The sequence below is a fragment of the Pinus tabuliformis genome, chromosome 1_2 (genome assembly GCF_031772625.1).
Source record: "Pinus tabuliformis cultivar Carrire ecotype Pingquan chromosome 1_2, CPIR1, whole genome shotgun sequence".
Lineage (NCBI taxonomy): Eukaryota > Viridiplantae > Streptophyta > Pinopsida > Pinales > Pinaceae > Pinus > Pinus tabuliformis.
The window spans coordinates 1,046,983,311-1,047,127,489 of NC_142298.1; the positions used below are offsets into that span (position 1 = coordinate 1,046,983,311).

General features: G+C 38.1%; 1 protein-coding gene and 1 pseudogene across 1 annotated transcript; both read right to left on the reverse strand.

Moving 5' to 3' along the window:
* Positions 1-6,214: 6,214 nt before the first annotated feature.
* On the reverse strand, positions 6,215-92,640 carry LOC149209715 (uncharacterized; annotated as a pseudogene).
* A 5,489-nt stretch (positions 92,641-98,129) lies between these two features.
* On the reverse strand, positions 98,130-101,684 carry LOC149209716 (uncharacterized). Its single transcript, XM_089398717.1, has 2 exons — positions 98,705-101,684; positions 98,130-98,596 (listed from the first exon to the last, which is right to left on the reverse strand). Exons 1-2 carry the CDS (start codon positions 101,649-101,651, stop codon positions 98,130-98,132), a joined length of 3,414 nt encoding a protein of 1,137 aa, XP_089254843.1. The 5' UTR covers positions 101,652-101,684.
* Positions 101,685-144,179: the final 42,495 nt, after the last annotated feature.

A 144,179-nucleotide genomic window follows, 5' to 3' on the forward strand; every position in this document is an offset into this window, starting at 1 on the left:
TAAAAAAAGAAAAGACATTGTAACAAATAGTTTTACTATTGATCATGTTGGAAATATGTTGTCATTCGTGGCAAAGGAAAAGATTGTTGGAAAAGGAAAAGCATGGAAACCTTAAATTCATTTAATGACAGTGTTATCATTAATTACATCAGATGGAAACATATGATGAAGGTGTCAAAGGATGCCTCAGAAGATTAGGTTTCAGGCACAAGAAGAAGGGTGAAGATCAACATGGATGAAGAAGGTGCACAGAATTTGGGTTCATTTCTTATGTAGTAGATCATGTCAGATGTAGATGGATCCCACCTAGATGTAATAGCTCCAAAAGAGATTTCCATTGGTATGCGGAAGTTTGTAAATGACCTCCTGGTTTGAAATATATAGCCTATCAAAGTCAGGTAATTCCAAGGTCAAACTATGTAGATTTAAAGTTAGTTGGAGGTGCTTTGGAGCACATGGTTAGTTTGAAACACAAGAAAATGTAGCGGATTCCATAGCAGCACCGCAAAATAAAAACGATTGACCAAATGTGGTAATCCAAGCATAGCAACAAGATTGTTTTTTGTTGGACGGTGGTAGATCCCACCCAATAGATTTAACCTGGAGATAACACCCTGGAGAAAGAAAAGGGCACACAAAGTTAAAGTGGAATTATACAACAGGTAGGAAAATCTTGGAGCAACAACACAACAGACAAAATTTCTATTGTTGCAGGCAAAGCCCATATGATAGGTAAGCTCGCAACAGTTACCCCGATGGGTGCATCCCAGAAATTAGAAAAGAGAAACTTAAGAAGTTAAGTGGGATGACATCGAAGCATAGAGATGGTCTGAAAAAAATAGTGGCAGGCTTAACCATTGATGAAAGACTTAATTGGGAGGCCCTCATATTGACATCAGAGCCCACTAAAGCTAGCGCAAAAATAATACAAGGTAGCGACTAGAGGAGCGTTGACTGAGAGAGGGTTTGTATAGGAATAAGCCAGGAGTCATTAAATTTTTATAAAGGAAATATGGTGCAAAACAAGGTTGCAGGACCCTTCTCTCTCCTCTATGAAAATGGGACACATGGTAGCGTATTATGGGCCCAGGTGACAAATGATTATGATGTTAGAACTAGTGAATGGGAGCATGACATGTGGCATTCATATTTGGTGTTTTTGGGTACCTAAATGGCCCATTTCTAGGTGACAGATGTCACGAATCATAGGCTAACACATAGCACAAGTGATGTCCTCATGACTTCATCCCATTGACAAGACCCTGAAAAGTCTTGGAGTGGCACAAAGGAAGATCAGCGACATGATTGGGCATTAGGAATGACCTGGGCATGTCAGAGTTAACCTATCCCAAAGATATTTTCTATTGGCTCTTGCTATTGCAGGAGGACCCCATCGGGATAACTCATCTCGTAAGGAAGACCCTGGTGGATTATAAAGGGGCATAAGATTATTGTGCTTGGTAAAGAGCACCATGAAGGTGGTTCCATGTTCGACAAAAGAATACCAAGGGAACAGAGGTTTTACAAAGGAAAATAAGCCCTCGCATGCTTAAAAAGACTCTAACACCTTAAGGTTTGAGTAGCGGTCACAACACTGAGTCCTATGGTGGACAAGAGGCTAAGCACAAGCACGAGAGGAGATATAATTAAAAATGGTTGCAGAGTTATTTTGGCGAGCATAAGCACTTGGGTCCAAGACTTATATGGCACCAATTTTTAGCAGTGACGATGTATTAAAAGGCTTTGGTCCTATGTTTAAAGTATTATGGAATGAATACTCGAAAGCTATATGTCTAGAAATTCTTTGGAATAAAACCTTTGGGCCATAACCAAAGGCCTTGGATGAATGATTCAGCATCTTGGTTTGGCAGTGTGGCAATATCTCGCATGGTCGGTACTATTTTGATAACATGTTATGATTAATAGATCCTTTGGGCTAATAGATGAATGAGTTAGAAACATGTGACAGTTTAGTGGCACTCTTTGGTAGTTAAGCCAAACATAAGAACGGAATGCTAAATGCATGAATGAGTTGGTAGTAGTTAATAGGAAGAGTTAGCAATTCTGGTAAAACTGAAGGTTTTCCAAAAATAGAAAGTCTCAGCTAAATTCTATAAAATGCCTGAATGAGAAAAATTAAAAGAAAATCTCACAGATTGAGCCCAGAACTACATATCGAAGATTGAGAAGTTAATAGAACATACATAAGACTGGAATGAGCAAGACAAAGGAAAAAATAAGGATTCATACAAGTATACAAGAAAAGAATTGAAGCAAAAAATACAAGTCCATAATGATTTAAAAGTATAATTAGAAAGTCCAAATCAGAAAGTGGATAAATCCCACATGTGACAGAGAAATAGTACCTAGCATGGAGACCATATTTCATATAGATAATTGTGCAAGCAATTAAATTTTAGTTACAACATTATAAATATAATCAGGTGAGGAGGTACCTGATATCGACGACAAAAAACGGAACCCCTATCGATTACTTGTGGGTCGCACTTGACCAGATCCTCCTGAGAACGAGGTTCGCCATCCATCTTTTGCACGTCCATCATCCCTTGAGTCGTACCTTGCTGCCCTTGTGCCATATTTCCGCTAGTCCCCATCTTCTCCATGCTCTTCTCCATGAGCTTATGCACACATTATAGAAGGGTACATGTGATCAAGATGTGGACTATCATCTCATAGCAAATGGTTTGGTCAGATTTAGGGACAGGATGTATGTGCCAAACAATAATGAGCTCAAGAAGCTTATCTCAAACCAACGACACACAAAAGACAAACTGGAAGAAAAGGCAGAGAGCCACCATGTGGTCTCTCATGCTCATGTATATCTCTCTTTTTATTCAAATAATTTAATAATACATTTAAATGCATGAGCAAGTGGTCTTAAGATAGTGCATCCATCTTAGACTCACTTGGTTAAGACAATTTCTAAACTTACACACTAATTTAGGAGAGCTAGTTGGAGATCTCATCCAAACTAGAATCCTTAGTTTGAGGCTCATGATTTTATTTATTTAATTTAATATTTGGATTTATTATTGATTTTTAAGAGAGTGAGGCTAACATTCCCCACCTCAAAGATAAATCCAAAACAAACAAGGAACCATCTTCCAAGTCCTCAAGTTGATCCTCAAAAAAACATTTGCCTGAAAAACCGCCAAAACTGGATGCTGAAAAAAACTCAAATCTAAAGAGAACATGAATCAACTGCATGTCTGATTCATCTCTAAATGTCGCTTGACAACTCCATCATGTGCCAAGACACAAAAGGATCCAACTGTCCTTTGCTTGAAATCAGCATCCGGTGTCCACTGACACAATTTTATGAATGCTCACTAGCGTATTTGCTAATGATGATCACCCACTGGCTGATGAAGATGCCCATTGGCTACTTCACTGATGTTGTTGATATTTTCAGTCTGACAACCACTTGTCAATTTCATTGAAATTTTCTCCCCTTTGTCAATTGAAAGGAGAGACAATCATCTGCATGTGATATCTGAACTCCCCCCCTTCAGGTGTAGGAAAGTTTCACTATTGTACTCCCCCGTTCAACTGCATGAGACTACCATCGTCATTTGACTGTTGGCTACAATATGTGTGAGTGAATCCAATTGTAAAACTTGTACAATCTTCTGGCTGTGGATGACCATTCCCAGGGATGAATCCATGAATAATTTATCTTCAATCTGGCTGATTGTCATTGGTTGCAGCATTTCTCTAATGTATGATTGGACTTGCCACAATGGTGACAAGGATGGAGATCAAAATACTGATCTTCCAAACAACCGGTTCTTTGACAATGAGAACATTTTGGTTTGTCTGCAACTTGAGTTTGTATGTATTGATGTTTGTCTGCAACTTGCGAAGAACTTGCTGAGGTGATATGTTCAAGTAATTCGGCACTGACGAACTGAATGGGCTTTGAATAAGCAGGGATATGTAAGTTATCGTCATCTTCGACATATCCTAAGCTGCATTGATTGCAATTACTTTGAATTTCTTCCCATGGCTTAATGATGGGTTTGGAATAAAGTTGCACTAGAACAACTTCAACACTTGAAGCTGGTTGGATAAATGAGCTTGAATGATTAGCTGTATCTGGAAAATACTTGGAAGAAACATGCTTCTCTTGCAACTCAATTCTCTGAAGTTACAATTCTAGTTGAAGGAACTCAATTGTTTCATGTGCATGTTGAAGATGCACTTGAATTTCAGCAAGAGTGGTTTTGCTGATGTGCACCAAGTCATCGGCTGATGATAACATTAAATTGTGAAGAATTTGGGACAGTTGAATGTGTGTCACCGTGTTGTCTTGCTTACTTTGAAGTCAGGCTCACTTGGTGTAGAAGTCGTGCTTGAAAATTGTGCACTTGAGTTGATCATTGAAATGACAGACTCGCTTATGATGTTTGCTAATTGTTGATGCTTTAAACACTTTCTTGAATTGTTGACTTGACGCTCGCTTGATGACGATCACTTTGCTTGAAATGAACTTTATGAATGTTGTAATGAACTTTACAGAGGCTCGCTTATTGTGCATTGAACTGTCACACTTGATTTGGTTACTTGACACGCTCACTTGATCTTAGTGTGCTTGATGTAGACACATGCTTATTTTGATGCTTACTTGAATATTAGAAGTCACGCTCGTTTGATGATGATTGCTTGCTTGATTATTTTATGAACACGCTCGCTTCCTTGATTATTTTGACTTGAAATACTTGTTTGTTTGATTTTTTTTAATGACATGGTCGCTTGTTGATGGTTGTTGTACTTGCTTTAAACCCCTGTTGTCTTGAACTCTTGGGTGATTACTGCACTTAGTGATGCACTGAATGTGCTGAAAAATGATGGGTGTAAAACACTATCGAAAATGCACCCAAATGACAAATGACAAGTTCAATCTTGATGAATCAGTTGAAGACTTACTTGACTTTAATGTATTCACCCGGTTTAATTGATTCTCTATCAATTCAAAGCGTGGGTGTCTGTTTCAACCGAGAATTCACCCTTACAATTCAACTTAATTTGACTTTGATTATGGTCCAACTTACAAATTATGATTTGCAAGTTACAGTTTTGTATTGAGCTTAAAAAAATTGTGCAAGTGCAATTGCCAAAAAATTGTTGTTGAATTGTTGCAAAAATTGTTGATGTAGATGACAGCTCAACTAACTTGATTGGACGTTGATGTAGAATCATCTTTGACAACTTGATTATGTAGCATTCTTAACTTGATTTCTTTAATGATGTGAAATGTATTTTCTTGAAAGATTGTCTTTATCAAGTTGATGATGTGACACTTTGTGCTTGTGTACTTATGTGCATGTTGTTGTTTTAAGCATAATACAAAGAGATAACTTGAACACAAGTCATACATATGCATTCATTAGAAAATGTGTACCTAATGATCCCCTTATTCAGTTTCGGGTGGATCTAGGACACAAACACCACAAAAAATATGTCTTTATTAAATAGTGAATTACATCAACCTTCACCTTCACAACATCATGAATGAAATTTCGCAAACAATGAGAATGCTACGCTCCCACAGCCCCTTGAAGCAACTTGTCTTCAAAAATAAATGTACACTTACTCAATCTGCTAAAACTAAAGCTTTCTTCAAAATACAACAAAAAATCTTCACTTATCACTCCAAAGATTTTTAAGTCACACCTTATCGCTCCAATATTCAAAATACTTTCACCTTATCACTCCAAAATAAAAATATTACAAATTAAAAGCATACCTTATCCAATAGTGTTTAAAAGGATTTGTAAAAAAAAGAATGAATGCAAACTAAAGCCAAGCAACTTGTCTTGTACAGAAAACTATAGCCACATGTGAAATCGCAATTGCATGCATCGATTCTACGGAATTCCCATTTAATTCACCTTTGCACGGTCAAATTCTATGAGCCAACCAGTATTTTGCTGATTTATCTTTAGTTAATCATTTGAGCTTCTAAAAATGGCACGGATAGCATGCAAATGCCAACTTCAGTTAATAACTGACCACACTTGAAAAACGTTGATCTTCGTAGTCATGCCTTTAATGTAGGCGACATCAAAGTAACTACATATCAAGAAAATAATCAAAATTGAATGCCTTATTCTTTAATATCCCGAGTAAACCTTCACTTGGACCACAATGCAGTGCTATGGACCAACGCTATATTTAATTTTCATCCTAATTTTTAGATAGCTTCAAAGCATTCTTTACTCAATTTGGGATCTGGCTTCATTGATTTGTCTCCTGGCTTCCACCCAGCTGGGAAAACTTCATCGGGATTATCTTGAACATATTGAATAGCTTGCAATGTACGCAATGTTTCATCCACACTATGACCAATGGCGAGATTGTTGATTGTGGAGTTTTGAATCACACCCTCCTTGTCAATAATAAAGAGTCCGCGTAATGTTATTCCCTGATCTGCAATAAAAACTTTGTAGGCTTTTGCAATAACCTTCATAACATCAGATATCAGAGGATATTTAAAATCACCAAGACCGCCAACTTTCCTATCAGTTTGAACCCAAGCAAGGTGACAAAAGACACTATCAATAGAAACACCAAGAATTTCAGTGTTCAACTTCTCAAACTCTAAATATCTGTCACTGAAAGCAGTGATTTCTGTGAGGTAGACAAAAGTGAAGTCCAAAGGATAGAAAAATAGAATAACATATTTTTTCCCAATGTATTTAAATGGCTTGACCTTGATGAACTATTGATCAAAACAGCCTCTACTTCAAAATTAGGAGCCTTGTTTCCAACCAATGGAAGTTCACCAGCATTGATGACCAACCTCCTCCATACAACACATAATACGCTGCATACTGCAAAGTCAGTGTGAAGATCGTGAAGACATCAAACACGTCAAATAGAATAATTTTCTCTACGAGAAATGGCCTAAAACTAACTGGTTCTTCATCGAAGTAGGCCCACGAAACCACAACTACACAATGATGGCTTCACCAAGGGCACTTCACAGTGCTCAGGTTCTGGTGACTTTCCAGCTCGATCTCCACAATCAGTGCCTTCAAAACAGCCTCAACCCTTTTCATTAACCAAGAGACCCCAGGGAGTTTACAACCCCCCCGCCGCTCGAGGGATGTAGGTCATGCATTTGGCTATCGGTGCGGGCATTCAGCGGCCATTTTCTATAGAGAATGTTGTGGCTTCTCAAGAGAAAATTGAGCCACTGCATGCCATTCAAATTCCACGTGATCTGCGCACTGCCCCGATCAAGAACCCTGCAGGAAAACGGAGATCGATCCTACTTGGAGGTCCCGAGGTTGAGTCCTATCCAGGTCGATCTGAAAAAAAAATGGAAAATGGGTAGACTTGATAAGTGCAGAGACTAGATTTGCTTGCCCTTTGCTATGATGTTGTTGCTATTTCAATCAATCAATCAATCCATGGCATCCATCCCTGCATCTTCACATGTAGTCCTTACACAATAGTTCCACAATGTTTCAGATTTAAATCCAAGATCTCCACTCGCTTTGATACCACATGTTGAAACCACTCATCCATATTAAACACATACAATTATCAAACCAACAACACATAAAAGAGAAACTGGCAGAAAAGGCAGAGAGCCCCATGTGGTCTCTCCTGATCATGTATATCTCTCTTTTTATTCAAATAATTTAATAATTTATTTAAATACATGAGCAAGTGGTCTTAAGATAGTGCGTCTATCTTAGACTCACTTGGTTGAGACAATTTCTCAACTTACACACTAATTTAGGAGAGCTAGTTGGAGAGAAATTCTCATCCAAACTAGAATCCTTAGTTTGAGGAATTCTCATGATTTTATTTATTTAATTTAATATTTGGATTTATTATTGATTTTTAAGAGAGTGAGGCTAACAAGGACACATATTCCAAGATGAATGTTGGGAAAAACATGCTAGTCTGGGTGTTCATTTGGTTTATTATGGCTAAGGAAATTGGAAAAGTCTTCGGAAAGGAAAGAGGCATTAATTGACATTTTATTTATGAAAATAATGGAAAATAAGAGAAAAGGAAGGTGAAAGGTCACATATTGCATGTGAGGAGGAAAATGAAGGAAAAATAATGGAAATTGAAGAAAATAGAGGCCTCATTAATAAAAAGGATTTTGAGGATCAATTCACAACCTTTTTGTCAGCTTAGTTTTAGAGCTCTCTCCCTATTCTCTTTATTCTCTCTATTCTCTCATTCTCTCATACACTTAGAGTATTCTTGGAGAACTCTAGCATTGGAGGAAGGAAGGAAAATGAAGAACAAGAAAGCATAGGGAAGCAAAGATCAAGCAAGGAAGAGCAAGATCAAGCAGTTACAGTGGGATTACTTGCACATATCAAGTTTCATTTATGATTTTCTTGCTAGTTCTGGCATGCATGGTACATGCATGTGTGTTGTTGGTTCTCTTGTTGTCATGGGAATGAGTTTTTCTAGGTGTGAGAATGGTATTCAACATTTCCTTGCCATTTCCAGATAATCATGGTATGATGGGGTTTTTATTACGTGGTTAAGCTAGATTTTTGAATGGTTTCGAAATTGAGTGGGGTAGTCTTAGGAAATCACAAGGCCTAGGAATACCTTGAATGGTAATGGTGGGATTGTTATAGACAATTTTGTGCCTTACAGCAACAAGCATGAATTGTCAATAATCCAAGGGATCCAAAGTTCCCTAAACATGATGTTCCTACCCCTAGAGAAACAAGGTCAGCAAACCAACAGCTCTCAGATCAGTTCTCCACCTAAAAACACTCAAAAACAAGCAATCCTGAAATCAAAGCAGGTGCTCCACTAGGTTTCTGCGCTGAAACTCAGTTGCTCCATGGTGTACCTGCGTTGCAAAGCAAGTGGGACAAAGGCCACCTGCGCTGAGCGAGATGGGACAAGTGGCACAATGAGTCATTGCTTTGGAATCTTCCAAAAATGACACTTGGATCAGGTATTTCGCCTTGTGATGAGTCAGAGGCTCTGTTTCTCCAAGCGGAAGCAAGGTTCTCCAAGTGGACTCAAGAACTGAAGATCAACTAAAGATTAACTGAAGAGAGAGAGGACACAAGGCAGCTACACATCAGTTGCAAGCTGACTCATCCTTTCTCAATTCATCTATATATTGAGCTCTCTCCTATGAGCTCAGGAGGCTGGAATTTTGTGCAAAGTAATGATATGTTGTTGGTTTCACTATCAAGTTATTGGGTGATTGTTTGAGAGAGGTGAAGAAGAGCAATTCTTTCTGCTGGGAGGTGTTGCTGGGTTGGAGCCTTCAATGGTTGTAATACTCTCAGAACCTTTACTTCTTCATTAATAAAAGCTATTGAGGTTCTTCTATGTGCTCTTGTTTCAATAATATATTGTGATGATTGCATGTTTGGTTTACACTAATCCATGAACCAGTTATGATTGCATGCCTCTTGTAGCTTCCTTCTTTGTTATTGTGCAGGATCTCATTGTAGCTGGGCAAGCAAAAGGACAAAGAGCTAGGAGTAAGCGGCCAAAGAGAAGAGTTTGGATTCGACATTAAGCGCAAGGCAACGGTTAGTGCATTTCTCCATTCTCTTTTGCTTTCATAAAGAAGAAAACCTTAAGTAGTTTGTTTTACAGTTGTTGCTAAGGAACTGTCACCCTTAGAGTGGGATAGGGTCATCCGAGTCGGATACTTTTCCCTACAACAAACTGGCGACTCTACAGCAGATGATCATCCTTCTCAAAGGATGATAATTTCAGCAGAGAATTATCAGTCTACAATCAGACGATCGTCTGTTCTATGTACCAAAATGTATTTATAAAGCTGAGCATGGGAATGCCCGCCTCAGCTAGATCATGAAAATGTATGAAAAATAATGTATTGTATTGTATCTTATTACAGGACACTTCTCAGCAGATTGAATGAACTTCGGATCCTCTCAATAAAGCATTTCACCTGATAAACGACCTCATACTTTAGGGGGCATCTGTTATAGACAATTTTGTGCCTTACAGTAACAAGCATGAATTGTCAATAATCCAAGGGATCCAAAGTTCCCTAAACATGATGTTCCTACCCCTAGAGAAACAAGGTCAGCAAACCAACAGCTCTCAGATCAGTTCTCCACCTGAAAACACTCAAAAACAAGCAATCCTGAAATCAAAGCAGGTGCTCCACTAGGTTTCTGCGCTGAAACTCAGTTGCTCCATGGTGTACCTGCGTTGCAAAGCAAGTGGGACAAAGGCCACCTGCGCTGAGCGAGATGGGACAAGTGGCACAATGAGTCATTGCTTTGGAATCTTCCAAAAATGACACTTGGATCAGGTATTTCGCCTTGTGATGAGTCAGAGGCTCTGTTTCTCCAAGTGGAAGCAAGGTTCTCCAAGTGGACTCAAGAACTGAAGATCAACTAAAGATTAACTAAAGAGAGAGAGGACACAAGGCAGCTACACATCAGTTGCAAGCTGACTCATCCTTTCTCAATTCATCTATATATTGAGCTCTCTCCTATGAGCTCAGGAGGCTGGAATTTTGTGCAAAGTAATGATATGCTGTTGGTTTCACTATTGAGTTATTGGGTGATTGTTTGAGAGAGGTGAAGAAGAGCAATTCTTTCTGCTGGGAGGTGTTGCTGGGTTGGAGCCTTCAATGGTTGTAATACTCTCAGAACCTTTACTTCTTCATTAATAAAAGCTATTGAGGTTCTTCTATGTGCTCTTGTTTCAATAATATATTGTGATGATTGCATGTTTGGTTTACACTAATCCATGAACCAGTTATGATTGCATGCCTCTTGTAGCTTCCTTCTTTGTTATTGTGCAGGATCTCATTGTAGCTGGGCAAGCAAAAGGACAAAGAGCTAGGAGTAAGCGGCCAAAGAGAAGAGTTTGGATTCGACATTAAGCGCAAGGCAACGGTTAGTGCATTTCTCCATTCTCTTTTGCTTTCATAAAGAAGAAAACCTTAAGTAGTTTGTTTTACAGTTGTTGCTAAGGAACTGTCACCCTTAGAGTGGGATAGGGTCATCCGAGTCGGATACTTTTCCCTACAACAGGGATACACAATAAATCCTAGTTGTGAATTCTTTCTTTGGGCCTAGGAATCCCTTGACGAGTAATGGTGGGATACATGGTAAAGCCTAGAGGGTAGAGATCGCAAAATCCTCACGATTTAGGTGGAGAGATCCAGAGGCATCCATGCTTGTTTAGGCCTAGTGATCCCTTGACTGGTATATGGTGGGATTGCAATAAATCCTGTAATGTATGTTTATCGTTTGGACCTAGGAATCCCTTGGCAAGATACATGATAAATCCTGAGTAAGCCTTGGTGGGTTTTATTGTGAGTCCCACATTCATGCTTAGAATATGGCACGAGGCTGATTGGCTGAAATAAATATTTGGTTCATCGCAATCTATGGTAGGGTGGTAATAATAGGTGAGAATAATCTACCTTTTAAACTGTCCAAACTTCTTCACAAATACCATCGTTTAGGACTGTATAAGATGAGTGATTGATGAGGTAACAAGTTGTCCTTACTTCTGCCCAAAAATGATTTTCCAATTTGGAATTTGACAACATAATCCTCACCTTCTTCATAATAGTGTGATTCATCCTTTCTGCAATACCACTTTCTTTTGGAGTAATAGGCACAATCTTCTCATGTTTAATGGTAAACCTATTACAATAATTCTTGATTGCATTATAGCAATACTCCCCACCATTATCGGTTCTCAAACGTTTGAGAAATTTATTAATCTCCCTTTTAACAACAACATGATATTTCTAAAATATCTCAAATACATCACCTTTAATTTTCATAAGGTAGGCCCAAACCTTCTTGGATTCATCATCTATGAATGTAACAAAATATGAGGCTCCTCCTAAAGACTTAAGATTCAGTGGCCCAAACACATCAGAGTGTACTAATTCTAACAAATTTATTTTCCTTTCATGACCACCTCTCATAAAAGAAGCCCTTCTTTTCCTATTGCAGATACAATGTTCACAAAGATCAAGTTCATAGGATTTCAAACCTATAACTATATTTTTACCAACAAGAACTTTTAGGCCCTTTTCACTCATGTGGCCCAAGCACTTATGCCATAACTCCACCGAGTTTTCTTCTTTTGCAACAACAACTACATCTGATATCTCTATTGTTTCCCTCATTGCATACAAGGTTCTTGTCTTGGATCCTTTAGCCAACACCAATTACCCTTTAGTAATTTTCTAGCCACCTTTCCCAAAGGTTGTGAAGTAGCCTTCATCATCCAATCGTCCCATAGAGATCAAACTCATACACATCTCTGAGGACATGCCTAACCTATTTCATCAAGATACCTTATCCATCATTTGTCTTGATTCAGACATCTCCCACTCCAACAATATTACAAAAATTATTATTTCCTAAATTTTCTCTACCATGATCAACTTCTTCGTATGTAACAAAATTATTTTTACAAGGGGTCACATGGTTAGATGCTTCAGAGTCAAGTACCTGATTAATGATACCGTTATAAATATATAAACAAACTTCTTCTACTGAAACAATAAAGTTCTTCTTCTTCTTCTTCTTCTTCTTCTTCTCACCTTCCTTTGTATTGCTTGATTTATTATTTGTGTTGATTGATTTATGTTCCTTATGCTCCTTTTGTTCCTTCTTCCAAAACCAACAATCTTTTTTCTTGTGTCCCACTCTTCCACGTTGAAAACAAGTGAGTCTTCTTCTTCTTTTTTTCGATCTACCTCTTGAATTTGAATGCTCGTCTACCACGTTCAAATTTCCTTCCACAATCAGCTAATACGAGAGCTTCTTCTCCCTGGTTTTCCGCAATTGATTTGTGACACAACTCCTCATTCATTAAACTACTACTAATGTCATCAAACTTCAGCACACTTCAGGGTCCCTGTAGGGTGTTGAAGTGTTGATAACTACTATCAAATTCTCCCTATCTGGCATAGAGCACAATAATAAGATGGCTCTAATCTCGTCATCCAAAATAATTTTGAGAAAGGCAAGCTAACTTGTGATTATATTAAACTTATTCTTTTCTCCCCTACTGAATCACCTTCCTTCATATTGAGATTGTACAACTTCTTCATTAAGAAGACTTTGTTCGATGTCGTGTTCTTCTCATATAGATTATGCAACATTTTCCATAATCTTTTTGTTGTCTTCTCTCCAACGATGTTAAAATATATGTTTTTTCGAAAATACTGACAGATTGTGGCGATGGATTTTCTGTCCAACTTATTCCATTATTCGTCCATCATGGATGAGGACTTCTTCGCTACTCCCTCAACATGTTGTGTGTGGAGCATGATTGTTCAGAGGTCTTTGTTTCAGCCGGATGTATACCCCAGGAAGTTTTGTACACCCCTCCACGCGGGGGGGTGTGGGGGGGACTTGTCCCCCCGCGGGGGTCCAGGGGGGCCCATCCCCTCCGGCTGGGGGGTCCGAGGGCCAGCGGTCCCCCAGCAGGGGCTCGAGGGCAGCGCCTCCGAAGCCAAAAATAAATGTAAAATTGTCTTGTAAAAGTATAGTAATTTCTAATCAATCTGGGTCGTTCATTAGGCGGATGATCTGATGGTAGAACTTATGTTTGTTTAGGGTTTTTTTCCCTAGAAGGCAACCCCTCTCTTTGTATGAGGGTATTGTATTTGAGGCTGTGTGATAGATGTGTATTTTGTGTGAGCGAGAACCAAAGAGGTGAGACTGTGAGAGAAAACATAGGATATTACAGCGGATTTGTTGTAGGTTGTGTCTCTTCATTTTGTTGGATAATAGAAAGGAAGGACTGGCTGTTCCGGGTGGACGTAGCCCAAACTGGGTGAACCACGTATATCTGTGTCTCTCTTGTTTTGTGCGTTTTCTGTGTTTATATTTCTGCAATATTTTATGTGTTCCATTGCTCCGTAATATATAATTTTCTAACAACTGGTATCAGAGCCGAAGGTCTATTTGGCTGATAAACTCGGAGGAAAGAAGGGTTCCTGGTTCGAGTGGGAGCAATGGCGGAAGATGGTAAGTTTAGGGTCGAGAAATTTAACGGCCAAAACTTCTCGCTGTGGAAGATGCAGATGGAAGATTATTTGTATCATAAAGATATATACCTACCATTGGGCGGAAATACAAAGATGCCGACGGGTATGAAAGACGAAGAATGGAACCTTCTCGATAGAAAGGCACTCGGAACAATACGGTTGTGCCTTGCTGCGTCAGTTGCCTTCAACATTTCAAAGGAAACCACGATAGAGGGTTTGATGCAGGCGTTGTCGAAACTATATGAAAAACCCTCGGCCTCAAACAAGGTATTTCTTATGAAACGGTTATTTAATATGAATATGTCGGAAGGTGGATCTGTTGCAAACCATTTAAATGATTTTAATACAGTTACAAGTCAGTTAAGTTCTGTAGGGGTAAACTTTGATGATGAAGTTAGAGCTCTGTTATTCTTGTGCTCATTACCAAAAAGTTGGAATGGTTTGGTAATGGCCATTAGTAACTCCGTTTCTGGATCTAGTGTTATAGGGAAAAGTGTCTATTTAGAACTACTCTATCTCACTAAGGTGTGACAGCTACCTTAGAAAAAAAGAGAGAAAAGCTACTTTTGCATTTCCTTTATGAATTATAGATAGAGAGGAATAGAAAGAACCAACCTATTTGTTGCGCTAATCCTTTGATCCAATCCCTCTCTTCTTTGATAGTCTCCAGCTACCTGCTCCCTTGCATACCCAGCTTCACAAAGTACCTGTAAGATCACAGAAGCAGAGCACTATACAAAGACATGGATCTATATTCATAAACAACTTAGGATCAGATTTAAGTTAACCATACAAATGTAATCAGCATCAATGATACAAAAGCATGGAGGAGAACTCAAATAGTTTTTATTGATAAACAAGAAAAGATCCAGGAGGAGATACAACCAGTGGTTCCGACCCAGCATCAACCTCCTAGCAAAGAAGCCCCTCTTCACCTCAATCAAAGCATAAATCACCCAACAATCTGATGTTTGTCTCTAGAAACCAACAGCAATTCCTTACAATATGCAAAATTCCAGCCTCTGGATCTCTGGGATGAGGGATCCATATATAGATATCTGTAAGGAGGATGAGTCAGCTTGTGATTTGATTAGTGTCTTCTCTCTGTCAGTTCTTGCTTCCACTTGGAGACTGAGGGCCTCTTACTCATCCTTGGTCGAATTCAGTGAGGCAAGTGTCACAAGAGAAGATTTTGGAAGCTTCCATTGCCTCTCCACCTCGCGGAATGACACTTTAATTTGTCATTTCTCGCCCATCGTGTTGTGGGGAAAAGTATCCGACTCGGAATGACCCTATCCCTACTCTAAGGGTGATAGTTCCTTAGCAACAACTGAAAGTAAAGCTTTGATATTTTCCTTTATGAAAGTGCAGAGAAGGAAGAAAAGATTGACCAACCGGTGTCTTTCTCTTTTGTCGATCCTGTCTTCTCTCTTTGTCTCTTGTTCCCAGCTCCTTGCTCCCTTTGCCGGCCCAGCTACACAAAGATCCTGCGAAAACAAGAGAGGGAAACTACAAGAAACATGTACTCATAACTGATGCATGGATTAGAGTGAATCAGATATACAAGTAAAAACAATACATCAATGTAATACAAGTATATAGGAGAACATTCAAAGCTTTATTGATAGAAGTAAAAGGTTCTGAGAAGGTTACAACCATCAATGGCTCCAATCCAGCAGCACCTCCCCAGCAGCAAGAAAATCCCCTCTTCTCCTCTATAAAAGCAATCACCCAATAGCTCTAACTGTAAACCAACAGCACTTCCTTGCTTTGCACAAAATTCCAACCCCCTCAGACCTCATAAAAGAGCTCTATATATAGGAGATTTGGAGAAAGGATGAGTCAGCTTGAGGCTGGCATAAAGCTGACTAGTGTCCTCTCCCACTTTAGTTAATCTTCAGTTCTTGAGTCCACTTGGAGAATCTTGCTTCCACTTGGAGATCAAGACCTTCTTACTCATCACAGGGCGAATCCCTTGAACCAAGTGTCAGTTTGGAAGCTTCCTGGGCAGTTGACACCTTGCAGAATGACTGTGCCACTTGGCCAATCTCGCCCAGCGCAGGTAGCCTTCATTGGAGTTGACTTTCAGCGCAGGTACAAAGAGGAGCAGTTGACATTCAGCGCAGATGCTCAGTGGAGCAGCTGACATGATCCAAAAATAGCCTGTTTTTGAGTATTTTCAGGTGGAGAACTGATAGGAAGTGTTGTGGTTTGCTGACCTTGTTCTTCTAGGGGTAAGAACAACATGTTTAGGGACTGAGGATCCCTGTAATTATTGACATTTCATGCTCCATGCTGCGAGGCACAAAAATGTCTATAACAGTTGCCCCCTAAAGTATGAGGCCGTTTATCTGGTGAAATGCTTTATCTAGAGGATCTGAAGTTCATTCAAGTGCTGAGGAGGCGCCCTGTAATACAATACAATACAATACATTATTTTTCATTCTGTTTTCATGATCTAGCTGAGGCGGGCATTCCCATGCTCAGCTTTATAAATACATTTTGGTACATAGAACAGATGATCGTCTGATGGTAGACTGATAATTCTCTACTGAAATTATCATCCTTTGAATAGGATGATCATCTGCTGCAATGATGTACATGACAAATGCTTTTATATTTCCTGAATATATATCGCAGCCCGGATGGATGAAACTAGATCCGGGGTCTTCAAACTCGTTCTATCTTCACTCTAAGTACAAGTCGATCCATGTGAGAATTTCGCTGAAGTCGAACATGGAAAGACATCGCTTGATTACCGGTCAATGATGAAAACCGTTAACAAGCGCGAGAGGAATCACCGATAATGATAATGACCCTCAAGGTACTGCAGTACAATTCACGTGGCGTGAATAAAGGACTTGGCGTCGAACGCCACGCAAAATCTTCTGGTCGAAGGTCATTGATGTATACCTGTCGCCGGAAGTGAGAAACTTGCCATTGAGGCATGCAAGCTTCAAAGTACTGAAGGGGTTGTTCCTAGATCAACTTCCTGGATAATGAGCTGAAGTCGACAAGAAGCGGTCCGTCAAAGGAGGGCCTTAATGAATCCCACATCAATGACACGGAACGGAGCTAATGATTTTAGTGGAGGTGAAAACAAACTGTGACATATGATTCAGGGTGGCGATCATGAATGGATGAAGGATAATGTATGGCAGTGGATGGGACACGGTTGACACTTTCAGAATGACCTCTCTTGAACATATAACGACACTGATGCGATGGATCGGTAGCACTACCCCAAAATGTGGATGGTTTGGCGAAGACCATGGTGATGAGACCGGTGAATGAAACAACCCAACCCGATGTGGTACGGAAGAAAAGTGTCATGTTCAAGAGCGACTTGCTACCATTAAGCTTTGATGTTCTCCCAATTTTTCCCCAGTCATTTCTAACCAGTACCTCTTTATTTTTGTCAAGCTTGAGGAGGATAACATATGCTTGTTCTATAACCTGCCCTTCGGGCAAGCCCATCGCTATGATTTAACGAGCTTAGCGATAGGGAAACTCGTTCTCATCTAAAGACAAGTTTGTCGCTATTTAATCATTTTAACGAGTCTAACGACAAGGAAAACTCGGTCCTTTTCATTTTTAGAGAGTCTGAAAAGGTACAGAAAGTTAACTTCATAATTCCTTTTTCGTCATCTAATCCCTTAAGTCCGAAAAAGTATAAAACAATACAGAAGGGATGGGTGTTCGGTACTTTTAACGAGCCGAACAAGACAAGTGCTCGATCTTTTTGTGCAATAATCCCTCAGGTCCAAAAAGATTAAAATTTAGAGGAGGGATAGCTCTTCCGGTCGTTTAACGAGCTGGAAGGCCAAAACTCGGCAAACTTTTCATATTTTACGAGTCAGTGAAAAGAGCTCAAAGAAGACTCGTCTCTTGAGGAACGAGTGATAAACAGGGATAGCAGCAGATTCCAAGTACAAATTGGAATTTTCCAATCACGGCAGTGTCACAAGGATGGCTAGATGAAATCACTCTTCGCAGATGTTCCTCAAAACGGGTAAACAATCATATGGGGGTGAACGATCGGCCAAATGACGGTGGAGGCAATGGATGAAAACACGACCAAGGCTTTTAAGGCTGATAAATTTACGATCGCAATGGTTATTTACCGGGATAGGTTCATTTTTTAATGAGCTTGAACTCTGGTGGAAACTTTTGCTCATGCTTTTCTATTTTTTAACGAACATAAATTCCGCGGTAAAACTGCTCGATTCATGGTCAAATTTGATTTTTTACTTTTACTAGCTTTTCTCTTTTCAAATGTAGTACTTCACCTACAATTGCTCTCATTTACCATTTCATTTGCATTTTGCTTGTTGGAGCTCTAGAGGTGCCTCTTCTTCCTTGATTTTCACCAGCTGATTCCGGGAGATTCTGTGGACGATTTTCGGCGCCGTTTGGACCAGGTAGGAGCTAAACCTTAGCCCTTCACTTTCATGGTTTCCTTTTTCAGTTTCATGCACATTTTTCAGGGTTTCTGAGCCTCAGGGGTTTCATCAAGGCGCCCTGGCATCAGCGCAGGTTCTCCTTTCGAAACCTGCACTGCATGTCAGGTTGTCTTAAGGCAGACTGCGCCTCAGTGCAAGGGAGAGACTCTCTGCCTGCGCTGGGCCTAGAAAAACTGATCCTGCATGTGATTTTTGATGATTTTTCGCCAGTTTTTCATCAAAATTAGGAACTTACTCCTTCTCTTGTTTGCTTGCAGGGAGCTTTGAACAAAATGTCCCTTACATGGCGAGAACGAGAACATGAAGCAGAGGACATGGTTACACTCCATGACCCGGTCACGGTGAACGCGCTTCGGAACTGTGGCCTACTGAAGTTCTTCCGTATCTCTAGCATGAGAGCACAGATTTCTTTACTGCAGTATATGCTTGATGCTTGGGATCCTGTTAACCAAGTATTCCAGATTAGGGGGAAAGCCATCCCCTTGACCATAGAGGACATGTACTTCTTGACTAGGTTGTCAAGGCGGGGTGCCCCCATTTCTTTGTCAGGTACGGCTCGAGGGACTAATTCCACCAGAGACTATACTCGTCAGTATTGCCGGGAAGGTTCACAGCCGAGCAAAGACGGCAAGATCAATATCCGTGACATCACTGACAGGTCTCTTAGGTCCATTCTGTTTACCATTGGTAGAATGGCCAGTAGCGCAGCTTTACATGTTGCCAACAGATCTTACATGCAGCACGCCTTGGAGTGTCTCCAACCGAAAGTGTTTAACTGGTGTGATGCAGTACTTGTTCAGATGAAAAGTCAATTGACCAAGGTAAAGGACGGGAGGCTGAAGAACTTTGGATTTGGTTCTATTCTGACTGCCTTTGCCTTGGAGAAAATCCCATTGATGCAACCTCAGTACATCATACTTGACTTGCCTTCTCCGACCGAGCCACGCATGCAGAGGTGGGTTGGCCACATGTCCCGACATGCTGGTCAACCTCAGATTACTTTCACTGAGGCCTTCTTTAGGTGGTTCGAGCGTCAGGAGATGGTGTTTTCTGAGTATCCATATGTGGGTATGGACTACCGAGGTGATCCAGACTTGGTGCTACCGGATGGCGAGCAATGGGGCGCTATTGGTAAAATCTCTGACCATATCACTGTTTACTATTTTTACTCATGATGTTACTGTACAAAAACTAATCAAACTCTTGGGTGCATGCAGATGTTGGTCCTGTTCGTCCAGCAGCCCGTCCACGATCGCCAGCTGCTGCCCCAGCAGCAGAGCCTGCTAGGAGAGTTGTTATTCGCGACCTTGGTGATACCGAGACACTTGCAGCTGTGCAGGAGCAGGTTGAGAGCCTTACTCGTGGTCTTCCGGATGTACAGATTGACGAGTTACCTTTACAGTTGCAGCGGCACACTATTGGCGTGCCTAGACGATGGACTCGTCTCTTGCGCATGATTGCACAGACCGTGACGTACTATCATGAGCACCACTAGGCTAGGGTGCCCCCTAGCATCTTTTTTGAGTTCTAGGTCATACGACCAATTTTGTTTTGATTACAGCACATCATGTATAAACTATAAACAGCTTTATATATTTTGATTTTCGAGGTTTATTCTGGTTTATTTGCGATCCACTTGCATAGCACCGATGCATCTCTTTTTATATATGTCGTAAATGTCTATCTAATACATAGTTTGCTAATGAATCTGTTAATGTGTTCAAGTTTCTGGAAATATGTTGGTATTGAATTGAATCAAACTCTCTTTCCAAAATCTTAACCCTTAGAAACATTCGATAAATAGCTGGATTGCGGACTGAATATATACCAGTGAGTTGTAGTATCACAAGCTGTGAGTCTAGCCTAACAATTAGTCGGCGTATACCATGAGCGATGGTATCAGAGAGGAGTTCAATCAACGCGCTATACTCAGCGATGTTGTTCGTTGACTGCCCAATACACACACCTCTGAAACTCACTAACTCGCCGCTTGGATCAAAAATGGCCCAGGCTGCAGAGGACAAATTCCGCGTACTACGACTCGCTCCGTCGGCATATCCCTCATATGTCTCAGAAAAATTCGACATCTGCAACAAACGAGAAGGGTGGATTACTAAACCGAAACAAACACTTTAGCGAAAACAAAATACAACAAAAGCACTCAGGTCACTATTCAGGCATAGTAACGCTTGAGGTACAACCCGTTGTGGGGTTGCGCCAGTGGTATCCCGTCATAATCCATTAACTCGTAGGCTCCTTTTGCTAACACCCTTTTAACAATATAGGGACCCATCCATAAGGACTTAAATTTTCCTGCTCCTAATTTGTCGGATTCTTGGTCATAAAGCAAAACCAAGTCACCCTCAGAGAAGATACGAGGTTTGACATTCTTGTCGAACTGCGCCTTGACTCGTTTCTTATGGGCTTCGTTCGCCAAAGCGGCGTCACGACGGTTTTCACCCAACTGGATCAATTCCAAGAAACGAGCCTCTTCTTCTGAGGTTCCGGGGAGGAGGTCAATTGCGAGTTTAAGAGACGAATTTTCGCACTGGATCGGTAAGACTGCCTCCAGGCCATACACCAATTGGAATGGTGTGAACCCAGTGGCGTTTTTTACCGAGGTTCGGTAAGCCCACAATGCTGAGTACAGGAGTAGGTGCCATCTTCTTTTGTGAACCCCGATCATCCTTTGCAACATACGCTTCAGGACCTTGTTGATTGCCTCAACTTGTCCGTTGGCTTGTGGATAATATGGGGTAGAGCTGTCGTGAGATAGCCCTAGTTTGGCAGCTAATTCAACCATCATGTGATTGCGAAAATGCGATCCATGATCTGTCACTATAGCCTGCGGAACGCCGAACCTGGCGACTACATGATTAAAAAAGAAAAGGGCAGCTGTTTCACCAGTGTTATCCAATGTAGGCATCGCCTCGGCCCATTTGGTAAAATAGTCAACAGCGACTATAATATACCCATGCCCCCCGGTCGAGGTGGGGTTACATTGCATGAAATCGATGCCCCACTTCACGAAAGGCCCAACAACAACTATAGGCTGCAAAGGTGCGGGCGGTCTCCTGGTTTTGCTATCAAAGATCTGACACGCATGGCAACTTCTGACAGCTATTATGCAATCTTTAAACATGGTTGGCCAGAAATATCCTGCTCGTAAGATTCTTTGTGCTGTTGCATATCCAGATTGATGCCCCCCGCATGCGCCTGAATGACAATCATTCAGGGCTTTCTCGGCCTCCTCATGGGTAAGGCACCTCCTCAGAACCGTATCGACACCACGACGGTAAAGTGTATCACCGACGATCATGTAGTCTTTAGATTGGTATCGTATACGCTTCTATTCCGAGTGTGAGGTATTAGGCCTAAATTTTTGGGTTTGGAGATAAACTATGATGTCTCCATACCATTCATCGCTTATTGATATCAGAAACAAATTTTCATCCACGATTGACTCTTCTAATGTTTCATCGTTGGACGACGATGGGAGATCACACAATAATTCCGCGAAAACTAGAGCTTTCTTCGATTTGGATTTTACAAAATCCAGATCAAACTCTTGAAGGATCGCTATCCATTTCGAATATTTGCCCCCCAGCAACTGTCGCGACAGTATATACGTCATGGGGTTGCAATCTGACAGAATGGTAGTTTTCCTAAAGAGGACATAATGTCGAAACCTTTGAATCGCTTGAACAGCAGCAAGCGCTAGTTTTTCAACATAGGAATATTTACTTTCTGTGTCATTTAAGTTTTTACTTAAATAATAAATAGGATGTTCAATTCCATCGACTTCTTGCACTAAGACCATCGCAATGGTCGTATCTGCTGCAGCTAGATACAGGTTAAAATCTCTTTGATAGTCCGGGGCGTACATTAATGACGCTCTTACTAGAGAATCTTTCAGAGCGTCAAAGGAAGCTTGCGCAACCTGGTCCCAGACAAAAGGTACATCCTTTTTCAAAAGACGAGTATAACCTTTGGCAAGTTCTGCGTAATTTGGAATGAACCTCCTCAGAAAGTTTGCTTTCCCTTGGAGTTTCTGAATCTGAAGCAAATTTGAAGGTGGAGGCAAATTAATGATTGCCTAAACCTTACAGGGGTCGAGACGAATCCCATCCTTAGAGACTACAAAGCCAAGTAAACGACCAGAACCGACGCAAAACACACACTTGTGCGGATTGAGTCTTATCTTGTAGTGTCGGCAACGTAGAAATATTGCTCTCAAATGCCGTGGATGATCAGTCCGCTTCCGCGAATGAGCCGAAAGGTCGTCGAGGTAAGGTTGAACGATGTTCTTGATGTCATGGAAGGCATAATTCATTGCCCTCTGAAACGTCGCCCCTGCGTTCTTTAAACCAAAGGGTAATTTTCGATAAGCGAATGTGCCCCACGGAAAAATAAATGCAGTCTTAGACTGGTCCTGTGGGCGGATATTTATTTGATTATACCCGGAAAATCCATCCATAAAGGAAAAGATTTCACATCCGGCGCATTCATCAATTATCTGGTCGATGAAGGGTGTAGGGTAGTTGTCCTTTGGACAAGCTTGGTTTACATCCCTATAGTCGACGCACACTCTTATCGTCCCTTGTTTTTTCATAACAGGGACAATATTCGATACCCAATCGGTTAGAGGAACCGGGTAGATGAATCCAGCATGGAGAAGTTTTTCAACTTCTGCCTTAATGGCAGCGGCTTTCTTGGGGTGCACCTGCCGAAGCCGTTGTCTTACTGGTTTGACATCAGGATACATTTTAATCTCATGTTCAACTATGCTCGAGTCAATGCCTGGCATTTCATCATATGACCATGCAAAGACATCTCTAAATTCGCGAAAGAGAGCACCATATATTTCCAGTTCTGAAGGGGAACAACTTTTGCCGACATGAATATTCTCTACAACATCAGGTTTTGTCGAGATGTTTATGGCTATGGTCTCTTCAATATTGGATAGGTTTCGCTCTGAATCCACCGTATTTACAGTATTTGTTAGGAATTCAAACACTGAAGGGTGATATAGGTCGTGTTGAGTTTCTTCTTCACACTCTGGAAGAAGGGAACGATGGTGGTGATCATTCCATGGTGCCCCCTCAATCATCATTGATTGTAAGATTCCTTCGTTAGTCCCATGAAATTTTGACCATGGATCTAATGGGGTACCATATTCTCCAGACCTATCTACCCAAACGCTTGACGAGCGTTGATTTGGGCTCGCCTCCCATGCCTGAAACATTGATTGCTACAATATTTCTATAGGGCTAGGTGGCAAAACCACTTGATAATCCATGACGACTTTGTCTCCTGCGACCTTCGAAGAAGATACCATGTTGCATGTTGCTACAAACGGGATATCCCTTACATGGAAAGGAGGTGGCAACGCGAAAGTTCCCATCATTGTGGGATCTTTTAGCAAGCCTACTCCGATATCTTGCACTGAATGGTCGCTCGCATGGATCATGGGAATGCTTCCAGTAACTTGTGAACCATTAGGGAGGAAATTCTGTTGGTCGACGATCGTAATCCCTCCTTCAAACGGGAATGCGATCTTCCTAAAATATGTCGACACTACAGCTGCCATGGCATATATCCATGGTCTTCCCAGTAGGATGTTATAGTCAAGATTGCCATCAATGACTTCAACATCAATTTCCACTGTTTTTCCTCCTAGTTCAACTTTAAAGTTATTTAGGATACCGTACGGAGTGTACGTCCTACCGTCAAATGCTTTCAATGTCGTTGAAGATCGCGACAAGGTTGGAGATCCAAGAGTTTTCCAGCAACTCATCGACATGATACATGTCGATGCTCCCTCATCAATAATCGTTCTATGAACAGTTTTGTTGAGTGCTTTCACTTGAATAAGGAAAGCTAGTTGCGCTGGTAACTGAGGATCATATCCTTTGTGATCAAAGGATACAAGATTGGAATCTTTAGGATCCACTCCACCAATTGCTGATAACAATGCCTGCCTTTGGGATGGACAATTTTGCAGTACCTCAAGAGTCGACATAGCAGATGGCGATTGGGCCAAATCTTCCACTATGTTATAATGCTGCGCCGCTCTGGCGCGAGGATTAAACGTCGACTTGTGTACTACTCCCTTAGGTGGCTTTATTGTTAATTCATGCGTGAGGGGGGGGTACAGCTTCTGCCGAAGTTGTTGTCGAACTACTGGGTTGATCTTTCCCTTTGTCATTCGACACCGGCGGATTTCCATAATCTTTATTCCTGGTCGAGATCAGAGCATCATTTTGCTTAGAAACCGACAACATAAGCACTTGAGATGGGGAAGCATTTCCACTATCAACCATATTTTGACCTGGGGTGGGAAATGGATCAGTCAACACAGCTGAAGTTTGGGAACTTTTAAAGAACCTCTTTAACTCAGCTTTGAACGGACAGTTCTTTGTCGAATGATCCTCATCGCATATATGACATGGATAAATTTGTTTCCCTTGCCCAGGAGGGTTTGAAGAAGTTTTTTGAGGGGATGACTCACCCTGTTTCTTCTTCTTCCCTTTGTTTTGTTTCTTCTTGCTTCCTGGTTGATTGGAGTTTTTGCCTTTATCCGTAGATACAGCATTTACCTCCGAAGCAAGAATCTCTTGATTTGCTTTTTGATTCGAAGTCTTACGGGCTTTTTTATTTGAATCCCTTGTCGACTTAGCGTTTGCAGTTCCAATCACGCCATCGCCGGCATGAGAGTCACTATTCGATCCGGGAGGAGGAGGGATTGAAAATTCCGGTTTGGGGGCATCAGGTATCTTATCATAGAGCGTGCCCGACTGAGTATATACTAAGTCCAAATATTGAGCACGAGCAATAACCTGCTCCTCTGTTACGACGCCTCCCTTGGCCACATCTTCTGTTATAGCAGGAAGAAGCGACTTTATAAACCACTCAGCTAATAGCTGATCTGGAACATAGGTCTTTACCATTCTGCGACGACGACGCCACTCATGTATATGATCTGATATATGTGTGGCTGTTGTCTACTTGAAATTGGTCAAGATCTCTGTTCCAGTTTCGTACCTTATAGGTAACTGAAAGTGTGTTAAGAAAGTCGTGGCCAGGGAACTAAAATTGTCGAAAGAGGCTCTAGGTAATTCAATATACCATTTAGCCGCCGGACCAGTCAATGTCCTCTGGAAAAGGCGAAGCCTTATCGAATCATCATTCAAGGTATTCGACGAACACCACAGATGGAATGTCATCACATGATTCGACGGGTCTTCGCCAGGATTTCCATTGAATTTAGGAATGTCGGAAGGAAGTTTGTGAGAAATCGCTGGCCACCAATGGGCATAGGCGATTGGATCATTTGTCAATCGATGTAAATCTGGTAATTCTAGAGTCGCCACGAATGGCAACTGCTGATTCAGGTTTGGCGAGGCGTACCCAGGATACGATGGAATCGCCTGAGCAGTAGGCCTTTGCATACCAGCATAATGCAACTGATGTTGATATGACTGATATGGCTGGTGGGCTTGGCCACTGTAAAGTGGTTGATTTAACCCGTTCTGAATATAGGGTTGCCCACTATTCGCAAAGATCTGTTGCTCAGATCCCTGGTACACCTGTTGAAACTGAGGTTGTTGGTATTGCACCATCCATGGTTGTGAAGCCATGTTTTGCTGTGCGACACTAACGGACGGACCAAGATGCGGGGTTATGGTTCCCGTTTGTATCTGTGTCGTCCCGGCAGTTGGCGATTGTGGTTGTGTTGCAGGGTCAATGGGCTGTTGCATTACAACTTGGGGTTGACATACAACAGGCATCGATTGAACTTGCGACACGGTTACAATTGCTGGCGTCGTCGGGATACTAGACATAGGTACACACTGTTGCATGGAATATACAACTCTCGGTTGTTGGGGTAACATAGGTACCCAACTACTCGTCGTTACTTCAGTCAAACCTGAATGTTGTTGAAAACTGCCGTATGGGTATTCCCCCGGAAGGGGAAGTGAAAGGGCATATTGCCCCCCATACGGTAACAATCCGGAGCTCAAGGGTATAGATTGCCTTTGAGGACTGGATGGCCCAAACTGATTTCCAAAGGGATCAATTTGTCTAGTTTCAACATAAGAATTACCGGGTATTATACCGGAAGAACAAACTGGAACAGACCAAGTTGTCGTAATAGTCCCTGGGTGGACTCCTTCTAGCTGATGAGAGCTAGTCGGGACAGCTGGTATGCCGGCAAACATCGTTGGATTGACAGCAGGAGCTTCTACTGTCGCTGTGTCATTTGGCACAGTCCTAGATGTCGACGGTTGCTCAGACATTTTAAGTCTATCCAATAAACTGCCTAACGATTCTACAGGAACTTCCAGTGGCGATGGACAAACTTCTGATGCAGAAGGAAAAAGAGTGGCGCCTACTCCAAAATGAGTCGGAGTATTTGCTTGCTGGTCCTCTACGATTTCCTCTATTGCAATTAGACCAGGAGGAAGAGGAAGACCGTCAGGTCCGTAAAAGATTTCTGGTGCCGAAGAAGGGGTTGCTTCGACAGCGACAGCTGTTTGAGCAACAAGACTTTGTGGACCGGTTTCAGATGGAACTGGTTCAGTTATGCAAGTACTTGTCCTCAGACTAGGATCAGTACAACTGTCCCTCTGTTGCTGTTGAACTTCTTCAATAGAGGCAGGGATTCCAGAAATATTAGGAGCGACCAGAATCTCAGATGTTGTCGGAACTGTTGTTCTAACTTTAATGGGAGATTTTGACCCGGTCAAGCGAGTTCGCTTCGTCCGTACTACTCTCGATTCCGGAGACAAAGACGGTTGACTCGCGAGTCTCCTAGAACGACGGAGTTTTAATTGACTTTCCTCCACGGTTGCGGATTACTTGATCAACTAAAATACAAAAAGGGGAATTATGTTTCCGTATTGAATGAATTTTATTAGACGCTTTCAGACACAACTTTGCTTTTTCATGTTTTAAGAGTCGAGAAAAAGCTAAAGATGACTCTAGTCGCCTTCGATGTATTAACAAGCCCGAAGTGACAAATGCTCGGTTGGACTTTTTCAGTTATAGAGTTTGAAAAAGGCCAAAAGAAACTGCTCTGGAGATCTAGGCAGAGGGTGTGCCAAACCTTTCGCGAAACCATAGAATACGTTTTACGGTACGGGTGGTCGATCTTCGTGAATGCTGTGTTCACTGCATCGCGATCAGTAGGGCGGCTGACACGGCTTCCTAAGGATAAAGGATAAATGCCTATAGGGGTCTCCCAATATACGCGACGGTACGCGGGAGCACAAGTCCGTATTAGTGCTATCGTCCCTCAAGAGGAATCACCCACCTTTGTAGAGATCGACAGTCACTACGTTTAACGACGCCGGAACACGTCTCTACCTAGACCTCTATTGTGAGCGTTATGTTACAAAGCATTTTTAGATTCATTCAATATATTTTAAGTTGATCTTGTTTAGCAGTTTGTCTTTCAGGATCACCACGAGATGTATTGGTACAAATTCCTAAATGCAGCTAAAATGATAAGCAAGCTTTACAATCTTTTTAGCTTTGAAAATCCTAACTACTGAGGGGAGAGAAAAACATTATCTTTCCACACAGAGCACAAAGCACAAACTAATGCACTTTCTCCTAGATCAATCACGCAAACTTATCAAAATGCAAATGCAAGATGCATGTATTTCTTTTCTTTTCCTTTAATGTTGATGTAAGACAAAAGGAAATTGTCGTATAATTTTCGAATTCAATTTGAAGCGTAAACAAACAAGTTTTGTCTAAAATCAAAAGATGCCTTACAGGTACTTGTTTTTACACTAAAAATGTATGAATTCAAACCATAAAATGAAAAACAAACAAACTCAAACAGCCATGAACAGTAACAAAACTAGCTCTTAAGATCACAAAGACACTTTTACAGTTCAGGATCTAAGAGGCCACAGCTATACTGGTTTGCTTTTCACAATGGGAAACTGTAACTGAAACAAGAAATACTGAAAGAACAATCACAGTTTCATCACACAACTGAGGTGGAATAATGTCAAGGAAAGTTGGTTTACAGCAAGTACAAATGACAAGCAATCAGCAGCAAAATAACAGTGAAAACAAGGCCAAGACTCAGTGGGAAACCTCAGCAAGACACTGGCTAACTGGTCCAGCGCAGGCTCTGGTCTGTCAAACTGACTTTCAGCGCAGTTCCCGAAGGGAGTACCTGCGCTGAAATGCAGACTGCCTTTGGGCAGCCTGCACTGAGACACGAGAGTTGCGTTTACAAGGATTTCCGGGTCATAAAAAGCTCAAAAATTCACTGTTTTTGCTGAAATAAAAAGCTATAGGTCAAGCACAAGCTAAGGGATGATCAAGAGGATGAAAAGCTATCACAAAGAGCACAAGAGTCTTTTGTAGATCAGCTCTTCAAATCGTGAATCTGCTCAGACAATGAGCAAGAGTAGCAGCCCCTCTACTTCGCTTTTGATATAGTCAAAATCTTTTCGATTTGGTACTCTTTGGTTCAGGAAATGAATAGCAAAGATACTACAAACACAAATCAAATGGATACACTCCCCAGTGGAGTCGCCAGTTTGTTGTGGGGAAAAGTATCCGACTCGGAATGACCCTATCCCTACTCTAAGGGTGATAGTTCCTTAGCAACAACTGAAAGTAAAGCTTTGATATTTTCCTTTATGAAAGTACAGAGAAGGAAGAAAAGATTGACCAACCGGTGTCTTTCGCTTTTGTCGATCCTGTCTTCTCTCTTTGTCTCTTGTTCCCAGCTCCTTGCTCCCTTTGCCGGCCCAGCTACACAAAGATCCTGCAAAAACAAGAGAGGGAAACTACAAGAAACATGTACTCATAACTGATGCATGGATTAGAGTGAATCAGATATACAAGTAAAAACAATACATCAATGTAATACAAGTATATAGGAGAACATTCAAAGCTTTATTGATAGAAGTAAAAGGTTCTGAGAAGGTTACAACCATCAATGGCTCCAATCCAGCAGCACCTCCCCAGCAGCAAGAAAATCCCCTCTTCTCCTCTATAAAAGCAATCACCCAATAGCTCTAACTGTAAACCAACAGCACTTCCTTGCTTTGCACAAAATTCCAGCCCCCTCAGACCTCATAGAAGAGCTCTATATATAGGAGATTTGGAGAAAGGATGAGTCAGCTTGAGGCTGGCATAAAGCTGACTAGTGTCCTCTCCCACTTTAGTTAATCTTCAGTTCTTGAGTCCACTTGGAGAATCTTGCTTCCACTTGGAGATCAAGACCTTCTTACTCATCACAGGGCGAATCCCTTGAACCAAGTGTCAGTTTGGAAGCTTCCTGGGTAGTTGACACCTTGCAGAATGACTGTGCCACTTGGCCAATCTCGCCCAGCGCAGGTAGCCTTCATTGGAGTTGACTTTCAGCGCAGGTACAAAGAGGAGCAGTTGACATTCAGCGCAGTTGCTCAGTGGAGCAGCTGACATGATCCAAAAATAGCCTGTTTTTGAGTATTTTCAGGTGGAGAACTGATAGGAAGTGCTGTGGTTTGCTGACCTTGTTCTTCTAGGGGTAAGAACAACATGTTTAGGGACTGAGGATCCCTGTAATTATTGACATTTCATGCTCCATGCTGCGAGGCACAAAAATGTCTATAACACATCGCACCCTAGAGAAGGGAGTTTTGAAATGCAACGCACCCTCACAGTTCATTTGGGTGAGATGCAACGCACCTAGCCAGTGGAGCAGCTGCAATGATCCTATTTTGACCAATTCTGAGCAGTTTCTGGTGGAGAACTTCTCGGAGAAGCTGTAATCTGTTGACCTTGTTCCTTTAGGGGTTAGAACAACACTTTTAGGGACTTAGGAGACCTTGGTTTATGGAAATTTCATGCTTGGAGTTGTAGGGCACAAAAATGTCTATAACAGTTGCCCCTAAAGTATGAGGCCGTTAGCCTTTTGGTGTCGGGTGAAATGCTTTATTGTGAGGATCTGAAGTTCTTTCGATGCTAGGAGGAGACCTGTAATAAGATACAATACAATACATTATCTTCATACTGTTTTCATGATCTAGCTAAGGCGGGCATTCCCATGCTCAGCTTTATAAATTCATTTTCATGTACATAGGACAGACAATCGTCTGAGTGTAGACTGATGATTCTGATAGAGCCATCATCCTTTTGGTAGGATGATTATCTGTGCTGCAATGTTGTACATTTAATGTCTTTATTTCCCTGAATATATATCGCAGCCCGGATGGATGAAACTAGATCCGGGGTCTTCAATCTCGTCCAGTCTTCACTCGAAGTACAAGTCGATCCATGTGAGAAATGTTCTGAAGTCGAACATGGAAAGACATCGCTTGATTACCAGTCAGTGATGTAAACTGTTAACAAGCGCGAGAGGAATCACCGATAATGATAATGATCCTCAAGGTACTGCAGTACAATTCACGTGGTGTTGTTGTTGGGAAAAGTATCCATTCAGAATGCCCCTATACCACTCTAAAGTGTGATAGTGCCTTAGCAACAAACAAGGAAAACTAATTGAGTATTCTTCTTTATGAAATCTAAATGAGGAGGAAGGATGTAACTAACCTGTGTCTTTCGCTAGTTTGTTGATCCAATCGCTCCTCTCTTCAGTGGCTCCCAGCTCCTTGCTCCTTCACCGGCCCAGCTTCACCCAATTCTTGCAAGATCACAAGAGAGAGAAACTACACGAAGATGTAGATATACATTCATAAAAAACTCAAGATCAGATTAAGCTAAACATGCAAATATAACAAAACATCATTGATACACAGCATGTAGGAGAAACTCAAATAGTTTATTGATAGAATAAGAAAGTCCAAGAGGAGATACAACCAAGTGAGTTCTGATCCAGCATCTACCTCCCAGCAAAGGAATCACTTCCTCTCCTCCAACAAAGCATAAATCACCCAATGTACTAATATCAATCTCAAACCAACAACAATTCTCTACAAAGTACAAAATTCCAGCCTCCTGGATCTCTGGGTGAGAGACCCATATATAGATGTAAGCAAAGAGGATGAGTCAACTTATGTTTTGACTTGTGGCTTCTCTCTATCAGTTCTTTCTTCCACTTGGAGGCTGAGAGCCTCTTAGTCATCACTAGTCGAATTCATTGAGGCAAGTGTCACTGGAGAAGATTCTGGAAGCTTCCATGGTCTTTCCACCTCGTTGAATGAGCTTGCCATTTGTCATTTCCCGCTCAGCGCACCCTGGTAGTGCATTTAGGTGCATTGCAACGCACCTAGCTAGTGTACTGGGGTGCATTGCAACGCAGGCAGCTAGTAGAGCATATGAATTGATCCTGAATTGACTGTTTCTGAGTGGTTTTTGGTGGAGAACTTCTCGGAGAAGCTGTCATTGGTTGACCTTGTTCCTTTAGGGGTAGGAACAACTCTTTTAGGGACTTTCGATCCCTTGGATTATGGACATTTCATGCTCAATGTTGTAAGGCACAAAAATGTCTATAACAGTTGCCCCCTAAAGTATGAGGCCGTTTATCGGGTGAAATGCTTTATTAGGAGGATCCGAAGTTCATTCAATGTTGGGAGGAGACCTGTAATAAGATACAATACAATACATTATTTTTCATACTGTTTTCATGATCTAGCTGAAGCGGGCATTCCCATGCTCAGCTTTATAAATTCATTTTATGTACATAGGACGGACAATCGTCTGATGGTAGACTGATGATTGTGATGAAATCATCATCCTTTTGGTAGGATGATTATCTGTTCTGCAATGCTGTACATGTCAATGTCTTTATTTTTCCTGAATATATATCGCAACCCGGATGGATGAAACTAGATCCGGGGTCTTCAATCTCGTCCGATCTTCACTCTAAGTACAAGTCGATCCATGTGAGAAATGTTTTGAAGTCGAACATGGAAAGACATCGCTTGATTACCAGTCAATGATGTAAATTGTTAACAAGCGCGAGAGGAATCACCGATAATGATAATGACCCTCAAGGTACTGCAGTACAATTCACGTGGTGTGAATAAAGGACTTGGTGTCGAACACCACGCAAAATCTTTTGGTCGAAGGCCATTGATGTATACCTGTCGCCGGAAGTGAGAAACTTGCCATTGAGGCATGCAAGCTTCAAAGTACTGAAGGGGGTGTTCCTAGATCAACTTCTTGGATAATGAGCTGATGTCGACAAGAAGCGATCCGTCAAAGGAGGGCCTTGATGTATCCCGCATCAGCGACACGGAACGGAGCAAATGATTTTGATGGAGGTGAAAACGATCTAATGATATATGGTTCAGGGTGGCGGTCATGAAAGAATGAAGGATAATGTATGGTAGTGGATGGGACACAGTTGACTTCTCTGGATGACTTCTCTTGAACATATCGGCGACACTTGTGTGATGGATCGGTAGCATTTACCCCAAAGGTGGATGGTATGGCGAGACCATGGCGATGTGACCGGTGAATGAAACAACCCAACCCGACTCTGGCACGGAGTGGAAGTGTCATGTTCAAGAGCGACTTGCTACCAATAAAGGTTCTTTGAGTTTCTTCCCAATTTTTCCCCAGTCATTGCTGACCAGTACCTCTTTATTTTTTGTCAAGCTTGAGGAGGATAACATATGCTTGTTCTATAATTCGCCCTTTGGGCAAACCCATCGCTATGTTTCAACGAGCCTAGCGATAGTGAAACTCGTTCTCGTCTAAAGACAAGTTTGTCGCTATTAATGTTTTTAACGAGTCTAACGACAAAGATAACTCGGTCCTTTTCATTTTTAGAGAGTCTGAAAAGGTACGTAAAGTTAACTCCAAAGTTCCTTTTTCGTCATCTAATCCCTTAAGTCCGAAAAAGCATAAAACAATACAGAAGGGATGAATTTTCGATAGTTTTAACAAGCCGAACAAAACAAGCGCTCGATCTTTTTGTGCAATAATCCCTCAGGTCCAAAAAGATTAAAATCTAGAGGAGGGATAGCTCTTCCGGTCACTTTAACGAGCTGGAAGGCCAAAACTCGGCAATCCTTTCATATTTTACGAGTCAGATGAAAAGAGCTTAAAGAAGACTCGTCTTTTGAGGAACGAGTGATAAAATGGGTAGTAGCTGATTCCAGGTAAGGGTTGGAATTTTCCAAGCACGGTAGTGTCACAAGGATGGCTAGTGAAATCACTCTTCGCAGTTGTTCCTCAAAATGGGTAAACAATCATATGGAGGTGAACGATCGGCCAATGGAAAAGTGGAGGTGACGGTGCAAACACGACCAAGGCTTTGATGGCTGATAATGTTACATTCACGGTGGTTATTTACCGGAGGATAGTTCATTTTTTTAATGAGCTTAAACGCGGGTTGAAACACTTGCTCGATCTTATGTTTATTTTTTAACGAGCATGAACTATGTGCTTCCAGGCCATATACCAGTTGGAAGGGTGTGAACCCGGTTGCATTCCTTACCGATGTTCGGTAAGCCCACAAGGCTGAGTACAGGATTAGGTGCCACCTTCTTTTGTGAACTCCAATCATCCTTTGCAACATACGCTTCAGGACCTTGTTGATTGCTTCAACTTGTCCGTTGGCTTGCGAATAATACGGAGTAGAGCTGTCGTGAGACAATCCTAGCTTGGCAGCTAATTCAAGCAAAATGTGATTGCGAAAATGCGATCCATGATCTGTGACTATAGCCTGTGGTACACCGAATCTGGCGACTACATGATTGAAAAAGAAAAGGGCAGCTATTTCACCAGTGTTATCTAATGTAGGCATCGCCTCGGCCCATTTGGTAAAATAGTCAACTGCGACTATGATATACCCATGCCCCCCGGCCGAGGTGGGGTTACATGTCATGAAACCGATGCCCCATTTGGCGAATGGCCCAACAACAACTATTATTTGTAGATGTGCGGGTGGTCTTCTGGTTTTGCTTTCAAAAATTTGACAAGCATGGCAACTTCTGACTACGGTTATGCAATCCTTGAACATGGTTGGCCAGAAGTATCCTGCTCGTAAGATTTTTTTTGTTGTAGCATAACCAGATTGATGCCCCCCACAAGCTCCTGAATGACACTCATTCAGAGCTTTCTCGGCCTCCTCATGGGTGAGGCACCTTCTCAAAACTGTATCGATACCACGACGGTAAAGTGTATCACCGACGATCATGTAGTCTTTTGCTTGGTATCGTATATGTTTATGTTCGGAGTGAGAGGTGTTAGGCCTAAACTTTTGGGTTTGGAGATAAATTATTATATCTCCATACCACTCATTGCTTGTGGATATCAGAAACAAATTCTCATCCACGATTGATTCTTCGGATGTTTCATCGTTGGACGATGATGGGAGATCGCACAATAATAATACTGCAAAAACTAGAGCTTTCTTTGATTTGGATTTTACGAATTCTAGATCAAACTCTTGAAGGATTGCTATCCATTTTGAATATTTTCCCCCCAGCAACTGTCGCGACAATATATAAGTCATGGGGTTGCAATCAGACAGAATGGTAGTTTTCCGAAAGAGGACATAGTGTCGAAACCTTTGTATCGCTTGAACAGCTGCAAGCGCTAGTTTTTCAACATAAGAATATTTACTTTCTGTATCATTTAAGTTTTTACTTAAATAATATATAGGGTGTTCAATTCCATCAACTTATTGAACTAAAACCATTGCGATGGTCGTATCCGCTACAGCCAGATACAGGTTAAAATCTCTTTGATAATCGGGGGCGTACATTAATGATGATTTCATTAAGGAATATTTTAAAGCATCAAAGGAAGCTTGCGCAACTTGATCCCAGATGAAGGGTACCTCCTTTTTCAAAACACGTGTATAACCTTTAGCAAGTTCGGTGTAATTTGGAATGAACCTCCTCAGAAATTTTGCTTTCCCTTGGAGTTTCTGAATCTGAAGCAAATTTGAAGGTGGAGGCAAATTTATGATTGCCTATACCTTGCATGGGTCGAGACGAATCCCATCCTTGGAGAATACAAAGCCTAGTAAACGACCAGAACTGACGCAAAATAAACATTTGTGTGGATTGAGTCGTATCTTGTAGTGTCGGAAACGTAGAAATATCGCTCTTAAATGTTGCAGATGATCAGTCCGCTTTCGCAAATGAGCCGGAAGGTCGTCGAGATATGGTTGAACGATGTTCTTGATGTCATGGAAGGCATAATTCATTGCCCTCTGAAACGTCGCCCCTGCATTCTTTAAACCAAAGGGTAATTTTCGATATGCGAATGTGCCCCACGGACAAATGAATGCAGTATTTGACTGCTCCTGTGGGCGGATATTTATTTGATTATACCCGGAAAATCTGTCTATGAATGAAAAGATTTCGCATCCGGTGCATTCATCAATTATCTGGTCGATGAAAGGTTTAGGGTAGTTGTCTTTTGGACAAGCTTGATTTACATCCCTATAATCGACACACACTCTAATCGTCCATTGTTTCTTCATAACAGGGACAATATTCGATACCCAATCGGTTCGAGGAATCGGGTAGATGAAACCAGCATGGAGAAGTTTTTCAACTTCTGCTTTAATGGCAGTGACTTTCTTGGGGTGCACCTTCCTGAGCCGTTGTCGTACCGGCTTGACATCTGGATACATCTTAATTTCATGTTCAACGATACTCGAGTCGATGCCTGGCATTTCACTGTATGACCAAGCAAAGACATCTCTGAATTTGCGAAAAAGAGCGTTATATATTTCCAGTTCTGAAGGAGAACAACATTTGCCAACATAAATATTCTCTACAACATCTGTTTTAGTCGAGATATTTATGGTTATAGTCTCTTCAATGTTGGAAAAGTTTCGCTCGGAATCCACCGTATTTATAGTATTTGAAAGGAATTCAAAAACTGAAGGATGATAAAGGTCATCTCGAGTATCTTCTTCATAATCCGGAAGAAGGGAATGATGGTGGAAATCACTCCATGGTGCCCCTTCAATCAACATTTATTGTAGAATTCCTTCGTCGGTTCCATGCACTCGCGACCAAGGTTCTAAAGGAGTACCATATTCTCTAGACCTATCTACCGAAACGCTTGATGAGTGTTGATTTGGGTTCGCCCAGAAACATTGATTGCTACAATATTTCTGTTGGGCTTGGGGGTAAAACCATTGCATGATCCACGTTGATATCATCTTCTGAGATCTTCGTGGAAGATATCATATTGCAAGTTCCTATCGACGCTACTCCCGCCAGATTGATTGGAGGTGGAAGAGCGAAAGTTCCCATTAGTATAGGATATTTTAGTAGGCCTACTCCGATATTCTGAAGCGAATGGGGGCTTCCATGGATCATGGGAATGCTTCCTGTAACTTGTGAACCATTAGGGAGGAAGTTTTGTTGGTCGACGATCGTAATCCCCCTTGAAAGGGGAATGCAATCTTTCTAAAATAGGTCGACACAACGGCCACCATGGCATAGATCCACAGTCTTCCTAGCAGGATGTTGTAATCAAGATTCCCATCGATGACTTCAACATCTATTTCTACTGTTTTTCCCCCTAGTTCAACCTTCAAGTTATTTAGGATACCATATGGGGTATATGACCTTTCGTCGAATGCTTTTAATGTCGTCGAAGATCGGGACAAGGTTGGAGATCCTAAAGTTTTCCAGCAACTCATCGACATAATACATGTAGATGCCCCCTCATCAATAATTGTTCGATGAACAGTTTTGTTGAGGGCTTTCACTTGAATAAGGAAAGCTAGTTGGGCTGGTAACTGAGGATCGTATCCTTTATGGTCAAAGGATACAAGATTGGAATCCTTAGGATCAACTCCACCAATGGCTGATAATAAAGCCTGCCTTTGGGATGGGCAATTTTGTAGTACTTCAAGAGTTGACATAGCGGATGGCGATTGGGCCAAATCTTCCACTATGTTATAATGATGCACCGCTATAGCGCGAGGATTAAACGTCGACTTGTGTACTACTCCCTTTGGCGGTTTTATTGTTAATTCAGGAATGATGGGTGGTACAACTTCTGTCGAAGTTGTTGTCGAACTACTTGGTTGATCTTTATCCTTGTCGTTCGACAGCTTCGGATTCCCGTAATCTTTGTTCCTTGTTGAATTCAAAGCATCATTTTGTTGCTTCGAAATCGACAACATTAGCACTTGCGACGGGGAAGCATGTCCACTATCAACCAGATTTGTTCCTGGATTTGGAAACGGATCAGTTAACACAGCTGAGGTTTGCGAACTTTTAAAGAATCTTTTAAGCTCAGCTTTGTATGGACATTATCTCGTCCAGTGATTCTCATCACATATCTGACACCCGAAAGGGGGTTTCCTATCTCCAGGAGGGTTTGAAGAAGTTTTTTCAGGAGATGATTCACCATGTTTCTTCTTCTTTCCTTTACTTTGTTTCTTCTTGCTTCCTGGTTGTTTGGTTTCTTTGCCCTTATCTGTCGATACGGCATTTACTTCCGAAGCAAGAATTTTGTCTTTTGCATTTTGATTTGAAATCTTATGGGCTTTCTTGGAGGCAGCCTTTGTTGATTTCGCATTTGTCGTGCCAAGCACGCCATCGCCAGCGTGAGAGTCATTGTTTGATTTAGGAGGAGGAGGAATTGAGAATTCCGATCTAGGGGCGTCAGGTATTTTGTCGTAGAGCGTGCCAGACTGAGTATAGACCAAGTCTAGATATTGCGTACGAGCGATAACTTGCTCTTCCGTTACGACTCCCCCCTTTGCCACATCTTTCGTTATGGCAGGAAGTAACAACTTGATAAACCATTCAGCTAATAGCTGATCGGGAACGTACATTTTTACCATCCTACGACGACGTCGCCACTCATGTATATGATCAGATATGTGAGTGGCCGTTGTCTGTTTGAAGTTGGTTAAGATTTCCGTTCCCGTTTCATACCTTATCGGTAACTGAAAATGGGTTAAGAAAGTCATGGCTAAGGTACTGAAATTGTCGAACGAAGCTCTAGGCAATTCAATATACCATTTTGCCGCTGGACTCGTTAACGTCTTCTGAAAAAGGTGAAGCCTTATCGAATCATCGTTTAGGGTGTTTGATGAACACCATAGATGAAATGTCATCACGTGATTCGATGGATCTTCACCTGGATTTCCATTAAATTTAGGAATGTCTGATGGAAGTTTATGAGGAATCGCTGGCCACCAAGGGGCGTAAGAAATTGGATCGTTTGTTAACCGGTGTAAATCGGGTAACTCTAAAGTTGCCACGAATGGTAACTGTTGATTCAGGTTAGGTGAAGCATACCCAGGGTACGATGGAATTGTCTGAGCAGTTGGCCTTTGCATATCAGCATAATGTAGTTGATGCTGGTACGACTAATACGGTTGGTGGACATGACCATTGTAAAGTGGTTGATTTTGACTGTTTTGAATGTACGGTTGTCCACTGTTCGCAAAGATCTGCTGCTCAGAACCTTGGTACACTTGTTGGAATTGTGGTTGTTGGTATTGCATCAGCCATGGTTGTGAAGCCATGTTCTGTTGTGCTATACTAACCGTTGGACCAAGGTGTGGGGTAATTGTACTCGTTTGGACCTGTGTTGTCCCACCAGTTGGCGATTGTGGCTGAGTCACAGGGTCAAGGGGCTGTTGCATTACAACCTGAGAAATCTGAGGTTGACATACAACAGGCAGCATTTGAACTTGTGACACTTTTACAATAGCTGGTGTTGTCGGGATGTTCGACATAGGTACACATTGTTGCATCGAATATACAACCCTTGGTTGTTGGGATAGTATAGGTACCCAACCACTTGATGTAACTCCAGTATAACCTGAATACTGTTGTGAACTCCCGTATGGATATCCTCCCAGAGGGGGTAATGAAAAGGCATACTACCCCCCATACGGTGGCAATCCGAAACTCAAGGGGATTGTCTGCCCTTGGGGACTGGATTGCCCAAATTGACCTCCAAATGGATCAATTTGGCCAGTCTCAAGATAAGAGTTTCCGGATCTTATTCCGGAGGAACAAACAGGAACGGACCATACTGTCGAAATAGCCCTTGGATGGACTCCTTCTAGCGGTTGTGAGCTAGTCGGGACAGATGGTACGCCGGTAAATATTGTCGGAGTGACAGCAGGGAGTTCTGCTGTCGCTGTGTCAGCCGACACAGTCCTAGATGTTGACGGTTGTTCAAACATTTTGAGTATATCCAAAAGATTACCTAGCGATTCTACAGGAACTTCCACTGATGCTAGACTAACTTCTGATGTCGAAGGAAATAGAGTGACCCCGACTCCAAAATGTGTTGGAGTACTTGCTTGCGGATCTTCTACAATTTCCTCTATCGCAATCAAACCAGGTGGAAGGGGAAGACCGTCAAATCCGTAAAATATTTCTGGTGTCGAAGAAGGGGTTGAATCGACAGCGATAGATGTTTGAGGAGCAAGACTCTCCGAACCGGTTACAGATGGAACTGGTTCAGTAACACAAGTGTTTGCTCTCAGACTAGGATCAGTGTCACTGTCCCTCTGTGGCTGTTGAACATCTTCTGTAGAGGCAAGGTTTCCAGAAATGTTTGGAGTAACCGGAATCTCGGATGTTGTTGGAACACTTGTTCTAACTTTAATAGGAGATTTTGAACTGGTTAAACGAGTTCGCTTTGTCCGTACTGTTTTTGATTCTGAAGACAAAGACGGTTGACTTGTAAGCCTCCGCGAACGACGTTGTTTCAATTGACTTTGTTCCATGATTGCGGATTACTCGATCAACCAAAATACAAAAAGGGGAAATATGTTTCCGAATTAAATGAATTTTAGACACTTTGGACAGAACTTGCTTTTTCAATTTTAAAGAGTCGACAAAAAGCAAAAGATGACTCTAGTCTCCTTCAATGTTTTATCGAGCCTGAAGTTACAAATGCTCAGATGGAACTTTTCCGTTATAGAGTCTGAAAAAGCCAAAAGGAACTACTCTAGAGTTCTAGGTAGAGGGTGTGCCAAACTTTTTGCAAAACCGAAGAATACTTTTTAAGCTACGGGCGATCAATCTTCCTAAACGCTGTGTTCAGTGCATTGCGATCAGTAGGGCGGCCGACACGGCTTCCTATGGATAAAGGTTTTATACCTATAGGGGTCTCCCAATATATACTCGACGGTACGTTGGAGCACAATCTGTACTGGCACTTATCGTCTCTCAAGAGGAATCACCCAACCATCCGTGAGGCGACCAGTGACCAGGTTTTACGACGCCGGAACACGTCTCTAGCCTAGACCTCTATGTTGTGCGTTAAGTTACAAAGCGTTGTTAAGTTCATTCAATTTATTTTAGGTTGATCTTTCTTAGAAGTTTGCCTTTTTGGATCACCATGAGATGTATATACAATTCCTAAATGCAGTCTAAAGATGATAAGCAAGCATTTATCTCTTTTCAATAATGAAAATCCTAGCTACAAGGGGAAAAGAAAGACACAATATTTTCTCAAAGAGCAAAGAGCACACTGTAAATGCACTTTTCCTAAATCAAACCATACAAACTATCAATATGCAAATGCACAAATGCATGTATTTGTTTTTGCTTTCTTAATATTGATGCCTAAAAAGAAAGCTGTTGTACAAATTTGAATTCGATTTCAAGTGAAAAGACAAACAAGTTTCTTTTTGAAATCAAAAAGACGATTACGATACTTTGTGATTTTGAAGTAAACACTTGTTTCGACACTAGAAATTCACAAATTCAAATAAAAAGACAAAAGTAAAAGTGTAATCAAATGTGAACAGCAAACAAACTCACTCCTAAGATCAAAACGACACTTACGACAGGTCTAGATCTAAGGGCGACAGTATGACTAGTTTACTTTTGTAATGGGAAACTGCAAATGATGTAACAAATACATAAAAACAAATACAGTTTCTTTATACAACTGAGGCGGAATTAAGGCAAAGAAAAGGGGTTTCAGATAGGTACACACACTGATAACAGGCTGCAAAAAACAGAGACAAAACTGAGCAAAAGGAAGCAGGGAACCACAGCTGCACAAGGCAAAGGCTGATCAGCGCACCCCCAGCACAGAGAAACTGAATTGCAGTGCAGGTAGCCCTCTCAGGACCTGCGTTGAAATGCAGAACCTCTTCACAGAGCCTGCGCTGAAGCAGAAACGAGAATTGTCTCTGGGTTCTGGGTCACGGTTTGCAGTTTAATCTACAGTTTTTGGCCGGATAAAAGCTATCAATTAGGTACAATTAGGAGGATGATTTAAAGGAGGACTAAGAGCTATCACAAAGGGCAGTTAGAGAATTTTTGTATCAGTTTTTTCAGATCATAAACAGGCCCAGTGAGTGGACTAGAGTGGTAGATCTCTACTTTGCATTTGTAAATGGCAAATGGAGTTCGATTTGGCACTCCTGAGTTTATGAGAAGAACAACAATAGAAACACAAACAAACTAACTGGATATGATCCCCAGCGGAGTCGCCAATTTGTTGTTGGGAAAAGTATCCATTCAGAATGCCCCTATCCCACTCTAAGGTGTCATAGTGCCTTAGCAAAAAACAAGGAAAACTAATTGAGTATTCTTCTTTATGAAATGTAAATGAGGAGGAAGGATGTAACTAACCTGTGTCTTTCGCTAGTTTGTTGATCCAATCGTTCCTCTCTTCAGTGGCTCCCAGCTCCTTGCTCCTTCACTGGCCCAGCTTCACCGAATTCCTGCAAGATCACAAGAGAGAGAAACTACACGAAGATATAGATATACATTTATAAAAAACTCAAGATCAGATTAAGCTAAACATGCAAATATAACAAAACATCATTGATACACAGCATGTAGGAGAAACTCAAATAGTTTATTGATAGAATAAGAAAGTCCGAGAGGAGATACAACCAAGTGAGTTCCGATCCAGCATCTACCTCCCAGCAAAGGAATCCCTTCCTCTCCTCCAACAAAGCATAAATCACCCAATGTACTAATCTCAATCTCAAACCAACAACAATTCTCTGCAAAGTACAAAATTCCAGCCTCTTGGATCTTTGGGTGAGAGACCCATATATATATGTAAGCAGAGAGGATGAGTCAGCTTATGTTTTGACTTGTGGCTTCTCTCTATCAGTTCTTGCTTCCACTTGGAGGTTGAGAGCCTCTTACTCATCACTAGTCGAATTCATTGAGGCAAGTGTCACTGGAGAAGATTCTGGAAGCTTCCATGGTCTTTCCACCTCGTTGAATGAGCTTTCCGTTTGTCATTTCCCGCTCAGCGCACCCTGGTAGTGCATTTAGGTGCGTTGCAACACACCTAGCTAGTGTACTGGGGTGCATTGCAACATAGGCAGCTAGTAGAGCATCTGAATTGATCCTGAATTAACTGTTTCTGAGTGGTTTTTGGTGGAGAACTTCTGGGAGAAGCTGTCATTGGTTGACCTTGTTCCTTTAGGGGCAGGAACAACTCTTTTAGGGACTTTGGATCCGTTGGATTATGGACATTTCATGCTCAATGCTGTAAGGCACAAAAATGTCTATAACGGGTGTGAATAAAGGACTTGGCGTCGAACACCACGCAAAATCTTTCGGTCAAAGGCCATTGATGTAAACCTGTCACCGGAAGTGACAAACTTGCCATTGAGGCATGCAAGCTTCAAAGTACTGAATGGGGTGTTCCTAGATCAACTTCTTGGATAATGAGCTGATGTCGACAAGAAGTGATCCGTCATAGGAGGGCCTTAATGAATCCCACATCAATGGCACGGAACGGAGCAAATGATTTTGATGGAGGTGAAAACAATCTGGTGATATAAGGTTTAGGGTGGTGGTCATGAAAGAATGGAGTATAATGTATGGTAGTGGGTGAGACACAGGTAACTTCTCTAGATGACTTCTCTTGAACATACCGGCGACACTGATGTGATGGATTGGTAGCATTAACCCCAAATTTGGATGGTATGGCGTGACCATGGCGATGTGACTGGTGAATGAAACAACCCAACCCGACTCGGACACGGAGTGGAAGTGTCATGTTCAAGAGCGACTTGCTACCAACAAAGTTTCTTTGAGTTTTCTTCCCAATTTTTCCCCAGTCATTGCTGACCAATACCTCTTTATTTTTTTCAAGCTTGAGGAGGATAACATATGCTTGCTCTATAATTTTCCCTTCGGGAAAACCCATCGCTATGTTTTAACGAGCCTAGCGATAGTGAAACTCGTTCTCATCTAAAGACAAGTTTGTCGCTATTAATCTTTTTAACGAGTTTAACGACAAAGATAACTCGGTCCTTTTCAATTTTAGAGAGTCTGAAAAGGGACGTAAAGGTAACTCCAAAATTCCTTTTTCGTCATCTAATCCATTAAGTCCGAAAATGTATAAAACAATACAGAAGGGATGAATTTTCGATAGTTTTAACAAGTCGAGAAAAACAAGCGCTCGATCTTTTTGTGTAATAATCCCTCAGGTCCAAAAAGATTAAAATCTAGAGGAGGGATAGCACTTCCTGTCCCTTTAACGAGCTGGAGAGGCCAATGGCTCGGCAATCTTTTCATATTTTATGATTCAGTTGAAAAGAGCTTAAAGGAGACTCGTCTTTTGAGGAACGAGTGATAAAACAGGTAGCAGCTGATTCCAGGTAAGGTTTGGAATTTTCCAATCACGGCAGTGTCACAAGGATGGCTAGTGAAATCACTCTTCGCAGTTGTTCCTCAAAATGGATAAACAATCAAATGGAGGTGAATGATCGGCCAACGAAAAGTGGAGGTGACGGTGCAAACACGACCAAGGCTTTAATGGCTGAAGTACTACTATCACGATGGTTATTTACTGGGGAAACAGTTTATTTTTTAGTGAGCTTAAACGCGGGTGGAAACATTTGCTCATGTCTTATTTTTATTTTTTAACAAGCTTGAACTATGTGCTAAAACTGCTCGATTAATCTAGTCTTGTGATAAGAATGTCCCATATAAAAATGACAACTTTTAGAGTTTTGCCCCACATCCTTTCTTTATGCAAGTTAGGAAACGACCAATCCCAAAAACAGATAAATGATCGCTCTTTATTTTCACTCCAAAAGGTTTGCATGCCCCCAGGTATAAAACAGAGTTTCAAGGTTACCACTTCTTTAGTCCATTAAAACATTTGTTTTACCGAGAGAGGCCTACCTCTTACAGGTTACCAAAGATTGTTCTATTTACGGCGTAAACAAAACACTTCTTCAGCGATGTCTATCGAAACAAACAAAGGTGAGCGAGGATGCCTGCCAACTCACATAACTTTGACAAGAGAATCTTGTTCTAGAATAACCCCCTCTTCCAATCACGGATGGGGGTACAGACTAGTCATATTCTCCCGCGGAAACCTACCCTATACCCAAAGTTTTCCTACCGAGGCAGACCAGGGTGCATGCCCCCTGGGTTTCAGTCATATCCCTCCGAATCACTTGCGCTCATCGGGAGGACGGACTGGAGATTGAGACATTTCTTGCGTGAAAAGACCATTCAGGGATGGTATATGACTATTTGCTCTGTATGATCCGGGAAATGAAAGCTGGTCCACAAGCTTGACTACTCTTCCTTCGTGCGGAAAACACATTACTCTAAAGAGTGAGGAGACAATTGCTCCCATGCAATAAATATAGTCTCATCCAAGGAGTAGATTGTAATCCAGGGGTCCTTGAACTACCATTATGTTCATGTGAAGGGTTTTCCCTCTCAATGTTATGGGCTCATCGGGAAGGATCCCTAACGGTCGACTGGTTCCTTTATCAAAGCCTGTCAGATTTCTCATCTCAGGCAAAAGCGATGGCGAACCAATCGCTTTCCAAGCAGTTGAGGAAAGGATACTCACAAAAGCCCCCTCATCTATGATGGTACCAACCATAACCATTCTATATAACTGAACAATAATTTGGAATGGTACACTAGCTGGTAAACGGGGTTTGCCTAGTTGATTCCAGTCAAAGGAGACAACTAGGTTTCTTGTAGGTGGGACCGAATAGACAGACGGGTACGACTCTGACAAACTTCCTTCCTACGGTAAAGGAACGGGTAAATTGCCCCCATGTTTTTTGGAGTCTGTGCTTATGAAAAGAATTTGGATGGTGTCATACTTGTTCTCTTCAGTGATTGTATCATCTGAAGATGGAACCTCTGAAGGCAAGACTGGGTCATCTGTCGCCTCGACCTTTTGACTTTCGTCTGGTATGGATTCAGATGGTTCATCTTCAATGACAGATGCTTCAGCCGACCACCTGAGCGGGTTAGCCGGATTTTCAACTAGTGACGGACTAGGTAAGAGTTTTTTATATCCAGGAGGAAGTCATAACGGTGAAACCGGATGATCATCCAAAACTCTTTTAGCTTCGTCTAAGAAGGGACAGCAGTGGATGGCATGATCGCCTTCGCACAGTTTACAAGGAAATCTATATTTTCCTTTTTGTCCTGAGGCTTCACTTTCCTAGTTGACGATGTGTTTTCAACATGATCATCAGAGGTTGACGACACCGGGTTGTGCAAACGACGAGACAAATCCCTTAAGATCTGAGGGATGCGAGGACAATCTCTGTGAAAGTGGTCTCCTTTGCAAATGACACATGGCGATTTAGGCCTGGTCGGTGCAGTGTGTGGATTTTCGTTAGACGACACTCGTTTGCCGCCATTCGCTTTTGGCTCCTTCTTCGTCTTCTCTTTCTTTTTCTTTTCCTTCTTCTCCTTAGGAACTTGACTTTTGGCTTTACCAGCCCCATCAAGCGAAGAGGAAGGAGGAGAGGAAGAATTAGAGGAAGTAGAAGGTTGGTGGGTAACTCTGGACTCGTCTAATTGTTGATTCGATTGTTTAGGAATAGTGGTGTTCTGAACGACGGAGGTTGAGAAAAGCCATACAGGCAAACCAATTGTCAGTCCTGGAAGCGATAATGTGGCCATATGGGGTGCACTAACATCTCCCCAAGAGGAGAAGGGACTAGGATTTCCTCCAAGGGGAATTCCTTGGTTGGTGGACTCCATTTTCTCAACCCAAGATCAACGTAGGAAAGGGGTAATGAATATTACGTTTAAAATAAATTTTTCGATGCTTTGACACAACTTGTTTTTTCAGTTTTTAAGAGTCGAGAAAAAACAAAAGATGACTCTAGTCTCCTTCGATTTTTAATGAGCCTGAAGTGACAAGTGCTTAGATGGACCTTTTTTGTTAAGGAGTCTGAAAAGGAACGAAAGGGACTACTCTGGAGATCTAGGTAGAGGGAGTACCAAACCAATCGCAAAACTGCAGAATACTTTTTACGGTACGGCAACCAATCTTCTCGAATGTTGTGTTCAGTGCATTGTGATCGATAGGGCAGCAGACACGGCTTCCTATGGATAAAGGATTTAAGCCTATAGGGTTCTCCAAAAATATACTCGACGGTACGTGGGAGCACAAGTCCGTACTGGCACTTATCGTCTCAAAGTGGAGGAATCACCCAACCATCAGTGAGGACAATAGTTACCAGGCTTTACGACGCCCGAATACGTCTCTAGCCTAGACCTCTAAATGTTGTGCGTTAAGTTCCAAATCGTTGTTAGATTCATTGAATTTATTTTAAGTTGATCTTGTTTATGAAGTTTGCCTTTCGGGTTCACCACGAGATGTAGATGTAATTCCTAAAATGCAATCTAAAGATGATAAACAAACTTTTATCTCTTTTGTGCAATGAAAATCCTAGCTACTAGGGGAAAAGAAAGATAGAATCTTTTCACAAAGAGCAAAGAGCACACTGTAAATTCACTTTCCTAAATCAAGCCAAACAGACTGTCTATATGCAAATGCACATGCATGTATTTGTTTTCGACTTTCTTAGTATTGATGCTAAAAAGAAAGTTGATGTACAAATCTGAATTTTTTTTCAAGCGACAAATATAAACAAGCTCTTTTTCGAAATCAAAAATAGATATGATTACAACACCTTACGATTTTGAAATGAACACTCGTTCTTGACACCAGAAAATTACAAATTCAGACCAAAGGCAATAGTGATAGGATAATTGACCATCAACAACAATCAAACTTTCTCCTATGATCGAAATCGACACTTGCGACAGATTCAAATCAAAGGACGACAGTATGACTATGCTACTTTTGCAAAGGAAAACTGTAAACAACTCAACAAACACACAAAAACATCTACAATTCTTTTGTACAAAGGAGGCGGAATAATAGCAAGGAAAAGAGGTTTCAAACAGACATATACTGATCATAGGCAGCAAAATGCAGGGATAGAACTGGAAAGGATGAAGCACAGGAACCACAGCTGCACAGAGCTAGTCTGATCAGCGCACCTGTAACACAAAGAATCTGAAATGCAGCGCAGGTTGCCCCTTCGGGAAGTGCGCTTAAATTCAGGATCTTTAAACAGTACCTGCGTTGGGCCAGAAACAAGACTCTGTCCAGGTTCCGGGTCACAGTTTGCAGTTTAGTCCTTGGTTTTTGGCCGAGTAAAAAGCAATCAGTAATACAACAATCAGGGGTAGATCTAAGGGGGATCTAAGAGCTATCACAAGGGCAATCAAATAGTTTGTGAATCAGCTATTTAAATCATAAACAGATCCAGTGAATGGATTGAAGCAGCATTTATCTACTTTGCATTTGTTATGGAAAATGCAGTTCGAAAGCTACTTATAAGTTTATGAAACAAACAACAAAGAATGATACACAAACAAACTAATTAGACATTCCCCAGTGGAGTCGCCATTTTGTTATAGGGAAAAGTGTCTATTTAGAACTACTCTATCCCACTAAGGTGTGACAGCTACCTTAGAAACAAACAGAGAAAAACTACTTTTGTATTTCCTTTATGAATTGTAGATAGAGAGGAATAGAAAGAACCAACCTGTGTCTTGCGCTAATCCTTTGATCCAATCCCTCTCTTCTTTGATAGTCTCCAGCTACCTGCTTCCTTGCATGCCCAGCTTCACAAAGTACCTGTAAGATCACAGAAGCAGAGCACTATACAAAGACATGGATCTATATTCATAAACAACTTAGGATCAGATTTAAGTTAACCATACAAATGTAATAAGCATCAATGATACAAAATCATGGAGGAGAACTCAAATAGTTTTTATTGATAAACAAGAAAAGATCCAGGAGGAGTTACAACCAGTGGTTCCGACCCAACATCAACCTCCCAGCAAAGAAGCACCTCTTCACTTCAAACAAATCATAAATCACCCTGTTAGCCACCTATACCAATAGGTTTCATATTTCATGATTGGCAAAGAAAGGTCCAAATATGCTCTGCTTTGATGATGCAAAGATCCCATATTTCCATGAGAAGACAGGGTGTGTATATAGCTTGATGTGGACTCAATTTTGATGGATGGTCCAACAGCCTAATCTAGATCATGCCATGTTTTAAATTTTCAGTTGTAGAATAGAGAAAGAAGTCTGTCCAAACTGTTTAATCTTTGCAGACAAATAGCTTAGGTAGAGAAGTAAGGCTCCCAACTGCTTAATCTGGGACCATGGAAGCAATAAGGGTAGCCATTAGATAGAAAATCAAAAGGAAAAAGCCAGAGAAAAGAAAAGGCAAATAAGGGTCTGCAAGTCTAAGTGCACCCTCCAAGAAGAAACAAAAAATTCTAGGCAAATAGATGGGTAGGCAGATGGGGTTGCAGAAGTGCCATTCCTTACAATTGAAGGTGTGTTAACCTATTTTCACAAAGCAAAATCAATGGATTGAGAAGGTCTTCTTCTCTATCAGGTTGCAGCAAAGCAAAGAAGCATGTCTAACTTCCCAATTTTCCCCCTTTTTTCATTACTAACATCCCCTCATCAGCTGAGATTTATGGAAGGATTGGTGGTTTATGGTGGTTCTTAGTCCTTTAGAAGCCACATTTCTTGTCTAAAAATCTTTTCATTTTGATCTACTCCCTAAGCTAAGTGATTTTCAAATAAACTTAGTAATTTCACCCCCCATTCACCTCTTCCACCCATATTAACCCTTAACTTTACTATCTAAATCCCCTATGTCCCCCTTTCCCTACTATAATAAAACTGTGGTGAATAAATCCCAGCATTGTATAAGATATCCTCCCTTTAGCACTATAGCTGAATAAGTTAGTTGAGGGAGATATTAGTCCATCAGGGGCTATGATCAACCCTGTCATGGGATTGCTCTGACCTCTGGCTAAAGCAATAACCACCCCCTAAGCCATCCCCTCACCTCTGCCGAAGCAATTCCTCATAAAACCCCTTTCCTCTGCTTAAACCCACTCTCTAACCCTTCTTTCCCCCCTTTCAGATTAACCCTTGCCCCGAAAATACACAAAAAACCCTTAATCCTAAAGTTTTCCGCCTAAAGTATTAAATTGAATATTTTAATAGGCTAGCGGGACCCCCCAACCTGCACGATCCGTCGGAGGGCCCGCCAGCCGTCGATCCTCTGCCACCCACGATCCAACGGTGGGCGGGTATTCTTAGACCTGGAGCTGCCGACCTTTAGCGTCCGGGGAAAGTGGTTTTCCGCCCCGTACAAGGGACGCGTGGCAGGCGGTGGGGTTGTTCGGAGCCCCCCTCCCCGATACCGCCTTTGCCCAAAGGTGGTGCGGGGAACCCGCTTACCACCATCCAGTTACCACCTCCCCCTTACGTCGTGCATACGTCATCATGACGTAGCGCCCTTCCCCGCCCCCGCACCGTGTGGCCCTCCACGTAATCCTGCCACCTTATCCATTCACCACCGTGTCCTGCCACCCTGGCCCATACCTCAGCAGCCACGTCACCTCCGTACCCAAGCCCGCCATGATGTCATGCTAACGTCATCGGCGGAAAGGTGCCAATTACCTTTTTTTCCGAATTTGTCGTTAAAATCTCGTTTTGAGCCGTTTTTGTGTCATTTTCGCGCAAAAGAAGATATAGCCGTTGCAGCTGGTTCACTGCCAAAATGCATCCAGGCCTCCAAAGTCAAAATTACAACCGTTCCAACTCATCAATTCAGCCTCCACAGGTCCGCCCGCAGGCTTTTCAAGCGTTTATCCAGGTATTCACCGTAATTCTTCTGTTTGGCCCATGCATACCATTTCTCTGTAAATTGCCATTAAAACACCTGTTGAATTCCATATAAGCTCTGCACCTACTACCTAAAAGTGAGCTAAGCTAACCTGCTTACCCCCAGAACTATAAATTCAGCATTGAAACAGTCAAATCGCGGGCCAAAACTGTGAAATTATCTTCGAAGTGCCCGGCATTGTTCCCTTTTGCCGGGTGTAGACCAGCAGCATTTTTACCAAAGTAAACCTCACATACCCTCTGCATTTTACCCCTAGCAATTCACAACCCCTGTGAATTTACCAAAAACCTGTAGAAGCACGCTTGCTAAACCTGCATTTTTCACTGTGAAGAACATTTCAGACATTGTCTATAGTTGGCCTGTCATCTGAGCTCTTAGGAGGTCTGCAAACCACTGCACTCATCTCACTCAAAATCAAATCATACAATGGCTGCCCCTGCACCCACAGCTCTCAGTGTTGCTCCACTAAATCCACCCAACAAAGACTTGCAGTCCTTGCCTCTTGCTGACAAAGACTACCTTATTGAAGACTGTATGGTAGACAGGGACTTTCTGCAGACCTTCAGGCAGTTGAGAGAGAACTACCTGAATGGTCATGATACATATGGCATATGGGAGTCCAACCTGCCATACTATTGTCTCCCCTCTGTAAATGTGTTTCCTGAAGTCATTCGACTATGTGCTGAAAACTATGATGTACAACACAGAGCCATCAGCACCCCATCTGGGAGGATCCTCTTCTACATTAATCCAGAGTCCATCAAAAAAATGCTACATTTTGATCAGACAGAGCTACTAATCCCATTCTCCATGAACTATCTGCTAGACACTGGTGCTAAGATGACCAGTGAGGAGATTCAAAAGGTCACCAGGACATTCATGAGACCTGAGTGCCAGCCTGCAGGGTCACCTCCTTATTTGGATGTCTACTTCATTGAAGTAGGCAGATTGCTCCTGGACATGATTGCTTATGTGCTGGGATACAAAACCAGTGAACATGTGGATGAGACAATGCTAGTATTACTAGCTGTTTACAGCCCAGGCCAACCCCCTGCCCGCAAATATAACTTTGCCAAGCTCATTGCTAACAAAATCCACAATCAGCTCGGTGCAGTGGATAGGCAGGGGGTCTTCAAATACTCGGCCTATATCTATCACCTCTTCATGTATTATCAGTCTGAGGCTTTTTCATGCTATATCAAAAAGCTAGATTATAGAGGGGAAAGAAGGTCTGTTATCTTCTAGACCTCTGTCTACCACAAAGTCACAAACTCACCCTATTCCTATTGTGAGTTTGTTGACCAATTTGTGTATCCAGTATCTTGCCTATTGATGAGGTCCCCTCCTCCCAGGATGTCAACTGAGATACAGAAAGCTCTGCAGCTTTCCAAAAAATGTAAAATAGGTGATTGGTACCTATATGAGGATCACACAGTCATCAGAGTCTATGGCTGTGAGCTCTGTCCTTACAGACTCCCAAAGTATGTGCCCATGAGGATGTTTGCCTTGGAATATTATAGGCAGTTGATACAGTCTGACCTCACCCATTTCCACAGCTCTAGAAAGAAGGCCCACCTCAAGTTCAAACACCAGATGGGCCCCTTCATCATGAACAAAAAAGAAGGATGGGAAGATGCTGACCTCATCCTCAAGGACAAATATAAACTATCATACAGTTTCCAGTGGGTCCCTTATGACCCTGAGGGCTTCATTACTGCCAGAAAAAAAAAATACAGGTTTCTAGGTTATAGGCATTGTCAATACCCACACATTGAGAGATACGCCAACCAGCAAGAATGGCTGCAAGGTACTCTAGTAGAAAAGCTAACTGAAGAAGAGATAATGCTAAAGAATATGAAGGAGCTTGAAAAAACCATTGACCTAGACTCTGTGCAGCAGGTACCTTTCAAGCGACCTTATTCAACAGGAGAAGGGACCTCGGCCTCAAGGACTGCACCAGTAACACAAGCACCCTCCACAGCAGCACCGACGGCAGACAAAGGCAAAGGGATAATGGGGGCATAGGAGGAAACAGTGAAAGAAAAGCCTGCCCCTGCAAGTGAGTGGCATCAAGAGCCCCAACAAGGGCAGCAAACAGAACAGCAGCAAGAGCAGACTGCCCCTCAACAAACGGAGCTACCAGCAGCCCCAGTGATGCAAACTCCACCTCCACAGACTGAGCCATTGACTGCTCCTAGTTTGCAGACCCCAACACATGAAGAAAGGGGTATGAAGAGAGACAGAGAAGAGTCCACTCCAGTTAGTGGATCCTCCCAACAACCAGGAGCCAAAAGGCAAAGGCTAGACTCCCCAGAAGTAGAAGACATCACTGAAGAATTCCTTGACAGCTCAAGGAAAAATAGGGAGGGCAGCCAGCACACAGGGACAAGCTCCTTTCAGCAGGAGCAAGGATTGCAGCTTGGTTTGGAGGTGTCTTCCTCCTCCCAGCAGAGCAAGAAGCCCAAGAGCACTAAGGCTTCTTTCAAACAAATAAAGGCTCAGAATGATCTGCTAAGGGCTGAGGTCTACAAGAAATTCATAGATGCAACACCAGCCCAACAAGAAAGGCTAATGTCTGTGTATGACATTAAAGAGGAAAAAATAATCCTCAGTCACTTTAAGCCTACAATACCGCAGCCTAAGTCAGCTGCAGATTTTGTGAAGACAAGGGTGGAGGTCATGGCCAAAGACATCCATCCCATGGACCAAATAGAACTCCACAAGCAAGCTGGAGAAATGGTTTATGCAACCTTGGTGGAGAGGGCAACCATGGCCCATGAGTTGAAAGAGTCCCTGAAAAACACCAATACCCAGCTGGACTTTGAGAGAATGTCCTCCTTGGCCAAAGACAATAGAATAAAGTCTCTTGAGGACATCATCATTGATCTAGGACATGATCCTAGTGATCCAAAGGGTGTGAAGGCCCTTATGAAGAAGAAAGATGATGACCTGAATGCATTAAAGAAGAGGTTGAAGCTGCAGCCCACAGAGCACCCTCAAACCGCAGAACTTCAAAAGCAAAAACAGGCTGATGACCAATTAGACCTCCTAATGCAGCAAGACCAGAGGATCAGGGAATTGGAGAAAGAGCTGGAAGGAGCATTACAAGATAAACAGGGAGAATCCACTTCCCAAGCTCCTCCAACTACTTCGACAACAGCAACAACTTCAGGGGCAGCAGTGGCCCCCACAACAGAAGCAGCAGGAACAGCAGCAGCTCCAGATGCCGGCACAAGTGTAGAAGAATTGACCAAGGCCATCAAGGAAATGGAGCTCTAGGCCAATGAAATAAAGAAGGCCAAGGAAAAATTGGCAGAACTGGATGCTAAATATGACAAGTCAAAAGTAACTGTAGCAGAGCAGGGCAGAGAAATAAAGGCCCTAAAGGACAAGATCAAGGCTCTAGAGAAGGAACTGAATCTAGAGACTGCCATGGCCGACATAAAGAGGATTCTATGGGCCAAAATTGGCCATTCCATCAATCAACAATGGAGGTCAATCAAAACAATACATGAACAGATGGACTTAATGGGCCAAGCACAAGCAGAAATCCATAAGGCCAAGACAACACTGGGAGACAAGCCAGAACAGGCCAACAGGATGATAGACTTCCTGAACAGGCAAGAAAAGGAGGAACTGGCAGCCATAGGCATTGCCAACAGAACCGAGGCTGTCCTCACTGCTAAGAAGGTACTAACTCTCAGGAGCTATGTACAAACTGTGGAGAGGAAGTGCTATGAGATACAAGCTGAGGTGGAAGAATACAAAGTCAATATGGCAGTGCTACAATCAAAGGGACTGCCCAGCCTCCTAAGTGGCGTAGGAAGACTCATCTCTCGAGATCAATTTGCCAACAGAATGGCAACCACTATTGAAAATCAGATTGTTTCATTTGGTAGTACATCTGAGCAAACAGGGCCCCCCACAGGACAGAGCTTGTATGAAAAGCTTGAAGGCATGTTCTTCATTGAAAATGAGGTAAATCATCTGTTTGAAACTCCTCCTAACTTTTATAGGTATACAGAGGCCTATGAGACCTTGATAAAAATTCGGAGGCATCAAATGCCTAAGGAGGATTGGTGGCAAGCGATGCTTCAGATTCTGCCACGGTAGCCTCAGTTGTTCGGCCACTGCCAGCTCCAGGTCACTACAAGACAAACAACATGACAAAGTCAGAAATAAGCAAATGCACAAATGCCTAAAGGATAAGCAAATGCGCATATTTGGACAGCTTAGCCTCAGCCGACTTAGACATCCACCAAGTCATAAATTTCTGACTATTTTTTACAGCTAAAGCAACAAAAGTTACTGCAGCTTTTACTTTCTCAGCTACCAGCTCCAGGAGTTGGCATAACATTTATGAGCCATTAACTCCTTTTCTTGATATTTTACATGTAAATTTTGTATAAATACTCCCCTTAGTAACGCATAAGGGGTTGGTGATTTTTGACTCCAAGGAGAATCTATTGTATACTTTCAGTTTCATCTAATACAGAGGGCTGGACCAGCTCAGTGATTTCCTGAAGTATTTGATGTATGGGTGATGCTAGATGTGCTGATGCAGAATTCCTGTGTTGTCTGATGAAATAACAAGTTTTTTTCTCAAATCTCTGTTTCTTGTCTTTCTTATGTTTACCAAACCATACTTATGTTGTTCTAAGCTAGCAGTAAAGAAAAAGAATAGTACAGGATTTGTTCATTACACCTTGTGCTCAATTTTTACTGCTGTGAATGTTTGTCTTCGGGATTAACGATATACATGAATTCTTAACTGCTCATGTGTCTATTAATTCTATAGGTGTTAATGTTAACTAGAATTATTGACATTCCCACTCTTTTTTCTTCAGCAGTTTTCTGTGAGATTCTTAATTGCCTTACATAAACTAAATATACCCACTCAATAACTATTATGACCTTTTTTTCTCAGACACAAACCTGGCTCTGCAGCATCACTAAGGTATCACACAGTATCAGACAAACTAAAGGACCACTGACTCCATGCCCAATGGACTAAGACATGCTAGTGAATACCTATATATATATTAACTGGAATCATCACCAAACACATTTCAAAAACAAAACCCTGAACATCATAGCTGGCCTAAAATACTATCAAAACAAAGCTAAACTTTAAAGAGAGAGCCCTCTCTGATTACAGCTTGGCCAGAAGCTGAAATCCAAACACTGGTTAGTGGTTACCCCGGCCGTATTCCCTTGGGATTCATAGGGAACAACCTGGGTGTTAACACACCCAACAATCTGATGTTTGTCTCTAGAAACCAACAACAATTCCTTACAATATGCAAAATTCCAGCCTCTGGATCTCTGGGATGAGGGATCCATATATAGATATCTATAAGGAGGATGAGTCAGCTTGTGATTTTATTAGTGTCTTCTCTTTGTCAGTTCTTGCTTCCACTTGGAGACTGAGGGCCTCTTACTCATCCTTGGTCGAATTCAGTGAGGCAAGTGTCACAGGAAAAGATTCTGGAAGCTTCCATTGCCTCTCCACCTCACGGAATGACACTGCCATTTGTCATTTCTCGCCCATCACACCCTACAAAAGGGAGTTTTGAAATGCAACGCACCCTCACAGTGCATTTGGGTGAGATGCAACGCACCTAGCCAGTGGAGCAGTTGCAATGATCCGGTTTTGACCAATTCTGAGCAGTTTCTGGTGGAGAACTTCTGGGAGAAGTTGTAATCTATTGACCTTGTTCCTTTAGGGGTTAGAACAACACTTTTAGGGACTTAGGAGCCCTTGGTTTATGAACATTTCATGCTTGGAGTTGTAGGGCACAAAAATGTCTATAATATCTAGTAGTTTAAAGTTTGATGATGTTGTCGGTGCTATCCTTAGCAAGGAAATGCGATGAAAAAGCTCCAGTGAGACATCGGGAAATGCTTTGAGTGCAAAGTCTAGAGGAAGAAAAATGGAAAGAGGAAAGATCTCAGGATATCACAGTAAATCAAGGAAAGGCAAATCCAAGTCCAGATCGGGAATAGTGTGCTGGAAATGTGGAAAGAAAGGACACCTAAAGAAAGACTGTAGATCTCAGAAGGGAAAAGAAGGAGATGCACAGCAAGAAAATAATCATGAAGCAAATGTGACAGGTGAGGTGTTACAAGATGCTTTGATTCTTTCTTTCGAAAATATTACTGATTCCTGGGTGGTAGATTCAGGGGTTTCATTCCATGCCACACCTGATAAGAAATACTTTCATGACTATGTTCAAGGAGATTTTGGACAAGTTCGTCTGGGTGATGATAAACCCTGTAAAATCGTTGGAATGGGTAAGGTTCTTGTAAAACAACGGAATGGAAACCAATGGCTATTAAAGGAGGTAAGGCATGTTCCAGATCTAAAGAAAAATCCGATTTCAACAAGGCAGTTAGGCAGTGAAGGTTGTGTGACAACTTTCACAGATAAGGCTTGCAAGGTCACCAAAGGAGCCCTGGTAATAGCAAAAGGCAAAAAGGTTGGTACATTGTATTTATGCAATGGTATTTCTAACTCTGTTAATGCTTTAACTTCCAAAGGAGCAAATTCAGTATTATGGCGGACACATGAGTGAAAACGGGATGAAGATTCTTTACTCAAGGAATTTGTTGCCGAGTTTGAAGAATGTTGATTTGGACTTCTGTGAGAACTGCATTTATGGAAAACAGAAGAGAGTCAGATTTCTCAGAGTTGGGAAAGAAAAGAAGAACGAAAAATTAGAGCTTGTGCATACAGACGTATGGGGACCTGCTCAGGTATCATCTTTTGGTGGCTCTCGTTATTATGTTACCTTTATTGATGATGCAACTAGAAAAACTTGGATTTATTGTATTAATAATAAATCTGATGTATTTGATACTTTCAAGAAATGGAAAGCTTTGGTTGAGATTGAGACAGGAAAGAAATTGAAGTGTCTTAGATCAGACAATGGAGGTGAATATTGCAGCAAAGAGTTTGATAGGTACTGTTCAGAGCATGGAATTCGTAGAGAGAAGACAGTTCCAAGAACACCACAAGAAAATGGTGTGTCAGAAAGGATGAACATAACAATCATGGAGCGTGCAAGGTGCATGAGATTGCATGCAGGATTGCCTTTACAGTTTTGGGCAGATGCTGTAGATACTGTTGTTTATCTAATAAACAGAGGGCCTTCAAGTTCCTTGGATGGTGGTGTTCCGGAGGAAGCATGGATAGGTAAAAAGGTAAACTACTCTTTTTTAAAGCCTTTTGGTTGTGAGGCCTTTGTCCATATTGATAAAGAAAATAGAACAAAGCTTGAGGCAAAGTCAAAGAAATGTACCTTTATTGGATATGGTGTTAATGATTTTGGTTATCGCTTATATGATTATGAAAATCACAAAATCATTAGGAGCAGAGATGTAATATTCAATGAAAAGGTCTTGTATAAGAATCAGTTGCAGGAAAAGAAGAAAGAAAACGAAAACAAGGAATATGCAGTTCTTGATGATATCACTGAAAAGGTAAAGGTGCTTGAAAATAATAATAATCAACAACAACAACCACCACAACAACAACAGGCACCCCAAACACCTGAAAGTGGTGTTAGAAGATCTACCAGGATAAGTAGACCCCCTGAACGATACTCTCCTTCATTATATTATTTATTGTTGACTGATTCTGGTGAACCCGAATGTTATGAAGAAGCAGTGCAGGTAGAAACCAGGAAGAAGTGGGAGCAAGCCATGAAAGAAGGGATGGACTCCTTAGCACATAACCAGACTTGGGACTTATTCAGGTTGCCTGCAGGTAAAACAACATTGCAAAATAAATGGGTTTACAGGCTGAAGGAAGAAGATGCAGGAAAATAGAGGTATAAAGCTAGACTTGTGGTGAAGGGGTTTGCACAGAAGAAAGGTATTGATTTTGATGAAATATTTTCTCCTGTTGTTAAAATGACTTCAATCAGAACTATTTTAAGTCTTGTAGCAGTTGAAGATTTACATCTTGAGCAGTTAGATATAAAGACAACCTTTCTCCATGGGGATTTGGAGGAAGAGATATATATGCAGCAGCCACAAGGATATGAGGTGAAAGGGAAGGAGAAACTAGTGTGCAGGTTGAAGAAGAGCTTGTATGGCTTAAAACAGGCTCCAAGGCAGTGGTATCTAAAATTTGACAATTTTATGTCTGAACAAGGTTATACTAGATGTCACTCTGATCATTGTGTTTTTTGAAAAAGCAAAATGATGGCAGCTATATTATATTGTTATTGTATGTAGATGACATGCTTGTTGCAGGATCTAACATGCAGGAAATAAATGTGCTCAAAAGAAAATTGGCAAATGCATTTGCAATGAAGGATTTGGAAGTTGCAAAACAAATCCTTGGTATGAGAATAACTAGAGACAGGAAAAATCGTAAATTAACATTGTCTCAGAATGAGTACATACAAAAGGTGTTGAAAAGATTTAACATGCACAATGCAAAACCAGTTAGTACACCTTTTTCTAGCCATTTCAAACTTAGCAAGGAAATGTGCCGAAAGACCCAAGAAGATATGGATTATATGTCTAAAGTTCCATATGCATCAACAGTTGGAAGCTTAATGTATGCAATGGTCTGCACAAGGCCTGATATTGCACATGCAGTGGGAGTTGTAAGCAGGTACATGAACAATCCAAGAAAGGAACATTAGATGGTAGTGAAATGGATTCTCAGATATTTGAAAGGTACCACAAATCAAGCATTATGCTTTGGTGGTTCAAACATCTCCCTACAAGGATATGTTGGTGCAGATATGGCGGGTGAGAGAGGTAACAGGAGGAGCAATACAAGATATGTATTTACTGTTGGAGGAACAGTTGTCAATTGGGTTTCAAAAATCCAAAGTGTTGTTGCACTTTCAACAACAGAAGCAGAGTATGTTGCTGCTACAGAGGCTAGTAAAGAAATGATTTGGTTACAAGGTTTATGGGTGAGTTGGGTAAGAAGCATGATATGGGCACGTTATACAGTGATAGCCAAAGTGCCATTCATCTTGCAAAGAACTCAGCATTTCATTCCAGGACTAAACACATATAGCTCAAGTATCATTTCATACGATCAGTGTTGGAAGATGGAGAGTTGAAGCTGGAAAAGATACACACTAGCCAGAATCCTGCAGATATGCTAACAAAAGTTGTAACCAGGGAGAAACTGAGAACATGCTTAGTTTCAATTGGTCTTCAAGGATGACGATGAAGATGAGAAACAGCCAGGTCCAAAGAGGAGCCATTGTCCAGCAAATGAAACAGCGGTGGAGTTGCTACAATCATTCTCCAAGTGGGAGATTGTTGTGTGTGGAGCATGATTGTTCAGAGGTCTTTGTTTCAGCCGGATGTATACCCCAGGAAGTTTTGTACACCCCTCCACACGGGGGGGATGGGGGGTCCGAGGGCCAGCGGTCCCCCGGCGGGGGCTCGAGGGCAGCGCCCCCGAAGCCAAAAATAAATGTAAAATTGCCTTGGAAAAGTATAGTAATTTCTAGTCAATTTGGGCCATTCATTAGGCGGATGATCTGACGGTAGAACTTATGTTTGTTTAGGGTCTTTTTCCCTAGAAGGCAACCCCTCTCTTTGTATGAGGGTATTGTATTTGAGGATGTGTGATAGATGTGTATTCTGTGTGAGCGAGAAACAGAGAGGTGAGACTGTGAGAGAAAACAGAGGATATTACAACGGATTTGCTGTAGGTTGTGTCTCTTCATTTTGCTGGATAATAGAAAGGAAGGACTGACTGTTCGGGGTGGACGTAGCCCAAACTGGGTGAACCACGTATATCTGTGTCTCTCTTGTTTTGTGCGTTTTCTGTGTTTATATTTCTGCAATATTTTATGTGTTCCATTGCTCCGTAATATATAATTTTCTAACACAACAGACAAATATTGATCCTTTAAAATCAATATGTCCTCCATAATTGAACAATAAAATATTCCCCACATAGAAATTTAATATAAAAAAATTTACTCGGGCACAATGAGTTTACTTCGAAAACCCCAATTTGGGAAAAATCCATTGGGAAAGGGTTTAGTAAATTTTTATTACCACCATGAAAACCTTCATACATTTCACTCACACCAAAAGTTTAATAAATTTTTATAATCACCATGAAAATCTTCATACATTTTACTCACACCCCTATATATACAAATATCTCATTACAATACCATAGGTACTAACATATAACAATATTGGTAATAGCATTGATTTGCATAAATTCTTAATTTTTGAAAACTAAAGAAAAAGTCACGAAATCTACAAACTTATTAATCATAAACACAAAATGTTAAAATAACTTACTTATTAAATATGTTTTTAAATTTTCTTAAAATTCAATTATTCAAAATTAATATAAATAGATAATAATTAGTTACATCATGATTATTATATATAATAATAACATAGATACGAATTAAATTAACATTAATATATTATTTTAGGATATTGAATCTATATATACAATAAAAAAATCAATTTAAATAACACAATTCAAAATTTCACCTCAAAATTATGGACCAGATTTTCCCACTGGAAAAAAAAAATCACTAAAAACAACTCCTTATTATAATCTCTTAATATTTAATATATTCAAATCTTTTTATTTATATTTTATTGAAAATCTTTACCAAATAAATTCAATAAAATATAAATTACTTTTAATCCATCCAATTATAAAACAACTCAACTCCACAATACCGAAATTAACACAATACCGTAATTATAAAACAACTCAACTCCAGAATACCGAAATTAGCACAATACCACAATACCGTAATTAACGCAAGAAAGTTTACAAAAGTACTAAAAGTCGCGAAATCTTTGTTAAGTTCGCCTCTCTTCTAAAATAATAAATTTCTTTCATGCAACGATATGGAATGAAAAGGTTTTCAAAATAAAAAAACCTTTTATCAAATCATTATTATATTAATTTATTAATCGAGTTTGATTAAATTAAAGCAACTTCTATTATTAAATAGAGTACAGTAATGAGTGATGAAAGATTACATTATAGTGTTTGGTTTGCATATTGGTGAGACACCGATTATATGCTTATTTTTAATATCAAAAAATTATAATGTCTGTTGAATGGTAAATCATTTTTACAAAACTTTGACTAACGAAAATTGTGAGATTAAACATCGAAAACAAATTTTCTTGGTAGGGCTGAAAAACTTTTTGACTAATTAAAGTTGTGAAATTAAAATGCCTATATTTATTATTAAATAATATTTTCAATATTTGAACAAAAACATCGGAAACAAATTTTCTCAGCAAGACTGGAAAACTTTTTGACGAGATTAAAATGCCTATCAAAACTGGAAACACGATACTAAGTCTTCTTCATGACGCCGAAACACGTGGTTTCTCTCATTTTTCCCTTCTCTCTAATTCTCCACTACATGTTTTTGTGACACAATATTATGTGAATTGCAATTGTAAATTGGTTTATTTTATTAGCTATTCATAATATTAATTTTTTTAATTCTCTAAAAATTAATTCCATTATTTATTTGTTTATATATGGAAGGATATAATTATAAAAAAAGTTATTTATAACTTATAAACACATTTTTTAGCTTAATGAATTGATTTTATGAATTATGTTAGAGTTTAATTATATTTTTAATATTATTTTTAATTGTTTGACTAAACTTTTGTTAACGTTTACTATCTATTTGTGATTATTAATCTAAAACTTAAATGCTTTAATAACACTTTATTAACTCGTTGAAATTCATCTATATCTTAATGTGATTTATTATTATCAATATCCATAATATCAATATTCATATCTACAAAATAAATTTCTCTCACACAAAAAGCCATATGCAATTAATTGCATTATCTTTACAGCTCAAATGAATGGATTAATATTTTAAATTCAACCATAAGTAACTTGTCTATGTCATTAACAATAGTCCTTGATTAGAATGTAACGTTCGACAAAAGGTTTAAAATTGAAATCTCGTGAGAATCATAACTTCGTGTTCCAACCTCCATTTTAAATATTAGTGTTCCGATCTATGTCTAGCATAATCTTGGAGAAGCATTTGTAGAGATGACAACAATGATGAAGATGTATGTGAACTGACATTGAAAAAAAAATAGATATCATTGCAGATGTGGCCCATTCCATGGAATACTTTCATCATGATTCTTTTGTTCAAGTAATGCATTGTTATTTAAAACCCAATAATGTTATTTTGGATGAAGACATGTTGGGCCATATAATAGAATTTGGTATTGCAAAATTAATTGATGCAAACCCTACTAACACATTTCAACGCTTACTTTGAAAATATCCATGGGATAAACTGTCCCAAATACAACATTTTAGAACATTAGTTTTTTTTTTTTTTATCATCAATAATTTTTTACACATTAGTCAAGTAAAATTTAATGAAGGTTAACTTCAATGCAGAGTATGGATTAAGTGAGATATTGTCTACCAAAGTAGATATACATATCTATGACATTTTGTTATTGGAAACACTTACTAGGAAGCAACCAAATAGTGACATGTTTTTTGGAGAAGTAAACTTGCACAAGTTATGCTAGTCTTTAAAAAAATAGTCAAGGAATTATTTCACTTAAGTGTTTTTAGTGAGGTGGATGGAGATGAATTTGAAGAAAATAATGTATACAAATACCTGCTTTGCTATGAGTTTGTTTTCCTTCTCAAAAAAATCACCCAATAAATGAACAACTATGAAATATGTGGTAATGGTATTCAAGAACCTTAGAAATGATTTGGGGGGAAATGTAGTTGTACTAGGATATTGAGACCAAACATATCTAATTTCCTTAGCAATACAAATGCAACAAGGAGTAATATACGTGCATCAAATGCTCATAATTCTTCTACATTTTATTTTATGAAAATTACATTTCTGATGAGCTATGAAATTATGAATTTTTGCTAAGAAATTACCCTGCTTTATTTTGATCAAACCATCCATTTTCCATCTTAAATTATCATAAAGACTTGTATATGCATATAGAGTAGCTCAAGGTATGATTGATATTAATATTTATCTTATTATCATTTTTAAACTAGAATAAAGGATGTTTTAAGAGTTGCTTTAAAATATTAGGTATATATGGAATAAAAGGGGTGCTAACTTAAGTGATCGCATACATAGAACCATCAATTATTACTAGGTGCCATGTTTTGAATCAAGGGACCAAAAATGCAATAATAACTTAGCTAAGAAATAGGTGGTATGATGTTCGTATTGGGAGAACTCATAGATATTCCACATGGAGAGTAGAAATGCCAGATTTAGCATATGGCAAGAAGCATAGTACACAATGCTACAACCACTTGCATACCATTGTGAGAGATGCTACATTTAATTTTATTTGTAGTCGAATCATTATGGATAGATTCAATCTGACCTCGAGTTGGATGCTATGTTGTCTAATTATCACATGGATCGTTATGCAGCCAACTGAAGCACACATGAGATTCCTTGGCACATAACGGTCTTTATGTGGTCGATGATGAAGTAGTTATTTTCAATTGGAGTAAATTTTTACACTACCTTTTTATTTAGGCACCATATTTTACATGGGACAAAATTGTATCAGCAAAGTTAGTTACCATTCCTAGATTACAAATGGTCTCTTGAACCATTGTCGAGATGTATATTCCCCTTTTTCTTATATAAATGTGTACACTCAAGATATGCATAATAGATAGTATACAATGTGCACATGCTTTGTAATTTTGGTGCCTTTAATATAAAAGCTTCCTTCCCATGGATGTTGACATGACCTCCAATTTTGGTGCCTTTATTATGTTGACCTGACCTCCAATGTTCTGTTATGGAGATGGGGTATAAATTTTTTTACCATTTTTGAACTCCCCAACAACAAAAATAGACAACACCATTGCATTCATCTCATTGAAACCTTTCCAATGATATAAATTTTATCTCGATCTGACTTACAGATCAAAAGATATGACCATTTTAAGATAGTCCATTAAAGCCTTACCATGTCAGCAGTGGTCCACGCATGTCACCCATGTAGCACATTATGTGGTGCCTGCATGGAAACACTTCCACCATGGAATATTCACGTGGAAAGGTCTCTCTTCACATATAGTCATTAGTCGACCCGTTAAGAGAAACATTATGTAATTTTCATCTGGAGCCCCGACCTCTAACCTAGAAAACCTCTCAACCAACAACTCTACCTGACTAAGATAATGGGGCTGACTTGCTTCTGACCCCAATTACCCCAACCCCAACCTAGCCTACCCCAACCCTAACCTAGCCTAAGCCTGACCTATAGTCATCTCACCAGTTCTTGGACCATCGAAGCAAAGACTCTATATGTCTGCCTTTTTTCTGGCATGGGGCCTTCATAGTGATTCTCAACCTATTCTATGGCCATTTACATGAAAATTTTTTGGTGTTTCTTTCTACATTTATGTGGATGGAACCACTCAAGATTCAACTATGTGCCAAGATATGAAACTTGTGACTTCATATATATTTTTTGAAATCCATTATTGTGAAATTCATGGCTCAATGCTTTCATGCTATTAAAAAAATATGTTTGAGGCACATGAATAATCTACCCCTAGTGCCACTAGGACAACAATAAATCTTGGGCCAATAACATGCCTAAAAAACACACAAAACTATCCATCTATGTGCACTTCAAAAAATCACAAGGAACTTAACTATAACCCAATCAAAACATAAATATGCATTCCTTTCAATTCACCAAAGCTCACATACATAGAGCATATGATGGAATTTAGAAGCATTTCACTCTAGAAAATTGTGTACATCAACGTAATGAAATAAACACAGAGACTCACCTATCTCTTATACTTAGGACATATACTTATCTCTCAACATAGAACCAATGGAATAAAACTAGTCGACTACAACCAATCAACATAGCATGATCTCACAACATCAGTCGAAGACAACCCACACCAATCGACTTACCTTAACTGGCTAAGACCCATTGAAATGACTCAAACCAGTCAACTCACCTGTATTGGACAAAATCAGTCAAATCATATTAACCTAGTATGAACACAGGAATAATTCCACTACAGTGAAGGTATTCGAAACATATTCAATACATTTTTCATTCTAGATTCATATCCCTAATCATTAATCTAGTAAATTAACAACCCTATGTTGACCTATAATCATAACACATGAAACATAAGTAAACAAGGATACATCAATCCTGCAGGAATGAACCATCCCTCATCCATAGCACATAACTTTAGCATAGTACAAGAATTCACACTCTTCATCACATCATAATCGTTAAACGAACATATTGAACTAGTATCATTACAGGCATTAAATCCACACATTAAACATATGCATAGTAGTAAAAGTGCAATAGCTTGAGTAAATAGATATCTTATATTATGAGTTAGGCTACTGAGTTTGGGCTTTCAAATCTCCACCCATACTCAAATTGGACTTCATTGTGGCCCTTTCTTGTAGTTAATCACCCCCAAGCTAGATTCCAGAGCCTGAGGAGGTTTGTTCAAGGGATAGAACCAATGCTACTAGCTGAAATAGGGACTCTAGAGGACCAACCACCTCCACCTTCCAGTTGAATTATTGCAGTCAACCTTTCATAGGGAATCCATAGTTCTACCACCTCCACCCTTCATCTGCTCCATGAAACCAATAGCTCTCCAAAACTTAGGCTGTAATAGGGAATCTAGAGGCCTCCAACCTCCACCGACCATCCAAACAAGGGAATCCATAGGTCCTCCACCTCCAACCTCAATGATATAAGGGAATCCATAGACGTATGTCTCCACCCTCAATTATATGAGGGAACCTAGACACTTATATATCCACCCTCAATTATATGAGGGAATCTAGAGACTTATGTATCCACCACCAATTACATGAGGGAATCCAAAGACTTATGTCACTGACCTCAATTATACAAGGGAATCTAGAGGCTCCAATACCTCCACCATTAGTGATAGAAGCATAGTGATTCCACCCAATAATGGGAGTCCAAATCTAACTATAAAAACAAGAAGTAATCAAAGGAACTTGTTGTAGCTACTACAACCCCTCGCCCCAAACATTTTATCCAATATACTTAAATTATGGGTCCCCCTTTGCTTTTGAAGGTTTTAATAGGTATTATTATGTCTTGAGTTGGTTAAATCCTAGATGAGCTAGCTATCATTGAGGGCTATGGTTTCTCATGTTTTCACAAGGCACATTTCCTATGCTCACCTTTGCTTCATTTTGATTTTGATTCTTCTCAATATATTAGGGTTTGTAGAATTGTTGCTTCACGCATGCACCTTGAAGTTTCATACTATCATGTTATGTATTGCAATATTCAAGTATGGATTTCGTATTGTACAAATGAAGATTCTAGCCATTTTTTCTTTGATCCTCATCCCCTAATTTGTATCTCCAAATTTGAATTCTAATGAGAATTTCATGGTAGTTTGCAATCATGGTAATGGCATCGTCATGGTAGGAATTGCATTTCATATAATTACTTTAATAAAAGACATTGGAAACATATTTATCACTTGCATTTTCAAAACCATTAAAAGGTCTCTCTCAAAGATTTTATGAAACCCATTTTTATGGAAATGGCTTGGTTAACTAGCTTTTGCTTGTAATCTTTTCATATATTGTACATTCGAAGCTTCAACATTCAGTATTTGTAAAATATCATCTTATGTTTGGAAAGGCTTATAATTTTAACTAATTGAGATTATTTTTGAGTACGAAAATGATTCCTCTTCAGAGTTCATTTATGAAAGAGATGTTTTACTCTTAATTAGTGCAAACAACCCAAGAAGGAGTTATCAATTGAAAGCAACACTCATGGAACATCCTCTAAATTTTCCTATGTTCATATTGGCACATTCTCTTGCATGCATTGGTAGCTGCTCCATATTCTTGATGGTTTGGAATAGAACAAAATCTCTCATTGTGACTACAAACTGCTTGTTGGACATGCCCTCCATATGTTATGCTACATGCCAATAACATAGAGTATGGATTCTACAGAGTGAAGATATATTTGAACACAATGAATGTTGTTGTAAAATGTAGATCCTCACTGGAATGACTATTGAAAGTAAATGTTGTAGCAAAATATAAGTTAAATCCTACATATATACAACTATTTTTTACTCATGAAGGGATTTTCTAGTCTAGTCAACAAAAGTGATAAATCTATTAAAGATCTAACACATAAATTATTGTCGCTTCTGAAAACAAGCATCATCAAATATCTCATGGCAAAGGAGTGCCATATGGGTTGATCAATGAAATTTTTAAAAGATTTGGTTTGAATCTAGCTAGATTTAAAACATGTGTTTCAGAGGAAAAATATATTCTTGTTACACAGCATCATGTTTCATTTATTCATGGCGGTAGAGGGTCAAAATTAAATCTGATAGTGTCATTGCTAAAATTGCAAATAATATTAAGGAGATTCATAATCATATGCTAAAAATAGTTGAAGAAAGTGGGAATGCTTGTCCCATATACTTCTTGTTGTGTTTTACATGGCACTGGAATCTAGGTTAGGGTCTTAGAATCTATAACACTACCAATCGAAATACCACAACAAACTATTGTTGGTCAATAATTGTCATTGATGTCAATATGAGCACTATTGAAGGTTGTGACATGGATGATTGTTGAAGATCACACTTGGAGCCCTAATAAAGATTCCCTAACCCTTATCCTAGTTCAAATTTCCTTATGCATAAAGAATCCTAAAAACCCCAAGATTTTTACTATAAATTTATGAATAGTCATAAAGAAAATTATTGAAGGCATCATGTTACAATGAATCCTCTGTAGAAATTCCCACCTGTAGATCACCTGGTAATGCAATATACTAAAGCAAAACACTTGATCTACTTCTACAAACAATTTAGCAGAGGCTTAATCGAACATGAGCAACATCAATAAGAACACATATAACTGTTAAGAAGGAATCAATCACACATAACACAGAAATATAATACGGGGAAAGCCTCAGCCTAAAACCCCACTCTCTGTATTATCATACATAGGATTTATACAAAGCCTTAGCTCTCACATAGCTAGCTAGCTCTAAGTACAATCCTCACAAATGAAGGTGGAAATATATCATGATTACACAAAGCCTTAGCTCTCACAGCTAGCCATCTCTCAGTGCAATCCTCCTGGATGCTCAGAGGCAATCAAGACTTCACCTAAGTCTTCTCCTCTGCCCTCCAAGCCTCCTATTTCCTTGTGCAGTTTTTCGTGGGTGATCCTCCAAGTACCAAGTGTAAGACTGATCTCTCACACTGATATCACACCCTGTAAAATTGGACAATCCTCGAGGAACCTTAATCCTTCTGCTTTGATGATTTTCCTTTGTAGGAAAAATCCATCCAACTGATAGTACATTGTCCCTTATTTGATCTCAACTGGGTCTCTATCTGAACTGACATGCATGAGTTATTCATGAGAGAATCTTTAGTTATCCGAAGTGCAGTAGTTATATGCTAGCATGCATTAACTAACTGAACTTACTTAATTTAAACAAACTGTTTAAATCAATTATAACTGGACTTGGCTCAGTTAATTGAGCCAACTAATTACAACTCAATATTAGAACTCATCCTTATCTCTTTAACTGATGGATAGATTCTTCAATTAATAGATAAACTATTGCATGTCCTCACATAGACTTCATGTTTGTATTTTCTCAACTAATTAACTCATGGAGAATTGATTAATTTATTTTCAAACAGCTGTTAAGTTCAAATTCGAATTTTACTTCCTATTTTTAGTCCAGGAACTGACTAAAATAGGAATCTATCCCGAACTGCTAAAAATAAAACTTCTATTTTTAGCACTTCCATTTTTCATTCCCTATTGCCCAGTCCAGCACTGGTACCCAAACTACTATTTTTAGAACTTCTCTTTTTAGCACTTCTATTTTTAGCATTTATTGTTGCCATTTTACACTCCCTCTCAACAAGAAAGGCTTCCTCTCAAACGTAATCCTGTACCTCTGGAATATTTTGCATGCAACACTTCTACCAAGTGTGGTTGCTCCAGCAGCTCTCGAAACAAAAAACTCCCAACTGACCTCTCTGTTGGGCTAGAAACATACTTTGATGCTGAAGCTCTACCTGCTGCTGACAAGTGTTCCCTCTCTGACCTCTGCGCTACTCCAACATCTCCATGCATCTCACATCGTTGCCCACCTCTCTGTGCTACCCTGCACTGGTGTAACACACCTGTGCCTCTCGTATTGTTGCAGCCTGCTAGCAATGCGCTGTCTTGTGATTCCCTGCACTGTAATTCTCTTTGCCGCTCCATCCGCATCTGTCTCTACCCAATCAGTCAGTCCTGCTACTCCTCATCGGGGCTCCCATAGCAAAGTCGAATCAAAGAGGTTGGGTACCTCAATTATCCTGCCCTCCTCCTTGGGACGGTCACTCCACATCGCCCCACCTCCTACCTGGAGATATGTCTGCATGTGATCCCTCAGCCCACCTGGCTCGAATTTTCCCCCTACTGGAGGTCTCTGCATCAGTAGATGTTTCTACTCGATCTCCTGTCAGCTTCCTCAGTTGTGGCTGCTCCACAACCTCCTGAAGCTGCTGCACCAATCATGGCTTCTCCACAATCGTCTGAGACTTCTTCTGGCACTGCATGTTGAGCGTTAATTTACTCTCCCTCTCAACCACCAAGTATCTAACCCCTGCCTTGCTCCTCAAGGCTTTTCATGCATCCTGAACCTCAAGAGCATACAGGTTCTTGGTTAGCACACCAATCTATTTCATCTTTCCTGCCGTCACAAAATTTTCTAGAAAAATAGCTGATTTTGAATCAGCGATATCTCCCTCATCTGAACTCCGATTCAGCCAATTTGTTTTTTGATATTGGGTATTTTTCCGCAAGGAATACAAATCTTCTATTTATTTCTGAAAGTTTTGTACAAAAATTTTCATATCTGCTTTTCAAACTCTCGGCCCAAAACTCGAAACTTTGAAATCTCCTCTCAGCATACTATTCTCTCCTTTGATCACCTTTTCTCTGATACCATGTAGAAATTCCAACCTGTAGATCACCTGGTAATGCAATATACTAAAGCAAAACACTTGATCTACTTCTACAAACAATTTAGCAGAAGCTTAATCAAACATGAGAAACATCAATAAGAACACATATAACTAATAAGAAAGAATCAATCACACATAACACATAAATATAATCTGGGGAAAGCCTCAGCCTAAAACCCCACTCTCTATATTATCATAAGTAGGAGTTATACAAAGCCTTAGCTCTAACATAGCTAGCCAGCTCTCAATACAATCCTCACAGATGAAGGTGGAAATACATCAGGATTACACAAAGCCTTAGCTCTCATAGCTAGCCAGCTCTCAGTGCAATCGTCCTGGATGCTCACAGGCAATCAAGACTTCACCTAAGCCTTCTCCTCTGCCCTCCAAGCCTCTTATTCCCTTGCGCAGTTTTTCCTGGGTGATCCTCCTGTTACCAAGTGTAACACTGATCTCACGCCCTGTAAAACTGCAAAATCCTCAAGGAACCTTAATCCTTATGCTTGGATGATTTTCTTTTATAGGAAAAATCCATCCAACTGATAGTACATTGTCCCTTCTTTGATCTCAACTGGGTCTCTCTCTGAACTGACATGCATGAGTTATTCATGAGAGAATCTTTAGTTATCTGAAGTGCAGTAGTTATATGCTAGCATGCATTAACTAACTGAACTTACTTAATTTAAACAAATTGTTTAAATCAATTATAACTGGACTTGGCTCCGTTAACTAAGCCAACTAATTACAACTCAATATTAGAACTCATCCTTATCTCTTTAACTGATGGATAAATTCCTCAATTAATAGATAAACTGTTGCATGTCCTCACATAGACTTCATGTTTAAATTTTCTCAACTAATTAACTCATGGAGAATTAATTAATTTATTTTCAAATAGCTGTTAAGTTCAAATTCGAATTTTAATTCCTATTTTTAGTCCAGGGACTGACTAAAATAGGAATCCATCCTGAACTACTAAAAATAGAACTTCTATTTTTAGCACTTCCATTTTTCATTCCCTGTTGGCCAATCCAGCACTGGTACCCAAACTGCTATTTTTAGCAGTGCTATTTTTAGAACTTCTATTTTTAGCACTTCTATTTTTAGCATTTCTTGTTGCCATTTTCAACATCCTCCACTACCTTGTAGAGGACTCTTCCTCTTTCCAATGGGACCTCACTCAGCCTCTAACTCCCAGTACTCTAAGAGAAATCGATTTTTTAAGATAATATATCTTATTCTCTACCCTAGCCGACCTAAGCTCAATTATCCTAGTCGACCTCCCTCCAAAAGACATGTCCCTTCATTCAAATCAAAAATATGTATAAATATAAGTGTAATACTTCATTTTTCATCCATCATTCAGTGAAAATTAATTCAGAGAATAAGACAAGAATATAATTTCATGACCCGTTAACTATAGGAGGCCAAAAAGACAGTGTTTAAGGTCAAAACTGAAGAGTGGGTAACCTGTGAAGACCTCGGCCTAGAAAGATTGAATACCTCCTTAGACTTGTTGGGTCAAGCCTCCTTATTTCGGATTGATTAATTGCAGTGCCTCAGATCTAGGTTCGAGAAACATTACCTTCGGTGTATTCTTTTGTGGTGATAACTTTGAACTGAAGCCTGGATAGTTGTGACAACTCCTTATTGGACAACTTGGATCAGCTAATAGTTTGGATTGTTGACAGTAGAGGATACCTGAAGCTTGAACATGTGGAGGACATTTAAACTTGGATAGATAGGTTCCTATCTCAGTCATAAACCTCGGACCTGAGTATACCTACAACAAATCTAAGATTTCTATTTTGGATTTAAGCCCAGAAATTTGGACCAGGATTGTAGGCTTGGATCTCATTAGAATTAAAGAATATGTTTGTTCTAAGGGTTTAGAAACTTTGTAAAGAACGAGTAGACATCCTGTAGCTTGATGTTTTCGGTGAAGTATTTATACCTTCAAACATATGACAAGGAGTTCACTTGTTACAGTTGTTTATAAATCTCACATCAACAGTCACCTATCATTTACTTAAAACATATGGATAGTAACGAACCCATGAAAAAATTGAAGGTTGGAATAGTGATAAGTTTGGGGGCATGAACTAATAAATAATTTATGATTCTGAACAATAAAGAGAAAAGTCTTGGATAGTTAAGCAATAGGAGTCTTGGACAGTCTTGGAAACATATTTGGACAGTGACTCATTAAGAGTCTTGAAAGCATACCTAGACAGTGAAGCATTAGCAATTTTAAAATCTTTGATAAGTGAAGTATTGGACAATCAAGAGGCTTCAATGAACAAATTGGAAGTTCGTAACAGACTTGTGGAAAATTTAATGTAAGTTACTTATTCATTTTATTAAAAACCTTAAAGGGTTGGTGCCCTAGGGGTTGTAGCCTCTAAAAATAAGGTTGGATCCTTGAGAAGGATAGGGTTGGAACCTCTTAATGGTGTTGGACCAGCCAACATGTCAGGGGATCTCCTCGTCAAGAAGTCCTAATTATACCTTAGACCGTTTTGTGTAGGAGTCCTAGCAGTGGGTCGTACAGTAATGCCTTGACCATGGTTTCACATAGAGGCAAGTAAAATGTCCTCGTTCGTAGCAAGGGTGTGACAGCTGCAGTGAGTCAAGGAAGGTGCATGAGAGGTTCTAAAACATGGAGGGTGAGGTGAGTGTGCCCCTTGGAAACTTGTAATAGTACTCGGCTTGGAAGGGAACACACGAGGGAAGATACATCACTAGCTAGAAAGAAAGTTAGTGAGAAATCCAAAGTGATGGTTAAAACAAAAACACGCCTACAACAAGATTCATACAATTTCATACAAAATAGTTCATACACAAATGCGTAAGTTAAATAACATACATTGCTACAACAACTAGAATAGTCTAACTACAATAACAACATATGCATGAAAACGTGACGGCTCTGTAATATTAAGAAGTGTAAGTTCAATACATCCATGTCCAACCACTAGTTCTGATAGAGGAATGTTATAGCCACAACTACCTGCTCCTCCAAATAGATATACTAGCTTTGTGCAATGGAGAAGCCAAAGCATGTTACAATATTGTCCAAACTTTCTCTAAGATAGTCCTATAGAAGCTTGGCTAACCAAAAGCCTATACAATGAGTTATGAGGTACTATTTATAGCAAAGGGTGGGGTGACCCTTAACATTCCCCTTTGAGACTATTCATCTACCCTCATGACTCTTCAACTACTCTATGACTGTTACATTCAACTATCGACACTTGAACTTCCACTTGACAAGACGTTACATTATAATGCACATGTGCCCATGTGAGACAAAATGGCTTGAGCAAGACATGCAAGACATCACTGACACTCGGACCGTTGTGGTGAGACCAACTCTTTGACATGCTTGTGATGGTCGAAGGTGATGAGCTGATGCCAATCTTAGTTGTCCATGATGGTGTCTGTGCGCTCAATGGTGACATCTTGCTGAAGCGAACTATTGCCTTCGTTGCATCCGGGTGCACTGATATGGATCCTCTGTCCAACTCGTCTGATAGCATGCGCATGGATGTCTTGGTGTGACCAAACTGACAACATATTGATGAATAGTGTCTACGCTACTCTCCAAGCATGTGTTGGTGGCTGTGCACATCAACTTGTCGAGGTACATGTTCAGCTCCTATCGGACTTGCTTCTTGTCTTCACCTCAGTGCGTGCACACAATGACATGCATGCTGCTGCATTCCCTTGCATACGATCAACCACACTGCTCACTTTGTCTACTCCGTGCCAGATGTTGGGATGGATCTATAACTTGTACGGGCACCGTTTCATCCGTGAGTGCATGCTGTGCCCCTTGTTGTACATTTTCCTACTGCAACTCATTCTCTCGTCAATGTAGCTCTTGTTCTTCCTTGAGTTGCAGCTTCAGCACATGCAACTCCTTCTCTGTTCCGTTCTATGCCTTCACGTGATCTTCTTGTCGCGTCGTCACCTCATATCCTGAGTCTCCAAAGTTTCTTTCATCACGAGTGGATCTTCTTGAGCTTGTAACTTTCTTCTGCCTCTGTGTTGTCAATAAAATTCCTCTTGCTTTGGTTGCATCTGGTATGCTGCCTTTAGCTACTGCTAATAGTGTTGCTTGCTGTGATGTTATTGCCATCATATCTTGATGTCCTTGTCTACAAATAATTTTATGTCTTCGTGGGTAGGAAAGTTCATAGACACTTGATTGACTGCATCCCCAAGTGTGCTCTGAACAGTGTCTTAACCTCTGCTCTCCCAGAAACCATTGTACCTATGATGCTAAGAGGAAAATGAACAGTTGCGATACTTAGAGACACGGAAACACTCATGGCAAGCAATTTGTCAGTCGAAAACCAAAACAAACTTGAGAACTGACTTGCAACATACGTGTGTGATTGATCATGAAGGTTATGCAATTTCTACAGGTAGGTCGGGAGATTGACTACCAAAATTGCGCAAGGCATAGTCCAAGCTGTAAGTAGGCTGACTGATTGCTGGAACTGCACAATGTGCATTCCAGCCTGGCCTACTAAGGACTGAAATTGTGAAATGCGCAATTTCAGTCAGTAGTGACATGTAACTAGCAAACTGCATTATGCAGTTTTTGGGGCCAACATGACATTCCCTCCAATAATTGTGCAATGCAAGCCTAGAGGTCATTGCCTCGCTATACTGGCACAATTTCCGGAGGAAAGGGAGAGCCTTCACTTCTGGAAATGCGCAGTGCTAGCCGGGCAACGCACGGTCTGAGCCAAGCCAGCCTAGTCCAGCCGACAGGCAACTAAAAACATTAGAAGTGTGAATGCATGATGAGATGAGTGTAAACAAGAGTGAATGATCATTCATGCAAACAACAAGCGCAGGATTCAGAAAACAAGAAAGCATGCATGTGTGTGAAGTGATTCGCTGCAACGACGACCGTCCGTACAAAACAGTGTCATGCATGCAACAACAGCGAGATGCGAATGAAAACTAAAATGGTGCTTCTACAAGCTAACATACATCAAAACGATAGAAAGCACTCACTGAAATCAAGCAGACAACAATCACACAAATAGAAACACAAAAAGCAATAGAAATGCAACACAAGACATGGAAGGCGGGCTTACCCACAATAACTGAGTTGAATGTGCCCACGAATCCTATATGCAATGTGGGATGTCAGAGCTACAAGGTCGATGTGACGAATGATCTCTGCAGTGTCTGGTTCATGAGTTTTGATAAAATCGAAGATGTGATGTGCATGCCACAAATCTAGGAAGAGCGACACTTGGTTGGAGGTTTCTGCAATGATCCTTGCATGCAACTTCCAGCTACTAAAAGTAGATCCCTAAATCAAGGGATTTCTTTGTATGTTGCCTTGGGAGAAGCAGCTCATGCATGCAAATCAATTTTTCAACTCAACTGCACATGCAAGAGTCTGCTCAGCTGGGAGGAAAAAATGTGCATTTCTGGGAGGGAGCTCGGCTGGCTTCCAAGAGGGATTGCGCAATTTCTGGGCAGAGGAGCTGATTGTTGCCCAGAATGCACAATTTATGGGCTGAGTAGTCCTTCTGGGAGAAATTGCACAATTTTTCTGGTGAAGAGTGACAGGCAAATTTATGCAATTCTGGAGCCTAGCAGGCTGCCAGATAGAATTGCGCAATTTCCGGAGGGAAGGTTGGTTCCCCTACAAAATTGCACAATTTTTTGAGGGATATGCTCAGCCTACAGTTGGACTAAGTCCGGACAAACAACTTGTGAGGGGGATGCAACAAGCTCTGATGCATAGACTATCATTTTGCAAGGAAAACATTGAAGCTTGTGTACTTCACAAGGCAAGACATGCTGTTGTGAAAGGTTTGTGGAGAGGCTCCAAAATGAAGATAAGGAAAAATTTTGGAGGGTGGTTGTAGCTACTACAACACTTGGCGACACACTAGTAGAAGTCCAACTCCCTGAATGGACCTTGTTCGTGAAAAAGATGTCTAACACCTCAAGAAGTATTGTTCAGTTCTTAGTTTGTCTTGGTTTTCACACTTGCTTGATTATAACATGTAGCGTCTGCCAATCTCCTAGTCAATTGACACAAATTCCAAGCCAATTCAACACATTTTTTTTTATTGGGGTTGAGGGGTATATTGGTGCATAATCAGTATAGTCGTCAGAGTCTTAGTTTCATCTCTAGTGTTGCTCCACTACTAGCAGGCCTGGAAAGTATCCTAGTGGAGTCACACAGGAAAACAAGCATCGCTCCGCTACCAATGAACTTAGTCAGTACCTTGACGGAGTTACTTGCATCACCTCTCTGTGCAAGAAGCCTTTCTCTTCTTTCAACTTATTCATTTTTTATTTTTTTCATTTTTCACTTTTCATTTTTTTCATTTTTAATAATTGTGCATAACACTTATTCATTTCAGAGGTGAAAGAGGGATCCCGACTTATTGAGAGCAGAAGAGTTTTTTACTTTAGAGAAGTAGTTTATTATATACCTCTGACATGCTTGTTAAGGTTTTCCCCCCAACTTACCCTACTTGACTGAGCTGACAAAGGTTCACCCAAAAATGACCGACTAGAGTAGGTGACACTAGCTAGCACGCAAGTGTTGTGTTTTCACCAAGGTTCACTTCGAATATTACGTATTTTCCATCGATGTATCATGGAATAAAAGTAACAAGTTCTTCATATAGAGGCAGGATGACAGATAACGAAGTAGTGATAGCTGCACAAGGCCCTCTTGTACTTTACCCATCTTGTTTCAAGAGTTAGACATGGTTTCGTGTGAAACTAACCTACGAACAAAAACAAGCAAACAAACAACAAAGCAAAGCAGAAGCAGAAGTAAATGTGAAAGCAAAGTGAGTAAGAAAACAAGAAAAAAAACAAAAAAACAAACAGACAAAGTAAGCAAACAAGCATGCAAGCAAACACTACTCCTACTCCTAAGCTAACGGTGCATGGGCTTGATCACGTGAAGTGATATTTCTAATGTAGCCATTGACGCATTGGTTGACCCATGTTGGTGAAGGCTTCATCCGTGAGAAACCCAGTTGTGTGAACCAACAAGAAAGAAAGATATATCAATGAAGACAAATGCATTTCATGTTTAAAAGTGTCCACCGGACATAAGTGAGTGCAAGTACATGACATGTGGTCTGTGGACTTATCACAGTGTTGTGCGACACTGCGTGCAAATGTGAAGCATATGAACACTCTTGACTGTGACATGCAAGAAAATGAAAGAAAAAAAGACAACATGCATCGTGCACATGTCCTTGAATGTAAGATTCCTCTAATGCATGAGTGATGGGATTGTGGTGTTTGAGTGGAGGAAGCATGATCTGTGTGTGGGATTTATCTTCAATGCATACAGATGAGTGGTGAGGAGCCTCGGGTGATTGAAAAAATTCCTGATTGGAAGTGAAACCAACCTCATGACTGCGAGGGCCTAACATAACCATTAGCTCGGGCTAAAGTGCCTCGAAAGTCTGGGGTGTTTCGACTTCATCATCAAATAGATCATAATAAATCGGTGGCGTCAAAAAATCAACTGCGATAGAAACATGATCGTGATCGAATATAGGAGTAAATGGATCACGACAACCATGATCAGAAAAATCAATGATTTCATCGGCATTCTCATGATTTGATAAATCAAACAAAGGAGTAGATGAAAAGTGAAAAAATTCATCCTCTGTGTTTCTGAAAAAGGAAGATGAAATATCAAGTGGATTTTCAATGAATAACTTATCCTCTCCGTTGTCGGATGATGGACCGACATCTGGTGTGTCCAACGAGTGATAAACAATGAGTACATCCGTGGATGAAGATACACATGAGAAATCATGGATATCAGGTTCAACAAAAATTTCAAGAAATAACATAAGGGAGTCATCCTTCACCGAGCGTTGATGCTCAAGCTCCTAGCCATACTCTTCGTGAATGGAAACGCATGTTGGTGTGACCTTTACCCATAGAAATGTTTTGTCATGACTAAATTAGGGGAAAATGTCTTTCAAGTGTCAACTTTGTTAATTCAACAAGCCCTATGCTTCCCAGTTGAAAATTCTCACACTACATTCTCAGAAGAATCTTCGATTTCCACATTTCAAGACTTGTATTCTTCTAACTATGCTCAGCTCGGTTTCTTTTTAATGCCTGCTGGAAAAAAATTGCCTATGGAACCTCCTCAATTTCCTCTAGATACTTTTGTTGAAGAAGTCAGACCTGTGCTACAAATTCTGGCAAAAATCTTAGGAAAGGAAGACACCAACACTGTGGATAAGGCCATCTTAGGAATGTTCAGTCTAATGATGAACCCATATATATTTTTTGATATACCTTCTTTCTGGGAAAAAATGATAAATTCTCAATTATCAGATCTTACTCTCACTCGTTGTTTTAGATTTCCATCTCTTGTCACATATCTCTTTTTATATACTCATGTGGAAAGGTTCATGCATTTAGGGCTGAATATCATGGACCCTAATAAAAACAAACAATCAGTAGTGTTTTGGACTGATGTGATAAGATACATTGGTAATGGCCAAGGATTGATGTATTTTTCCTCTTCTTTCCTATCAGTTGTTTATTCAATTTTGAACAGTTCTCCTTCACCCTGTTTCTTGCCAAAGGCTCAGTCTATACTTCAACTCAGTAAATATGTCAAAGTGGGTGCTTGGTTTCAATTTGAATATTATTCAGAAATCAGATTATATGGAGCAAAAATTGCCCCTTTTAGACTTCCAGTTTTTGTACCTATGAGGTTTTTTGCATTGGAGTTCATCAGGTATAGCTTGAATGTAGATCAGATACACTTTGTGCTATCAAATAAGGCATATTTATTTAAATTTCTAAAGATAATGGGACCTTTCATTGTAAACAACAGACAAGTTGCAGAAGAAGTACATAAAATACTTGAGGAGATGGATTTACAACTAGGTGAAAAATATGCATATGACCCACACCACATTATTTCAAATAGAAGCGTGGAGTATTCTTATGCTCCTTTTATTCATGAAGCTAAACTAGAAATACATAAATTGGCTAATGGAGGCCAATCTAGCTTATCAGGATATATGGAAATTAAGACTCCTCATCAAAGTGAGAAAACTTTGAAAAGAGGTAGTGAGGATGTCATAGAATTAAAAGAATAAATAGAAAGAAGTTCAAAGAAGGCTAAGTTATCTAAAGGTGGTATCTCATCATTATTTCAGCTACAATTAGGAGAAGTTGTATGTACACCTTATTCTCCTATTCTAGAATAAGCTAACAAAAATTCAGTCTCCATGATCAAACAGATGTACTCCCAGATTGAAGAAATATGCAAAAAATTCAAAGAAAATATGGAGTCGTAGGTGGAAGCACAATTTGTTTCCGACTATCAAACCAGATTACTTTCAGCTATGGATTTGGAAAGAAACCAACTTAAGTTAGCTTTCTCTCACCCTTCTACTTTAAGTGTATCTTCTTCTTCTGGTTTCAAGATTGTTAATTTGATAGTGGATGCTAGAGAAATTCCTTTTCCTAGTAAAATTAATTTACATAGTCAAACTGGGGAATTAATTTACAGTGAGTTGAAGAAAACCTCCTTGGTTGTCAATAGAGCAGAAACTTTATTGGAAAAGGTGGTGAGCCAATTAAAGTTGGAAAAGGATAATTCAAGAGCCTTAGTCACTCAAAATGAAGAATTGAAGAAGATGATCATTAAAATTGGGGTGAATCCAGAAGATAAAAGTGTTGTTCAGAAGTTGTTACAGGGAGCAGAAACAGAGGTTCAGGTATTGAGAAAGAAATTGGTGATGCCTGCAATAGAACACGTAATGGCACCAGAAGTAACACAGGTAGAAAAGGAGAAAGAATATTTGACTGAGGAGTTGATTAAAATAAATGATAAAATGTCTAAGGTGAAAGAAATAAACATTGTTATGCAACAAAATATTGACTCACATGTTTGCACTATTCTAATACCAGCTGATTCGGAAGACCCAACTAATAAACTAACCAGGGTCATGACTGAAATTAATATTTCTGAGAATGAAATGAAAAAAGCATAGAGAGACTATGAAACTGCATTGAAAATCATAAAAGGTAATGAAAGGTAAATAGCCATGGCTAAGGAGACTGCAGAAAAATACATAGATGATTTTGAAGTTGCTTCTAAGGAGATCAAAGAATTGAAAGAGAAGGTGAAGGGAAACATTTCCCTTATTCAAGCTAGGGAGATTCTATGGAATGGCATCATTCATACTGTTAGAGATATCTAGGAATCATTGTCCATAGTGGAAGAAGAAAATATCATCATCAGGGATCTAGAAAATATGATTGTTGCAAATAAACAAAAGTCACAACAAAGAGCTCATTTCGCAAAGAAAATGATAGATTTCCTTAACTCACATTCTTCTCATGATCAAAAAATGATCATCGATGACTTTTTTTTAAACTCCTCAAAAATGAAAGTCAATGGATGCTTCTAGAAATAGTCTCATTGTGTAGATTTCTTCATTCTAAATCCAACGCAATTTGAATGGACTAGAATGGACTTCGGATGAAGGAATTATTGCAGAAAGAAGTTGGCCCAATGTCCCTTAAAAAGGAGGAATTTTCTTGTTAAATTGGTCTTTAAGGGAAAATATGCCTTAATGTAAGTTCCTTAAACAAATTGCATTCATATCGCATCACAATTTTTCAAAAGGGAAGGACTTAAATGCAGGCATAAAGACTTTGTGATAAGGATTGCGCTTTATCACATCCCTCAAATCAATGGGCAAAGGACCAAGACCTATGGAATTTTGACTTGCCAAGATGCAATGGCGCCGATCAAGCAATAACTCTGATCGACGATCTACGATCACTGATTGGGAAAGGATAAGGACCATGGGCCATGGAACCAACGATAATCCGACCTTCAATATGCTGAAATGTCAATGGGCCGATTGCGATGAGCATTGTCAGCCATCAGATCAAAAGGAATCAACAGTCGAGAGAGGCAAGACTTCTGGCCATGGAAGCAGCGATATTGCGATACTCCAATATGCCGATAGCTGATGAGGTGCCAATCGGAGTGATAGGAGATTGGAGATCGGAGCACAACAAAGCAAAGGGGAACAACAGACCATGTGACATTGCGATTTGTGATGGATGTGCAGACCCGAAAGGTTTATGGATGTGATTTAATTCCGTTAGAGATCTGTCTTGGCATTCAAATAATGAATTTCTTTGTATTTCCCGTGTATTGGTTGATTCATGTTCTGTTCAGGGTTTAGCCTTACACCATGTGACATGCGACATGCGACAAGGAAACGGACCTGAAAGGATTATAGATGCAGCTATGTTTATTTTGAAATCTGGCTTTTGGCTCGACTGCGGATTTTCATTGTAATTCCCATGTATTCCATTTTTGGGTTCTGTTTCCGGATTAATGCCAGAAAAAGGCTGGATAGTCAGGTTACCCATGCCCACCGTTCCTTTCATTTGAACACAAATAGAAACACAAAAAGCAATAGAAATGCAACACAAGACATGGAAGGCGGGCTTACCCATAATAACTGAGTTGAATGTGCCCACGAATCCTATATGCAATGTGGGATGTCAGAGCTACAAGTTCGATGTGAGGAATGATCTCTGTAGTCTCTGGTCCATGAGTTTTGATAAAATCGAAGATGTGATGCACATGCCACAAATCTAGGAAGAGCAACACTTGGTGGGAGGTTTCTGAAATGATCCTTGCATGCAACCTCCAACCGCTAAAAGTAGATCCCTAAATCAAGGGATTCCTTTGCATGCTGCCTTGGGAGAAGCAGCCCATGCATGCAAATCAATTTTTCAACTCAACTGCACATGCAAGAGTTTGATCAGCTAGGAGGAAAAAATGTGCATTTCTGGGAGGGAGCTAGGCTGGCTTCCAAGATGGATTGCGCAATTTCTAGGCAGAGGAGCTGACTGTTGCCCAGAATTCACAATTTATGGGCTGAGTAGTCCTTCTGGGAGAAATTGCGCAATTTTTCCAGTGAACAGTGACAAGAAGATTTGTGTAATTCTGGAGCCCAGTAGGCTGCCAGATAGAATTACGCAATTTCTGGAGGGAAGGCTGGTTCCCCTCCAGAATTACACAATTTCTTGAGGGATATTCTCAGCCTACAGTTGGACTAAGTCCAGACAAACAACCTATGAGGAGGATGCAACAAGCTTTGATGCACAGACTATCATTTTGCAAGGAAAAAATTGAAGCTTGTGTACTTCACAAGGCAAGACATGTTGTTGTCAAAGGTTGGTGGAGAGGCTCCAAAATCAAGCTAAGGAAAAATTTTGGAGGGTGGTTGTAGCTGCTACAACACTTGGCGACACAGTAGTAGAACTCCAACTCTCTGAATGGACCTTGTTCGTGAAAAACATGTCTAACACCTCAAGAAGTATTGTTCAGTTCTCAATTTGTCTTCGTTTTCACACTTGCTTGATTATAACATGTGGCATCTGCCAAGATCTTGGTCGATTGACACACATTCCAAGCCAGGTCAACACATTTTTTTATAGGGGTTGAGGGGTATATTGGTGCATACGCAGTATAGTCGTCAGAATCTTAGTTTCATCTCTGGTGTTGCTCTGTTGCCAGTAGGCCCGGATAGTAACCCGGTGAAGTTACGCAGGAGAACAAGCATCGCTCCACTGCCAACGAACCTAGTCAGTACCCCAGCAGAGTTACTTGCATCACCTCTCTGTGCAGGAAGCCTTTCTCTTCTTTTGCCTTATTCATTTTTTATTTTTTTCATTTTTCACTTTTCATTTTTTTCATTTTTCATAATTGTGCATAACACTTATTCATTTTAGAGACGGAAGAGGGATCCCGACTTATTGAGAACAGAAGAGGTTGTTCCTTTAGAGAAGTAGTTTATTATATACCTTTGACATGCTTGTTAAGGCTTTCCCCCTCACCTTACTCTACTTGACTGAGCTGAAAAAGGTTAACCCAAAAATGACCGACTAGAGTAGGTGACACTAGCTAGCGCACAAGTGTTGTGTTTTCTCCAAGGTTCACTTCGAATATTACATATTTTCCATTGATGTATCATGGAATAAAAGTAACAATTTCGTCATACAGAGGCAGGATGACAGATAACCAAGTAGTGATAGCTACACAAAAACCTCTTGTACTTTACCCATCTTGTTTCAAGATTCAGACATGGTTTCATGCGAAACTAACCTAAGAACAAAAACAACCAAACAAACAACAAAGAAAAGCAGAAGCAGAAGTAAATGTGAAAGCAAAGTGAGTAAGAAAACAAGCAAGAAAACAAAAAACAAACAAACAAAGTAAGCAAACAAGCATGCAAGCAAACAGACTGAAAGAAAACACTACTCATACTCCTAAGCTAACGGTGCATGGGCTTGATCACGTGAAGTGATATTTCCAATGCAGCCATTGGCACATTGGTTGACCCATGTTGGTGAAGGCTTGGTCCGCGAGAAACCCAGTTGTGCGAACCAACAAGAAAGAAAGATATAACAATGAAGACAAATGCACTTCATGTTTAAAAGTGTCCACTGGACATAGGTGAGTGCAAGTACATGACATGTGGTCTATGGACTTATCACGGTGCTGTGTGACACTGCGTGTAGCTTTGAAGCATATGCACACTCTTGACTGCAACATGTAAGAAAATGAAAGAAAAAATACAACATGCGTCGTGCACATGTCCTTGCAATGTAAGATTCCTCCAATGCATGAGCGATGGGATCGTGCAATTTGAGTGGAGGAAGCATGATCTCTGTGTCGGATTTATCTTCAATGCATATAGATTAGTGATGAGGAGCCTCGGGTGATTGAACAATTTCCTAATTGGAAGTGAAACCAACCTCATGACAACAAGGGCCTAACATAAACATTAGCTCGGGCTGAAGTGCCTCAAAAGTCTAGGGTGTTTTGACTTCATCATCAAATAGATCATAATAAATCGGTGGCTTCGAAAAATCAACTATGGTAGAAACATGATCGTGATCGGATATAGGAGTAAATGGATCATGACAACCATGATTAGAAAAATCAATGATTTCATCGGCATTCTCATGATTTGATAAATCAAACAGAGGGGTAGATGAAAAGCGAACAAACCAATCCTCTGTATTTCTGGGAAAGGCAGATGAAATATCAAGTGGATTTTCAATGAATAACTTATCCTCTCCATTGCTGGATGATGGACCGACATCTGGTGTGTCCAACGAGTGATAAACTGGGTACATCTGTGGATGAAGATACACATGAGAAATCATGGATGTCAGGTTCAACAAAAATGTCAGGAAATAACAGAAGGGGCTCGGACAGAAGGGAGTCATCCTTTGCCGAGTGTTGATGCTCAAGCTCCCAGCCATGCTCTTCATGAATGGAAACGCATTGTTCCTTCACTACATCCTAATACAAGAATGCATTTGCACACACACACACACACACACACACACACAGATTCCAGTCATACAATTTAAAAATTTTAAAAACTTCCTATATCATATAAGATATTTATAACATTGAGAACAACAATTCCCCATATCTATATATATATATATATATATATATATATATATATATATATATATATATATATATATATACTATGCAATACAAGCAACACAGGGATTTCCCCAATCCCTCTTATGTCGAGAGATTTCACATGCACATTCATCACAAGTGTGTAAGAACATACCACTTAGCCAATAATGTTTGTACACTATAACAATTATGCACCAAAATCATGGAATAATTTCTACAAAAATAAGGAAATAACAAGCATCCATGGTCACAACCATAGACTATCCACACCTTCAAAATCCTATTAGAAAACACATGCAATACCCTTTCATTTTTCAATAAAATTAATCATACCATAACATCCTTGTAGTAAGCATACAATCCAGAATCAAATGTTACAAGTAGTATACAATCATATTCCATTCTGCTATTGCACTTAGAGCTAGAGCTCCACTCCATCTCCAATGATCTAAGCATTGGACCTACTGCTCTGTTAATTATGGAATAGGGCACCAACTTATTCTGAAAGGTCTAGTGTTGAACATTTCTCTGATATCACTTTGTAACATACCCCCTTACCAACCATAGCCCACATTAAGGCTAATATGATGACTTGATCTCCAAATTCCTATTATGGAAATGGGATCTAAATTTTTTGATCTTTTTTAAACTTCTCAAAGTACAAAATAAGCATCACCATCGTGTCTTTCTCATCAATACCTTTCCGAAGATATAAATTTTACCCCAATATGACTTATGGATTGAAATATATGGTTGATTAAACATTTACCTAGAGACTGTTTGCCATGTCACTTGGTTGTGCCTCGTGGCACCCATGTGGAACCCACGTAGTGCCCATTTGGCAATCCATGACATGCCATGTATCACTCTCAGAAATTCCACATCATATGTCATCTTTGACTAGGTCATTCTTGCATGGTCCACGTCACCCCCTTGTGGCCCCCATCGGACCCCCGCCCATGGGTTGCAATTTACCATTCCCCATTATAATGCATTTTCCGCCTAGACCCTATTAACAACCCAAGAATTATGGGATATTAAAATTCACATTACTCAATGGAGGGCTCTTCGTCTACCACAGACTATCAACACCGACCCTTCACCCCCCTTCACACTTAACCCCTACGCTCTAGGTCTAGTGCCCAATAATCTAGCATTGTGACATTCCCGTATACTTCTGGTTACTCCCTCCATCTATTGGCATCCATCCATTTCCCTTCACAACACTTGGCACATATATGCACTACCTAATGGCTGGTGCTTGAGACGACAATTTTCCCATAACATGTTGTACACTTTCCCTTCTACTAGCCTCTATTTGTTGGCCCACTCCGCTATCACTTTTATGACGCCCTCTGACTTAACATCATTCTAACATCATAACCTCCACATGGCCTCTATCGAAGTTCCATGCGTCACTCAATTTACTCCCACTTAGCCCTGCAAAAAGGTCAATTTTGAGTGTCATCTTCCATGCCATGAAGGCACCATGTCAAACCCCTCTTTCCACGTCACACACCATGAATCCTTTGCCCCACTATCTTCTCGACCCCTTGTAAATTTGAATTTCTCCATTTTAATAAAATTTTGTGTTCTTAGTGTTCTCACAATTTATTGGCCCCATGGCCTAAGCGATGCCTCGACCATCAATTGTCGGACCTACCATCCATCTTGGCCCCATCTCCCTAGGCCACATATGCACATTATTGAACCCTCCAGTGGCCTATTTCCCCAAGGCCTTATGATGATAACTCCTCTTATCACTTGACAATTCCAGGTCATGTTACACACACAAACACACATGAGTGTGGCCATTAACAATTAGCTGGTTTTTGCTACCCTTCTTGAATTTACCCCTACACATATAAATGTAGATACATAAGTATTTCTATGATGCCATGCATGACTCTATCGAGCCCTCAACATACAATCATGGTGCCTCTCCATTAGGGTGCTACAAGGCACAAGGCCTATCCCTCTTGATCTTAATACAAATTGAGTCCATCCCAACAGTGACCTCCTGAGTTTTCCGATACAAAAACCAAACCTTGATAACCAAGTTATTTCAATTCAAGCATTCAATTAAATTAATAGAGAGGGCCTCTATTTCATTACTCATGCCATTTAGACCAAAATACAGACATATAATGGACAAAATAATAATCACATTCCTTAGAGGATATTCAATAGTAACATCATCCCTCTTTTATCAAGGAACCTCATGTTTTCATCTTAATGTAAACAATTTAAAATCTTAGTGGATGATATGTAGAAATTCAATACATGGAAGCATAAGAAAACATTAACTTATTAGACATACAAGAATCATCCATTGCTCATCAATAGTAAAAAACTTGGCATTATTCATTTACAAAGTAATTTATCTTCCTCGGCTCAATAGAAGCATTAAACCAACACATTGAACCATCATTAAAAGAATTCATCAAATCGACATAATAAGAATATGCATGACATTCAATGTGCAAGAGCTTGAGTAAACACTTATCTTATAAGAGAAGTCTTGAAACCGAGTTGGAGCTTCAACTCACCACCCAACCTCAAATGAGCTACAACCAATATTTCTTGCAACTATCACCCCTTATTCAAATTCTAAAGCTTAAGGAGTTATTACCCATGTAAACTCAATGTTATCAGCCAAAACAATGTCCCTAAGGTTACACCACCTCCATCCACTAACTATTCAGGTAATCAAATACACAGGGAATTGTTTTCCTTCAAATGTTCTCTATAATCATGTCACAGAGCCTTAACTCATTTAAATACAACACAAGTATCCTTTTTAAGCACATAGAATCACATCTATAATCAAAGGGAATATTTTCATCATAACATGGGAAGGTTCCTCAGCTAAACAAGCTACTAATAGAATAGTAGATTCATAAGTCCACATGTTTCCTAGTGGTTTCTTTAGTCCTAAGAGAAGCCACTCTTAGTCACATGAGGAGAGTCTTCATCCAAATATGGGAAGGTTATTTAGCTGGAAAAACTATTGACGGGATAGTAGATTCATTAATCCACAACTTCCAAGTGGTTTCCTAAGGTAAGCCACACATAGTGGATTCTTCAATCCTTGGGAAAACCACCAATTAGTCACAGGAGGAGTAGAGCTTAATATGGGAAGGTTATTCAGCTAGATAAACTACCATGGAAGCATAAATATCACCACTGTTACGTAGTTCTTTAGAGAAGAAAACACTAGTGTTCCTAGCTTAGGGCCACATCTGGTGTTTCCGCAATCTCCAAGCACCTAAGTATATCTATAACCTAGCTAGTAGGTTCCTCAATCCATAAGATTACCAGTGGGTTCTTTAGTCCCAATGCAAACCACTATCAGTGGCTTTGCAAGTTCTTGGAAATCCACTGCTCTTTATTTTCAACCATAAAACCCTCTTGGGCTTCTTCAACTGGTCTGCTACTGAGAAACTCGCTCTGCCCCAATTTTATTTCTTCATTATCCTTCTTCTTCATGAAAAATTCTCATTCTTTTACCTTGGTTGAATCTTGTACTTCTCTCTCCATGGAAGCCTCTCAAATGCATTCCCCCTATTATTTTCCTTATCCTTCTCGAGAAGTCCATTTGTGGCCTCCACTTCCACTATCACAACCATATGTCAATTGTTAAATCATGTGCCCTTCACTCTTCCTCTTGTTTTTTAGTCTACAGCTAGAGGTTCTTTTTTGTTTGCATGTTCATGGGGATGTTGTTACAACAATTCCCTATGCCACTCCTCAGCCTATTGATCTTGTCCCACTCTGCCCCTACTAGAACAACCCACTCTTGTATTTAATTTCGACCTCTTTAGCTTGTGGGTTCACCCAAGGAGGTATGGTGTTTTTCGTCTTGTATTCTAGCCCAAATAAAACAAAATCAACTTATTAAAGGAAGATATTTCAACCTCCATGTTGAAATTGAATATCCCAGCTTCCTCTAGCAATCTCCCTTACAAGTAAGAAGGAAAACAACAAGTTAAAATAAAAATGTAAAGGAATTGGGTAAGAATTATTTTTAGCTGAATTTTATATCTCTTGCTTATTCAATTTAATACATGTATTATGTGGATGCCCAAGAAGGGGTGCACTTAAGGAAAGAAATTGTGAGCACATAAATATTTAGTAAAATCATAAAAATATGTGCATACATTGAGTTTCCATGTTGAACAAAAATTAAATGAATGAACAATACACTCATGATATAAAATATGTTCGGTAATGCATTGAGAGATTACATGAAAATGTGGGAGGTATGAAGTAACTGTAGGGACTACATTTTGTTCATGAGTTGATGAGTATTGGCACAATAGTTTCTAATCTTAAGACAAGTGATTAAATCATATAATGTTAAGTTCGTCGATAAGGAACATCTGGTGGAAGGATTGTTTTTTCCTAGTCAATGTGAGAATTGTATGGAATTGTTGATATATGAAAGGAAGTTTTTCATTAATACCTAATGGGTTGTGAAAATGGTAAGAAGCCTCCAATTCGTCAATATTACTAGAATCTTTGTGATGCATATATGAATTACTATGATATGATTTGGTCATGACACTCGCATTATGAATCATGATTATACAAATGTTAGGTGCATTGAGTGCATGCTTGCTTGTATGGAAAATTCAATTGCATAATTGAATGCCATGAAAGGACATAACCAAATAATATTAAGGAATTGTTGAGTAGTGAAATGAGGGGCATGAATAACTCATCCTGCAAAACAAAGTGGAAAATAATTACTCATGAATTTAGAGAAGTATCTTAATGGAGAAAGTGGTTATATAACTCTCGGTTTTGACCCTTTGGGTTGTTGGAATAAATGTTTGATTGCATTAATAAATGCTTAGAATGATTGTGATGAAAATATATAATGTAATTATAGTTCCAATTCAATCTATCTAAAATCAATTGAAAGTTATAGAATTATTATGTGCATAATAATTCTGAGATCACTTCAAGGGATGTTGTAAATTTTGCAATGAAATTCCTTTATGTATGAACACTTACCACTATTTGGCTAATTAAAAGTTCATAATGTAGGTATAGTGCTGGAATGTGGTGCGAGAAAGAAGCCACTATGAGAAATAAAAATATCACCACCTACATTTAAGGAGCCCAACATCATAACTAAAAGTCTTGTGTTTGTGAGATCTGGTTTCTGAATGAAGAAAATTTGGGCAATTAAAATTTATAATTTGAAAATTTTGAGCATATCTCATGGGTATTGAATTTTGTGATATATGTAAAATAATGAAGCAAAGATAATAGGAACAAGGCCATTGTGGTGACATCGCAACCTTGTGACACAGTTTGATTACCTCATGGGAGAAATTCATAAAGGGCACATTGATTATAAAACTCCATGAGAAATGTAGTGTAATTTATGTTAGAGCACACTAGAAAGGAACTTGACTATAATAATTTAATAATATCTTCAATAATATCATATAGAAAATCCATAGGATAGGTATATCACCCAAGGATGGGGGTTTCCTCTGCCTAGATGGGTGAGTAACTAATGGGAGAATAAATTTGTCACATTCTTACTAGGATGTGAATATAAGAGGGCCTATCCAATGCAGACAATGAGATAAACTTGTTACTTGTGGAGGGAAAGGAGGCAAATAATAACCATACCAAGTATTGGTTTAAAACCTTATCTATTAGAGATTCATCTTATTTTGGAGAAAATCAAATCTTCTTATAGAAGGATTACTAGCTAAATAAGAAAATTAATTTTGGATTTGAGGCATTTGTGGTTCATTTCTTTCAAGTTGAATCTCGGAGTATCCACATTAATAATCATACTTGTCAATGTTTCAAATCCCAACAAGGATCCATCATCAAGACAATTTCTGAATGATGATAGAAGAAGAGCTTAGTGAGAGGATAAATAGTAAAAAGATAATTTGATTTTAAGGAGATGAGGTTGGCTTAAAATTTTTTATTTCTATTTTTTATTTTTAATTTTAATTTTAATTTTTAATATATATATATATATATATATATATATATATATATATATATATATATATATATATATATATATATATATATATATATATATATATATATATATATATATATTTACTTATTTTTATTTTTATTTTTCTAGTTAAGACTAACCTAAGTACCCACGGGGGATTTGAACTGGTGACCTATTGCAAGGAGTGCCTTAACAGTGCACCCATTCACCGTCAATCCAAAGCCCCGTGGGAAATTTTTAATAATTATTAATCATGTTTTAAAGTTTTATTTTTATTTTTAATTTTAATTTTTATAAATATTAATCATGTTTTAAAGTTTTATTATAATCTTTATAATAACTTGTATTTTATATATTTTCATTATTATTAAAAGATCCTTTAATGAATAGTTTTTTAATTAATTATTAATAGATTTCTTATTATTCTACTATTATTATAATGTGACTAATTTTTGTTACTAAATTTTAATTCATTATTATACCATAAATTCGAATTAATTAATTAATAGGTATTATAATGACTATTTATTGTCATGTGTTAATTCTAAAAAAATTTGTTAATAAACTAATTGATTAATAGAAATTATAATAAATAATTATTGTTATAAATAATTAATGATGCTAATAATAATAAGTATTATTATAAATAATCTTTAATTAATTATTATTATAAATACCTAATAATAATCATGATAATTATTATTAAGAATTATAATTAATAACTATTTTTATTAATTCTGTTCAAGGGTACTTTTATTTTTATTTTATTTTTAATATAAGATCAGAAAGTTATAATAGGAGAGGAGCATTTACCTAATTACTTGAGATGTGATGGTGGTCTTAATCCCTTTGATTAAAGGAAGCTAACTTCCACTTATCTCTATACCATTGTCTCTGTTGAGATTTTGTGGATGTTTTATATTTTCAAGAGCCTCCCTAATCTCCCGTTTGTAATAATTTTCTTCTCTTACGATAATTGAGGTGATCTCCAAACAAACCTGGTGTTTCGTCTTTGAGGAATGCTCTGAAAGGGCTGATGTACGAGACCTTCCATTCTTAATATCTGCGGCATGTTCTTTTAGTATTTTCTGTAGAGAACGACATGTTTCACCAATGTAACATTTTCCATAGGAACAATCAATTTTGTAAACTCCCTTGAGCTGATGTCTATCAATATTGTCCTTGACAGACCTCATACCTTGTTTAATTGTTCCAAGTGCTAAGAATTGTGTGACTATGTCTTTCCTTTCCAGGATTTTGGCAATCTTATTAGTCACCCCTTGAATATATGGTAGGAAAACTCTACCACACTGAGGTAGGTTCTGGGCCTTAGGTTCCTGAGATAGCACCCTCCTTTCCACTCTTTCTATAGCTTTCTTAATTTCTTTTTCTCTATAGCCTATACCCTTAAATACCAAGGATAAGTGCTTTATCTCTTCCTCGAGATGCTCAGAGTCAGAAATTCGAAGGGCTCTAATGGCAAGAGTGTTAAGGACACCAAGCTTCTGGGATGGGTGATGGTAGGATTCAGCGTGGAGGTAGCTTTCTATGTGAGTTAACTTCCTAAAAACATTATGTCCTAAAGAGCCATCCTCCTTCCTCATGATAAGAACGTTTAAGAATGAGTTAGGAAATAAGTTTAAGTGTCTTAGATTAGACAATGGAGGTGAATACTACAGCAAATAGTTTGATAACTATTGTTCAGAGCATGGAATTTGCATAGAGAAGACAGTTCCAGGCACACCACAGGAAAATTGTGTGTCATAAAGGATGAACAGGACAGTCATGGAGTGTGCAAGGTGCATGAGATTTCATGCAAGACTTCCCTTACAATTTTGGGCAGATGTTGTAGATATTGTTATTTATCTAATAAACAGAGGGCCTTCAAGTTCCTTGGATGGTGGTATTCTAGAGGAGGCATGGATAGGTAAAAAGGTAAACTACTCAATTTTAAATATTTTCGATTGTGAAGCCTTTGTCCACATCAATAAAGAAAATATGACAAAGCTTGAGGCAAAATCAAAGAAATCATACCTTGTATTAGATATGGTGTAGATGATTTTGGTTATCACTCGTATGATTATGAAAATCACAAAATCATTAGGAGCAGAGATGTCATATTCAATGAAAAGGTCTTGTATAAGGATTAAATGCAAGGAAATAAATAGGAAAATGAAAACAAGGAATATGCAATGCTTGATGAGATCACACAAAAATTAAAGGTGCTTGAAAATCATAATGATCAATGACCACAACAATAACAGACACCTCAAACACCTGAAAGTGGTGTCATAAGATATACCACAATAAGTAGACCCACTAAATAATACTATCCTTCATTATATTGTGTATTGTTGATTGATTCTGGTGAACCAGAAAGATATGAAGAAGAAATACAGGTAGAAACCAAGAAGAAGTGGGAGCAAGCCATGGAAGAAGAGATGGACTCCTTGATGCATAACCAAACTTGGGACTTAGTCAAGTTTCTTGTAGGTAAAACAACATTGCAAAATAAATGGGTTTACAAGTTGAAGGATGAAGATGGAGCTAAATGGAGGTATAAGGATAGACTTGTGGTGAAGGGGTTTGCATAAAATAAATGTATAGAATTTGATGAGATTTTTTCTCCTATTGTTAAAATGACTTCAATCGGGACTATTTTAAGTCTATTGGCAACAAAAGATTTATATCTTGAGCAGTTAGATGAAAAGACAACCTTTATCTATGGGGATTTGGAGGAAGAAATATACATGCATCAACCAAAATGGTATGAGGTCAAATGGAAGGAGAAGTTAGTATGAAAATTGAAGAAGAGCTTGTATGACTTAAAACAGGCTCCAAGGCAGTGGTGTCTAGAATTTTAAAGGCTTATATTTGAACAATGTTATACTATATGTCACTTTGACCATTGTGTTTATCTTAAAAAGAAAAATGATGGTAGCTATATTATATTTGTATTATATGTAGATGACATGCTTGGCAACGCCCCCAAAGCTAAAAATAGATGAATTTTTTCCTTGTATAATATTGTAATCTCATATTCAATCTGGGTCATTCATTAAGCGGATGATCTAATGGTAGAAGTTATGTTTAATTTAGGGTTTTTTGTCCTAGAAGGAAACCCATCGGTTTATATGAAGGAATTGTATTGCAAATGTGTATTATTATTTTGAGTGAGACAAAGATAGGATACTATATGAGAGAAGAGGAAATTACAGTGGATCTTTTGTAGATTGTATCTCTTCATTTTGCTAGATAATATAAAAGGAAGGACTGGTTGTTTCTCCTTTGACATAGCCCAAGTTGGGTGAACTACCTATATCTGTGTCTCTCTTATTTTGCGTTTTTCTATATTTTTTGTTTCCACAATATTTTGTGTATTTCATTTCTTGTTAATTAATTTCTAACATATTTCAGATCTTTTTTCTTTATATTTTCAAAGATATTCCTTGAGGAAGTTGGGTCTCTTGAATTCTCCTAAAATCAAACCTAAAAAATAGTCAATGTGTTATTATTGTCATAATTTTCTTTATTGGATGTTCCAGTCTATGAAACTTGGAGGATTTAGAGAAAATATCTCAAGGTATATGTGGTAGAAATTTTTGAATTTGGTCCTCTATAATTTACAAGATATACTATATGGAATATTTTGGTTTTAGAGAAATAAATAGTGCACATAAACTAATTAATGAAATGCCCCTTCAAAATGTGGTTTTTATCGATGGTGATTAGATAATGTGTGGCAATTGTTTGATAAAATTCTTAGAGAAAATGTGATACCTCATAGCCTCATGTGGGATTAAGGGTTGGGTGTGTTACAAAGTGGTACTAGAGATAATTGTTAAGCCTGTGAAGAAGAAAACATTTAAGGTACCACATATGTTGCACTAAATTTTATTATGTTTATGAACCCAATTTTGTATTTAATCAATAGATATATTAACTTTGTTAGGAATTAAGTGTTGAGTGCTAGGTTTGCAGGAAAATAAATAAATTACATAGATATAAATACTAATAAAATTTTACGTCAACAAGTATAAGCTAAATGGAAAATTCCATTGTATGAATAATAGCATGAAGAACTATGGTAACGTAATTTTCATAAACTAAAATGTAGAAGAAATATGGGCATTTGATTCATGTGTATTACTCCTTATTCCATTTGTATTTATAAGGAAATTAGATATGCTTTGTCTCAATCTCCTAGAAGCAACTACATATCCCCCCCAAATCATTTCTAAGGTTCTCCAATATCATTACCACATCTTTCATAGTTGTTCATTCATTGGGTTAATGTTTTGAGAAAATCAAACTAACTCATAGCACATAAAGTAATTGTATACATTATTTTCTACAAATCCATCTCCATCCACCTCGCTAAAAATACTTAAGAGAAATACTTCCTTCACTATGTTTGGAAACACTAGCTTCACTCACTTGTGCAAGTTTACATCTCCAAAAAAACATGTCATCTCAAAAAAAATTGGTTGCTTCCTAATAAGCATTTCCACTAAAAAAAATGTCATACCTATATATATCTACTTTGGTAAACACTATATCAATTAATCCATACACCATATTGAAGTCAACCTTCATTATATTTTACTTGACCACTGTGTACAAAAATTGTTGATGAAGAAAAACTAGTAAAATTAATGTTCTAAAATGTCATACTTGGGACAATTTATCCCATGGATTCTTTCAAACCAAATGTTGAAGTGAGTTAGTAGGGGTTGCATTCATTAATTTTTTGATACCAAAGTCCACTATATGGACCATCATATCTTCATCCAAAAGCACATTATCGGATTTCAAATAAAAAAGCACTACTTGAACAAAAGAATCATGATGAAAGTACTCCATGGCATGGGCCACATCTATGGCAATATCGAATTGTGTTTTCAATGCCAATTCACATACATATTCACCATTATTGTCATCCATACAAATGCTTCTCCAAGCTTTTGTTAGACATATATTGGAACATTAATCCTTTAAAATGGAGGTTCGAACATGAAGTTATGATTCTCACCAGATTTCAATTTTGAACCTTTTGTATAACACTACATTCTAATCTAGAACACTTAAAAACCTTGTCTTTTGCAACTAGAAAACTTATGTAGCCACAACCGTGTCATCACTAAAAGTCCTTTATAAATTAACCAAAACTCCTCATTACTAACAAGTTGGCTTTGGTAAATCTATTAATTGCTATGTGAAGCTCATCATATGAGATCCTTTTCTTCTCTAACCTTTAGACAGTATGTTGCAAGGAATCAACATTTTGCATACACTTATTTCCTTTCCAAATGAATCCCAAATGTAGACAACATAATACAACAACAATAGCTACATTCATTTGCAATAATACTCTTTCACAAATGCAAAATGATCTCTTGTTGCTTGAGAGATAGGTAATTGGAATGCTTGTGGTTTGAAAAAGCTTGGTTTCCAATGAAGGACATGACAATTTTTCTTTTTTGGATAATAAAAAAAAACCATCCTTTTGGAATTTCCCCAATGATATTGTTGAAAGATAACTTCAAATACTAAATCATTTTCAAATGCCCGAGTAATTGGAATTGTCCATAATAGGGAGTTGGAAGAAAGATCTAAGTTCATAAGACTCTGTAAATTTGCAATTGAATTTGGAGTAGATCCTAATAAGGTATTTTGAGATAAATTCAATGAACATGCCACTTAGAAATTTGTGAAATGAAATCTATGTGATTTACGATTTTGAAATAATAACATATTTATACCATATTCAAGAAACCTCTATCCATTTGAAGCTAGAGAGACCAACTTAGCATAAAACCGTAACTTTCATCGCTGGCTACTTTATTAATAGGAGCATAGAATAAAATGTTTTCCATATCCCATTGTTTTTTCAATAACATTAACTATCAAATTGAAGTATTCCCTAGAATATAAGAAGCCCTATTACAAGAAGCCAAATATCTACATGGTCAACAAGAGTCATTTGAAGAAAAGAAGGGTTGAAAGGGTAGGGAAATCTTTCAGACATGTCTCTAACAATGTATGGGGATATAAAATTTATAGATGATATTATTATAATATAACTAAAAAAGGTTCTAAGCTGTTAAAAATTATAATAAGTCATAGTTTTGTAACATAAATTTTAATGTATTTCAACATGATTTTTAGATCAAAATTGTATACTTAAAGATTCATGCATAGTATATAGTTCACCATCAAGTTCCATTAATGGCTCACTAATCTCATTCATAAGAAAATTAAAAAAACATATTTAAGATCAGAATTTAACTTTTAAAATTTTATTGATAATATAAATAAATTATATATAACTTAAATTTAAATGGATCAAATTATATATTTAAAAGAATAGAATTGTTATTGATGTTTCATCAATTTGATCTACATGAAAATTTAAAAAGTCGCATCTAAATGGGAATTCAACATTTAAATTATTGTTAATGACATAAACAAATTAGTTATGGTTGAATTTAATATATTAATCCATTAATTTGTGCTCTAAAGATAATACAAATAGTTTCATATCACCTTTTGTGAGAGAGGTTCTTATTTTGTAGATATGAATATTGACATCATGGATAATAGTAATAAATCACATTAAGATATAATTTTTTCATTTGGTTAATAAAGTGTTATTAAAGCATTTAATTTTCACATTAATAATAATCATAAATAGATAGTAAATATGAACAAAAGTTTGGTCAAATAATTAAAAATAATATCAAAAGTGTAATTAAAATCCAATATAATTCATAAAATCAATTCACTGATCTAAAAAAGTGTGTTTATAAGTTATAGATGATTGTTATTTTTTAATTATATCTTTTCATTTATAGACAAATAAATAATGGAATTAATTTGAGACAATTAAAAACATTGTCATTATGAATGGCCAATAAAATAAACCGATGTATAGTTGCAATGTCACAAAAGCGTGTACTTTTTATTTTGGATAATAGTGACATATAAATATAAATACTAATAGAAGTTTACTTCAATGATTATAACTTAAAAAAAAAAACAAGTGCCATTGTATGCATAATGGAAATATTGAAATCTTCTGGTATTGCAATTTTCACAAACTAAAATGAGGAAGAACTAGGGAATTTGATGCATGTGTATCACTCCTTGTTGCATTTGTATTGCTAAGCAAATTAGATATGCTTTGCCTTAATCTCTTAGAAGCAATTGCATTTCCCCCCAAATCATTTTTGAGGCTTTCCAATACCATTACCACATCTCTCATAGTTGGTCGTTCATTAGGTGAATCTTTTGAACAAATCAAACCAACCTGTATAAGAGAAGATATGCAATTAAATAAATTGGTTTCTTCAAATTCATCTCCTTCCACCTCCCTAAGAAGGTTGTTGTCAATTACCTCCTTAATGCTACTTGGAAAGGCTAGATTTACCCACTTGTGCAAGTTCAAGTCTCCAGAAAACATATCATTAGTTGGTCGTTTCCTCGTAAGCATTTCCAATAACAAAATGCCATAGCTGTAAATATCTCCTTTGGTAGACACTGGCTGACCGAATCCATACTCTGCATTTAAGATAACATTCATCAAATTTTACTCTATTGTTCCATACAAAAATGTTGGTGAGACATTTAGAAATGAAAAGAAAACATTTAACATTATAAATGTCATACCTGGTGCAATATAGCCCATAGATCCTTTCAAAGAAAGTGTTGAGGTAAGTGACTCAGTAGAGGTTTCATCAATTAATCTTGCAATACCAAAATCTGTTACATGCGCTAACATGTCTTCATCAATAAGCACATTATTTGGTTTTAAATCACAATGCACTACCTGCACAAATGAATCATGATGAAGATATTCAATGGCATGGGCCACATCTATTGCAATGTCCAATCTTGTTTTTAGTCCCATTTCACATGCATCTTCACCATTGTTGTCATTTGTATTAGGATACAAATGCTTCTCCAGGCTTCCATTAGACATAAATTTGAACACTAATCCTTTGAAATCAATGTTGCAACATGAGGTTATGATTTTCACCAGATTTCGATGTCGAACCTTTTGCAAGACGCTACATTCCACTTTAAAACTCTTTTCAGCCTTGTCCTTTAGCAAATGGAAAACTTTTACAGCAACAAGTGTGCCATCAATCAAAATTCCTTTATAAACTGAACCAAAATTCCCTGCTCCCAACAAGTTGGCCTCGACAAATCCATTAGTTGCTATATGAAGCTCTTGATATGAGATCCTTTTGTGCTCCAACTTTTGCAAAATGGATTTTGAGGAATCAAAGTTTTGCATAGGCATATTTCTGTTCCAAAGGAATCCCTTTCTTTTCCAAAGGAATCCCAAAAGTAAACAACATAATATAAAAGCAGCAACTCCACTCACTGGTAGTATCAATCTTTTCACAAGTGCAAAATGATGTCTTGGTGTTTGACATGCAGGGAGTTGAAATACTTGCGGTCCACAAAGGCTAGGATTTCCGATTAAAGACACAACAATCTTTCTATTTGCAAAAATCCCTCCTTCTGGAACTTCCCCTGTGAAATAGTTGAAAGACAAATTCAAGCTTTGAAGCATTTTCAAATTCTTGAGTGTGACCATTGGTATTATACCTGATAAGTTGTTCAAAGAGAGGTCTAGACTTGCAAGGCTTTGTAAATTTCCAAGTGACTCTGGAATAGACCCTTGGAAGGAATTGTGAGATAAGTTCAATAATTGTAGCTCACTGCAACTTCCAAGTGTAGGGGGGATTGCCCCAATCAATTGATTGACAGAGATGTCTATAGCTTGAGCCATTGCAATTTTACCAATCTCTGTGGGCAAGGAACCTTCTAATAAATTCCATGACAAATTCAAATAGAATTGTAGATTAGATAATTTCCCAATTTCATGTGGTATAATTCCAGAGAGCCTATTGTGAGATAGGTCAAGCAATTCCAAAATTATACAATCTCCTAAGCTGGAAGGTATGGTCCCTGATAAGTTATTGTGATGAAGATGTAGTCTTCTTAGTTGTTTAGGGAGTGAAAGGGAATTTGGAATCTTTCCAGAGAGTCTATTTCCACTAAGGTCCAAGAGACCAATGTGGTGTAAGCCTTCAAAATCGTCAGGTATGTTTCCTTCTAAATTGTTGCTAGTTAAATACAATCTTTCTATTTTTTCAAATTTTCTTAATGGTGGAATATTACCATTTAGAAAATTTTCACTTAAATCTAATAAGATTAGGCTGCTAAGATTACCTATATGTGAAGGGATGTTTCCGTGTATTTTATTATTTGATAAATCTAAACTAGACAAATTAGTAGATAATCTACCTATGGCAAATGGTAAAATACCACTTAATTTATTATTTTGCAACCATAAGTACTTTAAGTGAGAACAGTTAGTAAGAGCGGTGAGAAAATTCATATTTATAGTCTTACCACTATCTAGTTGATTGTTATTCAAAAGTAAAACTTCGAGAAAAGATAACTTAGCCAACTCTATAGGCACGGTCCCACTCAGCTTGTTATCACTTAAACTGAGTTCTAGTAAGTAAGAAAAGTTTCCAATAAACTTTGGAACCTCTCCACTAAGTCGATTTCCCGCTAAATCGAGATGTTGCAAGTTAAACATATTTGACAAAGATGTGGAAATGCGACCTGACAAATCATTTATGGAAAGATAAAGGGTTTGCAAACGGGTGAGGCGACCCAAGGAAGAGGGAATGGTACCTGTCAGTTTGTTCTCTTGCAAGTCAAGGGTTTGCAATTGCGGGAGGGAACCCAGCTCCCTCGGGATATTTCCGGTCAGATGGTTTGAGACGAGCAGCAGAGTAGTCAAATTTTTGCAGCCGATGAATTGACTCGGAATGGTACCTGTCAGCTCGTTGAATCCCAAGTCAAGGGTTTGCAATTGCGGGAGGGAACCCAGCTCTCTCGGGATATTTCCGGTCAGATGGTTGGAGAAGAGCTCCAGAATAGCCAAATTTTTGCAGCCGATGAGTTGACTCGGAATGGAACCGGTGAGACTGTTGCATTCCAAACCTAATTCAATCAGCGATGAAAGGTTTCCCAAGGAAGAGGGAATGGTACCTGTCAGCTCGTTCTCTCCCAAGGCAAGCACTTGCAATTTCTGGAGGGAAATCAACTCGCTCGGGATATTTCCGGTCAGGTTGTTGAAGGAGAGCGCCAGAAGAGTCAAATTTCTGCAACTGCAGAGTTGAGTTGGGATATTTCCGTCCAAGCCATTGTTGTCCAACCAGAGCTCCCTCAAACGAAACAGGCGTCCCAATTGAGGCGGGATGTGACCAGTGAGCTCATTTTCTGAGAGAATGAGCGTGCGGAGAAACGACAAATTGCCGAGCGATGGAGAAATGGGACCGCGCAAATCCATGGCAGTGAGGTTGAGGGATGACACCCTGCCTGGATGGCGGCGGTTGCAGGTGACGCCGGTCCAATTGCAGAAGGGGTTGGCGGGAGTCCAATCTGCGAGGGAATTGGTGGCAATGAGGTTCCTGAATTCCACCAGGGATTGGTGGTCATTGTGGAAAGAGTGGGATCCTTTCCCAGGGGTGAAGGAAAAGATGAGGAGGAGAAAGAGCAGATGAAAAGCAAAAGAAAGAGAGGGCATGGTGGTTGAAATCGCAGCCTCTGGGAGAGGGGAGGGGAGGGGAGAAATGCAGTGAGTATAGGTGGAGAAGTGAGTGAGTATTTATAAGGAGAGAAACCGCGTGTTTCGGCATCGTGTATAGTGTGAACGTAGAAAGGGGGAAAACGTGAACGAGAAGGCATCAAAGAAGGCTTTCAAAAGTCTTCCATTGCAGAGAAAAGTGGCTTCCGATGTTCTCGTTAAAACATATTCAACTTGATACCGCGTGTTTCGCGTCGTGAAGAAGACGTAGTACCGTGTATAGTGTGAACGTAGAGGAGAAGGCATCAATCATGAGGCCGGTCACGAAGGCATAATAAACCAAAAAATATTATTTAATCTCACAATAAAAAAACGTGAAGGCATAATAAACAAAAAAATTATTATTTAATCTCGCAACGCTCACCAGTCAAAAGAAATTATTATTTAATCTCGCAACGCTCACGAGGGGAGAAATGCAGTGAGTATAGGTGGAGAAGTGAGTGAGTATTTATAAAGGGCAAAAAGGAGAGAAACCGCGTGTTTCGGCGTCGTGAAGAAGACGTATATAGTGTGAACGTAGAGAGGGGGGAAACGTGAAGGAGAACGCATGAATCATTATAATTATAAAAGTCTTCCACTGCCAAACAAAAAGAAGTCTTTCAAAGGAGAAGTGAGTGAGTATTATTTATAAGGGAGAAAGCGCGTGTTTCGGCGTCGTGAAGAAGACGTATATAGTGTAAACGTAGAGAGGGGGAAAACGTGAAGGAGAAGGCATGAATGATGAGGCCGTTCCTCCTCAGGGGCGAAACAAAGAATATTATTTAGGCGAAACAAAGAATATTATTTAATCTCACAACGTTCACTAGTCAAAGAAATCTTTCAAAAGTCTTCCACTGCTGAGAAAAGTGGTTCCCGATGTTGTCGTTAAAATATATATAATTATAAAGTTTGGTGTGAGCATATTTTGTTAATCACTCGATGTCTGTAAATATGATATTTGTTGTCTCTATGTGGGCCACAACTCTTGGAAAACATGTATAATTATAAAGTTTGGCGTGAATGGTTTCCCATTCAACTTGATCATATAAAATGAAATATAAGTTTCCCATTCAACTTGATCATATAAAATGAAATATAAGTTTCCCATTCAACTCCGTGTAATCTCCCATCAATAAAATATAAGTTGCTTTAATTTACTAATGATTTGATAAAACATCTTTAAATTTATTATTTAAGAAAGATGAGGCTTTAAAAGTTATTTTATTAAAAATTTTGTTTTTTACTTTTTATTATTTTGTTTTTATAAAATTTTTTTATTTATTTATAGTTTAATATTGTGAATTTAATTCTGTTATTTTTTATTATTATTTAAATTTATTTATTTGTAAGGTGATTGATTGACGTTTTATTACAGTGTTTAGTAATTTTTATTTTTTATTAATCTTTTTGTTTTTAATTTTATTTCATTTTTTTTAGAATCCATACTAAGAACCATTTTCTGCCAACGTTTCAAATCCCAACCGGGATGGATCATCAGAACAACTTGAATGCTCGATATAAGAAGAGCAAATTTGAGAGATAAATAGCAATGAGAAGGGAGAAAAAAAAGAGAAAGATATTATTATTATTTAATTTATTTATTTATTTTATAATAATAATAATAATAATAATAATAATTATTATTATTATTATTATTATTTTAAGAATTGTCAATCCTATTATTAATTATTATTAATATACTAATTAATAATAAAATAATTAGTATTATAATAATTAACAATATTTAGAATAAATGATATTATCATGATTAAAATTAATGTTAAAAAGTAATAAGCCTAGAAAATTTGAATTAATATTGAATATTTATAATAAATGATTGATCACTAATAATTATTATTATTTATTATTAAAATTAATTGTAATTATTATTATTATTATTATCATTAATTATTATTATTAATATAATAATTAATAATAATAATAGAATTATAATAATTAATAATAATAATTATTAGAATTAATGAAATTATAATGATCAAAATTAATGTTTAAAAATATTAATTTTGGAAAATTGAATTAATACTTAATTATTATAATATATGTTGGTACAATTAATATTAATAAATTTTTAAGAATAGGTTACTATTTAGTCTAGAAAAGAAATTTGTTGTTAATAGGAATATTATTGATAATTAATATTTATTAATATAATAATTAATAATAATAATTAGAATTAATAAAATTGAATTCATAATTAGAATTGATCAAAGAAATCCTAGAATATTGATTTATTTAGAATAATGAGATAATATTAAAACTAGTTAAACTATTTAAATGTATAAAAATTAATAATAACTATTATTATATTAAAAAATATTATAATGTTAAGAATTAAAGTAATTAAATTCAGAGGATAAGAAAAGAAGATAAGTTCACAACTTGTGAACTATAAGAGGCCAAGAAGACAATTTTTAAGGTCAAAACTAAAGAGTGGGTAACCTGTGAGGACCTCCTCCTAGAAATATTGAAGACCTCCTTGGACTTATTGGGTCAAGCCTCCATATTTCATACATATTGATTACATTGCCTCGTATCTGGGTTAGATAAACATAACCTTCGATGTATTCTCCTTTGGTGATACCTTTGAATTGAAGCCTGGACAGACCCATGACAGCTCCCTTTTAGACAACTTAGATCAACTGATAGTTCGAATTGCTAACAGTAGAGGATACCTAAAGCTTGAAGCTATGGAGGACATTTAAACTTGAACATAAAACTTCTTATCTCAATCATAAACTTCATACTTGAGTATACCTACAACAAATCTCATATTTTTGTTTTGGATTGGAGCCAAAACTTCGGACCAGGATTGTAGGCTCGGACCTCATTAGAGTTAAAGGATATATTTGTTCTAAGGGTTCAAAAACTTTGCAAAGAAGGAGCATACCTCCTGTATCTTGGTGTTTTTGGTGAATTCTCTATAACTTTGGACTTGTGACAAGGAGTTGACCTATGACAATTTTTTATAAATCTCACATTAACAGTCACCTATCATTCAAACTTAAAACCTCTCGACAACGATGAACCCATGAAGAATTGAAGGTTGGAACAGTGATAAGTTTGGAGGCATAAACTAATAAATAATTTATGACTCTGAACAATGAAGTGAAAAGTCTTCAATAGTGAAGCACTAGGAGTCTTGGACAGACTTGGAAGCATATTTAGACAGTGAAGCATTATCAGTATTGAAAGCATACAGTTTTGGAATATTTGACAAGTGAAGTATTAGATAGTCAGGAGTCTTTAGTGAACAAATTGGAAGTTTGGAACAGACTTGTGGAGCAATTAATGCAATTCACTTATTCATTTTAATAAAAAAGTTAAAGGGGTGGTGCCCTAGGGGTTAGAGTCTCTAAAAGAAAGGTTCGCACCTTTAGAAGGATAGGGTTGGAGCCCTAGAGGTTGGAGACTCATAAAATCCCAAGTTGGATATTGGAAACAGGTTGGAGCCTAGTAGATTGAAGGGTTGGAGCCCTCAAACATCATTGTACTCAAACTTTTGTAAAAAGAGGATTGGTGTCCTCACTTGTTCCTAATATAATTCTTATTATTTATTTTTCTGATTATAATTGTGAAGAATCTTAATTGGTAAACATAACAATTGAAAAGAAATATTGATTCACCCCCCTCTTAGTATTTCCAACAACTTTGCACAACGGAATATAAACAAGAGTAAATCAACACGTGCGCAAATGTTTATACAATTTTCAACAACCCAACTTTGTTATATTAAAAAACTATAATATAATTGTCTAGGGCTCCTATACTAGGGATAGTGGCCCTTGTTGACCACTATGTGTCAACGACCCATAGCAGGGCACCCCCTTTTTTTGCAAAAGGGATAGCACCTGATCGATGTGTTTGTGCCATCCAAGTTATCATCATCAGCCTGACTTCCAAGATGTTATGTAAACCCATGTTGCATGTGTATAATGTAAATAATTTCAGCAGACCCGTGTCATGTATGTAACAACCTAGGTAAACTTATCTTTCTAGTGATGATCTCCATTTTGGGATGTTTTTTGTCTCACAGATCCATTCTCAGATGGTTAACAGGGTTTTCCCCTTCATTCTTACCCCAAATATGGAATGGATTTTGTTGCTAGAATCTTAGGCGAGTCTTAGTGTTCTTGATCAAGTTTATGTAAAAGTGATTTGGGGATAATCCTAGCTATTTGGTTAGGTTATTTTGTTACAAATTGTTGGGTCTGCCGGATTATATTTGTGTCACAAAAATTATGTAGTCTGTGAGGGTCTATTACAAATGGGTTTTCCCCCTTAGGATGTAAAAAATATAAAAATCATGATGTAAAGTGTCTTGAGGGTTGTGTTGGCTTGTTTGGGCCTGACCCAGGTTCAGAAGAGCTATTTAGCCAAAGAAATCCTGCAGCTACCAGCCCTTTCGGCAACAGCCCGCGGAGCGCGGACTGAGGTCTCACCCGAGGTAGCACGGGAGGGTGCTGGAACCAGGTTTCCGCACCTTAGGGATGTCTAGATGTGTACTAGAGGGTTCACGCACTATTCTATAACTCCGCACTACTTGACCTTCCCGCTGATCCAGGGTGATTATATTTTTCTTATTCATGCGCTATTCTATTTGAAGGAAGCAGTTATGATTCAGAATTATTCAATAGGGTCTTTAAGCAAACATTTAACCAACATAATTTATTTGCGCACCAAATGAACCCAGATTCACATACATTCATCACATTTGCATAACCAGATATAGAAAGGTAAACCATAAAGATAGATGCACGATAATACAGAATTACAAAAGAAAACTTATCTTTATTATTATTCTTCACCAATACATCCAGATCTACCCTGTGCACTCAGCTGCAGGGGTCTGCGCACACAGTTGCAGACTTTCTAGGCCTCTGCGCACATAGCTGCAGAGCCTCTACCTACTACCTAACCCTCGACTCGGACTTACAGATGCTTTCAGACTATCTTCTTTAAGAACCCATTACATCTTCTTTTCCAAAAGAACTCCCTTTCCCTCATAGAGCCGCGCTCTATTTATACCCTTTCCTAGCCCGCGATCTCTACGCGGGCCAACTCTATTTACATTACTTTTTATTATTTTCGGGCGGACTACCCTTTGACTCAATCTATTATACTTCGCGCTCCGCATATTGCAGAATTTTTACAATATCTAAATCTTACTTCTTGGGCTTTCTGCCCCAAAACCCTTACGCGGGACCTCCGCTACCCAACAGGTTGGAAAAATAATTTATCCCCTCATAGGTTAATTAATCAAATTTTCTAGCAAAAAATTAATTAAAATCCTAAGCCAGAAATTTAATTAATTCTAGGTCCTAGGTAAATTTAAATTCTCCAAAGGAAAAATTCGTCGGTCCTAAAAAATTAAATTTTAAAAGGTTTCAAGACTAAAGTAAATTAATTATTTTGATAAATTTTAAACCTTTAATCCTTGGGGTTTAAGACAAAGTCAAAATTTTGGGGAAATTAACTATTTTTTTTTTTTTTTTGAGTTAATTAAAATGTATTTAATTAAAAATTTCGAATTTCCCCAAATATTTAAATATTTTGATAGATGAGATTAAAAGAAATTTTAATCTTCATCAATGGTCGATATTTCTTTGACGAGGATCACTCGAACTAGCCATTGGAGGATTCATCTTTAAATAGGAAGTCATTTGTAAGTTGATGCATCTGATCTCTAAGTTGTGTGCTAAGCAAAAAGCTCCTCTCTAATTTTTTTTGGATAATAAAGAAAGACTTTGGGGTTAATTTTTGCTAGTGTTACTCTTCATGGGAATACTGTAAGATGTTTTATTTTCACGAATATTTTTTTCTAAAGCCATTGATGATAACTTCTAAAGAGTGATTTGAGTACAAGTATCTTACTTAGTTGCTGGGGTTTGAATAAGAATTTAAAATTTGAACGTAATAGCAGGTATCTGGATCGAGTTTTGCAGGGAAATATTGAGTTAGATCATTGGGCATTAGGGGAAGTTTTCAGTTGGACCAACCAACTCACAATCTGTGTTTTCTGAAGAACCCAGCTAAATAAGCTTCGAGCTTATCATAGGATTTTCATTTTGTGATGCATGAGGGTTTCAAGCTAGCACCTCCTTTTAATTTTATTTTATTTTTTTAATCATTATGCTTATCTGATAGATCTGCTAATTAGAGCTATTAAACACTAGATCAAGGGAACAAAGTTGGACTCATATTCCTCTTGATCTATTCCATTGTGAATATTGTAGTTTATTTGTATGTAGTTAATTTTCACTACCCTTTGTATAGATCTAATAGTTCGTAAATATTTTATTTATTTATTTTGTAAATAGCTTTAGGATTTCAAAATTATTTAAGTTTGAATTTTGTAGTTTAAATTTCTTTTAGTTGGATTTAACTTTTAATTCTTAAAGTTTTTTTTTGTCTAACATCCAAAACTTCAAAAATGTTTCTCTAATTTGTACCTATATATGCCAACCTTTCACCTTATATTATTTTACTAACTCATTACATTATTCCTTCATGTATATATAATTTCTTGCGTCCTTATTTTATTTTTATTTTTATTGTAAATATTTTATTTTGATATTTGTAAGATTTAAAATTTTGTATATATATGTTTTAAACTTTAACCTTCTGTATGCACATATTTTTACGTATCATCTATCATCTATATCCTTTCATTTTTGTTCTCACAAGTATTGAAAGCGTACAGATATCTTTTGAGGCAAGGGTGCAATTATCCTTTATCAATTTCATGGAGGTAGTCTATCAATTTGGAAGGGAACGAGGGGATTTCTTTTAGCACTTTTGTGCCTCTATACATTAACGAAAGTTCATTTCATAGAGGCCGTACTTAAATATCTATGGCTCAGGTTTCATTTTTTAATGCTCTCGGTAACTGGTCCTAGGGCTATTTTGATCCATCTAACCCTAAGAAACCTAGCCATAGGCTTAGCGATGAATTTTTGAGGGTTTGAGGGAGGTTTTTCTATGCAAATTCGAAATTATTTGGGCATAAAAATTTCGTGGCAAATTTTGGAGCCACGGAGGTTTGAAGCCATGATCTTACCCTTGTTGTTTGGCAAGCATAATTTATAAATTCCTAAGGATTTTTATCACTTGGTTGGGACTTGTATAAAGGCTAACCCTTGCTTTTGTTTGCAGGCTTATGCCCATCATCTTAGAAGGTTTTTATCATTGTTTAAGGTCTGAAATTTGTTGCTTCTAAATTAAAACACATCTAGGCCAGAACGAAAAAAAAAAACAAAAAATAATTGGCATTTGGTTCTAGTTGCAAGGTTTGGTTTCCTTTTAAAATTACTGCTCTAAACCTAGTTTCCTTTTATTTGCAAAGAAATTGAAATAAATTGAAGGGTTTTTTAAGTTTCCTTGGTGGCTTATATAATTTATTTAAATTTTTTTAGAAAGTCATTGTCATTTCTTTGCAGAGATTCCAGTTCATATTTGAGGGATTTTTTGGGGTTTGGCATACAAATTCACTGATTTAGATCTTTTCCCTTTACAGATTGGAGAAGGCCTTGTTTTGGAGACATATTTACGTCTAGCTGTGGTTCTAGACGCGTGTCTTTTAACATAGAGAAAGAGGCTTTCAAATCCTGAAGATTGCTTCATTGTCTGCACAATTTATTGGGACTAAAACCCTTTATAACTTAATTGAAATCTTCCCTTAACATTTAACTAAAATTTAATTGAAATCTTGATTGATTTTGTGAGAAAAGGTTGTGATTTGATTTTATCTTAGCCATAAGCAAATCTTTTGTCATGGATTTGCAAACGTATTTTAAAATTTAATTTTTTGGTTTTGTGGGTAACAGCTTCATTGAATATCCAACCTCATAGATCCTAGCTCTATTCAAAAATATTTACGGGCTTACAAGGTTTCCATTATTTTTTTGTAGTGATAAGAATTCCCCTAGTTTGAGTACCTCTGGCTGATGGTTCAACACTAAATTCCTCCTCACCATGGTCATAAGTACTCAAATTTGAAGTGCAACAATCAAAGATGAGTAACAAAAAATAAACGCTAAGAATTTGTCATATAACAATTATTAGAATCCAATAATCTGATCCTTGCCCTTTTGGTATTGTTGTTTTGGGTGACTGATATTGCTTACGTCAAGCTTGTCTTATTGTTGGCAGTAGCATATTGAAGGTTTGGTGCATCTCTAGTTGGTTATTTGGCTTTTTTTGGACGCCTATTTGATAAGAAAGAGGCATAGATAAGAATTGTTGTTTATTTTTCTCTTGTGCCTTGTCATGGATAACTTTGGTTTAGTTATTAACCTCCCCTTTGTCTCTCCTTACTAATTACATCTCAAATTGCAACGTTTCATTTTGCTTCATAAATCACTGATAGCAATCTCATTTTCTTGAATTATTGTGCTTGCATCATCAAAAACATTTCCTAAACATTGTTTCATAAAATGAACAGTGTTATAATCGAGTAAAGCAACTAAAGGTGTGACAATGCTTCACTAACCTAAGAGAAAGGCTTAGATTTAAAGAGACACTTATGTTATTTATTGACATATTGTTTCATTAAGCGTCTCTTTTTGCTTCATCAATATTGTGATCTTGGAATATTTGTCATATCGTTAGTGGATTTCATTTTTGAAGAATCTTGATCTACATTGTCTCATTTACGACTTTTGAATTGAATATCAGTCTTGCACCTTGCACTAACATCTCTTGAAGCATTGTTATGTGACTCGAGCATCCATTTATTTACAAGTGTCTTAAATTTCATTGAGCATTGTTAAGGAATTGGTCTATATTTGTTGATCTCATTATTGCCTCATTGTTCTTAATTGCTTCATCTTGTTAAGTTATGTTTTTCTCATTTAATAAAACACTTGTCAGTTCATTATAATTCAGTTGGTCTAGAAAGGTAGTGATCTTGTGCTTTGATCTCCTAGAACTTGCTTCAACAAGTTTTCTACCTTTCATCTATCTTTAGGGACTACCCCCGTTAGCTTCTTTAGGAGATAGCTAGAATGGAGTGAGTAGGGATCAGGATGACATCCCCTGCTCTGAGCGTTGCGCCTTAGGTGTACACTTTTAGCGACAATATTTTTTGGCGTCATTTCCAAGGACCAACTTATTGGACCTTGGCTTTGCGATATTCGTCTTAATCATCTTTATCTTCTCAATATTTCACCATTTCTTATCCCATCATCACAACATTTCTTGGCATCATTTGATATTTTCATCACCTTACCTTTCTTCATCTCATTAATCATTTTATCTACACTTTTAGCACCTGGACATTTTGGTTATTTTCTTGTTTGGGTGGTGACTCCACTTTTTCATCCATTATTTCTCAGACAAGAAACCTTCCCTGATATCCATCTGTTTATCCCTGACTAACATTTCAGTTTTTTTCCTTTTGGATCTTAGAGCTAGATTCATGTTCAAATTGTCACTCCACTTCTTTCATTTCTTACAATAATTTCTACTAGAAGCTCAGTTCTTTTGGATCTCTTGATTTTCTTGAGAAGGGGTCTCTCTCTAGAATCCATTTTGTCCCTCCTTATCCCTTTAAGCAAGTCATCATGGATGACTTGTTTTCCCCATGTCATTTTACTAACATTCTCCATGATATGCCGGAAGGCGCCATTCATAAATTGCCTTTGTTCTCGAGTGGTGATTCAGCCACTAATAGAAAGCATCTCTCCAGGGTTACTCATATAATAATCAGATATTGTCTTTCTTCACAATATAAACATGAATATGTCAAGATGCATCGATTTTCCTTTTCATTAGAGGGTGGTGATTTGAATTGGTTTCATAATTTTCTTGAATATTGTTTCACTTCTTTACAAGACATCATCAATGCTTTTAAAGATAAATATGGAGATCAAGGTGGCTCGCCTTATGCCCCCAGTACTATGCAACAAGGTGAAAGTGATATTGTAAAGGATCCAACTGTCAATGAAAGATTTGAAGATAATTCTCCATATCAAAATGTGCCATCCACTTGTATCACTGCAAGACGAACCCATGATAGTGAAAAAACAGGAACAAGTTGTGAAATCAGTGTTGACAATGAAAGGGAAAATGATAAGCATCTTATAGAAGAACTAAAGTAGTTGGTTAGAGACATGAATTTCAGTCAAACACACTTGGTAAAAAATATGGAGGTTAATCAAGAAAAATTGATAGCTGATTATGCCAAGGATATGAGAAATTTGTACACCTAGCTGGAAAAACTTGATGAGGAGATGGAAATCATGAAAATTAAACACTCCGATCACATAGTCACCATAGTAGAAAAGTGTGCTCAGAATATGGAGGCTATGAGGACGACATGTAGATCCATCATGAGAAAGAAATGGGTATTATTCAAGTAAATCATAACACAATGATGGAGGCCATGGAAGCAGGTCATGACATAGAAAGAACTTCCATGCAAAAATATTTACTTGTCATGAGAGAAAAACATGCTAAGGAAATGGAAACCATGAAAGCTAAACATGACATACAAATGAGACCTATGCAAAATTTCCTGATGACCATAAAAGCTGATAATGACAAAGTAATAAAGATATGGAACCTGGTCAAATATGTATTCAGAATAAGTTATTGACCATGAAGGAAAAACATGTCAAGGAAGTCAGTGCTATGAAGGTTTAACACTCTAACTAGATGAATGCCATAACGATTTAAAATATCACTCTTTAGAATAGGTTGCAAGTAATGGAAAAGATACAGGTACAAAAGTTTCAACATGAGTCAGAGGATGAAAGAAACAAGGAAACGTCAACAGATCATAAGCCTCCTTGTCTGCTGCAACAAGCTCCATCTTATTATGAGGAGATCATTTGTTCCATTGAAAAGTGGCTAATTAAAGGTGACCTAGATAAACTGGAAATTGATAAGAATTAGGTTGATGCTTACATGGTTGATCCACTAGTCATAACAGATCATGTTCATAAAGAAGCGCAGGTCACAGAAGTCTTGAATATTCCAATTTTTCCATATAAGCATTTTTTGGATCAAGAAGGAAGTTGTGCATTCACCACATCATCATCAACATCATAGCCTGCCAAAAAGAAAAATAGCAAGAGAAAGAGAATGAGAAAGTGATTTGATCCATCTGATGGCTATGAGCATATTGACTTTCAAATGGGAAAAAGTCCTACCGTATGCATGATTGGACATGGCACATCCAAGAAACAACCAACAGATTTGCCTAAAAGCAAGCAAATGTTCAGTATGCACTATATTGAATACATCTGATGCCATGGGGCATATTTGTATTATATTTCTAACCTTATACCCTATTATTTCATTGTTTTATTTTGTAGTTAGATTTGTGTTTTTTTATGTTATTAGGATAGTTAATAAATGAAACACTTATATCTTTCCTATGCTTAATGTTATATGATGGTTTTTGGATGGATGCTACTTATGTTATATTGTGGATATAGATTTTGGATTCTCACATTCCTTCGGTGTAGCAACATGTCCCCAACTAGAGCCAGATGTTGATCACTACGTGTCAACGACCCATAGTAGGACACCCCCTTTTTTCGCAAAAGGGATAGCATTTGATCGATGTGTCTGTACCATCCAAGTTATCATCATCAGTCTCACTTCCAAGATGTTATATAAACCCATGTTGCATGTCTATAATGTAGATAATTCCAGCAGACTCGTGTCATATATGTAACAACCTATGTAAACTTATCTTTCTAGTGATGATCTTCATTCTGGGAGGTTTTTTGTCTCACCGATCCATTCTCAGATAGTCGGCAGAGTTTTCCCCTCTAGTCTTACCCCAAAGCTGGAATGGATTTTGTCGCTAGGATCTTAGGCGATTCTTAGTGTTCTAGATCGTGTCTATGTAAAAGTGATTTGGGAATAATCCTAACTATTTGGTTGGGTTATTTTGCTACAAATTTTTGGGTCTGGTGGAATATATTTGTGTCGCAGGAATGGTTAATCTGTGAGGTTATATTACAAATGGGTTTTCCCCCTTATGACGTAAAAAATATGAAAATCATGATGTGCAGTGTCTTGAGGGTTGAAAAAATAATTTATCCCCTCATAGGTTAATTAATTAAATTTTCTTGCCAAAAATTAATTAAAATCCTAATCAGGAAATTCAATTAATTCTAGTTCCTAAGTAAATTTAAATTCTCCAAAGGAAAAATTCGTCGGTCCTAAAAAATAAATTTAAAAGGTCTTGGGACTAAGGTAAATTAATTATTGATAAATTTTAAACCTTTGATACCTGGGGGTTAAGTCAAAGTCAAATTGTTGGGGAAATTAAGTCAAAAATTATATTTTTGAGTTAATTAATATGCATTAATTAAAACTTTTGAATTTCCTGAAATATTTAAATATTTCGACGGATGAGATTAAAATAAATTTTAACCTTCATCAATGGTCGTGATTTCTCTGACGAGGATCACTCAAACTAGCCGTTGGAAGATTTATCTTTAAATAGGATTTAATTTGTCAGTTGATGCATCCGAACTCTAAGTCATGTGCTAAGAAAAAAGCTCTTGCGTAACTTTTTTTTGGGATAATAAAGAAAGACTTTGGGGTTAATTTTTTCCAGTGTTACTCTTCATGGGAATACTGAAAGATGTTTTATTTTCATGCATATTTTTTCTAAAGCCATTGATGATAGCTTCTAAAGAGTGATTTGAGTACAGGTATCTTGCTCAGTTGCTGCGGTTTGAATAATAATTTAAATTTTGAACGTAATAACAGGTATCTCTATTTGTCTAAGCTTTATTATTATTTTCTCGCTCTATTTTTAATGGCTGATCGAGTTTTGCAGAGAAATATTGAGTTAGATCATCGGGCGATAGGGAAAGTTTTCAGTTGGACCAACCAACTCCTAATTTTTGTTTTCTGAAGAGCCTAACTAAATAAGCTTCGAGCTTATCATAAGATTTTCATTTTGTGATGCATGATGGTTTCAAGCTAGCACCTCCTTTTAGTTTTTTTTTTTTAATCATTGTGCTTATCTAATAGATCTACTAATTAGAGCTATTAAACACTAGATAAGGGGAACATAGTTGGACTCATATTCCTCTTTATCTATTCCATTTTGAAAATTGTAGTTTATTTGTATGTAGTTAATTTTCACTATCCTTTGTATAGATCTAATAGTTCATAAATTATTTATTTATTTATTTTGTAAATAACTTTAGGATTTCAAAATTATTTAAGTTTTAATTTTGTAGTTTAAATTTCTTTTAGTTAGATTTAACTTTTAATTTTTAAATTTTTTTTTTTGTCTCACATTCAAAAATTCAAAAAAGTTTCTCTAATTTGTACCTATATATGCCAACCTTTCACCTTATATTATTTCACTAACTCATTACATTATTCCTTATTGTATATATAATTCCTTGCATCCTTATTTTATTTTTATTTTTTTGTAAATATTTTATTTTGATATTTGTAAAGATATAATTTTTTTTTATTTATGTTTTAAACGTTAACCCTCCATATGCACATATTTGTACGTATCATCTATCATCTATCTCCTTTAATTTTTGTTCTCGCAGGTACTCAGAGCGTATGGATATCTTTTGGGGCAGGGGTGCAAGTATCGTTTATCAATTTCAAGGAGGTAGTCCAACCATTTGGAAGGGACTGAGGGGATTTTTTTTAGCACTCTTGTGCCTCTGTACATTAACGAAAATTCATTTTCTAGAGGTCATACTTACAGATCTATGGCTCAGGTTTCAATTTTTAAAGCTCTTGGTAACTGTTGGTAGGGCTATTTGGATCCATCTGGCCCAAAGAAACCTATCCATAGGTTTAGCGATGAATTTTTGAGGGTTTGAGGGAGGTTTTCCTCTCCAATTTCGAAATTATCTAGGCATAAAAATTTCATGCCAAATTTTGGAGCCACAGGTGTTTGAAGCCTTGATCTTACCCTTGTTGTTTGGCAAGCCCAATTTATAAATTCCTAAGTATTTTTATCACTTGGTTGGGACTTGTGTAAAGGCTAACCCTTGATTTTGTTTGTAGGCTTATTCCCATCATCTTAGAAGGTTTTTATCATTGTTTAAGGTCTGAAATTTGTTTCTTCTAAGTTAAAACAGATCTTGGACAAAAAAATAAAAATAAATAAATAAATATATCGGCATTTGGTTGTAGTTGCAAGGTAAAAAAATAAATAAATAAATCGACATTTGGTTGTAGTTGCAAGGTTTGATTTCCTTTTAAAATTATTGCTCTAAACTTGGTATCCTTTTATTTGCAAAGAAATTCAAATCATTTGAAGTGTTTTTCAATTTTCCTTGGTGGCTTATATAATTTATTTAATTTTTTTTAGAAAGCTGATGTCATTGCTTTGCAGAGATTTCAGTTCAAATTTGAGGGTTTTTTTTTGGTTTGGCATACAAATTCACTGATTTAGCTCTTTTCCCTTTACAGATCGGAGAAGGCCTTGTTTTGGAGACATATTTATATATAGTTGTGGGTCTAGACACCTACCTTTCACCTAGAGCAAGAGGCCTTCAAAGCCTGAATATTGCTTCGTTGTTTGCACAATTTATTGGGACTGCAACCCTTTATAACTTAATTAAAATCTTCCCTTAACATGTGACTAAAATTTAATGGAAATATTGATTGATTTTGTGAGAAAAGGTTGTGATTCGATTTTATCTTAGCCATAAGAAGATTTTGTCATGGATTTGCAAAAGGATTTTAAAAGTTAATTTTGTGGTTTTGAAAGTAATAGTTTCACTGAATATTCAACCTCAGAGATCGTAGCTCTATTAAAAAATATCTACGAGCTTACAAGGTTTCCATTATTTTTTTGTAGTGATAAGCATTCCACTAGTTTGAGTACCTCTGGTTGATGGTTCAACATTAAATTCCTCCTCACCGTGGTCTGTTACAAACTGTCATAACTACTTAGATATGAAGTGCAGCAATCAAATATCAATAACACAAAATAAATGCTCAAAAATTGTCATATAACAATTATTAGATTCCCATAATCTTATTATTGCCCTTTTGGTATTGTTGTTTTGGGTGACTGATCTTGCTTACATCAAGCTTATCTTATTGTTGGCAGTACCATTTTGAGGGTCTGGTTTATCTCTACTTGGTTATTTGGCTTTTTTTGGACGCCTGTTTGATAAGAAATAGGAATAGATAGGCATTGTTGTTTATTTTTCTCTTGTTCCTTGTCAAGGATAACTTTGGTTTAGTTACTAACTTCCCCTTTGTCTCTCCTTGCTAATTACATGTCATATTGCATCGTTGATTTTTTCTTGATAAATCACTGATAGTAATCTCATTTTCTTGAATTATTGTGCTTGCATCATCAAAACCATTTACTAAACATTGTTTCATAAAATTAATAGTGATATAATCGAGTAAAGAAACTAAAGGTGTGACAGTGCTTCACTAACTTAAGAGCAAGGATTACCTTTAAAGAGGCACTTATATTATTTATTGACATATTGTTTCATTAAGCATCTCTTTTTGCTTCATCAATATTGTGATCTTGGAATATTTTTCTTATCTTTAGTGGATTTCATTTTTGAAGCATCTTGATCTACATTGTCTCATTGAAGAATTTTGCATTGCATATTAGTCTTGCACCTCGAACTAACATCTCTTGCAACATTGTTATTGTGACTCGAGCATCCATTTATTTGCAAGTGTCTTAAATTTCATTGAGCATTGTTAACGCACTGGTCTATATTTGTTGATCTCATTATTGCCTCATTGTTCTTATTGCTTCATCTTGTTAAGTTATATTTTTCTCATTTAATAAAACACTTGTCAATTCATTATAATTCAAGTTGTCTAGAAAGGTAGTGATCTTGCACTTTGATCTCCTAGAACTTGTTTCTTCAACAAGTTTTCTACCTTTCATATATCTTTAGGGATACCCCCCTTAGCTTCTTTAGGAGAGAGCTAGAATGGAGTGAGTAGGGATCAGGGTGATAGCCTCTGCTCTGAGCATTGTGCCTTACGTGTGCACTTTGGACGACAACAACCCTCATACATCCACTGATACAATAATGAAAACTAGGGCTTTGTTATTAAAAACTATGACAACTAAACTGCCCTGAACAAGATACATTGATCATCTAGTTGATGTAGTAGAATTCACAGTTTCCTTGATCGTACCATGAACACACCTGCTGGTCCTTCTACTCTCAATATTCAACTTTTCCTCTATCAATGGTCCTACTCCTTTAGGTCACTGAAAACTACTTACAAATCTTCCCTCTAGTTGATCATTTTTCCATCAGTGCATCAACACATAGGGTGTTTTGTTGAGTTGTTCACAACTCTTTTTGTGAACAACTCTCAACTCCCCATTGCTACTCCTCAGCTACTTTGGGACTTCTTCCTTCTCAATCCCTCTTGCACTTCTCCAATGAAGACAAACTTTAGGTCAAAGGGCTGCCACCTATCATTGTTAAAGGTCCTTCTTCAACAATGAACTTGGGTTGACCCAATTGCTCACTTATTTTTCCTTTGTCCTTCAAGGTGTCAACATTAGAGCCTCCAAAATTCACCCTCCTTATCGTTGTCAACGTCGTTCTTGCCAAATGATCTAGGGATACTTTCAGAACATAATTGTTTCCCTCCAATAATGCTAAGATGACTAATCAAAATCTATCCAACCTGGACCTTCAATTTCCTTTCCAAATGATCTAGGGATACTTTGAGCACCTACTTGTTTCCCTCCAATAATCTTAAGATGCCCAATCAAAATTTGTCCAACCTGGACCTTCTATCGTTTAGCAACAATTCAACTCAAACATATCAACACATACCTTTTTGAGATGATGCACCTAATGTAGGTTATGTGGCCTGGTTAAGGTTGATATTAGTCCACGTCAGCCTTGGTTTCTTGCCTCAAAAACCTTCTCTACAACTGTGACTTCCCTCACCTAGCAAGTTTCCTCTAATCGCTACCTACAACTCTAATCTACTATGGTAATTAGTCCTTTTGACCCCTCCAAATAGCCCAGAACAAGACCTTTACCCTACTACAGCTTCCATAGAGAGTGAAGCCTACAATTAAGAGAAGAAACCACTCCAAAAATATCACACAACAGCCCAGATTTTCTCCAAAGTACTCGACCTACACTCCTGATCTACTCGGACCTCAAACAATCATAAAATTCACTTATCCAAACTCTTTTCTCCTTCACTAGGGTCTCCTTAGGTCTACGACCACTTTAGATGGTATGCTTCTATGAATTGTTGCACTTAGATGTCAATTTGATTCTCAATGTTACCTTTATTTATATTCTTCTCCTTGGGCTTCAACGAACTCCTTGAGGGCACACTTTAAGCCTAGTTGACTTGTCCTTTGTTCCACAAGCCCACTTGAAACACATAAAAAATAATATATTTCTTTCTACATGTCATTTCTTTGTGTTCTTTGTGTCCCCTAACTCCTTTTAGGGTTGTAGAAAATCTGATGGTAGGTTAACCAGATAATGAAATATAAATCAAAGCAGAATACTATAACCTACTTCTACTATCAATTTGTAGAAGCTTAAAGATCGATTTGAACAATATAACTAGAAGAAGAAACAATGGCACAATACACATGAAAATACTTTGGGGAAAGTCTGAGACAAAATCCCACACTATTGTATTATCATATATGGTGGAAATACATAGGAATTATACAAAGCCTTAGCTCTCACAGTGTTATGAAACCAGCTCACAAAAAGATAGAAAAGATAGATGAACGCCTTAGAAATAAGCCTCTTCAAGGGGGCAACCTCCTTTACATTACACAAATGAATAATTATTTGATGATACAAATGACAAGACCTCCTTTCTATATATAGGAGTCTAAGGGGTCATAATATAATCAGAGTCGACATAACAATAATAATTGTAAGGGCACAATAATAACAATAGTGGGCTTCTATGGGGCACAATAATAACAATATGGGAACTACATGGGCACAACAATATAATAAGGGGGTTGTACTAATAACAATAAGGGGTTACACTAGTAGTATAGGGACCTAAGATGCCCCTCTCCTTCAAAAAGTGTTGTCTTCAATGCTTGAGTAGTTCTTGATGCTTTGTATAAAATTATTGTCCTCCCATGTGGAATCTTCAAAAGGTAAGTTCTTCCACTTGATGATATAATCTGAAATTGATTGATTTCGTAGCTGTCGGGTTCTTATTTCTGTGACTGCTCCAGGCTCCAATATGATTTTTCCTTCCTCATCAAGTTATGGAAATATTGTTTGAATTGGAATCTTCTGCAACTTTTGAATGAGTGGCCACACTTATTCGTCCTTCTTCCATTCATCCCTTGATTTGTTTATCCAATATGGTAGGATAATAGAAATAGAACAAAAAAATGCTTCCACATCCTCATCCTTTCTTGAGAGTGCATCTGTAATGACATTTTGCTTCCGCTTTTTGTAGATGATTTCAATTTCATAACCCAACATATTTGTGAACCATTTTTTTTTGTTCTTATAAAGATAATCTTTGTTCTAAAAAGTATTTAAGACTATCATGATCCATTTTTACCTTGAAGTGTCTTCCCATTAGGTAAGGTCACCATTTCTTAAGTGCATGTAGTATTTCCAACATTTCCTTCTCATAAATAGCTTGCTTGAGATGTAGTCGTAAAAATACCCAATCACCTACATCAAAAATTCTTTCATTGCTATGTTGATGTGCTTGTTGTTTCATTTGATTCTGCACCAAAGTGGTGTTATCCTTTAAAAGTTGGAGAACTTGTTGTTGATGCTCGATGTGATCTTTCACTGCTTGAATCTTTTTCTTCTTGATATGTCCTTCTATCTTGAGAGTTTGAGTCATAATTTCTTCCAATGCATTACAAGATATGGTTGGATTCATTTCTTGATGCTCGATGTGATCTTTCACTTCTTGAACATTTTTCTTCTTGATATGTCCTTCTATCTTGATAGTTTGAGGAGTGGTAATTCTAGCCAATGCATTACAAGATATCGTCGGATTCATTTCTTCTTTCTCGATGTGACCTTTCACTTCTTGAACCTTTTTATTCTTGATATGTCCTTCTATCGTGCGAGTTTGAGGAGTGGTAATTCCGGCCAATGCTTTACAAGATATGGTTGGATTCATTTCTTCTTTCTCTGGGGTTGGTTCCTGGTGTATATCCTCTTCTTTTGACATTTCTTAATCCTTTTCATCATCAGGAGGCCTTTCTTGTAGCATCTTTGTCCCACCTTCCTTCAAACCTTCCATGTATTTCTTCAAATCTTCCATGCCTTTCTTCCAATATGCTTTCATATCATTGATATCAGCTTCCATGGCATAGATAAAACTATTTATCTTTTACTTCTCTAGAATATCATTTACACTTATATTCAATTTTTGAAAGTCCTCAATTTGCTTTGCCATTGAACCCTTTTGTTTGAGATTTATCAATTGGATAAAGAAGGTGTTGCTCTTGGTATCCTCATAATGTGCTATCATTTCCTCTATGAAAATTGATCACATGACAAGTGCTTTACGAGAACAAAGCCCTTTATACCATAAAAATTGATTCGGTTCTAAATAATTAGATGCAATACGTACCTTTTGTAATAGTGGTACACCATGTAGATCAAATATTTCTCCATCTGTAGTATCCAATTTACTGGATCCTTGCCATTAAACTTCCTCATATCGCCTTTTGTTGATTTTGGGAGCTCGATCTTGAAATGACTGTAACTTTGCAATATCGGATATTCTAGTTTTGAAATCATGACTTGCAGTAGCCCTCTGTTTCCTCCTTCTAATGCCACTAGTCTGATCAAAATTGGATTCTCCAAGAAAGATTTATGCACAATCTCCCAAGATGACCTGATTATATACCTTTTCAGAAGATTGAACTTATATGAAGTTCCACATGTCACTGTTTTGACCTTCGGATTTGAAAAATATACACAGAAAACTACAGTCTATCCCCTTTTTGTAACTTCTTACGAAATTTCAATCTGATGCTCAGAGAGATAGTGATGACGATTTTCCCTAGGTCACCTATTTAGGATGTAATTCGGGCGTCTTCCAAAACCCTAACTTCCTCAAATCATATATCCAAAAATATAGCGAGACAAGATCTGAAATTTGGACTCGAGATTCAGATTGAATTCTTCTCAAATGATTTTTTTTTAGCTTCTAAAACTTCTTATCAACAAAGTTATAGCGAAAATTCGACGATGACCTGTTTTAGATGAAATTCAGGAGCTTGGAAAAACCCTAACTTCCTCAGATCATATCTCCAAAAATATAGCGAGGCAAGACCTGAAATTTAGACCCGAGGTTCAGCAAGATTTTTCCTCAAATGGTTTTTTTTTAGCTTCTGAAACGTTGCAGAAAAAAAATTATACCGAAAATCACATGATAACCTATTTGGAGCAGCAAAACCCTACAATCCAAAGCTCTGATACCAAATGTTATCAAACCAGCTCACAAAAATATAGAAAAGAAAGATCAACTCCTTAGAAATAAGCATCTTCGAGGGGGCAACCTCCTTTACATTACACAAATGAACAATTATTCGATGATACAAATGACAAGACCTCCTTTCTATATATAGGAGTCTAAGGGATCATAATATAATCAGAGCCGACATAACAATAATAATGTAAGGTCACAATAATAACAATAGTGGGCTTCTATGGGGCACAATAATAACAATATGGGGACTACATGGGCATAACAATATAATAAGGGGATTGTACTAATAATAATAAGGGGTTACACTAGTAGTATAGGGACCTAACACACAGCTAGCCAGCTCTCAGTACAATCCTCACAGATGCTCACAGGCAATCTTGGCTTCTCTCCAGCCTTCCTCTCTGCCCTCCAAGATCCTATTTCCTTGCACTGTTCCTTGTGGATGATTAGCCTATTACCAAGTGGAAAAACTCCTTCAAAACTGCGCAATCCTCAAGGATGAATCCTTGACTTCATGCATGAGTTTTCTCCATGAGAAAACACATGCAATTGATAGTAAATTGTCCTTGAACATTAATCTCAACTGGGTTCAGAATAGACATGCATGAGTTTTTGATGAGGGAATATTTAGTTAACTGGAGTAGCACTAGTTGAGTGCATTAATGCATCAACTGATTGTTAACTCACTATTATTTCCTCAAACAGCTTGGAACTAATTTAACTGGACTTAACTCATTAAAGTGAGTTAACTAATTATAACTAAAATATAACTCAATCTTATCTCCTTAATTTAAGGGACAACTCTTGCATGACTTCAGAAAGACTTCTAACTTGAATTTCTCCAACTAATTAATTTAAAATAAATTAATTAATTATTTCCAAGTAGCTGTTAAGACTAAATTTGATTTTAATTCACAATTTAATTCAAGGACACATTAAATTGGATATTCTTGTTGCCATATTTCAATAAGGGTCCTCTAGAATCTCCAAGGGTTACATGTCTAAAACTCCTAGTGTTTTCACACCCACAAGCTTGGTTATTTAGCTCACAATTCCATTGTGGTTCCAATTCCTCCAAAACCCAAAACCCTAGGGCTAGGAGTACCTACCAAGCTACAAATATAAACACTCCCTCTTAGCGATGGAGGTACTTCCAAGACTAGGAAGTAACTTGTTATCACTATCACTACTTGCAACACTTCCCCAACTCCTAGCGCACACAACTCTAACAAACCTTAAAGCATGAAGTGAACCCTTCTCGGAAGTGTCAATTACACTAGAAGTCTCCTGCTTATTATTCTCCTAAAATTCTTCCATGTCATTCCATGACTCCTTGCTATTTGTAGAAGTACCCTTACTCCCCACATACCACACACTCTTCTTAGGCTATACATTCTCCCTCTGAACCTGCGAACCTCCATCAAAACTTGGCTCCCTCTGAACCTATGGAGCCTAAACCTTCTCTTCCTTCTTCTTCTCATGATCTATAGGCATCCCCATAAGCCTGTATATACCATGCTCTCTAAATCCAATAACAACACCTACAAAGTTAGATCCTCTGGGCCTGATTCTCACCTTTTCACCCTGTAACAACACCCCAAACCCCTTCTTCTTGATTATTGAGACAAATAACACATTACATCTAAGCTTTGGTACAAAGAGTACATCCTGAACTCACTTCAACTGGCTTGACTCCATCCTAAATGACACAACATCTGATCCTCTAATATCCTTCTAACTCTTATCACCCAACACCATGTGCAACTTCGAATCCCACTCAGCTAGAGTCTCGAATACATCCTATGCACCTTTCATGTGCTTCAACACACCAATGTCCACATATTGTGCATACTTGTTGATGGTCCCTTAGAGAAATGAAATATCAAAGAAAAATCCTCACTCTCCAATAACTTGGAGAGGTCATCAATCTTGGTAGAAGTGGCAACGCCTACAACCTGCTTCCCCTTCTTCTCATCATCTTGTTACTTCTTCCTCGTATGTTTCATCCAATATTGACCATCCTCGCCATAGTTAGAACACTTAAATCTTACTCAAGTCATTCCTTTTCTTTCCCTTCATTCTTGTTGCAAGGGACACGTCATCATTAGAAGCCTTCTTGTTTGGATGAAGATCCTTGTCTCATAATTCTTCTTGAATAAATTCATCCCAAAACCTATTCGAGTCTTGGAGCTTGTCTCTAGTAGATATCCCTTTGATAAACGACTTCCATTATAGAGTAAACCCCTTCAAATCAATCCTTACCATCTCATAATCTGAAACAGTCTCTTTGATGGCTGCAAATTCATCTCAAACCTGAGACAACCTCGTCAGATATGAAGTCATCCCTTCACCATGTATGATCTCAGTGGCCTTTAACTTAACCTATAACACCAACAAATAGTTCTTGTTCTTATCCTGGAACAAATACTGAAGATTTTTCCACAACTCATGGGCACTACCTTTTCCCTATAGATGAGGTATTAAAGGATCATTGACACCATTTATGATGAAAAACTTAGCCTTCATATCCATCTCTTCGTACACTTCTAGCTCCTTAGGGTCTATTTACTTCTTGATATCTTTCTCAGCAAATTACCATATCCTATTCACCATTAGAACTAGCTTGATCCTTTCCTTCCATGGAATATAGGTGGAAAACCCTTCCAAACTTTCCTCATATTGTAGACTAACCAACCACTTCAACATTTTTATGAGCCCTTCAACAACAATGTGACCAACTCCCTCTTATGTTGTACTACGGTTGTACACACTCTGATTCATTGGCCCTTCAAAGCAGCTTTGATTCCATGTTGTGTTTTCCATTGCACTAGATCTATGTTAGGGTCTTAGAATCTTTGACACTACCAATCCAAATACCACAACAAACTACTTTGTACAATGGATTATAAATAGCTATAAATCAACAAGTGCACATTTTTTATAAAATTTTCAACAACCCAACTTCTTTATAAAAAGCTATAATAAAACTATTTAGGGTACTAGGGATAATGACCCTCATACATCCACTGATACAAGAATACAAATTAGGGATTTGTTGTCAACAATTATGATAACCTAATTTCCCTAAACAAGATAGACTGAAATTCTTGTTGATGTAGTCAACTTCACAACTCCCTTGATCATACCCTTAACACACCTATTGGTCCTTTTGCTCCCAATATGTAGATATTCCTCTATCAATGGTCCTATCCCTTTAGGTCATTGAACACATCTTACAAATATTCCCTCTAGATGATCATTCTTCCATTAATGCATCAACACATAGAGTCTTTTTTTGAGTTGTTCACAACTCTATTTGTGAACCACTATCAACTACCCATTGCTGCTCCCAAGCTCCTTTGGGATGTATTCCCTCTAATTCCTTCTTGTGTTGCTACAATGAAGACAAATTTGGGTTGGAGGGATGCCACCTATCATTGTCAAGTGTCCTTGTCCAACAATGAACTTGGAATGATCCAACTACTCACTTAGCTTTCCTTTATTCTTCAAGGTGTCAACATTAGAGCCTCCAAACTTCACCCTCCTTAAAATTGTCAATGTCCTTCTTCCCAACTGATCTAGGGCTACTTTGAGCACCAACTTGTTTCCCTCCAACAACCTTAATATTCCCAATAACAATCTGTCCAACCTGGACCTTCTATCCTCTAGCAACAATTCAACTCAAACATATGAACACATACCTTTTTGAGTCAATTCACCTACTATAGGTTTTGTGGACTAGTTAGAGTTGATATCATCCAAGTTATCCCTAGTTTTTTGCCTCAAAAACTGTCTCTACAACTGCAGCTTCCCTCACCTAGCGAGCGGACTCTACTTGCTATCTGTAACTCTGGTATTGATCTATTAATTAGACCTTTTGACCCCTCCAAACAACCCAAAATATGACCTCAACCCTACTGCAACCTCCAAAAATAGTACGACCTACAAAATAGAGAAGAAACCACTCCAAAAACCTCCCACAACAACCCATATTTGGTCCAAAGTACTTGTCATGCACTCCTGATCTACTCGCCCCCCAAACAGTCATTAAAAGTCACTTATCCAAGCTATTTTCTGCTTTGTTGGGGAATCCTTAGATCTAAAAACACTTCAGATGATATGCTTCTATGAATCATTGTACTTGGATGTCCTTTTGAGCCTCGATATTACCTTTATTTATATGCTTCTCCTTGGGCTTCAACGAACTCCTTGAGGGCACACTCTAAGTCTAACCGACTTGTCCTTTGTCCCACAAGCCCACTTAAAACACATAAAAATTGATATATTTGTTTTTACATGTCCTTTCTTGGTGTTCTTTATGGCCCCTAGCTCCTGTTAGGGTCCTCTACAATCTCAAAGGGTTACATGTCCAAAATTCCTAGCCATTTCCCACCCATAAGCTTGGGTGTAAATCCCACATGCTTGGGTTCTTGGCCCACAAGTCCATTTATGGTGCCAATTCCTCCAAAACCTTAAACCCTAGGGCTTGGAAAACCTCCCAAGCTACAAATATCAACACTTCTATCATATTGGAGATGGTTACATAATCGAAGGATGTGACCATGCCTTTTGTAGATCATGCCTAATTGAGTAGTATAACTCAACCATGTGTCAACATGAGGGATTTTCTCTTGTTCATGCTCGTGAAGATTGAAACCATTTATTTTGAGTTGTTAATCTAAAATCCATGGTATCTAGTGAGGTACTCGATTAATTATTTAGATATTCTCTTGGAGAATTTCTATCTTCTAACAAAGGTACTTACGTATTCAACACCACCTAGGATTTCACATCAATATATGAGGTGCCAACTCCTAGTAGGCTCTTTATTTGTGGCAATTTCTTAGTCGAGTTGTGTATAACCTATCATCTAGAGTATCATCCATATATTTCTAGTGAGGAATATAGAAAATTCAAGAAATATCTTGATGCCTCTCTCAAAGAGAGTTGCAAAGGTAAAGAGGATGTTAAAACTGTAGCATCCCCAATAGTTGCACTCATGTATGCAATATAAATATGTTTACAAATAGGTTGAGTAATGGGAGACATATTCCAAAGACTGAGGAGGGTACTTGCTTGATGTTTTAATTTAATATGATAGCCAATGATGTTTGTAGGTATGCATTCTAAATGAGATGGAGTGTGCCATTAAAAGAAATTTGGACAAGAGGACAAGGGCCATGCTTTCATGGAGGAAAAATGAAAACAAGAAAGGACACAAAAATAAATGGGGATGACAACGTTGTCAAGTAGTTATTCCTAGAGCATGCAAGTGAGAAGTGGGACATTAAATTTAAATCAACATATAAGAAAGGGGGAGACATGGCACAAACCCATAGGCTATGAAGGTTTTCTATAGACTATCAAACAACATGGGATGAAACAACATGGACGAGAGTGGAGAATACATTTGAAATCCTAGGGGGATAACATGAAGGAGACTAAACTTTGCACACTACAGAAAAAGATAGGCTCGAGGAACTTGGAGGAGGGAGAACGTAAAGAGAAGACAGAGGAGGAGGGAGACAATTTTTGGTTGGCAAGAAGTCAAAAGGAATCACCTCTAGGTGGGGAAGAAATTTCCTCTCGAGTCCCAATTTACCAAAGGATGGAGATGGTGATTCTTGAAAAATTATTAAGGGTTGGGATGGAGGAATTATTCCTAGGAAAATTTTTGGAATATTTATGGATGGATTCCTTGATGTATGTTTCATTTTTCTATGGTTCTGGAGTCCCAAAGTTTGGCGGAACCATGGTATTGAATTTTGAAGGGTGGAGACAGTGAGTCTCTCAATTCTCTTTGCATTGTTGCTTGTAACTTAGTTGGAGGGTGGAGGTGGAAATATCTCTGGAGTCCCTAGAGAATGTGCAGGTTGTGTTTCATCCCTTGAGTAGTGGACCCCCCAGTCTTTGGAATATAGCTTCGGGGTGGTAGTTGCAAGTGACAACTATCTGCAACTATCTATGGTTGGGTGGAGAGTAATAGTCTCAGACTCATTTGCCCGAAAACTTACAAGATAAGTGATCCTCATATATTTTCCATGATAATTAATGTATCCTACATTTCAGGTTTGAAATGGTGCTATTGTGTATGAGACATGACTATGTTAGTGTCAATTTTAGAATTGGCTAATGTGTTGTGTTATTTTTTAAAGACAATGGGATAATGTGTAAGAATATTAGTTATGTCACAACATATTGAGAATGGTAACTCTTTCTTATTGCATTATGGTGATTACATTGATGACAAGCTTGCATTAGCATTGTCGTGTTACAATGTGGTGATATTGAGGATTTCCTCCTCTTTTATCCTTATTTACCTTTTATTTCATATGAGAATCTTCTTCAAGTCTTTAGTGAGGTATACCCTAGTGTGGGGTCTACACATCCATTTTATCCAGGACTCGGTCCAACAAATCTATATTCTGTGTTGTGTAAGGAACAACTTCATGAGTCTGAATGACTTGATTTCATGCCCCTGTGTCCTATAAAGTTGAATCTCTAATATGTATTCATTGATGTTGAATCTATCAATACTAGGAGCCATATTTTGTATGTTTTCTCAGTGTTTAGATGATGTGGTAAATCCTTGCTTGAATGGTTGGTTATAGCCATGGTGTTAAGCTAAATGATACTCTTCTAGTGGGTATTTATATATTGTTTATTTTATCAATAAAATTCCCATAATTCCCATCCATAATAAGGAAATCCTTGTAGGCTTGTAATATTATGAATCATGTGCCTCTGTATATGGTTCATGCCTATAATCAAACTAGAAAAGGGGAACTTCCTGTGTACTTGTGTAACATTGATCCCTTTGTTGTTTTCTTGGCATCGTCTTCTATAAAGGTGCCTTTATAAGCTTGATATGCTTATTCATCCCTTAAAGTAGATCTGTAGATCTCTAAGCTGAAACTAGTTTGCCCCTATAAGACACAGAGTACCCGAGGGACCATAGATCTCTAAAGGGTTGAATGGATAGGTCTTTGGCTTGAATGGATAAGTCCCTGGCTTGAACAGACAAGTCCCTGGTTTGGATGGACAAGTTCCTAATCAATATTTTCCATTACAAACAACACGAACCTAGAGAGGGTAGTTTTTTTGTAATCTAAGAAGAGATAACACCTATGTGTGCTTCATAAAGCCCTAAGGACAAGAGTCAAACTGTGACACAAGTCCAGATGTTTGCAAAACCATTGCAGCTGAGCCATGGTTGAATCCTTTCATAAATGGTGCATAGAGAAGAATGAGAGGAATCCATTATAAAACAACTAGGTTCAAGATCGTGGGATGGACTTGGCACTCAATCCAATTATGTAATTTGTATGGAGGATGGATGAAATTCCTTTGAGAAAACCTTTGGATTCAAGCCCGATCCATGTTCTGGGTAGAGGCACCTTATCTGAGCCATAGTCGAAGTCCTTTTATGAATGGATTTCTTGAAAACATGGGAGTAAGGGTCAACCTTATAGTCTTATTCATTTAAAACTTATCCAATGGATTGATAGAGCCTCAATGTGGAAGTGGCTAAGTAGGTGTTTAATTTACACCTTATCACAACTACACTAGTGCAAGGATGACATGTCCTAGAAGCCTTGTCCCCAAAATTCCACAAAGGATCGCATAGGGGGAACTCCCGGGTAACACGGACTAGGCTAGCATGGTAAGGATGACATCATGGAGAAAGTTGCGAGAAGTCGGAGTAAACGCATTGACTGACAAGGGAACATGTGGATAACTCGTCACATCATTAAAAGGCCAAGGTGGGCCCACATAGATGGGAAATAGGTGCAATAGACAACATTAATATTTATTTTCTTGGATTTAGTTAACCAAAAGAAGTCCTTGGCATAAAAATGGAGGAGAGACGAGATGACTAAGCTCTAGGGTGATGTGGTAAGTATGGGCCCAAGGGAATGCTAATGTGACCTCCTATAAGAGGGACCATGGAGAAAGGCACCAAATCTATTATATAAGAGCAGGGAACTATGGACCAATTGGAAGTGTTGTTAGAATGAAGGTGTGGACCCACTAGGGCACATAAGCTCGAATGATACCCTAAGAGTACGAAGCAAGATGCAAGTTTAAAATATCATAGTACGTAAGCCTGGGTTGCGCAGGCGTAAAGTTGAGCCTAGAAATCTATTCATTGGTTTATAGGAGGACAAAACTTTATAACTCACTCTGAAAGGCTAACCCAGAGAATTCGTATGTGCATGAGGGGGGAGGACAGGTAACAAAGCCCTGAAGATGGGAAGGGTATTCATTGATAAGAGATACATCAATTGATCATCGACATGTCATTGACACATAAGTCCAAAAGGTAATTCTCGGAGTTGCCTGCAAAGATACTAAGTGAGAAGTGTTAAGATAAGGGACTTGGGTAATGGGAAAATTGGTAGCAGTTAATGACTTTATATATATGTATGTATGTATTTATATATTTGTGTGTGTGTGAGTATGTATTTATATATTTGTGTGTGTGTGTGTGTGTGTTAGAAAATTATATATTACAGAGCAATGGAACACATAAAATATTGCAAAAACACAAACATAGAAAATGAAAAAAAGAAGAGAGACACAAATATACGTGGCTCACCCAATTAGGGCTACATCCACAAAGAAACAACCAATCCTTCCTTTTATATTATGAATAAAAATGAATAGATACAACCTACAGTAGATCCATTGTAATTTACTCTTCACTCTCACACAATCTCCTCTCTCTTTCTCGCTCAGAATACACATATACACAGCCTCAATATAATTCCCTCATATATAATGGGTGGTTTCCTTCTAGGGAAAAGAAATTTAAATTAAACAGAACCTCTACGATCAAATCATCCACCTGATGAATGTCTCAGATTGACTACGAAATTACAACATTTTACTAGGCAATTTTACATCTATTTTTTTAGCTTTGGGGGTGCTGCCCCCGAACCCCTAACGGGGGCCCATTGGGGCCCGGACCCCCCCTTCCAGTGGGTATGGGCCCCCCCATGTGGAGGGATGTATAGTATTCCTGGGGTATACATCCGACTGAAATAAAGACCTTTGAATAAAGAAGATAATCAGGCTCCACACTCAACAATCTCCCACTTGGAGACTGATTATAGCAACTCCACTGCTACTTCATTTGCTGGACAATGACTCCACTTTGAAACTATTTGTTTCTCATCTTCATCATCATACTTAAAGGCCAATTGAAACCGGGCAGAATCTTAGTTTCTCCTTGGTTACAACTTTTGTTAACATATCTGCAGCATTTTGGATAGTGTGTACCTTTTCCAGCTACAATTTTCCATCTTCCAACTTTTACCATATGAAGTGGTAGTTGAGCTGTATATGTTTATTCTTGGAATGAAATGTTGAGTTATTTACAAGATGAATGGCACTCTGTTTGTCACTGTATAACCTTCCCAACTCTTGCTTCTTACCCAATTCATCCAAAAACCATTGTAGCCAAATCATCTCTTTACTAGCCTCTATATCAACAACATACTTTGCTTCCATTGTTGAGAGTGCAACAACACTCTGTAATTTTGAAACCCAACTGACAGTTGTTCCACCTACAGTAAACACATACCCTGTGGTGCTCCTCATGTTATCTCTATCACTTGCCATATATACATCAACATATCCCTATAGAGCAATGTTTGAACCACCAAAGCATAATGTTTGATATGTGGTACCTCTCAAATACGTGAGAATCCACTTCACTGCCATCCAATGTTCTTTTCATGGATTGTTCATGTACCTGCTTACAACTCCCACTGCATGTGTAATATCAGGCATTGTGCAGACCATTGCATACATTAAGCTTCCAACTGCTGATGCATATGGAACTTTAGACATATAATCCATCTCTTCCTAAGTGTTGGGACAAATCTCATAACTTAGTTTGAAATGGCTAGCTAAAAGTGTACTAACTGGTTTTTCATTCTTCATATTAAATCTTTTCAACACCATTTATATGTACTCACTTTAAGACAATATTAATTTGCGATTTTTCTTGTCTCTACTTATTCTCATACGAAAGATTTGTTTTGCAACACCCAAATCCTTCATTGCAAATGCATTTGTCAATTTCCTTTTGAGCACATTTTTTCCTGAATGTTATAACTTGCAACAAGCATGGCATCTACATAAAATAACACTATAATATAGTTTCCATCATTTTTCCTTTTGAGATAAACACAATTATTAGAGTGACATCTAGTATAACCTTGTTCAGACATTAACTTGTCAAATTTTAGATACCACTGCCTTGGAGCCTGCTTTAAGCCATACAATCTCTTCTTCAACCTGCACACTAGTTTATCCTTCCCTTTGACCTCATATCCTTGTGGCTATTACATATATATCTCTTCCTCCAAATCCCCATGGAGAAAGGTTGTCTTTACATCTAACTGCTCAAGATGTAAATCTTCTCTTGCTACTAGACTTAAAATAGTTCTGATTGAAGTCATTTTAACAATAGGAGAAAATATATCATCAAAGTCTATACCTTTTTTTTGTGAAAACCCCTTCACCACAAGTCTAGCTTTATACCCTTTTCTATCTCCATCTTATTCCTTCAACCTGTAAACTCATTTATTCTACAATTTTGTTTTACCTGCAGGCAACCTGACTAAGTCCCAAATATGTTTATGTACCAAGGAGTCCATCTCTTCTTTCATGGTTATCTCCCACTTCTTCCTGGTTTCTACCTAAACTGCTTCTTCATAACATTCTGGTTCACCAAAATCAGTCAACAATACATAATATAATGAAGGAGAGTATTGTTCAGGGGGTCTACTTATCCTGGTAGATATTCTAACACCACTTTCAGGTGTTTGAGGTGCATGTTGTTGTTGTGGTTATTTTTGTTGTTCTGGCTATTAATCATTATGATTTTTAGGCACCTTTACTTTTTCTGTGATCTCATCAAGCACTATGTATTCTCTATTTTCTTTTTCCTGTTTCTTTTCCGACATCTAATCCTTATACAAAACCTTTTCATTGAATATGACATCTCTGCTCCTAATGATTTTGTGATTTTCATAGTCATATAAGTGATAACCAAAATCATTAACACCATATCCAATAAATGTACCTTTCTTTTATTTTTCCTTGAGCTTTGTTCTATTTTATTTATTAATGTGGACAAAGGCTTCACAACCAAAAGTCTTTAAAAATGAGTAGTTTACCTTTTTTCTGTCCATGCCTCCTCTGGAATACCTCCATCCAAGCAACTTGAAGGCCCTCTGTTTATTAGATAAACAAAAATATCTATAGCATCTGCCCAAAATTGTAAAGGCACTCCTGCATGCAATCTCATGCACCTTGCATGCTCCATGATTATCATGTTCATCCTTTCTGACACACCATTTTCTTGTGGTTTTCCTGGAACTATCTTCTCTCTGTGAATTCCATGCTCTGAACAATACTTATCAAACTCTTCACTACAATATTCACCTCCATTGTCTTATCTGAGACACTTCAACCTTTTCCCTATCTCATTTTCAGCCAAAGGTTTCCATTTTTTGAAAGTATCAAATGCATGATATTTATTTTGAATACAATAAATCCAAGTTTTTCTCGTTGCATCATCAATAAAAGTAACATAATAACGAGAGACACCGAGAGATGATACCTAAGAAGACCCTCCAACATATGTATGCACAAGCTCTAATTTTTATCTCTTCTTTTCTTTCCTAACTCTGAGGAATCTCACTCTCTTCTATTTTCCATAAACACAATTCTCACAGAATTCCAAATCAACATGCTTCAAACCTGGCAACAAATTTCTTGAGTGAAGAATATTCATCCCCTTCTCACTCATGTGCCTGAGCATATGATTCCACAATGTTGTATCTGATCTTGTAGAGGTTAAAACATCAAGAGAATTAGAAATACAATTGCATAATTACCATGTACCAACCTTTTCTCCTTTTGTTATTAATAGGGCTCCTTTAGTGACCTTCCAAGTTTTATTTGTAAAAGTAGTTTTCACCTCCCAACTGCCCTATTGAAATTAGATTTTTCTTTAGATCTGGAACATGCATTACCTCCTTCAATAGCCATTGCTTTCCATTCTATTGTTTTATGAAAACTTTACCCATTCCAATGACTTTATAGGGTTTATCATCACCCAAATGAACTTGTCCAAAATCTCCTTGAACATAATAATGAAAATGTTTCCTGTCGAGTGTGGCATGGAATGAGGCCCCTAAACATACCACCCAGGTATCAATAATATTTTCTAATGAAAGAATCTAAGCATATTGCAACACATCACTTACCACATTTTCTTCATGGTTGTTTTCTTGTTACGTGTCTCCTTCTTTTCCCTTCTAAGAATTACAGTCTTTCTTCAGGTGTCCTTTATTCCCAAATTTCCAGCACATTATCCCCGATTGGGACTTGGATCTGCCTTTCCTTCTCTTACTACGATATCCTGGGCTCTTTCCTCTTTCCATTTTTCTTCCCCTAGTCTCTGCAGTCAAAGCATTATACCATGTCTCACCGAAGCTTTTCTGTTACATTTCCTCGCTAAGAATTGCATTGACAACATTATCAAACTTTAAAGTACTAGATCTAGAGACAGAGTTAATAATGGCCATAACTAAACCATTCCAACTTTCTGGAAATGAGCACAAAAATAACAAATCCCTAACTTCATCATCAAAATTTACCCGTACAAAACTTAACTGACTAGTAACCATATTAAATTCTTTTAAATGATCAGCAACAGATCCACCTTCTGACATCTTCATATTAAATAAGAGTTTCATAAGAAATAACTTATTTGAGGACGAGGGTTTTTCACACAGTTTGGCCAATGTTGATATTAAACCCTCTGTTGTTGTTTCCTTTGAAATATTAAAGGCTACCGATGTTGCTAGGCATAGATGTATTGTTCCAAGTGCCTTTCTGTCAAGAATATCCCATTCTATGTCTATCATACTCATCGGCTTCTTTGCCACTTTCCGCTCAATGGTAGGTACAGATATTTCTGATATAGATAATCTTCCATCTACATCTTCCACAACTGGTAGTTTTGGCCGTTAAATTTTTCAACCCTAAACCTATCATCTTCCGCCATTAGTCCCACTCAAACCAGGAACCCTTCTCTCCTACGAGTTTATCAGTCAAATAGACCTTTGGCTATGATAGCAGTTGTTAGAAAATTATATATTGCAGAGAAATGGACACATAAAATATTGCAGAAACACAAACACAGAAAATGCATAAAACTAGAGAGACATGGATATATGTGGTTCACCCAATTTGGGCTACGTCCATGGAGAAACAACCATTCCTTCCTTCCTTTTGTATTATCCAACAAAATGAGATACAACATACTGCAGATCTTATGTAATTTCCTCTTTGCTCTCACACAATATCCTCTCTTTCTTGCTCATAATACACATATACACAGTCGCAATACAATTCCCTCATATATAGTGAGGGATTTCCTTCTAGGGAAAAAACACTAAGTTAAACATAACTTCCACCATCAGATCATCCGCCTAATGAACAGATCAAATTTACTACGAAATTATAACATTTTAGAAGGCAAATTTACATCTATCTTTTAGCTTCGGGTGCACTACCCCCAAACCCCCGCTGGCCCCTGGACCCCCCAAGCTGAGGAGGATGCCCCCCCCCCGGAACCCTCGCGGGGGAACAAGTCCCCCCCCACGCGTGGAGGTTTGTATAGTATTCCTGAGGTATACATCTGGCTAAAAAAAAGACCTCTGAATAAAGAAGATAATCAAGCTCCACACCCAATAATATATATATATAAATATTAATGCATAGCCCAGGGAATTAAAAATGCTTCAAAATGTGAAGCATTTTCAAGAAGTTGAAAATGCTTCAAAGGTTGAAGTTGTCATTCAACAATCTCAAAGGGGAAATTCCATAAGGAGGGTTTATTTCAAATAAAACATTGTCATGTCCTTAATTGGAAATCCTAGCCTTTGTGGGCCACAAGAATTTCTGTTACCTGCATGTCAAACACTAAGAGCTCATTTTGCACTTGTGAAAGGAGTGACATCGTGAGTGAGTGGAGCTACTACTTTTATACTATGTTTATTACTTTTGGGATTCCTTTGGAAAATGAATATTTACATGCAAAAAAATGATTTCTCACAAGCCATTTTGCAAAAATTAGAGCACAAAAGGATCTCATATCAAGAGCTTCACATATGAACTAATGGATTTGCAGAGACCAACTTTTTGAGAACAGATCATTTTGGTTTAGTTTATAAAGGAATTTTGAGTGATGGCACACTATTTGCTATGAAGGTTTTCCATTTGCTAAAAGAGAAAGTTGACAAGAGTTTTAGATTAGAATGTAGTGTCTTGCAAAAGGTTCTACATCGAAATCTGGCGAAAATTGTAACCTCATGTTGCAACATTGATTTCAAAGGATTAGTGTTCAAATTTATGTCTAATGGAACCCTCAAGAAGCATTTGTATCCTAATATAGATGACAATAATGGTGAAGATGCATGTGAAATGGGACTAAAAATACGATTGGACATTGCAATAGATGTGGCACATACCATTGAATATCTTCATCATGATTCTTTTATGCAAGTAGTGCATTGTGATTTAAAACCCAATAATGTTCTTATTAATGAGGACATGTTAGGGCATGTAACAATTTTTGGTATTGCAAGATTAATTGATGAAACCTCTACTAATTCACTTACTTCAACACTTTATTTGAAAGGATCTATGGGCTATATTGTACCAAGTATGACATTTAGAATGTTAAATGTTTACTTTTCATTTCTAAATGTCTCAAAAACATTTTTTTATGGACCATTAGAGTAAAACTTGATGAATTTTATATTGAATGCAGACTATGGATTTGGTGAGTCAATGTGTACAAAACAAGATATTTACAGTTATGGAATTTTGTTATTGGAAATGATTACCAGGAAACGACCAACTAAACATATGTTTTTTGGAGACCTAAACTTGCACAAGTGGTTAAATCTAGCCTTTCCAAGTAGAGTAAAGGAGGTAATTGACCAAAACCTTCTTAGGGAGGTGGATGGAGATGAATTTGAAGAAACTAATGTGTTCAATTGCATATTTTCTTTGATACAGGTTGGTTTTCTTTGTTTGAAAGATTCGCCCAATGAACTACCAACTATGGGAGATGTGGTCATGGTATTAGAGAGCCTTAGAAATGATTTGGGGGAAAATGTAGTTGCTTCTAGGATATTAAGACAAAGCAAATCTAATTTTATTAGCAATACAAATGTAACAAGGAGTGACACACATGCATCAATCTCATAGTTCTTCTTTATTTTATTTTGTGAAAATTGCAATAGCAGAATATTTCAATATTGTCATTATTCATATAGTGGCACTTATTTTTTTAACTTATAATTTTTGAAGTAAACTTCTATTAATATTTATATTTATATGTCGATATTGTCAAAATAAAAAGTGCATGCGTTTGTAACACAATATATTGTGAATTGCAAATGTGCATTGACTTATTTTATTATCCATCCATAATATCAATGTTTTTAATTGCCTAAAAATTAATTCCATTATTTGTTTTTCTATAAATAAAAATATATAATAATAATAATAATAATAATATGATTATTATTATAAAGGATATAATTCTAAAAAAAATCATCTATAACTTATGAGCATATTTTTTAGCTTAATAAATTGATTTTGTGAATTATATTGGAGTTTAATTACTTTTCTAAAATTATTTTTAACTATTTGATCAAAATTTTATGAATATTCACTATCCATTTAGGATTACTATTAATGTGAAAATTAAATGTTTTAATAACAATTTATTAAGTAGATGGAAAAATTATCTCTTAATGTGATTTATTACTATCATCCATGAGGTCAATATTCATATCCACAAAATAAATAAGAACCCCTCTCACAAAAAAATGATATGAAATTAATTGTGTTGTTTATGGAACACAAAAGAATGGATTATTATTATTGTAAATTCAACTAAAAGTATTTTTTATTTTTTATTTTTTAACAATAATTTAAATGTTGAATTCCCATTTTAATGTGGTTTTTCAATTTTCATGTAAACCAAATTGATGAAACATCAATAACAATTCTATTCATTTAAATATATAAATTTATCAATTCAAATTTCAATCATATATAATTTTTTTAAATTATTAACAAAAATTTAAAATTTGAACTATAATTTAAAATAATATTTTTTCTAATTTTTATATAAATAAGGTTAATGAGTCAATAATGGAACTTGATGTTGTTGTATTGTATACAATGTAATATTTAAGTATACAATTTTGATTTAAAAATCATGTTGAAAGACATTAAAATTTATATTAGGAAACTACGACTTATTATAATTTTTAATCATTTTGACCTTCTTCAGTTATATTTAAATATATTATTTACAAATTTTCTATGCACGTACATTGTTGGACACATGTTTCAAAGATATTTTTGCCCTTTCAACCCTTCTTGTCTTCAAAGGATTTTTGTTGAACATGTAGATATTTGGCTTCTTCTAGTAAGGGTTCTTATATTGCAGTGAACACTTCAATTTGATAATCTATTGATAAAACAACGAGATATGGAAATTGACGATTTATGCTATGCTCCTATTGAGAAAGTAGTGTGTAATGAAAGTTAAGGTTTTACGTTAAGTTGGCCTCTCTAGCTCCAAATCGATAGAGGTTTGTTGAATATGGTATAAATGTTATTATTTCAAAATTGTAAATCACATAGGTTTCATTTCTCAAATTTCTAAGTGGCATGTTCATTGAATTTACCTGAAAAATACATTAGGCTCTATTACAAATTCAATTATAAATTTACAGAGTCTTATGAACTTAGAACTTTCTTCCAACTCCCTGTTAAGGAAAATTACAATTACTCAAGAATTTGAAAATGCTTAAGTATTTGAAATTATCATTGAACAATCACATGGGGAAAATTACAAAAGAAATGTTTTTTTCCAAATAGAACAATTGTCATCTCCTTCATTGGAAATCCTAGCCATTTCAAACCATAAACAGTCCAATTACCTATCTCTCAAAACAACAAGAGGTCATTTTGCACTTGTGAAAGAGTATTATTTCTTATGAATGGATCTATTGCTTTCATGCTATGTTGTCTGCTTTTCAGATTCATTTGGAAAGAAAATGTGTCTATGTAAAATGTTTACTCCTTGCAATGTATTAGCCAAAATGTTAGAGTAGAAAAGGATCTCATAAAAAGAGCTTCACATAGTAATTAATGGATTTACGAAAGTCAACTTGTTAGGAATGAAGAGTTTTGGTCAATTTAGAAAGGAACATTGAGTGATGACATAGTTGTCGCTATTCAAGTTTTCTAGTTGCAAATGGCAAAGTGTTTTGCAACCAGGTCACAAGACAGAAGAAAGGATAGATCAGCAACTTGAAAATCAGTCTCTTTGTGGGGAAAACCTCCTTTACATCATGTAGCTGAACAATTCTTGGATGATACAAATGACAAGACCTCCTTTCAATATAAAGGAGTCTAAGGGGTCACAATACAATGAGAACTTACATAACAATAATAATGCAGGGGCACAATAATAACAATAGTGGGCTTTTATGGGGCACAACAATAACAATATGGGGGTACATTAATAGTAAAAATAAGGGGGATACACTAACAATAAAAAATAAAAGTACTACACTATTAGTATAGGGACCTAACATGCCCATCTCCTTCAAAAAAAGTGTTGTCCTCAACACTTGAGTAGCTCTGGATGCTTCTGTATAAAATTCTCATCCTCCCATGTGGAACCTTCAATGGGTAAGTTCTTCCACTTAATGAGATACTCTGAAAATGATCGATTTCATAGTTGTCAGGTTCTTGTTTATGTTAGGGTCCAACCCTAACCCATTTATTTATGTAATAATCCCAATGGCCCGAGTCATAGTCATAGTTAGTTAGAGAGTAAATAAAGATCGCATTAATAATTGTAAGTGGTTGACCCGTATTAGAGAAAAGGGACCACAGTTTGTTGTAAATGGGCCATAGTTAATAAATGAAGTGGTTAACCCGTGTTATACAAGGGACCACTAGTAGTTAGGGTTTTGGATGTCATTTAGCTATAAATATCCTTAGTTAGTAAAGGAAAGATCATCGAGTCTTATTGTAATCGAGCTCTGCTCTGCTGGAGGTTGCCCCCATTGAATCTATTTCTGAATAATAAAATACTTATTGTTTTTCTTATTTTATTTTGTGTTCTGTGCTATATTTCTTCGCATTTCTGGTATTCTGGAATTTCTCTCAGGTCAAGAGCATAAAAAGTGGTATCATAACACTTTCCAGGGTCAGTTGTACCTCCATTTTTTGTAGAATTTATTTAGGCTAGAGACATGTTCTGGCTTCTTTAAACCACAGGATCTGTCGTTGAGCACATAAACCTTCAGATTTGGGGAGGCATACACACAGGAACTACAAGAGGTGGTCACACTTGTTGGACTCCCTTATAACCCCTGTGGGTACCCCTTCAAGTAGTAACACATTAGACATAATAATTCACAGGTTGCACTTCCACGTATCCTTGGGTATATCAGAAGCCCCCTAAGCTCACCTGAAACCTAGCCTTAGATAAGTCGTTGGTCTTCTTGTTGCTATAGTACATAGAGAACAACACTCAGTGAGATTACTCACGTGTACGATAGGGTAGTTGAGTAGTATGGCTAAGGGTACAATTTATACTCCTTAGTTACCGCCCTGAAACATTGGGTCGAGTACTATTGTTGGACCCCTATGTATATTTCGATCTATAGCACCTGACACTCCATTGTGACCATAGTTGCCTCAACTATCTGAAGATTGCCCACTACCTTATCTATCAAATCAGATCCAACAGTTGGGGTTTTGTCACCGTAGTGCAAATCATATCCAACAGTTGGGGTTATGCCACTATCATAAACATCAAATCCAACAGTTAAGGTTCTGCCGCCTCTGTGAAACTCATATTCAGCAGTTGGGGTTTCACAATGCCGATCAGACTCTTTGTGCAGTGAGGCTTGTTGCTACTACATTCTAGTCCCTATTTTCACAGGACATAAAGTTTGAGACCATCCCAGGATTCTTGCAAGGGACTTAGCCCATAAGCTTTAGGATAATGAGCTGATCACAGTGGTATCATTCACTTGTCAGCCCCAATTTTCCGGCGGTCCCAAATTTTTCCGAAGTGACTTCAAGTGACCCTCGCCAATAGATTCTTGAGCTCGTCCTCTTTCCAAGAAGACTACTCTTAAGTAATTGACTGGGTTTTGTGTATGGTAGATACCAGATCTCAAGTCATGGCTTATGAGAAGATCGAGAGCCTTGAAAAAGGTTGGATGAGTTCTAGGGAAATATGGACCAAATTACCTCACAACTTTCACTGCTCACCAATATGATGTAGAGGTCTCTTCGGGAGGAGCATAGTGTTGATGAACACCTCGAAGGAGAATCTAGCCATCACATTCACTTCCATGGAAACCACCAACATTCCCACCCTCATCCACCCAAGCTAGACATGTACAAATTTGATGGCTCTAATCATGCAGTATGGGTAGCACAAATGGAACAATATTTATCCCTTAATGATATCTACAAAGATCAAACTAAACTACACATGGGAGCCCTTTACTTGGACCAAGAGAGATGGAAATGGTGGCAGTGGCATCAAAAATGTTATCCCGGGAACATAACTTGGCACATGTTCTCAAAATCCCTATGTGACCGCTTTGATAGGGAATCTAATTTTTTGGGCCGTCTCACCAAGCTCCAACAAATAGTTACAATAAAAGACTACATTGCAGCCTTTCAGACATTGGCCTACAGCACTGATGGCCTAGGAGATGAATTCTACTTAGAGTGTTTCATCAGTGATCTTAAAGAATCCATCCAAGCCCATGTCTGAATGCACCACCCAGCTATGTGGATGGACGCCTACAAAAAGGTGGTCGAGGTAGAACTCATATTAGTTGCTCAGTCCACTTGTACACATTTCATAGCAAAGGGGTGTCCCACACAGGGTCAGGGCCCTACCCAAACACTTAAGGTTCAAAAGGTGTCTCCAGTAGAATTGGTTGAAAGAAGAAAACAAGGATTTTTCTACTACTATGATGAAAAATACTCCCCTAGGCATAAACGCAAGGAACCAAAATTCTTTGAAATTGATGCTACTGATAAAAACTCATCTAAGGAAGCCCCACCCCTTGGGGGGTGATGAGCCCCAAAAATGTACAATTATTTGGGCTCATTCAACCTCCTAATTTGACTTAATCCACCATTCTCATTAGTTTATTGCATGTTTTTTATTATATTTATGTTAATAGAGTGAATTTGGTTACTCATTATGCCAACAAGTCTAATGGGTGCTTTGTGTAGCCTTTTGGTCAACTTGGAGACAAAATTGAAGGTCTTAATGAGCACTTGGCAGCCAAATTCGTGGGAGAACAAGCTAGAGGATTTGTAGGAAGGTGTCCCCTTCATTTATGGGCCTTGCCTCGAATTCTCCACCATTAACTCGAAGTTCAAGGGCCACCGAATCAATCAGCACAAGGGCAGCCAAGCAAGTCAAGTAGGACTGCAGTTAACTCCAAGTTTTTGACAGCCGAGTCCCTAAAGTTTAGGAGGACTGTTGGGTCCTCAATTTGTATAAAAAATAAGGCTTAGGGCCTCATTTTGGTTAGCCAGTTAGTCATTTTGTTAGCCAGTGGATGTTAGCTAGTTAGCCAGTAGATAGTAGCTAGTAGTTAGTCATTTCATAGCCTTGTTGTAGTCATTTTGTAATTCGATTTGTAGGCAATAGATTAGCTTTGCTTTCAGCTCATTCTCAAGCTCTCCTTGTGGATAGTTTTGATGTAACTCTTCATTCTTGATTAATAAAGATGAATCCAGCTTTGCACCAGCTCTAAATCTCTTTTGGGAGGTTGTGGCTCTTGGGGTTGGGCCCATCTCAAGCGCCGAGTACCTCCCCTGTTTATCTTTATGTGTGTTTGCTGCGTTCTTAAAATAAAATCTGCTCTTTAGATCTTTCTTTGTTATTTTGGTTGTTTTTGTTGGTTAAAGTAGATTTTTATGTTTGGGAATCGATTGGTAGGAGTTTGTCATGCATTTAGATCTTTCGAAATGTTCTTGCTCATGTGATCTACATGGTTCTCTTTCCAAACGAGGCTGCTGTTTATTCATTTCATTGACAGTTAGATTAAGTTAGATAGGACTTAGTTTGTTTGCAAGAATTCATTGATTCGGTTGAATGTGCATTGTGCAGGGCATCTCTATCACTCACTCAGATGGTCAAGCTTCATCAGAGCCATCTGATTCATCCCATATCTAGGCTTCTCACTTCACACCCATCCTCTTGCCCACGTAACCCTACCTTCTTCTCCATTGTTGTCTCAACTACCTTAAAGCCAAGTCAGCCTTCCACATATCATCTCACCACTCCATCCATCAGTTCCTGGGTCACTTCAGACCCCCATCCTACCTCCATAACCATCCATGCATCTTCCATCAATCACCCATCCTCAAAAATCCCATTTCGAAACATCCTGTAGACGAATTACAGAACATCCTGTAGAAACCCCTGCAGCCCTGTAGAAGTTCATAAACACAGTTGCATGGCATCCAGACTTTGTGAAACTCTCAGAAAGAATGTTAGGGATCCCGTAGACCCTCTCTGTACCATCCCAACCTTTCTCAAAGCATTTCATCCCTTGATCCATCCCTGCACAGTGGAAAACTAGTTAGAAGGACATGCATGATAATTTCAACAACTTAAGCAAAAATACAAAAAGATGTTTTCTTCAGATAGTGATAACTTAGACACATGCATTTTACCTTCCTAGAAGTAATGGCATCTCTTTTCATAGTTTGCATTCATTCCTTTGCATCAGTAGGACTAGTTGGTAGAATTAGGGTTTTCTAGGGTTTGCGTTTCTTTTTGGCTTTCAGTTTCTTTCCGCAAGTAGATTAGCTTCCTTTGAGTTAGCTTTTGTCCATCAGTTAAAAAGATTCTTCTAAGAGCTCATAGAAGCTGGCTTGATC

Coding starts and splice junctions, on each gene's coding strand:
- LOC149209716 (XM_089398717.1), bottom strand. CDS start 101,651: ATGCCCTCTCTTTCTTTTGCTTTTCATCTGCTCTTTCTCCTCCTCATC. Junction 98,597..98,704: donor TATGGGCTATATTGCACCAG/GTATGACATTTA, acceptor TCTTAAATGCAG/AGTATGGATTCGGTCAGCCA.